At 37.9% G+C, this 144,179-nt stretch overlaps 1 protein-coding gene, 1 long non-coding RNA gene and 2 pseudogenes across 5 annotated transcripts; 3 read left to right on the top strand and 1 right to left on the bottom strand.

Annotated features, from left to right (window-relative positions):
* Positions 1-27,726: 27,726 nt before the first annotated feature.
* Positions 27,727-28,174, bottom strand: LOC114506914 (annotated as a pseudogene).
* A 2,166-nt stretch (positions 28,175-30,340) lies between these two features.
* LOC118496889 lies at positions 30,341-47,434 on the top strand. The gene is made up of 3 exons (XR_004899451.1): positions 30,341-30,354; positions 34,577-34,586; positions 47,136-47,434. It is a non-coding gene; the product is annotated as an uncharacterized LOC118496889 (long non-coding RNA).
* A 3,010-nt stretch (positions 47,435-50,444) lies between these two features.
* On the top strand, positions 50,445-53,477 carry LOC114506001 (annotated as a pseudogene).
* A 16,490-nt stretch (positions 53,478-69,967) lies between these two features.
* On the top strand, positions 69,968-143,177 carry YES1 (YES proto-oncogene 1, Src family tyrosine kinase). Of its 4 annotated transcripts, XM_028523734.2 has the most exons (13): positions 69,968-70,273; positions 104,478-104,575; positions 116,012-116,284; positions 119,628-119,727; positions 125,831-125,929; positions 127,189-127,292; positions 127,388-127,537; positions 128,960-129,115; positions 129,283-129,462; positions 135,424-135,500; positions 136,305-136,458; positions 139,222-139,353; positions 140,376-143,177. In XM_028523734.2, the coding sequence occupies exons 3-13, from the start codon at positions 116,020-116,022 to the stop codon at positions 140,582-140,584; spliced, it is 1,626 nt and encodes a 541-aa protein (XP_028379535.1). In that variant the 5' UTR covers positions 69,968-70,273; positions 104,478-104,575; positions 116,012-116,019; the 3' UTR covers positions 140,585-143,177. The 4 variants fall into 4 exon arrangements, with proteins under 4 accessions (XP_028379535.1, XP_028379536.1, XP_035865140.1 ...); XM_028523735.2 differs by lacking the exon at positions 104,478-104,575 and having other exon boundaries at positions 70,002-70,273; XM_036009247.1 differs by lacking the exons at positions 69,968-70,273; positions 104,478-104,575 and adding an exon at positions 107,981-108,152.
* The last annotated feature ends 1,002 nt before the right edge of the window (positions 143,178-144,179 follow it).

The raw sequence follows: 144,179 nt of genomic DNA, 5'->3' as shown, positions 1-144,179 counted from the left end.
GCCACCTAGTGGCCCTTTTGAAGGACTCTCTCTCCGTCAAAACCACAGCCCTTGGTCTTTTCGGGTTGGCGATCCTGAAACTACTTCTTATTACAGCAAATCCTTTGATCCACAGATTACGGTCCATCTAGCAAGTAGGAATCACTTCTCACAAGGCTAACTTACACCAGAAACAATTTATGATGGTGAGCACGAAGTTGAGTCTTCATATCTTTCATTTTAAATATGTACCTTCGTTATTTAAATTGCACCTTTTTTTCCCAGCTGCTACCTAAGTAAAAGGAGGCAAAAAAATAAATAAATAAACAAAATCTGAAATTTGCAGCAACGATCTCAAGTGCGCCACTTCACAAAATCCTTCATTGGGACAGAAAAGAGCACACAAAAATAAAATGAGAATATTTATGTATTCACAAAGTTAGCATCTTGCATCACAAAGAAGCACTCAATTACCTCTAAGAATTAGGAATGAGAGATAATCAAATTTTTTTCTAGGTTTACTTCACTGTGAAAGGCATACTGACATTAAATTTGAGAGCTCTTGCTGTTGGGTTCATGTTCTTCTGCTTCAAGGCAAAATAGTATTTTAAGAAAGTGAATCTGCTTACCCTTAAGGACTGATGGTTGAGGATCAAGCCTAAAGAAGCTTTCATTGGATGATGGATTCCAAATTGACAGCCAAACTTCTTTGCTTTACACAATTTTTCTGCGTTGTGCATGCATCCTATTCCAAAAAAAGTTTACCACTCTTTATGGGGTAATGTCCATGTGAGGAAAAAAAAACCATGAAGGCAACTCATAACAATCTTTTATTTGGTTAACTAAGAGTGACTTTGGTCATTTCAGACAGAAAAATAATGGAACAGATTGAGTTCACAACTTAAGGAGAACTCATTAATAAGAAAAAAATCAAGCCCTGGCTGGCGTAGCTCAGTGGGTTGAGTGCGGGCTGAGAACCAAAGTGTCACAGGTTCGATTCCCAGCCAGGGTACCTGCCTGGGTTGCAGGCCATAACCCCCAGCAACCTTACATTGATGTTTCTCTCTCTCTCTCTCCCTCTCTCTCTCTCTCTCTCTCTCTCCTCCCTTCCCTCTCTAAGAATAAATAAATAAAATCTTTTAAAGAAAGAAAGAAAGAAAGAAAGAAAGAAAGAAAGAAAGAAAGAAAGAAAGAAAGAGAAAGAAAGAAAAAAATCCAGCAAGTCTCACCTAGCTTTAAAAACCAAAAACCATGGGTGCAAACAAAGCTGCTGTAATCAGAGTGTCTCTCACTTTCTGTGTGTATTGTCCCCTTTTGACAATTGTCCGTGAGTACTTGAATATGCCCTGGTGACTCCTGTTATAAGTCACCAGGGGTTCTCAGAAACTGGAAGATTCTGAAACCATACTGAATGCTACAAGAGGAGAAGTTCTGAGAAGTTTCCTTGCAAATCCTGGGTTAATTATTTTTACATTTCATGAAGGGACACAGTGTTCCCTGAGAGCTGGGGGAACCTTGTTCAGAATGAGACTCCCCAAGTCGCCGGTCCTTAGTCCACCCAGAGTGTGGTAGGTCAGAAACGCAAGCCATTGCCTGAATTGTAAGTTTTATTTAATGGTCAGCCAGCCAAGAAAAATCATAAATAACCTGGTAGTGCCAAGGTTGCTAATATAAGTGTGAACAACCAGTTCTAGGAAAAATTTCTGTAGTTAATCAGGAGCTAAAGAGAACCAAAACAGGTGGGAAATGGCTCTCAAAACCCAAGGGCCAAAAAAGGAAGGGGTCTGATTTTTATCATTAATGTCCTTTTCCTGCTTTTCTTATTCACAAAATTAGTGGACAGGCCTGACCTGTTGGGAATTATCTGGTGTCAGAGCTGCCACAGTCACGAAGACCACGTTTTTTTTCCTTTTCTCAAACTGAGGCATCTGCTGCGGTTTCCATGGGAAGAAAAAGGGAAGGGCATTTATTATCTCAAAAGGACTGTCGAAAATAATAGCCTCTTTCTGGAAATTTCCCCAACTTAGTTTATGAAAAAAGAACCACCATTGAAGCAGGGAATTCTCTTTAATTGAAGAAATCACTAATTTCAGAATAAAAATTAGAAAATAGCCCCCATGTTATATCTTCTCAAGTATGCCCCAAATGTGATCATAGAGGCTCATCATTCTTTCTTCATTATCAGTCTTTTTTTCCATACTGACAGTTTGTAAGAATATACATTTTTCTTTCAGGTGGAACGCAATGTGACTATTTTCATTATGAGTTTTTCAGTGAAGTATGAGCATTTTTATTTTCCCTAGTGCCATAATGAAATGACAGATTTCCTTTTATGGAGCAGCCTTGCTAGAAGAGACTCTGTTGAAAGACAAGAGTGTGGAGAAGGGGAGGCCACCACGTGTGTGGCCCAAAGCACCTCCCACTTTGCATTCAAACACAGCAGCCCCTGTGCTCTTGCTGTTAGCTCTTGCCATCTGTGTGCTGATTATTATTGGGAGGGAAAAGCAAACCCAGCATCGAATCTTTAGATGTTAGAAGGCTGGTCTGGGCTCTCTTTTATATAATAAGCCAATGATCTTGGTTGCTAAGGAAACCTTTTCACAACAAACATGTAAAGTAGAGACCTTGACAAGAGGCTAAATAGAATTTTACAATGAGGCTGCCTGTTATTGTTTCTCTCCGCACCTGAGTGTTGTTTTTTAAAATGGTATAGGGCTTTTAGACAGCATAACAAGCCCAGATTGTTCAAAAATAATTCCAGGGATCTAGAAATATATTCCCTCTTCCCCCACCCCCTGCTTCTGGGAACCACAAATCTGTGGTTCTGAATTGAAGCTGGAGTTCAGAAGATAAAGAGGTTTCCCTAAGGAACCAGGTAGGTGAGGAATACAGCAGCCCCGAACCCACTCTCTATTTCACATCAGTATGAATGCCCACATAGATCTCTCTCCCCACTGGGCCACACACAGTTTTCCTTTGGGTTCAATGGTACTTTTTATAAAAACCAAACAAACGCTTAAAAAATGGGACGATCTCATACAAAATGGACTCTAGATTTCCTGCTTCTATTAAAAAATGAAATCTGAGAAGACATCCAAATGGCCAACAGACAACAGACATGAAAAGATGCTGAACATCACTAATCAGGGAAATGCACATCCAAACCACAATGAGCCATCACCTCACATCTGTCAGAATGACTATCATCAAAGACAAGAGGAAAAAAGTGCTGACAAGGTTGTTTGCTGCTGGTGGGAATGTGAATTTGTAGAGCTACTGTGGAAAACAGTATGGGAGTGCCTCATAAAATTAAAAAATAGGGCTACCACATGACCCAGCAATCCCTCTTTTGGCCAAATATGAAAGAAAAAAATCATTATCTCGAAAAGATACATGCACCCCTAAGTTTATTGCAGCATTATTTATAATAACAAGACATGGAAGCAACCTAAGTGTCCATCACAGATGAATGGATAAGCAGCTGTGGTGTGTATATACAATGAGAAATATTCAGCCATAAAAGGAAAGAAATCTTGTCATTTGCAACAACATGAGTGGACCTTGAGGGCATTATAGTAAATAAAATAAGTTAGAGAAAGACAAAATATATACTATGTGATCTCATTTATATGTGGAATTTTTAAACACACACACACACACACACAGAAAACAGATTGATGGTTACCAGAAGTGGCGGGAAAGGGGATAAAATGGGTGAAAGTGGTCAAAAGGTACAAACTTAAAGTCATAAGATTATAAGTCCTGGGGTACAACGTACAGCATGGCAACTATAGTTAACAATACTGTATTGCATATTTGAAAGTTGCTACAAAAGTAGATCTTAAAAATTCTCATCACAAAAAAATGTGTTACCATGATTGATGCTAACTAAACTTACTATGGTGCTAAGTTCACAATATGTATGTGTATCAAATCATTTTAAAACTGAGATCTGTCTCTCCTGGTTGGTGTGGCTCAGTGTATTGAGCACTGCCCTGCAAACTGAAGGATAGCTAGTTTGATTCCTGGTCAGGGTACATGCCTAGGTTGCAGACCAGGTCCCCGGTTGGGAGTGGGCAGGAGGCAGCCAATCAATGTTTCTCTCACACATCAGTATTTCTCTCCCTCTTTCTCCCTCCCTTCCCCTCTCTCTGAAAATAAATAAATAAAATCATTTTTAAAAAAATGAGATCTGGTAGCAATAAGCAGCAACCCAATAGCAGTGGCTACCAAGAACTAGAACAGACTAACTTAGTTTTTAAAAATTTTTCGCAAAATCATTCCACCTGGAAGTATCCACATACGATTGTTGTGTTGAGCTAAAATTTTTTTAATTATGTTTAATATCCCAGAAATCAATACTCTCTGATTTGTTTTTAAGATAGAATTTTATTAAACAACTTCATTTTTAACATGGGCATTGGATATTATTATTGTATCATAGATCTGATGTTGAACATGTTTTCTTCTTCTAAAGTTTAACAATGAATTTAATTTTTCATAAAGTCCAGAAATTCATGGGTTCATGCTGAGCTAAGTGTATTTTTTACAGTGAGTAGTATACTCATAAACTTAGAATAAAAATAGAATATCATTTATTATTTTATGTATACCACATATAGCACCAAAAATGGTTTCTTTTTTCCTTTTTAAGTGTATTTATTGATTATGCTATTACAGTTACCCCAATTTCTCCCCTGTTGCCCGCCTCCACCTGGTACACCCCATTCCCTCCAGCAATCCCCCCACCCTAGTTTGTGCCCATGCATGTAAGTTCGTTGGCTTCCCCATGTCCTATATTATTCTTAACCTCCACCTCTCTATTTTGTTCCTACCAATTATGCTTCCTAATCCCTGCACCATTTCCCCCATTCTTCCCCTTCTGCCTCCCAGCTGATAACTCTCCAAATGATCTCCATATCTATTATTCTGTTCCTGCTCTGCTTGTTGGCCGAATTTGTTTATTTGTTTGTTCATTTGTTTTAGATACCGTTGTTTTTTTAAGGACTTTATTTATTTATTCATTTTTAGAGAAACAGTGAGGGAGGGAGAAAGAAAAACACATCAATAGGTTGCCTCTCACACATCCCAAATTGAGGACCTGAGCCACAACCTAGGCATGAGCCCTGACCAGGAATCAAACCAGTGATCTTTTGGTGCACACACCAGTGTTCAATCCACAGAGCCACACCAGCCAGGGTAAGATTCAGTTGTTAATACTTGTGAATTTGTTGCCTTTTTAATGTTCATAGTTTTGATCTTCTTTTTCTTAATAAGTCCCTTTAATATTTCATATAGTAATGGTTTGGTAATGATAAACTCTTTCAGCTTTACCTTGTCTGGGAAGCACTTTATCTGCCCTTCCATTCTAAATGATAGCTTTGGTGGATAGAGTAATCTAGGTTGTAGGTCTTTGCTTTTCACAACTTTGAATTCTTCTTGCCAGCCCCTTCTTTCCTGAAAAGTTTCTCTTGAGAAATCAGCTTATAGTCTTATGGGAACTCTTTTATAGGTAACTCTCTGCTTTTCTCTTGCTGCTTTTAAGATTCTCTCTTTATCTTTAACCTTTGGCATTTTAATTATGACTTGTCTTGGTGTCGTCCTCTTTGGGTCCAACTTGTTTTGGACTCTGTGTGCTTCTTGGACTTGTATACCTATTTCCTTCACCAAATTAGGGAAGTTTTCTTTCATTATTTTTCAAATAAGTTTTCAATTTTTTGCTCTTCCTCCTCTCCTTCTGGCACCCCTATGATTTGGATGTTGGAACATTTAAAGTTGTCCCAGAGGTTCCTAAACTTATCCTTGTTTGTTTGTTTTTTAATTCTTGTTTCTTCTTTCTGTTCTGGTTGAATGCTTATTTCTTCCTTATGTTCCAAATCATTGATCTGAATCCTGGCTTCCTTCCCTTCACTGTTGATTCCCAGTGGATTTTTTCTTTATTTCACTGAGTGTAGCCTTCATTTCTTCCTTTATGTTGTTGTTATACTCAATGAGTTCTCTGAGCATCCTGATCACCATTGTTTTGAACTCTGCATCTGATAGGTTGGCTATCTCCATTTTGTTTAGTTCTTTTTCTTGGGTTTTGTTCTGTTCTTTCCTTTGGGCCATATTTCTTTGTCTCCTCAATTTGGCAGCCTCCCTGTGTGTGTTTCTGTGTATTAGGTAGAGTTGCTTTGACTCCCTGTAAAAGGCACCTGTATATTGTGCAAGGAGGAACCTAAGGCATTACCAGGTTGGGGCAACCCACTACACTGCTTTGTGGCTCTGTGTAGTGGGGAGGACTCAGATGGGATTATGCTGCTATCTGGGTCTTAGGTGGTTGCCCAGCACTTGCCCTGTTTCCAATCACTTCACACTGTATGTGACTGGCACCCCTCCAGCTGTTGCCCTAGTGTTGAATACCAGGGTTTCCATACATTGGAAGACTGTGCAGGCCCTGTAAGCAAAGTTTCTGAAAATCTGGCAGTTGCTTCCACTTCCCCAACCCCCACTTGTTTTTACAGCTAGCAGGCATGGGTATTTATCTTACTGGCTCTGGAATCTTAGGCTGTGTGGTTAGGCCTTGGGTTTGGATCACTTGTTCCCAAGGTATCCTTCTTGATTTTTATCTACCACATGTGAATGTGGGACTACCCATACCCATTCGACCACTACCACTGCCTCTCCAAGCCACACTGGGTCTCCTCGCCTCTCTGCTCTGTCTCTGTGTTTCCGCCCCTCCTACCCATCTGGATAAATGTGGTTTCTTTAAATCCTCGGTTGTATGACTTCCATACAGTTTGATTTTCTGAGAGTTCTGGGTGTTATTTATTTTGAGATTTAGTTGTAATTCCTTTTTGCACAAGGAGACAAAGCGTGTCTACCTCTACTTCCATCTTGACCAGATGTCATGAAATTTAGTTTTATAAACAGCCTGGCTAGGTGTATCTCCCACATTCTAAATTTAACTTTGTTTCTTTATGATACTGTTTAATTTGTTTCTGTATCCAGTCTATTTCCAGGAACTGGAATTAAGAGCTAAAGATTTAACCACTGGATATAAAAGTCAAATAACTTAGAGACTCTGGAAAAATAGATCAACATAATTCCCAAAAATCTTTTTTTCACATTCTTTCTCTGTCTCTTCCTTATCAGATTTTACAAGCAAACTTCTGGCAAGTGCTGAGTTACAATAAATTCATACTGACAAATGACTAAAATGCCAGTCTTCTGTGTTGTTGAGGGGGGAAATACATATGTTTTAGATCTCAGACATGCAGATGGTACAGTTTAAAGTGTTGGGAAATTTTAAAAATCTTTTTTTTTATTCTTGCCAGAGACAGACTATATCCTACTTTCTCATGGAAGCTACCAGAACCACATTATTTTTTCTCAAAAACAGCTTTGGATCTACTCATAAACTAAAAAATAAAAAGAAGTGCTTAGCTGATAAATCTTTATCATAAAACATGGAAGAAAATAGCTTGTCTTTTTAAATGTTAAAAGTGCCATCTTTGGAGTCTAGGGAATAATTTTAATTCCAACTCCAGTATCTACTAATTAAATAGCCCTGGACAAGTTACTGTCTCAGAGTTTCTGCTTCCATGTCAGGAATAATACCCATCTCTCAGATTTGCTCCAAGTAAATAAAATAATGTAAGTAAAGTGCTCAGCATAGTGTAAGCATTTCACAGATGGCAGCTACTGCTGCTACTGAACTGCTCAGAGTTCATCTCTTTGTCTCCAGCCACCCTCCTTCAGCACCTCCTCTTTGCAGCCCTCCTCTCTGCAGCCCCCTCTCTGCAGCAGCCTCCTTCGTCAGTCTCCACCCCTAGCTCCTTGGGGCCTGCTGTTGGACTGAACATGCACAATAGGAAGAAACACAGAAGGAAAGAAAGTGTTAATAGCTGAACAATCACTTAATATAAATTGTTAATAGCAGGGCTGCAGAAAAGCTTATGCCTGAGAGTAGAGCTTCTGTCCATTTCACCTACAAATTACAAGGGTAGATGGAAATATTGCCTCCCAAGAAAAGACCAATCCAAAACACATATTCTAGTATCAGAGCCAATGACGAAAGAGCGTGCAAGAGTCTATCACCTTCCGCTAGCGTAGGCTGGGCTCCTAGAGGGCTTGGCCTTAGCCTGCAGCTGGGACAGAAACTCCTATGATAGAAGTGAAATGGGAATGGGGAATTTGAACACCATAACTCTACCCACTAGTAAAACCTGCCTCAGTGAATATTAGAGGCTTACAATTAAATTAGTCTCAACTCTTCCCAGGAAGAGTGAGAGATTATACTTGTCTGTCATCCGTGAGTGCAATGAAGTTCTAGATAGCAGGGAGAAGGGCTTTATCCTAGTGGTACCTTTGACCATTAAAGGATTCCTGATGGCCTCAAAGCTCCTGGGTTTTCAGTTTATGTATCCTAGTGGGTTTATCAGAATGATTTAGTAGCCAAATGTGTTAAGTCTTTGGGGTGGGAATAGTTACCATTGTTCTCTTCAAGCTTGAAACTTGTTTATAAATACAAAAATCATGACAGGTTCCCTGTTCCTCAAGGAGAGTGCCAATGGCATTTGTAGAGGGACCATATTCTGTTGTGCTGGGATCCCATATTTGTCAGGACATTTAGCCTCCCTGGTCCCAAGACACTAAAGGCCAGTTGTACCTCCCATTCACTGTGACAGCCAAAAGGGCCCCTTCTATGGTTCCAAATGTCCCTTAGAGGGAACCCCATGGCTGACCGAGAATCACTGGCTGGTGGCCAGATGGTCTTGCTAACGTAATTAATCAACAGTTACGATTCTTCTTTTGACCTGTTAGGTCATGATAAATAAGCCAAATCCTTTCATATTTGTCTTTAGAGGAAAGAGAGAAGAAACAAAATGGAGTTACCACTGCCAAGCTACAATTACTTAAAAATCAGAATGGCCTGAAACATGAGGAATAGATTTGATTTTACTTTAGCTTAAGGATTTCAACTTTTGAGTTGTGCATCAATGCCTAGGTGTGTGTGTGTGTGTGTGTGTGTGTGTATCTCCTATAGACAACCCTCGAAGAATTCAGGAAAGAACAGTGTTCACAAATCCAGGCAGCATGACATCCATTATCCAGGCCACCTGACACTGATTCAGAAGTTAAGAATGTAGGACTGAGTCTTCTCAAGAATGTATTCTTTACTACAAAACTCTTTTCCCCTTTCTTTGGAACACTCTGAGTGTTACCTGGTATATTGACAGATTTGCAAATCTTATACCCCTTGAATAATACTTTTTCATTTCATTTGAGTGAAACCTCCAGATTTATTTATGCTCTTGAAACTGGAAAAGCTAGTGTTTGGGCTGCCTGTCACCACCAGAACAAATAAGCAGAGACAGGGGTTGAACCTCTATGAGCACCTTATTCAGATGGCCTGTGATCTGAGAGGAAGGTGGGTTATGTACCTTAACAGACCGTCCTACATTCATTTCAAGTTGACTCTTTTTATAAGGAGAAGAAAATATAGGTAAGGGGTTTGGGATTCAGCAAAAAGGTTAATCAGATAAAAAGCTGCAGCATTCTTTCATCTGTTGACCACTGATTACTTATATGTGTCCTGGGTGGTGGACATCACTCTTGAGTACAATGGCTCAAATACCACCATAATTGTTTACAGTCCTCCTGGGGTGCAAAGGTAGAACTGCTTATGGTCTCCAGGAGTCAAGGTATGGGTCATATCTTCAGTTTCCAAAACAATAGCTTTTTACATGACTTGATTACCAAGCTTATTAGCTCTTATTTAAAAACTAAAATTTTCCAACTTTTGAGTTCCCCCACCCCATCATTCTGTCAGTACTTTCTACTTGTTATGGTCAGTGAGAATAAATTCTACTCATATAATTGTTTTACATTTAGTAAGGTAAAGCATTTATATGGTGCTTAGCAAATTGTGAGCACTCAACAAATAGCTAGTTTTCTTTATTACTACCATTATCAGCTTTATTTGATTATTAAATATTAGTTAAAAGGAAAGTTAAAGACGGCAATATTTTATACCATTTTGAGCTTATATTTCACCTGAAAATAATTATTTTTACCTTTTCCAGTTCTTACATTAGCACTCTGATCTCCCCAAGATTCAACTTCTTTACCTATAAAGGTGGGGATGATAGTATTGACATTGTGGGGTTGTGATGAGGCTTGAATGAAATAAATGGGGATTTCAAAAAATACATCAAATACCTTCTGAAATCAAATCTCTATGTAATCAGCCCTGGATGGTATGGCTCAGTGAATTGAGTGCCAGTCTGCGAACCAAAGGGTCGCCAATTGGATTCCTAGTCAGGGCACATGCCTGGGTTGCAGGCCAGGTCCCCAGTAGGGGGTGTGCAAGAGACAACCACACACTGATGTTTCCCTCTCTTTCTCCCTCCCATCCCCTCTGCCTAAAAATAAATAAATATTTTTTTAAATCTCTATGTAATCTAATTCCAAATTTTAACATACATGCTAATCACCTGGGAATCTTGTTAAAATGCAGTTCTAAGTCAGCAAGTGAGGATGGGGGAAGGATCCCTCAGATTCTACATCTAACAAGCTCCCAGGAAGAGGCTTTAGAATCTGACAGATCTGGATTTGCATCTTATTCAACCAATAATTTGAGACAGTCTCCATATCTATAAAATGGTCATAATAATTAATACGTTATGTAATCAGTATGATAATTATATAGTAATACAGCATATGTAAAGCAAATGCCATAATGTAGGCACTCAGTAAAAGTTCTGATTTTCTACCCAGAAGCAAACTTGTAGAGAGTTTTGAAAAGATTTATCAAACTAATAAAATTTCATTTTGGTGATACAGGTTTATCTTTCTATAAAAGTAGTCATGGTATATTGTATTGTCTGTTCAAAACATTTGCTGCCCCTCCCTGTGGGAGGACTGTATCTCCCCAACTCAGTGATGTCAGGCTTGGCCACATGTCTCACCTGAGCCAAAAACCATGAATAAATCCGTCTGCCAGCCAAAGCTTCAAGAGTCAACACAAGCTTTCACCATTGTTATTTTTCTCCCTCATTGTCCCAGAAAGGGGCTGCTCCTTTAGCCTCAGTCTTACATGAATGTGGTAAAATGAAGAATTTGTCTGACACAGAGCTTCTAAACCCTTGAAATTTCCTGGATGACAGGAGTGACTTTGTTATGCTCATGATGCAGCTCTGGTGGGCCCCTCGTGGCTTCATGATTGGGCCTGATTATCTGGAAGATCAGCTATGTGATTAGAGAGTTGTACTTGGAGCGATCCAACTCCTGGGGAGTGAAGGGAGTCTGGAGATTGAGTTGAATCATGTGTCTGATGATTTTATCAATCATGGTTATATAATGAAACCCCAATAAAAACTCTGGACACCAAAGCTCAGTGGAGCTTTCCAGTTGGTGAACACAGTGAAGTTCTGGAAAGGTGAGAACTGACTCCATAAGAAAAGGGCAGGAAGCTCTACATTCCCTCTCAGACCTCACCCTATGTATACCCTTTGTAGTAGAGATGTAATGATAAATATAGCACTATCTTCTTCCAATCCATGATCCCGGTACATTCCTCCATTTATTTGTGTCTTCCTTCATTTCTTTCTTCAGTGTTGTGTAGTTTTCTGAGTATGGGTCTTTTATGCCCTTGGTAAGGTTTACTCCTAGGTACTTTATATTTCTTGTTGCTATAGCAAATGGGATTTTACCCCCTGATTTCTGATTCTGACATTTTGTTGTTGGTATATAAAAATGTTTTCAATTTCTGACTATAGATGCAAATTAAAACCACAATGAGATACCACTACACACTGATCAGAATGGCCATCATAAACAAATTAACAAACAACAAGTGCTGGAGAGGTTGTGGAGAAAAGGGAACCCAAGTACTGTATTTTTCAGACCATAAGATGCACCTAGATTTTAGAGGAGGAAAATAGGGGAAAAAAGTCTTAAAACAAAAAATGTGGTAAAAATTTAATAACATAAATAACGTAATATTTCACAAATGTAAATATAAATAGAACTCAGCAGCAGCATTAACAACCATTATTCCTCCCAAATTTGGGCGTGGGGGGAGTGCATCTTATAGTCCAAAACATATGGTACACTGTTAGTGGGAGTGCAGACTGGTACAGCCACTGTGGAAAACAGTGTATGGAATTTCCTCAGAAAACTAAAAATGGAACTGCCTTTTGACCCAGCAATTCCACTGCTGGAATTATACCTTAAGAACCCTAAAGCACCAATCCAAAAGAACCTATGCACCCCAGTGTTCATACCAACACAATTTACAATAGCCAAGTGCTAAAAGCAACCTAAGTGCCCATCAGTGAATGAATGGATCAAAAAATTATAATACATTTACATGACAGAATACTGTGCAGCAGAAAGAAAGAAGGAGCTCCTACCCTTTGCAACAGCTTGAATGGAACTGGAGAGCATTATGCTAAGTGAAATAAGCCAGGTGGTAAAAGACGAATACCATATGATCTCACCTTAACTGGAACATAATCAACAAAAGAAAAAAGCAAGCAACATATAACCAGAGACATTGAAATAAAGAACAAACTTACAGTAACCAGAGGGGAGTAGGGCAATGGATAATGGGGGAAAATAGAGGAAGGGCCATCAAGGAACATATATAAAGGACACACAGACAAAGCCAAAGGGGGTAGGTTTGAGGGTAGGAGGAAGAGATGGGTAGGGCAGGGGGCATGGTGGGATGAAAACAGAGACAACTGTACTTGAACAACATAAATAAATAAATAAATAAATAGCACTATCTTGAGTTCTGTGAGCCATTCTTGGAGACTATCAAACCTGAGAGAGTTGTGAAAACCTCTGAATTTATAGCCATTTTGTAAAAAGTGTGGGTGGCCTTGGGACCCGTTGTAAGAGGGTGCAGCCAAGAGTGTGGAACCCCAAATAGGGATTTGGAACAGGGTCCAGAACTCAAGGTGTCCAGGAAATATTAGGATGTCCTCAACCCCCCCCCACACACACACACACACACAGGTGTGGGTTGAGGGAAGGGACAAATGGAGCAGGTCCATTGAGAGCTGTTTTGCATAGCAACAGCTTTGCAGCTAACCTCTGGTGTGGTCATTTAACATATTTATAACCTTTAACTGGTTACATAGATATGTTAAATAGCTGTGGCCATGCTCTGAGCCAGGGGGATGGAAGTAACTTCCCCACTAAGACATAACTGAGAGCTACAGCACCTGCATGGGAGCTTGGAGAAGATTGGCTCCATGACATGGGGCCACACCTGCCCAGACTCAAGATGGCAGTCCAGTAAAGCAGGAGGATTATGAGTTCTGGCATGTGAGGCCAAGTGTGGGAGGAGTCAGAAATGGGGCTGCAGAGGAAGCCTGGCAGGGATTTAAATCCAGACACGGCAGACATTGGAGGGAGAACCACTCGGTCTTTAGCAGAGTGGAGACTCCCACAGCCCTGTGAGAGAGAATCACTGGGCAGCTTTAGCAGAGAGCCACCACTAGGCCTTGGCAGTGACAACCCCCCTGCCTGCAGCCCTGGGAAGGAGAACCACATGGTTTTGGCTGAGTGGAGACTCCCACAGCCATTGTGCAGGGAGAACCATGCAGTTTTGGCAGAGCAGGGACTCCCATGACCCTGTGAGAGAGAATCACCATGTGGCTTTAGCAGAGAATAGCCACTCGGCTTTAGCAGAGTGGCAACCCCCCCTCCTCGCAGCCATTGGAAAGAGAACCATACGGCTTTGCCAGGGTGGGGACCCCTGCAGCTTTAGAAGGGGGAACCACGACCCGGCTTTAGCAGAGATCTCAGCGACACAGCTGATGGTGCCAGGAACTAAGGGAGACCTACCAGCCAAGCACAGATTACTAGGAAGAACCAGGGGCTGTCTGAGCCATGGACTTCTATTTCTTTTCCTGAGATACAGTGCCCCAGACTGGGCAAAGGGGGAAGGAAGGACTGTGTGTGTTTGTGGGTGTTTTAAGGGACTTTTGGATTTTGATGAAGACATAAGGTCACTACTTTAAGTCTGTATAACATTAAATAAACAATTCCTTCCCTTTTCACAAATCTCTGGCATTGAGAGATGTCTTTCCTCTGGCAGCAGACATAACGAACCTGGGGGGTTCCTTTCATGTAATAATATATCGTCCCAGCCCCTCCCCACCTTGTTGTTCTGTAACACCCTGAGGCATATCCAATGTCTGAAGTGAAGACAGTAACATGGAGAACTGGGCTTTAACCTGCAGAGTGGTGAGCGTCAGAAATGTATGGTGGTACACTCAGTTGCAGGTGAAATACAATAGAAAGAGACATAGAGGTGAACCTCACCAACATATAACATGAGGGAGAAATAAATCTTCAGTGTTGTGCGCTACCAAGGTCTTGAAGTTGTTTATTTTGGGAACATCATGGAATATAACAGGACTGGTAGAAAAGTATTACCATATTTTGCTGTGCATAATGCACACTTTTTGCCCAAATTTCTGAGGAAAAAATAAGGGTGTGCATTATACATGGGTATAATGATTACATACCATGGGTACAACAATGCATATAATAATCCCATGTATAATGCGCACAAAACTGCAGGTGCACTTTATACACGGCAAACTACAGTAGATTCCATTCTAAAGGAATTACATCTGATACTAGACAGGGCATAAAATGGTCTGTGGTCAGTTTTGCTTTTAGCTGCTCAGCATATCTGGTCCCATCCCTCTTTGTCAAGTAACTGGACTGGACCCCATTCCTGGACCCAGATATGGGTATGTTCCACAAGCCTGGTCATTCTCAGTAACTACATGGTGATAGAAAGAGATTCACAAGAGGCAAATCAAGATCTTTCCCTGGGTTTTTCAAGCTGAGATGCAGCCTAAGCTTCCACTGACCCCCTTTACCATCCTGTGGAGAGTGCCAGTCTGCAGAAGGAAGCCAAGCAGAGACGACAGAGATGGAAGACAGATATCCATGAGGACAGACCTGATGGCATTGACCCCAGTTTTGGGCTCAATACCCTAGTTCTTACAGCTCAACTTTTCATTCCAGAAGCCAGTCCAGAATCTTTCTCAGCTGCATGAGCCTTGAAATTGTTTTTCTTTAATCTGATTTGAGTTGAGTGTCTGTCACAATAACTGAAGAGTCCATGTAACCAAAAGCAGGTCCAGATGCCTGCTGCTATGAAAGCCACTACTGGATAGGCAGATGCTGATGTAAAGGAAAGTGGTTTATTTTCAGGTGCCAGCAGGCTGGAAGATGGGGGACTTGTGTCTCAAAGGCCATCTCCTCCTCAGTGGAGGCAGAGGGTTTATAAGGAGGGAGAAGGGAACAGAACAAAGAGATCAAGGAAGGAGATAGAAAAATTCTCTACATGCAGACCAGCACAGTCCATTTCGATAAGGCAAGTGATGGTCCAGTGTGCGTCATCCTGGTTTAGTCATCCTGGCTTCACGTCATCCTCATTTCACGTCATCCTGACTCCACCGTTGAAGGTCAGCAAATTTCCAGGAGCCGGGAGGCTTGAAGGTCGGAGTCTATATCTTCTTAATTTAGTTTCTAGGATTCTTATACAAACATGCTGTTCATCTACAAGCTACATATTAGTCAGAGTCAGCACTTACAGAAACAATGTCAAAAGAATGATGAGGTGAGTTAAAATTTCCCACCATTACAATGTTCTACTATTATATCCAGACAAGTATAAACTATTAATTGAAACAATTTTTGCTATAAGAGAACTCTTTTGGTGAATTTTGTATTTTATTTTGTTTTAATTGTTTGGTATTTTTAAGTTGATGAATTTTCTGAATTCCAGCGAAAAAGAACCCTGGATATTACCAAATACAGAGATCACCAAACGAATAGTACTCTAAAGTGAACAAAAGACTTGTATTTATAAAATTCTCTTGGATGGGCCTGACCATGAGTAACCATTGTCTAAGTATGCAAATAGTATTTTTAATTATATTTTATTGATTACGCTATTACATAAAAATCAACTGTCCTACTTCTGGCCAAGATGGAAGCATAGGTAGACACACTGTGCCTCCCCCCAGAACCAAAAGAAGGGCAACAACAATTTAGAAACAAAATAATAACCATAACTGACAGAAAATTGAACTGTATGGAAGTCAGACAATCAAGGAGTTAAAATAGACACATTCATCCAGACCAGTAGGCGGGGCAGAGTTGAATGGCTGGGCAGAGAGAGGTCATGGACAAAAAGAGGTGGCACCAGGCCCACAAGGCACCCCGGTTGCTCAAGGCAGCAGTGGGCGGACCCTGGGTGCACAGGCGGCGGCTGGCAGACCCCGGGCATGGGGTGGCAACGGGTAGACCCAGTGAGATGGCAGTTGTGAAATGAGGCACTGCACACCAGGTGGCTGGCTGACCCAGCAGTCCCACATTTGCGCACAGATAAACCAGGTGAAACTGGGGAGTGAGACAGACAGCATAGCCCAAGGTCCCAACACCAAGAAATAAGGCCTCAAAACACCGACTGAAAACACCTGTGGGGGGAGACAAAAAAGATGGTGGCTTTACTCTAGGCAGCGTGTTTCTCGGCTTCTGTGAAGAGGAGGGAAACTCGCGGATCGGTGGATAAACAGAGCAAGTGGCCTAGATTACCGAATCATTTTTGAAAGCAGGACATCAAAAATTATCACGATCATTGAAAAACCAGACGGTAAGGAGACTGCTTCAGGACAAAAGGGGCCCAGGGATCAGCGCGGCGACCAGGGGTTTGCAGTCCCCAGGCCCGGTGCTCCCGGGTCTGCCTCAGGGCTCCCGGGAGAGGGGAGTCGCTGCTCCCTCCCCCAAATACGAGGGTTGAGCAACACCAGGGGAGAACTTATTGCTTGAAGGCACAGAGAGGCCAGTTGGACTGGGGGGAAAAACAAATCACCCAGGGTCTGTGAACACCCACCCAGAGCCCTGGGAGAAGTGAGGGCCTCCAGCCGGCATGACCAAGGGTGGCCTGGAAGAGCGCCCACACCCCTAGCCTGGTGGGAGTGTGGATCGGTGGAAAACCCAGAGATTGCATCCCCGATCCGGGAAAGGGCACAGGCGTTCTCAGGTTTCTGGAACATGCAGTGCTGTACTGTGGAAGCGCGTGTCCCATAGGGAATCCTGACTCTTGCGCTGTGATCCCAGAAGGGACGCGGCGCTTAGGGCATTCCTAGAGCCCGAAACTCAAAAATTCGGTGGATGGGCACACCCTTTTATGATTCCCAGAGAGGGCACAGTGAATCCCAAAACGTCGTGGGTGCCTCCTGAGATCATAGAGCTGGAACCCTGCAGGGACCCCAGAGCCCGGAAGAACACGGCAGTGAGCTCCGGAGAGCCAGTGTCCTCGGGAGCGCCCAGGGTACCTGAGAGACTTACTGAGATTTGGCTGGGAAGAGTGATAAGCATTTCAAAGGTCCCTCAGCCAGCTAAAGCCAGCAAGATCAGAAAAACTTGTCTGGCCAGTTAGAAACCAACAAGAGGTTTTTTCGTTTGGTCTGGTTTGGTTTGGTTTGGTTTGGTTTTTGTGGCTGTTGTTGATTGATTGATTTTATCTTGTGTTTTAAGTGACATTTTATTTTTCAATTCTTATTATTTTTATATCTCTCAATCCCTTATGTTTCTCTTCCATTCATCCTACTATTATTCTTTCCACTCCAAATGTATCTCTCCTGCACTCCATCTTCTGCTTTTTTTCCCTTTTTTTCTTTTTTATTTTTGATCTTGCAAGTTACTGTAAATTTGTATTACCTTTTTCTCACTTTTCTGACATTTTTTATTTTAATAGTATTTTGGTATTCTTTTTCTTTCTGTATAATCTTCTTTGCTTGGCTGGTTACACTGTCATTTGATAGGTTCCCCCTGGTATCTCAGTCACAGTGTGTTGATAATTTACTATCCTTCATCTGTGTTCCATTAATACACCTCTCAAGGTTCTATACTCTTTATTCTTGTTATCTAGATCTCATCATTCTGCCACAAGACTGTCACTTTACTATTACTGTTAATAAGACCTAGTTCATACAATTGTATATACTACTCAATACCCTTACCTGATCTCAGCCCACTTTGCAATTTCCTGAACTATACTATTGTGGGGGTTGTATCTATTCTTTTACACGCTACTCCTATTTACTAATATTTATTCCAACCCTACCTTGGAATCTGACCTCCCACAGCCTCACAACTTTCTAGATCCAACTAACAATCCTCTCGTCCCCAATAAGAGTCTTACCTTCTTTCCATCCTTTCTAAAACGTGGATAGTGGGGTGGAGGATCATGGTTAACACTATGAGGAGCCAAAGGATAACCCATCTCTTCTCTACTGTCTGCTAATGTAAATATCATAGAATACTGTCCTGCTGTCTTAAACCATTTTGCCTTACTCCTCCAACTGATCACAAAAAAGAGTAGGGGGAAGTTGTTAACACCAGGATACATGAAGGAGACTGCACCACTGAATCTCATAGGTGTTCTACCACAGAAGTTCACACCATAATCACAGGGAACCAGAACAGATCAATTTAAGAAGCTAACAAGAAGAATCCCATGAACAATGAGAAGACAAAAAAACAATCCCCAATTGAAGGGAAAGAAGGAAGCCTCAGAAAGAATGCTAAATGAAATAGAGGCAACTCAACTATCAGATATTGAGTTCAAAGCAATAGTTATCAGGAAGCTCAATGAACTCACAATGAGCTACCAGAAACTAGAGGGAAACTACAATGAAATTACTGCAAACTATATCAACATGAAAAAGGAAATAGAAACTCTCAACAAGGGCCAAGAGGAAATAAAGAATAAAATTGCTGAACTGAAGAACACAGTGGAAGGAATGGAGAGCAGGATTGATGAAGCAGAAGATCAGATTAGCGAGCTAGAGGACAAAGTAGAAAACAACACCCAGAAAGAGCAATAAAAGGAAAAGAGACTCAGAAAGAATGAAGAGGGATTAAGAGAAATGCAAGACAATATGAAACATAATAATATCCATATAATAGGGATACCAGAAGGAGAAGAAGAAGAGCAAAGGATAGAAAACCTAGTTGAAAAAGTAATAGTGGAAAACTTCCCTAATTTGATGAGAGAAAAAGTCACACAAATCCAGGAAACACAGAGACTCCCAATCAAGAGGAACTCAAAGAGGCCCACCTCAAGACACATCATAATTAAAATGGCAAAATTTCAAGACAAAGAGAGAATCTTAAAGGCAGCAAGGGAGAAACAGGAAGTAACATACAAGGGAGCCCCAATAAGGCTAACAGCTGACTTAATGGAAACACTTCAAGCCAGAAGAGAATGGCAAGAAATACTCCAAGTAATGAGAACCAGAGGTCTGCAGCCAAGGCAGAAAGGCTCTCAATCAAGATAGAAGGCCAAATAAGAAGCTTCCCAGACAAAAGAAGTCTAAAAGAATACACCTCCACCAAACCAGCTCTGCAAGAGATTCTAAAGGGACTGCTTTAAGGAAGGGAAGGAAAAAAGAGAGAGAGATAGGAACACACGTACATAAAAGACGATGAATAAGTACCTATCAATAATAACCTTAAACGTAAATGGATTAAATGCTCCAATCAAAAGACATAGAATAGCTGAATGGATAAGGAAAAATGACCCACATATCTGCTGTCTACAAGAGACCCACCTCAAGATAAAAGACCTACACAGGCTGAAAGTGAAGAACTGGAAACAAATCTTCCAAGCAAATGGACAGGGAAAAAAAGCTGGGGTAGCAATACTCATATCAGACAAAATAGACTTCCAAAAAAGGTCCATAAAGAGAGACCCAGAAGGTAACTTCATAATACTCAAGGGAAGAATCCACCAAGAAGACATAAATATTCTAATATTGTTGGGTGCTCCAACATAGGAGCACCCAAATACATAAAGAAAATCTTAGAGGACTTCAAGAAAGATATGGACAGCGACACAATTATAGTGGGGGATTTTAACACCCCACTATCAAAAATGGACAGATCTTCCAAACAAAATATCAACAAAGATATTGTGGCATTGAACAATGCCCTCGATGAAATGGACTTTACTGATATCTACAGAGCCCTCCATCCCAAAGAAGCTAAATATACATTCTTTTCAAATATACACAGAACATTTTCAAAGATTGACCACGTGATAGGACACAACACAAGCCTCAAGAATTTCAAGAAAATTGAAATCATACCAAGCATTTTCTTGGACCACAAGGGACTGAAGCTAGAAACCAACCCCAAGGAAAAAAACCCAAAACACTCAAAATCATGGAGATTAAATAGCATGCTATTAAACAATGAATGGGTCAAGAATGATATTAGGGAAGAAATCAAAAGGTTTCTGGAAACGAATGAAAACGAACTCACAACAACCCAAAACTTATGGGACACAACCAAGACAGTCCTGAGAGGGAAGTTCATAGCGATACAGGCCCACCTAAAAAAGTTAGAAACATTCCAAACAAACAACCTAACCCCACACCTACAAGAACTCAAGGAACAACAACAAAGACAGCCCAGAGCAAGCAGAAGGAAGGAAATAACCAAGATCAGAGCAGAATTAAATGACATAGGGACTAAAAGCACAATTCTAAGGATCAATGAATCCAGGAGCTGGTTCTTTGAAAAGATAAACAAAATCAACAAGCTTTTAAGCAGACTCATCAAGAAAAAAAGAGAGAAGAAAGATGGAGGCATAGGTGGACACACGTATCTCCACGCACAACCAAGATTAGAACAACAATAATTTAGAGCCAGAATAACACCCAGAACTGACAGAGAATTTATCTGATTGGAAGTCGGACAGCCAAGAAGTTGAAGTAGACCCATTCATCCAGACTGGTACGAGGGGCAGAGAGGAGGAACTGGGTGGGTGCAGGTCGGAGGCGCACGGAGGTCAGGGAGAACTTGGTGTGAACTCGGCGTGTAAGCCATCCGGGGTGCACAAGAATGAAGCAGTGGACCCTGAGTATGCAAGCAGTGGCTGGCGGACCCAGTGAGGTGGCGATTGTGGACCAGTGCAGAGCTCACAACCCAGGATCCCAGAGAAGAGACTGAGATCCCAGGAGAATGGAACTACCGCCATTGTTCCCTCCCGCCCCCACTCCCGCCCCCACATATAATGTCACAATCTAGTGACTAGGGTGCCCAGCCCTGGTGAACACCTAAGGCTCCACCCCTCACCGTAACAAGGGCAACCAGACCAGAAAAAAAAAAAAAAAAAAAAAGGAGAAATAGGGAAAGATATGTCGCCAAGAGAAGAACAGATCAGTCCCCCAGGACTCATCCTTTTGAGCGACCAAGAAATAGCCAATCTATCAGATGCACAGTTCAAAACACTGGTGATCAGAAAGCTCATGGAATTAGTTGATTTTAGGCACAAATTAAATGAAAAAAATGCAGGTTACCATAAAAGAGATGAAGGAAGATGCACAGAGATCCAATAGTAAAGGGAAGGAAACTGGGTCTCAAAACAATAGAGTGGACCAGAAGGAAGAAAGAGTCAACCAAGCAGGAAAGCATGAAGAAATAAGAATTCAAAAAAATGAGGAGAAGCTTAGGAGCCTCCAGGACATCTTTAAATGTTCCAACATCCGAATTATAGGGGTACCAGAAGGGGAAGAGGAAAAGCAACAGATTGAGCACATATTTGAACAAATAATAAAGGAGAACTTCCCCATTCTGGCAAAGGAAATAGGCTTCCAGGAAGTCCAGGAAGCTCAGAGAGTCCCAAAGAAGTTGGACTCAGGGAGAAACACACCAAGGCACATCATAGTTACATTAGTCAGGGTAAAAATGAAGGAGAGAATCCTAGAAGCAGCAAGAGATAAGGAGACAGTAACCTACAAAGGAGTTCCCATCAGACTGTCAGCTGATTTCTCAAAAGAGACCTTGCAGGCAAGAAGGGGCTGGAAAGAAATATTCCAAGTTGTGAAAGGCAAGGACCTCCATCCAAGATTGCTCTATCCAGCAAAGCTTTCATTTAGAATGGAAGGGCAGAGAAAGTGCTTCTCAGATAAGTTCAAGTTAAAGGAGTTCATCATCACGAAGCTCTTATTGTACGAAATGTTAAAGGGACTTCTCTAAGAAAAAGAAGATAAAAAGCATGTACAGTAAAAGGACAGCAAACTCACAATTATTAACAACCACACCTAAAACAAAAACAAAAACCAACTAAGCAAACACCTAGAATAGGAACAGAACCACAGAAATGTAGATCACATGGAGGGTTAGCAACAGGGCAGTAAGAGGAGAAGAAAGCAGGGAAAGGTACAGAGAATAAGTAGCATAGATGGTAGCTAGAAAATAGACAGGGGGTAGTATGGGAAATGTAGAAGCTAAAGAACTTATGACACATGGACATGAACTAAAGGGGGGAATGTGGGTGGGAGAGGGTGTGCAGGGTGGAGGGGAATGAAGGGGGGAATAGGACAACTATAATAGCACAATCAATAAAATATATGTTTTAAAAAATTAATCGTCCTGGTTTTTCCTCTTTGCTCCCCTCTACCTTGCACCCCCCACTTCCTCAAGCAATCCCCACATGCTTATTCATGTCCACAGATCATGCATGTAAGTTCTTTGTCTACTCCCTTCCCTGTACTGTACTTTATATCCCCATGGCTATTCTGTAACTACTTATTTGTACTTCTTAATTCCCTCACCTATCACCCATTCTCCCACATGTCCCTCCCACCTCATTATTTTTAACCTTTGGACATTTTAATTCAGATGTGTCTTGCAAGGGGCGGGGGGGGGGGGGCAGGCTCTTTGCATCCATCTTGTTTAGGACTCTGTGTTTCCTGGACTTGCATGTCTATTTCCTTCATCAAATTAGGGAAGTTTTCTTTCATTATTTTTTCAAATAGATTTCCAATGTTTTGCTCTTTCTCTTCTTCTTCTGGCACCCCTATGAAATGAATATTGGATTACTTAAAGTTGTCCCACAGGCTGCTTACACTATCCTCATTTTTTCTGATTCTCTTTTCTTCTCATTGTTCTGCATGGTTGTATTTTGCTTCCTTATGTTCCACATCATTGATTTGATTCTTGGCTTTATCCACTCTACTGCTATTTCCCTATAAATTATTCTTTATTTCAATTAGTGAATCCTTCATTTATGACTAGATCTTTTTTATGTTGTTAAGTTCCTCACTAAGTTCCTTGAGCATCCTTATAACCAGTGTTTTGAATTTTGCATCTGAAAGATTGCATATCTCCACTTTGTTTAGCTCTTTTTCTGGAGTTTTGACCTGTCTTTCATTTGAAACATGTTTATTTGCCTCCTCCTTTTGGCAGCCTTCCTGTGTTTGTTTCTATGTATTAGATAGAGCTGCTTTGACTATAGGTCTTGGTAGTGTGGCCTAATTTAGTAGGTGTCCTGTAGGGTCCAGTGGCACTGCCCCCTCTATTACCCAAGCTGGGTACTCAAAGTGCACCCTCTGTGTGGGCTGAGTACACCCTCCTCTTGTAGTTGAGCCTTGGTTGCTGTTGGCAAGTCAGTGGGAGGGATATACCCAGGCTAGCCAGCTGCAAGGCCTGGCTGTGACCACTTACCACCAACCTCTACTGTCCGTGGAGGATCAGCTGTATAGGAACAGGGTAGTTGTACTCCAATGTGGTCTGTAGCTATCTGCTGAGTATGTTGCCCCTGGGGTTTCCCAGGTGGTGCCAGCCAAGATCAGCCTCCACCTGTGTTTTGTCCAGGGCCACCCTGCCTGAGTTATAATGCAATCTGAGATGGCTTCTGGGCTTAGAGATTTCCAGACAAAGCCAAGCTGTGAATCTAGGCTGCTGTTGACAGTCTTGGGACTCGCTAAGGCCAGCTATTGCTTGTTTGAGAGGATTTAGGAAGTTGTGAAGCATGAGCAATCCAAGAGAAGCCATTCTTATGGGAAAGCGCTTGGGTGGGCCCTTTAGTTGGGTAAGGCAGAGTCTCTGGGGATCTCCAAGGTGGGTCAAACAGTGTTAAGCCAGTTTGATGGAATCTTAAATATGGTGCAAGTATGCAGGCTCTCTGGGGAGAAGGCCCAGAAAAGGGACAATCACCTCTACCTACCTTGATTCCAGGCCTCAGCCTCCCCCTGCACACCACTGGTGCTCCTCAAGCCACCTCCCCAGCACCAGAGCCCAGAGGGAGTGAGTCTGAGTAGGCGAGTCCATGTGTGGATTCTTTGAGAGGAACTGCTTGGGGCTCCAGAAATTTCTTCCACTGACTCAATCCCTACTGGTTTTTATAGCCATAAGTTGTGGGGAGTTATCTTCCTGGCACTGGACCTAGGCTGGGGTCCTGGTGTAAGGCTAGGATGCCTCATTCCCGAGATATCCCTCCAGAACTTTTATCCACCACACAAGGTGGGACCAGCCCGTTCCCCATCTGCAACCCTCCTACCTGTCTGGATAGATGTGGTTTCTTTCATTCTGTAGTTGTCAGACTTCCATTCAACTCAGTATCTGTCAGTTCTGAGCAATGGTTGTTCTATATTTTAGTTGTAATTTTGTTGCAGTTCTGCAAAGATGTGATTCATGTCTGCCTACGCTGCCACCTTGACTGGAAGTTGAAAATAATATTATCTCAGACAACTAAGCCCAAGTTATCTCATTATAAGCCAGATTTTTCAGAATAGTAAGTTGTTTTTTAAAGGATTAGAATTTAGTAAGTTTGTGTTTTACTTTATCTAAGCTCCTTTTGAATAATGATTTTATAAAAGTAGGGCTTATTTTTATCTCCCTGGCAGTTTTGAGCCAAGAAATAAAATAAGCACAGTTGCCTACACTGCACAATAGCATGCAGACTATGTGTTTAACACCAGAAAGACCTTAGTTAGGTCCCACTTTGTGGCTTAACATCCATTGTGCCTTGGACAAATTACTTCCTCTGGGCTTTAATTTCTTTATCTGTAAAATAAAGATAATAATTATGCTATTTACCATTTAGAGATTAAATGAGATATAGCACACAGAAAATGTTTAACATATATATTTTACAGGGTATATGTTCTATTTTTTAATAACTGATAGTTATTATTACATCAAGTAACCCAAGCTACTTCCAGAATAACTAAAGTGGGTTAATACATAAAATAAAACCCTCTGCCAAAAACCACTTTGAATGGAAATTTACTCATTGGAAAAATGCCTACTTTTTCTTAACATTTTTGTCATCATTATCTTACTACTTGAGTTAAAGATGGTCAGATGCACTTTTGAAAAGCAATAATATTGAGGGGCAGAGTGTATTTAAAAAGGAAAATTATAACTTTTAATTTGATCTAAAATATCAGCCACAAACTGAAATAAGCATAGATGATTATTACAATGTTCTTCACCCCGCCCCCAAAACCTAGCCCTTTAAATCTTTGTGTAACTAATGTAGTGTTATTAGCTTAAGACAATAAGTTCACTTGGCTAAATGGTTTCCATTTAGTTCAGTATTCCCAGAGAAATAGTCCCTAGGAAAGCATCACTCCACAACAACCTTCCTGTGGTTGAAGTTTGGAGTGCTCCAGTGCCAGTCCTGGTGCCCACGTTTCCTAAAATTATTAAACAAGCTAATGAGAGTTTAGAAGATTGTCATATTTGTTTCAGAGATCTGATGGTTCTAAATGTACATCAGTAAGAGCATGTATGTGGTAAAGCAGGCCAAACTGGGCTAACTAGAAATGAACTTGGAGAAATTGCATATTCTTGATGTTAACTATGGTCATTTTGGCCGGGCCCACCACCACTACCACCACTTACTTTTCCAGATGAGTGAATAAGAAAAAAATCTAACTTTAACCCATGGATTTTGTTTGGCTTGGTTTGACATTCTAAATTTTTTCTTTAGTAAACACATCTTGTTAAAGCCTAAGAGGGAGTTTAGAGGCCAGGGTTTTTGACTTTTCTTCCCCTCCTCTCACATTGCAAAGAGGAATTTGAGTCATTAGGAAATCAATTCCCAATCACCCTCATAACTAGAAAGAAAACATATCATTTGCCCAGGGAGCTTGAAAGTGATTCCAGAGTTTGCTGCAATACTGTTGCCACCAGGATCAGAAGTCTCCCTTGGACTGGTGGCCACCACTTGTAAAAATGGAGAGGAAAAAGGACACAATAAGAAGTCAGCCAGAAGTAGGTGGTTATATGATTGGTGAAATAGGATTAGGTGAGGGTGAGAATCTAGTAAAAGAGCAGGGTCATCTACAAAGAGAAATCTAAGGAGATATTACTTTAAGGGACTGAGTGATTGAGATAGCTATCAAAGGATATGTCAAAGAAACTCTAAAATTGGTACAAAATTCCCAGTTAAGTCGATATCCACAAAAAAAAAAAATGACAAGGAACCATTCATGGGGAAATTTGATCACATGACCTGAGGAAACTAATGTTGCTAGGCAGTATTTTGTAAAGTTTCATCAAAAGCCATCCTATGATATGTGGGAAAATGCACATGTTCAAGGAATCTTTGAGTCCTGAAATACAAACTATCTCTTCATGTAAGTTGAAACATAGCAAGAAACAGCATTCCTTGTGTTTTGTGATCTCTGGACATGTAATCAGAATTTAGTTATCAAAAGATACCTGGGATGGGCTGTCTTTTGTGAAGTGGGTGAGAACTATTGCAATTTATAATAGCCATCAAGGGGCAGGGTGGCCTGAAATGAGGCTGTTGATACAGGCTGGTGGTAGGGCTTGCCCAACCCAGTGGGCCATGTTAAGATTTTTTATTTTATTGTACCTGTAACAGAACCCATCTGAAGACTCATTTTTTTTTTCAATTACAGTATACATTCATTACTATTCTGTATTAGTTTCTGATGTACATCATAGTGGTTAGACAATCATGTACTTTACAGAGTGGTTCCCCCAATATTTCAAGTACCCACCTGGCCCAATACACAGTTATTATGATATTGTTGACTATATTCCTTACACTGTAATTTACATCTCTGTGACTATTCTGTAACTACAAACTTCTACTTCTTTGAGGGCTAGGGGTAAAAAAAAATTATTGTAAAACAAATATACAACTTGGAATGGATTTGAGGCAAACATAAGCTGATTTTCTTTAAGTGGCTAAAAATATTTAAAAATCAAGTAACAATAAAAGAAAACCTTTCTGCTATAGGACCAGCAGTACAAAAAAATAGTGTATGAGTACCTGGAAAGTACACCCATTTTGCAATAATGCAAATTTTGAACACTGTATTTTGCTGTTGTATAATGTGCACTTTACCCAAATTTTTGAGGGAAAAATAAGGATGTGCTTTATACTCTGGCACAAGGATTACATACCATGGGTATAATAAGGATATGATAATCCTGTGTGTGATGTGCACAAAATGTGGGTATGCATTATACACAGCCAAATATATTGTTGACTGTTTATAGGCCACACAGAGTTTCAACTCCACACTTCAACAACATGCTCACAGTTCCTTTAAAAAACTAGTTTTAAAAAGGCATAACCCAGATGTTCCCTCATTTAACCAACTCCACCTAAGTTTAAATGGGCAGAAGGGCTTAGATATAGTCAGAGTAAGCCACATGCAACATGTTACTTCATCAGTTTTCTAAAATAAGGTTTCAGGATAATGACAGTAAGATAAGGGGAAAAAAACATGGAGGAATGAAGTCCTAATTACTATACATGTATATTTTTATGATTTTTTATTGGTGTTCTATTTCAGTTTTCTCAACTTTTCTCCCTTTGCCCTCTTCTGATAAGCAAAGAAAAGCAATAAACATTTTTGGACAAGAAATTTAACATTCTGTACAATGTTTTTACTTTGCTATGATCATTTGTACAAACTCTTCATAGTTTACCTCACCACCACTGTCAATATCTGCTTGCCTAATCATCTTAATCAAACTCTTCACCTGTTAACTTCTCTCCAAGGTTTTTCATCACATGACAAAGCTCTGCAGCACTAATAGAGCCAATGCCGTCCTTATCAAACACATGGATACTTCTCTAATTGCTTCTTCACTGTCTGTGTCTTTCATTGTTCTTGCCATGATTGTCAGAAATTCCAAGAATCAACTGTACCGTTACCATCAGCATCCACTTCCTTAATCATGTACATTAACTCTGCTTCTGTGGGGTTCGGCCAAAGACCCTCATTCAAGTTCCCAATTCCTTTGTTGTTATATTTCCATTGCTGTCATTGTCAAATAGTGGAAAAGGTTCTCTTAATTGTACAATCTGCTCTTCAGTCAGTTGGCCAGCCATGCTGCAAGCACTATCAGTCTCCGACCACACCACCTCTCAGCTCACTCCTCCACTGGAAATCCAGTTTGCACTTCTTTTTTTATATATATATATTTTAGTCAATTTTCTCTGTCTTTATTTTATTTTTTTAAGATTTTATTTATTTATTTTTAGAGAGGGAAGGGAGGGAGAAAGAGAGAGAGAGAGAAAAATATCAATGTGCAGTTGCTAGGGGCCGTGGCCTGCAACCCAGGTATGTGGCCTGACTGGGAATCGAACCTGCGACACTTTGGTTCACAGTCTGCACTCAATCCACTGAGCTACACCAGCCAGGGCTCAGTTTGTACTTCTTAATCCTTTCACCTTTTTCATTCAGCCCTGAACCCCTGCCCTCTGTCAATTGTCAGTCTGTTCTTTGTATTTATGAGTCTATTTCTATTTTATTTGTTTGTTTTTTCTTTAGATTCCACATAAAAATGCAATCATATGGTCTTTATTTACTTCACTTAGCATAATACACCATAGGTCCACCATGCTGTTGCAAAAGGTAAGATTTCATTCATTTTTATGACCCAGTAGTATTCTGTTGTGTATATGTACCACAGCATTTTTATGGGCACTTGGGTTGCTTCCATATCTTGGTTACTATAAGTAATGCTACAATGAACACAGGGGTGCATATATTCTTTCAAGTTAGTGTCTCAGGTTTCTTAGGATATAGTCTGAGATGTGAAATCCCTGAGTCATAAGACAATTTCCTTTTTAATTTTTTAAGGAATGAAGAAGACTTTTCAATGTTAAGGACTCATTGGTTATCTTCTAATGCAAGGGGGGACCCCAAAAACTTGGAATTTATTGATAAAAAACTGTGTAGAAAGAATATTTATTCTTTCATGTTTAAATTTCAGTCACCTTCAAAGTACTCTACATTTGATGCAATATGCCTATCGAGATGCTTTTTTCCACTGCTCAAAACAGTTTTTGAACTTATCAGTTTTGATGCCTTTTAGTGCTCCTGCCATTTTTTGTTTCACCTCTTACACATCAGCAAAACATTTCACTTTCAGGACTTTATTTCATCTGGGGAAACAAAAAACAGTCACTAGGTGGTGAAACCGGGTGAACAGGGAGGGTGGGGCACAGGGGTCAGGCCATTTTTGGCCAAGAACTGCTGAACTCTCAGCACAGTGAGGGCAGGTGCACATGTTAACCACCCATTGTGAAATAGGCAAACAGGCTAAAAGAGTCTTCAAAAAAATTCACTGAAGCTGAATGTAGCCTCTTACAATAACACCAACTGGTACACTGATACACATGGGTTCCTAGAACACTCATCTAGTGAGGGAAGTCTGTACTACAGGGGGCCCGTCCTCCAGAAGATAATTCCTGGTTTGGGGGAGCCCCTGTTATATAAGGCCATACTGCAGTGACATAACTCCTTTTCATCTATTCAATAAATATTTTGTGAGAGTCCAATAAGTATCAGTCCCTGTTCTAGGCTCTGGAAATGAACTATTGATCAAGAGAGGCAAAATCATGTCTATTTCCAGCCTGGATGATATCTTGGTACAATTTTTTTTAAAGACAGTGCTTCTGGTGAGTAAATAGAGGTAAACTAGATTTTAGGGAATTCACCCACCTCAGCTAGGCACCCATGTATTGATCTTCCTGGTGGCTGTGGGCAAGTGAATTGACTTCAAGGGGCTTATGTTTTAGTGGGAGCATACAGACAATAACCAAGCAAAGACAAAATTATTACAAAAGATGATGCAATCAAAAAACCTGAATCAAGAAAGACTTCTACAGATAGGATGGTCAGGAAAGTTTCTCTGAGGAGATAGCAATTAAGCTGAGACATGAAGTATAGGAAGGAGCCAGCTGTGAAGTAAGCTGTGATGAGAGCATTGCAGTAAAAGAGAACAGCATGTGCAACAGCCTTGAAGCAGAAATGCAGTTGGTGTGTTTGAAGAACAAAAAGTAGGTTGGTGTGGCTGGAGTGCTGTGAATGAGTAGAAGAGCAGGATGCAGTGAGGTTGGGAGTGGTAATGTCTCTACCTATAGGATTCTGTGGGCTTTGATAAGACATTGATTATAGTCAACATTAGTATACACTTAAATTATTTTTTTACTCATTCATCCATTTATTCAGTCATCTATTCAATAAATATTTATTGAGCATCTACTATGGCCCAGGCACTGCAGTGGGCACCAAAAATATATTTTTATATATATTATATTATATACAATATTATCTATAATATATGTTATATATATTATATTATATATATATAATATTGGGTTGGCCAAAACAACTGTATGATGTTTTCCATAAAATAAAAGACAGATTTTTTCAATTTTCACCAATAACTTAACTGATTTGGATATTTTAAGTATGTCAGCTATCTCCCATGTGGTATAGTGTTGACTGTTCTCAATTAATGTCTCAATTTGATTGCTATCAACTTCAACTGCAGAGCATCATCCAGCAAGAAATACTCAGCATGAAACTTCACAAACCACTTTTGACACATTCTATCAGTCACACCACCTTTTCTACACACTGCACAAATCTTTTTTGCATTTTGATTATGTTTTTATATTTCTTGAAATAATAAAGCATAATACACTGGAAATGTTTGTACATTTTCTTCCATCTTCAATATTAAAATGGCTACCAAAAATTTAATAATTTTGATAAATATTTTTAAGTGCACACCAATATGACAGCTGTCACAGTGCAATCTAACAAAATTGTTTCAAATAAAGTTAAAAATAATTAAGCAGTAGTGTAGTCATCTTACAGAAAAAAAATGATCTTTTTGGCCAACCCAATATATATGGGGACATTTCTCTTTTCCCCCCAGTTTTACTGAGATATAATTGACATATGAAATTAAAATTTTTAAAAGCTCGTGTTAGGTTTTCTTTCCACAATTAAACAAAAAAGACTTTGAGCAAGTGGAGATTGAGAAGCCTGTGGCAAATGGATTTAGATGTGCCCAGGGGACAGTGATTTATGTGGAGTGACAGTGCACAAAGTGGCTTCACGTGTGTGAGCATAAAAATAGTCACTGAATCCCAGGTGGGAATGATACTCCCTGGGGAAAGTGAGAGACCTATGCACAGAGCCTTCAGGCACATTAGACTTCCAGAAGCAGGATAAAGAAGAAGCACTGCAACAGCAGAAGAGCTTGACCTCTGAAGACAGATGACCCTGGGTATGAATCTGTTACTCAGAAAGTTATTAACCTCTATGAGTTTTAAGTTCATCATATAAAATGAGGCTTAAAAACACCTACCTTATAAGGTTGTTCTAAAGATTAAATGAGATAATGTGTGCAAACTATTACTGTGTCTGGCACTTTGAAGGTACTCAATGAATTTCACACACACACACACACACATACACACACACACACACATCCCTAAAAGGAAACTGCAAAGGAATTTCTAAAGCAGACAGAGAAAAGTCTGGAAGAGGGGTGTCAACAAAGCCAATTGAGGAGACAATTAAAAGATGAAAGTAACCCTGACAGGTGTCACTCAGCTGGTTGAGCATCATCCACAAAGCTAAAGGCCACCAGTCTGATTCCCAGTCAGGGCACACACCTGGGCTGCAGGTTCAGTCCCAGGTCGGGGTGCATTTGAGAGCCAACCAATCAACATTTCTCTCTCACATCCATATTTCTGTCCCTCCCTTTCTCTTTCCACTCCCCTCTCTCTAAAAATAAATAAATAAAATCTTTTAAGAAAAAGATAAAGGTAGCCCTGACTGGTGTGCCTCAGTTGGTTGGGTGTCATCCTGCCTAGTCAGGGCACATGCCTGGGTTGCAGGTTTAGCTGCTGGTCTGGGCATGTCTGAAAGGCAACCAATCTATGTTTCTCTCTCACATGAGTGTTTCTCTCCTCTTTCTTCCTCCCTTCCCCTCTCTCTAAAATCAACAAGCATGTCCTTGGGTGAGGATAAAAATAAATAAATCAATTAATTAATAAAAGATGAACGTAGTCTGTGATGTTAAATGCCACAAAGAGATTTTTGTGGGGTTGTTTTTTTAAGCTAAATTTTACATTTTGACATCTAGCACAGTAATTAAGATTTGACTTTCTGACCTTCATTAATGTGATGTCACTAGAGATACCAGATTAGCCCTTTGAGACATGTAATGAGTAGAGAAACTGAGCTCAGTGTTGTTCGGGAAAGGAAATCACAACATGAGGGTCTGGTTGTTCAGGCATCATTACACTGAGTAAGTAAGAGGGACCTGAAAAGTGTCCATTGAATCTGGCAGTGGTAACTTTGGAGGAGTACTTTCAGTGGCACGGTTGATGTGGAAGCCTTATTACTATCATTTGAGAAATTATGAGATTTGGAAGTGGAGATACAGAACATTCCTCCTCTGTTAGAGGGTTGGCTCAGACCAAAAGAGGACACACTAAACAAGTAACTAAAGTGGAGCATGGGGTCAAGTTTGCTTCTTTGTTTAAAGATGCAAAACATGCATAACTACATGCTTAGGAGGAAAAGTTGAAAATATGGAAAAGAATGATAGTTGGTAGATAAGGTAAGAGATTGTGGGATCCAGAACACAAGTGGAGGGTGCACCCCTTTTTCTGTGAAATGAGAAGGAAATGTGAATCAGTACAAATGTCATAAACATTTAAGAATGGGGGTGGAGAGTTTAAGTTTCTCATGATGTGCTGTACAATATTTGCTCTGAGCAGTTACAGCTGAGATTGAGGGGCAAGATGTTCAAGGAAAGGAGTATAAGACTGACCTATAAAATTAGAAAAGTGGTTGATTGGTTTGATATCAGCCAAAATAAATTTTGGATGCTATAGCTTTAAATCCACAAATCTTGTCATAGAGTAAATAAAATGACTAAGTATTTAAAAAAGGAGCTCTTCTGAGCAATTTTTGAAACTAACTCCTTAGAGGGTAATATTTTAGTCTGAAGCTTTGCTGGAGGGGAAAAAAAGACAAGTGGGGTTTAAACTACAGGGTGGGTATACACAAGGGGAGGCAAAATAAACAAAATTATCTTTTGGAGGGCGGGACTCTTGTAATACAGGCTTCCCCTACTAGGTCAGTGTTCTAGGAACCCATCTGTATCAGTGTTCCAGCTGGCATTGTTTTGAAAGGCTGTGTTTGGCTTCGGTGAATTTTTTTTTTAAGACTTTCAGAGCTTTTGCCCACTTCACGATGGGTAATTTACGAGTGCACCTACCCACACCACACTGAGTGTTCAGCAGTTTTTGACCAAAAACAGCATGATCCCTGTACCCCGACCTCCCTATTCACCCAATCTCACCCTAGTGGTTTGTTTTGCCACTAGGTGAAAAAAGTCCCAGATGAAAAAAGTCCTCAAAGGGAAACATTTTTCCAACGTGGAAGAGCTGAAACAAAAAAACAGCAAAGCTCTAAAAGTCATCAAAACCAACGAGTTCAAAAACTGTTTTTGAGCAGTGGAAAAAATGTCTCAATGGGTGTATTGCATCAAATGGAGAGTATTGTACTTTGAAGATGACTGATATTTAAACATGTAAGAATAAAGACACTATTTTTATGTTTAAATACATTCCATTTTGGGGGGTCCCCCTTGTATAGTCCAAAACTAAAGTCATGGATCTCATTTTTCAAGGGTTCAGGGATTATCACAATGACAGAAAAACTCCCTCTGACTGCTGTTCTGTTATCATTTCACTGTATTTGTTTCCCAACAGCTTTGTTGCAGACACCCTCTCTGCTCACGGGTAGGAACTTCCTCGTCCAAGGCCACCCCCAGAAGCTTTTGTTCCAATAACCTTCAGAATTGTACCTGGATCTCCAGTATTACTAATCAGTCATTTAAAAAAATACTTTAGGGACAAAGAAGCTGTTGTGCCTCATTATGGAGTGACCCTGACTTTATTTTAGCTCAAAAGTGCTGCGATATAGCTGTATGCAGCACACACACAGAGCAGTTTTACTACTACACTGGGAAATTCGTGAGATAGGCCTGAATATGAGGATGGAGTCGTTTTCAAGGTCACTGTTTCAATAAAGAAAAATTGAGCTGAAGTAAGCAGATTTGCTAATGTTATCAGCGTTCTCTCTCCAACAGGCTGAGCATATCATAAATTATTCACGTGTTGATGAGTTATTCTGGTGCCATAATGAGATGCTGGCTACTGCTCCATGTCTAGCTCATCCTCAATTTATTTTAACAAAAGAGCACTCTTACCCTGAATAGGGCTGCCTGTCCCTGGAGAGAGATTTTTCCGTACAGAAATTAAAGCCCGCCTAGAAAGCTGCCTTGATTCCCTGGGTTTTCAGTTTCCTCCAGCCTGTTGACAGCATTATCCGTTTTACCACAGGGTGGCGCACACAAACCTCCAAAAACGCAGCGCGGCTGAGTCTCAGAGCTCAGCACCGGCATCGGAAAGAGCAGAAATCGTCTTGTAGTGCAACCCACTGCTTTCACAAAATGAGAAAGCTGAGACTGAAAGAAAGGGAGCAAACCACAAGGCTGCCTTGGATAGCACAGGGTCAAAGTCCGTATCTCCACCTCCTCAATCCCAAATTCCTTCCACCAAAAGGCAGTGGTTTACAAACCAAAACAAATAAGCAGGCAAACAACAGAAATGCCCTTTTTTTCCAATGAAATTTTACAAAGAAACACATACTTCTTCCACCCCTCCACACCCTTTTCCCCCAACCCTTCCAGCACGATAATGGAGTCAGTCTCTCCATTACCTGGAAATTCTGGTGGACAGAATTTTTCCCTGAGGCATCTTTGAGGAATCACCAGGCTCCTCGGAGTTTGAAACATATCGATGGGAAGGAATGAACTTTGAAGCCGGAGGTGTAAAAAGTGTCCTACTGAATTTCTCTCTCAACCCATAACTTTCTCTCCACTGCATTTCCACTTCTTTCACAGCCACTAAACCTCTTGGAACTTTACCTTGCTGATTCCCTGCTTTTGCTTCTTGCTGCTGCTGAATTCCTCCAAGGAACTCAGTGACTGATCAGAAACCCCTTTTCAGCTCCAGCTGGCATTTTTTTTTCCATCCCCCTCAGAGGTGCCCAGGCATCAAGCCCCATCTTCGCCTCCGTGGCTGTTAACAAACCTGAGTCCCTACTGTGTGCCAGGTGCTGACTGAAGAACATTGCCATACTGTGATTTTAACTGTCACAACAGCCCTACAGAACAGAAAATAGTATTTAAAGATCCCCATTGACAGATGAAAAACTGAAGCATAAAGATCGCAGAACCAGAATTTGAGCCTCGAGATCTGGCCCCAGAGTTTGCATTCTTAATTTCTGAAGCTGTGGCCTCCCATGAGTGTGCTGGCAACTTTACTTGGAAAACTGCAAGTGGCAGGCATCTAGTCTCTCCATTTGCATTCCCTCTCTTTCATAATTTATCTGCATCTCCACTCATCCTTGAATCCTTCCCCTTTCTACCCATAATTTTGACCCCGCTTTCTGCAGTGTCCCAGAGGATTGCTCCACCAATTGTTCTTCCTTATCCTTCTACTGAAACTGTTCCCCTTAAGCTTCTGATAAAAACTTGTTTGTCAAACCTAGTGACTGCTTGGAAGTCCTTAACCTCCTAACCCTCTCCTGAGGCACCTTTTCCTAGTTGGCCATTCCCCTGACCCTCAGCCTCGCCTCCATTACCTTGGGACACGATCCTCCTCTGGTCTTCTCCTTCCACAGCAGGTGTTTGCTCTTGGTTTTTTCAATGCAGGAATTTGAACCCTACCTCAGACCACGTGAGTCAGAATCTCTCATTCTGGAGCTCAGACATTTGTACTTTTTCAAAGCTCCTCCAGCGATGTGGCTGCCTAGCCCGGATAAGAACCACTGCTCCTAATAAGCCAGACATGGCAGGGAAATATGCACAGTCTGCTCACGTGAGGTATCCAAACACTCAAATTCAGGGAGACAAAAGTACAACAGAGGTTACCAGGGACCATGCAGGCTCCATGCTATCACTATTTCCTTCATCAGAAATGTCTTTTCCTGTCTTTCTGCCTGATGAATCCCTACTCCTACCTCGAGCTCAGCTCAGGGCTGGTGCTGGGCTAAGTGGGTATTGCATTCTCCCTCTCCCTTGGCAATCTCATTTGTTCCACAGCTGCAGCTCTTCCACACCCTTTATTCATTCCCAACCCACCTCCAGCCCTGGCAGTGCTCTTGACTTCTGGCTCAAGTTCGCATTTCCCACCACTATCTCCCATGAGACATCCTCTTTCCTCTGGTACCTGAAAGCCCACATGTCCAAAACCTGAGTTATCTTTTTCCTTCTTTCTACCCTTCTTTTTCTCCTGTGTTTCCTATTTCAAAAACTAGCCTAATCATGTATTTATGTGTATCAAATACTTAGAATGGCTCCTAGTACCTATCTTTATTATGTGAAGGTTAATAACATTATTAGCAATAAAATTATAATAGATATATGAAAAAACTTTTAGAAACATGGTAAAACTGGTGGTGAAGTGCCTACTACTCCACATCATCTCCATATTTGAAATAACTTATTTAAAAAAATCAGTCTTTTAGGATATCAAAGTAGAAAAAGGAAATCTTAGTAATGTAACTGGAAGCCAAATACTGTAATTGATTTACTTTCAAAAGTGGAGCTTCACCAGATGTAATAAAAAGTAAGAATAGTAAGCTATATCAGATATATAGACTAAGAGGACACAGACAATATGGGTTGAACACTTGATGTCCTTCTAATCAAGATGTGCTATAGATTATGGAGGGGTGGTAGTTAGTATTTAATGGATACAGAGTTTTAGTTCAGGATAAAAAAAGTTTCAGGGATGGACAATGGTGATAATTGCACAACAATGTGAATGTATTTAATGCCACTGAACTACACACTTAAAAATGGTTAAAGTGGGCCCTGGCTGGGTTGTTCAGTTGGCTGGAACACCATCCCATATACCAGAAGGTTGCAGGTTTAATCCCCTGTCAGGGCACACACCTAGGTTATGGGTTTGATCCCCAGTCAGGGTATATACAGGAGGCAACCAATTGATGTTTCTCTATTACATAATGTTTGTCTCTCTCCCTTCCTCTGTCTAAAACAAACATATCCTCAGGTGAGGATTTTTAAGAAATGGTTAAGGTGGTAAATTCCATGTTATGTATATTTTACCATAATGAAAAAAATCAAAACAAAATCCACTAAGCTCAATAATTAAAAAACAACTATAGTTTCCTTAAGTATATACAGGGTGGGGCAGAAATAGGTTTACAGTTGTAAAACACAGAGTCTGGTCTTATATTATTATTTATTAATTATTGTATTATTTTCCACATGAATAATTGTAAACCTACTTTTGACCCACCCTGTATTTCTCTAATATGTATAATTTATAAACTTTCATAAATATATGTAATATACTTCTCAAGGATGGAATATCAGTAAGGAGAACAGTTAGGGGAATAGCTTTCAAATATATCCAAATTAAAGTTAGAAAGAATATTTAAAAACAAAATTATAACACATCTAAGGAATAGATGCAGGGAAGATAGTTTTCTTAAACAACAGGGACATAAGAGACACTTTATTTTAATACAAAAGTCAATCAGAATAGAAATTCTGATATAAGTATCTATCCCTACACTTCTGCTGTTATACAAACAAGACATTTAATTTTGAGTGTCAGACAGAAAAATGAAGAATTATAAATATTAAAGTCGCTGCCTTATTCTCTTTTTGACTGACTACCTTCCTACTGGAAAACTTCTAATCAAAAACATTTCCCAAAATAATAAATTTAGAATATTCAGTAGGTTCTTTCCCAGTTGTTCTTATAGGAGCTTCAGCAGAGGCAGTTACTGTCCCCAGGACATCCCTGTGCTTCTCCACTTTCTCAGGCTCCCTTGCCTTTCGGCTGAAGTCACATGCTTAGTTCTGGCCGGTAGGTAGGAAGCAACAGGGTGACATGTGTCGCTTCCTGGCCAAAGCAGTTAGAAGCCAGTGTGCCTGATCTATCTCTCTATTTCCCATCCTCGTGACTTTGGCAGGTGAGAAGGTGAAAGAGATCACAAGATACAGGAAGTCTAGATCCCCAAGAGGTTGCTTGTACGGAGACCCAGCCAGCCTGCACTGGACCTTCTGAGAAATAGGTTTGTTTTTTAAGCCACTGAGATTAGGTGGTTTATTTGTGACCATAATAAAGCCACATTCTTAAACTTTCATACAGTAATTAGCCTTCAGATGATCAAGTGGGTGCATAAATAGTTTCCCTACTCATTGTAAGTCCGTTTTTAACTCCGAAGTAGCCGTCATTAAATGCTAAGAACACTAGAGGGCACAATTGTGCTGTGAAAAACCTTGGCCTATATTATAAATAAAGGAAAGTATGGAATCTGTAAATCTATTAGCGCAATTTCATCCTTTGAGACCATTAAATTCAAACAGAACTTATAACACTTTGTTTAACACAAAAACAGTAAATTCCAAAAACACATAAGCATGTGTGTACATTAACAAATTTGAATACTTACATCAGAAAACTAGCAGGAGTTTGCTCTGTGTGTTTTCCATCTGTATTTTTTCTTTCTGTCTTCAGAAAGGCCTGTCTACTGGCAATGACTATTAGGCCATGCAGTCCATGCATATTCTAATTCAATCACTTGAGAAAGCTTAAGTTTCTAAGGTCTCATTATACAAGGTGACCAGATGTTCCAAACATCAAGCTGTGACAGGAAGCTCCCCACCCACTGCAAATGTCATGCTGAGTTTTGAGCAGATTTCCTTTTCCCGTTTCCTTTTTCCCCTCTCTCTAATTTTTTTTCTTCAAAGTCTATTCAAAAGCTGCTGCCAAAACTGTCTTCCTCTACTGTTGTTCTGATGACATCATTCCCTTCCCCAGCTCTCCCTTGTCTCATGGTCAAAGTTTGCCTTCATTTCCTTGAACTGCCTCTGTGCCTGCCTCTCTGTCATTTTCCCTTTATGCCTGCTTATTTTCACCAATTGCTACACAGGATTGTCATTTTTGAAGTTTCAGTGTTGAGGTATCTATTCATCTGTACTTTGAACAAAGAGAGTATTCCTGTTCCTCTAACCCAGACTTTCCCACGTCTCTTCCAAACCAACTTCACGTGTGTATTCATTGCTCTAGATCACATTAAGCACCTTCTACAGGCATGGCATTGTTCTGAGTATTGTAAGAGGGATATAAAAGAAGTGAAAGACATGGTCGTTAAATTCAAAATTACCAGGAAGCCATTCAATTTGGGGCTTTGGGAAGCTTACTGGAATTTACTTTTCTTTACAGACTGAAGAAATAGAAAATTATTCAATGATATCAAATAACTTCACCATCAGAGTGGCAGGCTTGGGGGTAATTCTAATTATTTCATTATCTTATCAAGATTTACAACTTCAAAAAAAAATTTGAGTCAGATTGGTATTAAGGATATAAATCCTACACCAACTTACAAAAACTATTATTTCTATTGCAAACCACACTCCTTTAAAAGTATATTTTTGAATGAATTTAAGACAATACAATAAATAGTATGTCAATAAGGAAAATGTATTATACTACCATAGAAAAAGGTAGTTGTGTCAAACCCAAGACTCTAACTTTAATATGAGAAAAGCTTTCATCTAGAGTATATAATATTACTTAGTGAACCAAACTCGAGTATAAAATTAGTTACTGTGATTATAATCTCCCAGTATTGATGTGTTATAAAAAGGTCCATTTTGCATTCCTATTAATATAAAAATTTGAGATTTTTAACATAGGCTAAATACTGCCTAATAATCACATGTATTGCAACAAAATCACTTCTTAAAAAAACTGTCAGCATTTTTTACTTAAAAGTTTTGAATTTAGTCCAATTAGATTGGTGTATTAGAAAGTATGCTAAGTTAAAAGTTTCCAACTTACTCATTTGATGCTTGGTACTGGGCATACTATTTTGAATCTCTCATTCCTCAGTTTGCTCACATGTAAAATGGGGATAGTGATATCTACTTACCCACTCTTTAAGATTGTTGTAAGAATCATATGTGATAGAATGTTCAAATAATTTGAACATTATAAAGTGTTATTCGATGTAAGGCATTATTATCATTATATTTATGCCACTGAGATTTAAAGATGTTTTGCAAAAAAATTCATTATTGATTGGATTAACTAAAAGTTCACATCATCTTTAGTTTAGGGGAACTGTTTTAGGTTTATAAGACAACATAATTAACAAATATTAAATTAATGAAATTATCTGCCTCTGCTATTACAATTTCTCCAAATGTTTCATTTCAAATCAAGTTAATACTTGTGCAAAAGAAGAAACCAGTTATTCTCAAATTTTTTATTTTTAAGAATGCAAAATATTTTTAATATTGTTAATATATTTAGGGTTACAGAATTCAAATACCCTAAGTTATATTTTTTCCTGACTCAATAATATTAAGTATTCTTAAAATGTTTATCATGTGCTTACTATGTATCAGGCATTAAACTAGGAATTAAAAGGTAGAATATATATAAAATAAAAGGCCTTGGAAGAGTATTATTATTTTGAGTGTTTAAAATTAAAAATATAATTTGATATTTTAAATGAATGTTTATTTGACAGAATCAAAGAAATAGTAGTGGCATGCCACATTTATTAAATTTTTATCAATATTTCTTATTAGATATGATAACTTAAAAATAACCCGAAGTGAGAGGTGACGGGCATGTATTTGAGATCAAAAAATTATGAAGAAGAAGAAGAGGTAGAGGAAGAAGGAGAGAAATAAGAAAGAGGAGAAGAAGGAGAAACAGAGGAAGAAGAGAAAAGAGGAGAGGGAGGAGGAGAAGGAAGCAGAAAAGAAGAAAAGCTATTTAAGAAGCAGATTCAGGCAGAAAACCACAAGTGTTCTGCTTAGGAAACCAAGGTGAGGGATTTTCCTGAGAAAGGGAAGGGGAACAATTACATCAATAGTAGGAAGGCATTCCTGTTGGTGCAGATAAGCTAATATAGTGATATTAATCCTAAACAATGTTTTTTTAAAAAATATATTTTATTGATCATGCTATTGCAGTTGTCCCATTCCCCCCCTTCACTCCCCTCCACCCTGCACACTGTCTCCCACCCACATTCCCCACCTTTAGTTCATGTCCATGTGTCATAAATTCTTTAGCTTCTATATTTCCCATACAATTCTTACCCTCCCCCTGTCTATTTTCTACATAGTAGTACCATCTATGCTACTTACTCGCTGTACCTTATCCCCCTCTCTCCTCCTCCCACTTCCCTATTGCTAACCCTCCATGTGGTCTCCATTTCTGTGGTTCTGGTCCTGTTCTAGTTGTTTGCTTAGTTGGTTTTTGTTTTTGTTTTAGGTGTGATTGTTAATAATTGTGAGTTTGCTGTCATTTTACTGTACATGTTTTGATCTTTTTCTTAGATAAGTCTCTTTAACATTTCATAAAATAAGGGCTTGGTGATGATGAACTCTTTTAACTTGAACTTATCTGAGAAGCACTTTCTCTGCCCTTCCATTCTAAATGAAAGCTTTGCTGGATAGAGCAATCTTGGATGGAGGTCCTTGCCTTTCACAACTTGGAATACTTCTTTCCAGCCCCTTCTTGCCTGCAAGGTCTCTTTTGAGAAATCAGCTGACAGTCTGATGGGAACTCCTTTGTAGGTTACTGTCTCCTTATCTTTTGCTGCTTCTAGGATGCTCTCCTTCATTTTTACCCTGACTAATGTAACTATGATGTACCTTGGTGTGTTTCTCCTTGAGTCCAACTTCTTTGGGACTCTGAGCTTCCTGGACTTCCTGGAATTCTATTTCCCTTGCCAGATTGGGGAAGTTCTCCTTTAATATTTGTTCAAATAAGTTTGCAATTTGTTGCTCTTCCTCTTCCCCTTCTGCTACCCCTATAATTCAGATGTTGGAATGTTTAAAGATGTCCTGGAGGTTCCTAAGCCTCTCCTCATGTTTTTGAATTCTTGTTTCTTCATTCTTTTCTGTTTGGTTGTTTCTTTCTTCCTTCTGGTCCACACTGTTGATTTCAGTCCCAGTTTCCTTACCATCACTATTGGTTCCCTGTACATTTTCCTTTATTTCACTTAGCATAGTCTTCATTTTTTTCCTCTAATTTTCAACCAAATTCAACCAATTTTGTCAGCATCCTGATCACCAGTGCTTTGAACTGTGCATCTGATAGGTTGACTATATCTTCATCACTTAGTTGTATTTGTTCTGGAGCTTTGATCTGTTCTTTCATCTGGGCCGATTTTTTTGTCTTGATGTGCTAGTTATGTAGTGAGGGGCAGAGCCTTAGGTGTTCACCAGGGCAGGGCAACACAGTCACTGGGTTGTATTGCTGTATGTGGGGGTGGGGTCTGAGAGGGAACAATGGGGCTTGCTCCACTCTCTGCTGGATGTCAGTTACTTCCCCTGCTCCCCCCAAGCAAATTGGGCCCTTCTGGTGCTGATTCCTGGGTGTGTGGGTTTGTGTATGTTCTAGGACCCTGTGGGTCATCTGTCTAATGAACTCTCCTGTGAGGCTGGGAGTTTCTCCCAGCACCTCAACCCCCACAGGTGTTTTCAATTGGTATTTTGAGGCTTTATTTCCCTGGAGCTGGGACCCTGGGTTGCCCAGTCTGTTACGTTCTACAGTTTCACCTGGTTTATCTGTGCAGGAATATGAGACCACTGGGTCAGCCAGCCAACTGGCACACAGTGCCTTGCTTCACAATCGCCATCTCACTGCGTCTGCCCATTGCCACCCCATGCTCAGGGTCTGCCAGCTGCTGCCTGGGCACCCAGGGTCTGCCCGCTGCTGTCTTGCACGCCTGGGTTGCCTTGGGTGCCCAGTGCCACTGCTTTTTGTGCCATGACCCCTCTCCACCCAGCTGCCCGACTCTGCCCTTCCTACCGGTCTGGATTAATGTATCCATTTTAACTCCTTGGTTGTCTGACTTCCATACAGTTCAATTTTCTGTCAGTTCTGGTTGTTATTTTGTTTCTAAATTTTTGTTGTCCTTATTTTGGTTGTGTGAGGAGGCACAGTGTGTGTACTTATACCTCCATCTTGGCTGGAAGTTCATAAACAATGTTTTTTAAGTTTTAGTCCCATTGTCATCAGTCCAGTAGTCATAATATCTGCTTTCCTGTTATCCTTGCAAATAGTTCTTTGGGACACAGTGCTGCTTTAGGTTCAGTGTAATGGTTTAAGGCATAAGATGTGCACATCAATTCTTCTGGGAATGCAGCTCAGATCCTATTTTAAAGTGGCTTTATTTATTTATAGATAGTAGCCAATTTTTATTCCCAATTTATACATAAAGAAACTGACACTAAGAGAAGTAACTTGTCAGATTCATACATCTGGTAACTAGCATTTGAACCTGAGCAGAGGTGTTCTTTACCACCATGCTGTACTATCTCAACAAAAGGAACTTGTATAAATACATGTTTAGAATTATATAGACCATGATGCTTTCATAGAATAAATTTGATCACATTAGTTGTGAATGGTAAAGCTTTGTGGTGGTTAATTTTATGTATCAACTTACCTGGGCCATGGGATGCCAAGATATTTGGTCAAACATTATTATGGGTGAGTCTTTGAGTGTGTTTCTTGGTGAGATTAACATTTAAATGACTAGACTGAGTAAAGCAGATTACCCTCCCTAATGTAAGTGGCCCCAATCCACTCAGGTGAAGACCCGAATAGAACATAAAACTTGACCCTCCCCCAAGTAAAGAAGAATTCCTCCTGCCTGACTGCAAACAAGCTGGGACATTGGCTCTCTTCTTTGGACTACAACTGAAACATCAGCTCTCCCTGGCCTTCAAACTCATGCTGGAACTGTTACAGAAACAAAACAAGGGGGGCCTGGGATGATATACTATTATTGAAAGAAGTCCCCAGGTCCGTTATGTCCGCCGCCAGAGGAAAGACGTCTCTCAATGCCAGAGATTCATGAAAAGGAAAGGAAATGTTTATTTAATGCTATACTAACTTAAAGTAGTGACCTAATGTCCTTATCAAAAAAAATCCTAAAGTCCCTAAAAACACCCACAAACAGACACAGTCCTTCCTTCCTTCCCCCTTTGCCCAGTCCAGAGTACCATATCTCAGGAAAGGAAATAGAAGTCCATGGCTCAGGCAGTCCTCTGGTTCTTCCCAGTTAGTACTCCATCTTGACTGGGAGACCTCCCTGGGTTCCCGGCACCCTCAGCTGAGTCGCCAGGACCTCTGCTAAAACCAGGTGGTGGTTCCCCCTTCTAAAGCTGCGGGGGGTGGGGGGGGTCCCCACTCTGGCAAAGGCACGTGATCCTCTCTCCCAGGGCCATGGGAGTCCCCACTCTGCCAAGGCCGTGTAGTTCTCCCTCTCTCAGGGCTGCGGGAGTCTTCACTCTGCTAAAGCTGTGTGGCTCTCTCTCCAATGGCTGTGATCCTCTCTGCACCTCCACAGCCACATGGTTCTCTCTCTCTCAGGGCTGCATATGGTTCACCTTCTCAGGGCTGTGCATGGCTCTCCTCCTCTCAATGGCCATCAATTCTGGGTTTTAAATCCCCACGGCCAATCTTCCTCTGCAGTCTCATTTCCGACTCCTCCCACACTCGGCTTCACATGCCAGAACTCGTATCCTTCCAGCTTTACTGGGCTGCCATCATGAGTTTGGGCAGGCGCTGTAACTCAGGGGACCCGCCCCCCCCAGTTACATCTGGGTGGGGAAGTTACTTCCATTCCCCTGGCTTAGAGCTGATCACAGCTACTTAACATATCTATGCAACCAGTCAAAGGTTAGAGATATGCCAAACGACCACGACCATGCCAGAGCTTAGCTGCAAGGCTATTGCTATGCTAAACAGCTCTCAATGGCCCTGCTCCATTTGTCCCTTCCTCCAACCCACACCCTGGGGCGGGGGGGGGGGGGGATGAAGACATCCCAAACTCTCCTGGACACCTTAAGTTCTGGACCCCATTTCAAATGCCTATTTGGGGTCCCCCCTCTTGGCTGCACCCTGTAACAGAACTACACCATTGGCTGTTTTGTATCAGGTTCACTGACTCACCCTGTGGATCTTGGGACTTGTCAGCCTCCACATTTGCATGAGCCAATTCCTTATAATCTGCCCCACTACCACCACACACACACACATCCTATTGATTCCATTTCTCTGGAGAACCCTGACCACTACAAACTTCTTAAGGTCCATCAAAAAGATAAGGAGAATGGAAAAATAATGATTCTGTAATATTTTATAACTCATATCTGAATAGGATAAAAACAATGCTTTATTACAGTCATAACTAACACTAGTCGTTTGATCTTGAGTAATTCACTTAATGAACAAATGATACTCATTTATTCATTCAACGAATATTTAGAGTGCCTTTTCTTTGTGAGGCTAGAAAGTACTGATGCAAGTATTACAGAGGTCTGGGGACCCAAAGGTCCATGACCCACAGTGGGTTCTTAGCTTTGCCCAGGAAACAGTTTAAAATTGAGCCAGAATAGAGTTTAAAGTGAAAGGCAGTTTATTAGGGAAGCAGTGAAACAGAAAGTAGTTACTCCACAGAGCAGCCCCTCCCTAGTGGGATTTACTTCTTTATTGAGTTTCATTTAATTGAGGAGTAAGGTGTTCAGTAAGGGGGAGGAGTATTCAGGAGTTTTCCAAGAGGCAAGTGGAGACTCCTTGGAAGAGCCCTGTTTGCCATGTGTGTCCTTACACGGACTTTCTGTCTCCAATCACAGCAGCGTGGGGTACATCCTTTACTATGTTATTGTGTAGTAAGAGTGTATAATGAGGCTAGGGGTGACTACAAGGTGAAATTAGATCAAGCTGGTCTTCTGCAAATTCTAAGCTGTAATGTGTTTTGGGTTGGTCTTCCTTGCTAGTCCCTGTAGCCTTTATCAGTTACAGTTATTTGGCCACATACCCTATCTCAGTACTGTGAGAGGCACTGAAAATACAAGGGCAGATAAGATAAAGGCCCCCACCCATAAAAGTTTAGTAAAATGAGAGCTAGAAGCATTTGATAGAAAAACTTGTGTTTTCAAAAGTTATAAATGTTGAATTATCAAGCACCTTTATCTCCTGCTCTACCCCAGCACAAACCCTTTACTTTTGGCCATGTTTAGCACTCCACTATCAGGGACATTTTTGGCCCTGAAACTGCCTAAGCCATCACTTTCTCTTTGGGGAATGCTTTTATGAAATTGTCTTTCCCAATTACGTCCCACAAACTGTAACCAGGCACTGGTCAGCATGGGGTCCAGCCACTCATTGCTGTGTATACACATAACACAAAGATTTGTGTGGGAGGAAATCAGTTCTTGTTAACAAGGTTTCCAATTTTTGGTGAGGTGTTGCTGGGAGAATTCCTGCTCTGAACCCCTCTCTTCTGCAAGAAGTAGAACCTTCCTTGCTCCCAAACTAATTGCAAATCAAAGCCACACCCAAAAGTTCCCCATTATTGCTTATCTATCCTTTTGGAGCTTAAACTAGCCATGCAATCAAGTCTCCATCTTTTCTGGAGTGTGTAATTGTGGGTTTCAGAGTCACCATCATCTTGCTCTCCCTCTCTCGCTCTTGCTCAGGGTCAGGAGTACACCTCATCACTCCAGAAGGTCGTGCAGGGGAATATCCATCCGTGAGAACTTCCCACCTCCTACCTCCTTGTGATGCTTTCAGTCTCTGAGTGCTGCTGTCAGGGTGAGAGAAAGGAAGTAATCTTGGACCTGTGTGCCTTGCTGCACTGGGTCGTAGTGTCCCAAAGGCTAGAGCCTGGCGAAGCACGAATCCCAGTGTGGCAACCTACCTTGGGGAGCTGACTTCCAACCTTGTGGGGCCTAAACCCCAGGTGGGCCTGGCATGAGTGCTCCCATTCATGAGCAGTGAAGCAAGAGCCCAAGAAGCCAAGAGAGCCAGAGCCCCCAAGCCAAGACAGTGAGCTTCTGTCTGCCTTCTGTTTAAAAGTCCTCTTCCATTATTCCATACACTCCAGAAGCCGTGGGAATGTCCAGCTTTTCAACCAGTGAGGGCCACTGTCAGCCATGTTTGCCTTTGCCCCTCTTCTGGCCACCGCGGTGTAAAAGGGGACAAAGTTGCCACTCATGCATGCTCTGTTCAAGCTCCCTTATGACCAGCCACAAGCTGTCTGGCTGGCCCCAGGCAATTTCCATCCTTTGCAGGGAGGGAAAGCTGCTTCTAATCTTCAAGTTCACCTCAGGGTTTTCTCCCTGCCCCATGCCTTCTCCACTGATTTGGCCAGACCACTCTATTACATAACTTTTCAAAGCACTTTTCAACTGCTTCAACCTACTAAGATCTTCTCATCTAAATTTCCAAAGATATTATTTTCTATGCTCTTTATTAGCATGTATCAAAGATGAGTTCTTATTTATGTTTAAGTATAATACTCCAGCTATTAAGCTTCTAAAAATAGAATATATTCTTTTATTTCTTTGTCTCACTCAGTACAGTAAGCATTTCTTTAGTAACAATGTGATTTACTACTGTTGACTCAGTAAGAGAAACTGGGAAATCACTTCATTTTGCTGACTGAGAAAATGAATCAAGATATTTCCCTAGAATTAAATAACAAAGTAATTGATGGGTCATAAGATTTGCAAATCTGTTAACACCACCAGGTAATACCCAGAGTGTTCAAACAAAAAAGTACAGACTTCTTATAGTAAAAAGTACATTCTTGAGAAGAATCAGTCCTGCATTCTTAACTTCTGGAATGGTCTGAGATGGTGCTCTGCAGATATGAACATTCTTTCCTAAGTTCTTCAGAGGGCTATCTGTAGGATTTACAAATATCTCCAAGCATTAATGCACAACTGAAAAGTTCAAAATATTTAGTCCTCAGGCTACATAAGGTAAAATGAAATCTATTCTTCATGTTTCAGCCCATTCTAATTTAAGTAATTTTGTTAGCTCAGCTATTGCACCTTCATTTTGTTTCTTCATTCTTTCCTCAGTTTCATTGCTTTGATTTTTCATACACAATGAAGAAAATGCTTTATAATGGAAATTCTGTGTAAAATATTTTTGGTTTCTAACTGGTAAACTAAGACCAAATAAGTTGCAAATATAATGTTTATAATGTTATGATGAGAGAGACAGGCATTTTTTGTTTATAATGTCATTATAGGGAAATTCATCAACATCCATTATGAGATTATTTTCTTTTCATGAAACATATGCAAAAGTAAAGACTTCTGGCCAAATGGAGGCATATGTGGAGACACACTGTGCCTCCTTGCACAACCAAAATAAACACAACAAAAATTTAGAAACAAAAAGCAACCAGTACTGACAGAAAATTGAACTGTATGGAAGTCAGACAACCAAGGAGTTAAAATAGACACATTCATCCAGACTGGTAGAAGGGCAGAATCAGGTGACCAGGTGGAGGGGGGTCAAAGCAAAAAAAAAGTGGTGGCTGGTGGACCCCAGGTGGTGGTGACTGGTGGAACCCGGCTCTCAAGGCCGCAGCAGGAGGACCCATCAAGGTGGCAGATTGTGGAGGGTCACCGGCACGCAAGGTGGCTGGCAGACAGGGTGGTCCCATATTCCTGCACAGATAAACCAGGTGAAACTGCAGAATGAAATAGACCGAGCAACCCAGGGTCCCAGCCCTGGGAAAATAAAGCCTCAAAACACCAATTAAAAACAACTGTGGGGGTTGAGGTGCTGGGAGAAACTCCCAGCCTCACAGGAGAGTTCGTTAGACAGATGACCCACAGGGTCCTAGAACATACACAAACCCACACACCCAGGAATCAGCACCAGAAGGGCCCAATTTGCTTGGGGGGAGCAGGGGAAGTAACTGACATCCAGCAGAGAGTGGAGCAAGCACCATTGTTCCCTCTCAGACCCCACCCCCACATACAGCAATACAACCCAGTGACTGTGTTGCCCTGCCCTGGTGAACACCTAAGGCTCTGCCCCTCACTACATAACTAGCACATCAAGACAAAAAAATCGGCCCAGATGAAAGAACAGATCAAAGCTCCAGAACAAATACAACTAAGTGATGAAGATATAGTCAACCTATCAGATGCACAGTTCAAAGCACTGGTGATCAGGATGCTGACAAAATTGGTTGAATTTGGTTGAAAATTAGAGGAAAAAAATGAAGACTATGCTAAGTGAAATAAAGGAAAATGTACAGGGAACCAATAGTGATGGTAAGGAAACTGGGACTGAAATCAACAGTGTGGACCAGAAGGAAGAAAGAAACAACCAAACAGAAAAGAATGAAGAAACAAGAATTCAAAAACATGAGGAGAGGCTTAGGAACCTCCAGGACATCTTTAAACATTCCAACATCTGAATTATAGGGGTAGCAGAAGGGGAAGAGGAAGAGCAACAAATTGCAAACTTATTTGAACAAATATTAAAGGAGAACTTCCCCAATCTGGCAAGGGAAATAGAATTCCAGGAAGTCCAGGAAGCTCAGAGTCCCAAAGAAGTTGGACTCAAGGAGAAACACACCAAGGTACATCATAGTTACATTAGTCAGGGTAAAAATGAAGGAGAGCATCCTAGAAGCAGCAAAAGATAAGGAGACAGTAACCTACAAAGGAGTTCCCATCAGACTGTCAGCTGATTTCTCAAAAGAGACCTTGCAGGCAAGAAGGGGCTGGAAAGAAGTATTCCAAGTTGTGAAAGGCAAGGACCTCCATCCAAGATTGCTCTATCCAGCAAAGCTTTCATTTAGAATGAAAGGGCAGAGAAAGTGCTTCTCAGATAAGTTCAAGTTAAAAGAGTTCATCATCACCAAGCCCTTATTTTATGAAATGTTAAAGAGACTTATCTAAGAAAAAGAAGATCAAAACATGTACAGTAAAATGACAGCAAACTCACAATTATTAACAATCACACCTAAAACAAAAACAAAAACCAACTAAGCAAACAACTAGAACAGGACCAGAACCACAGAAATGGAGACCACATGGAGGGTTAGCAATAGGGAAGTGGGAGGAGGAGAGAGGGGGATAAGGTACAGCGAGTAAGTAGCATAGATGGTACTACTATGTAGAAAATAGACAGGGGGAGGGTAAGAATAGTATGGGAAATATAGAAGCTAAAGAACTTATAAGTATGACACATGGACATGAACTAAAGGTGGGGAATGTGGGTGGGAGAGGGCGGGCAGGGCAGAGGGGAGTGAAGGGGGAAAATTGGACAACTGTTATACCATAATCAATAAAATATATTTTTTAAAAATATGCAAAAGTATTGCACTATGTAATGTGGAAGGAGAGGCCACACACTAAATCTGACAAATTTAGGAAAGGCCTGCATGACAAGCCTTACAAACTCAAAGACTGAAAGTAACCACGTAAGATGGTCTAAACAAAATTCCTAACTAAAAGTGAGTTGGGGCAGGCAGATGGCTTCTTCCCAGGGCTGTAGCTGCCTTGACAAAGGTAATCATTTCCAGAAGTGAGACTTATCGTTTTGCATCTAAGATAACACACCTTTGAAATGTCAGAGTAATTGCTTTTCCCAGATCCCTCAGAGCACAACCAGAGCAAAAGACCACAGAACCTCTCATTGCTGTATTCTCCACCCCCAATACCATTCTCTGTGCTGTTACTGTTAATTTTTAACTATCCTGTACCCGCCAATGTAAAATAAGTATGTGTGACTCCATTTTACTTTTATCCAATCCCAGAAATTGATCTACTTTGCTTTCTCCTGCCCCCTTAATCTACCACCAATGGATTTTATGTAATCCTTTGTATGCCTCCTCCTTTGATTATGCAGTATAAAATAATCTGCAAAACTGTTATTCCCCAGAGCATTTTCCCAGTCCATTGAGATTTTGCTTCTCAGCAACTGTCAACAGTTTGGCTCAAATAAAATTATGAAAATTCCTCTACAGGTTTGGATGTTTCTTATGTCAACAGTGAGGATTCTAATATATAGTCAATAATTAAATTCTAACCTTGGAAAAATGCCTAAGCCATATACAATTTGCAGTTGAAATTTATTTCTATGTGGTTGAGGAACTGAGCTATCTAAAAAAAGGGCAGGGCTGGGAGCACCTTTTTAATTTGTGGAGGCTGAGGAGGACAGTAATTATGAATAAGACTCAGATTAAAATCATGATGCCACCTGCTATAACTGCACAAACTTCAACACATTAGTTTTGCTAAATCTCAATTTTCTCATCTTGAAAATTTATAAGTTAGAACTTTCTTCTTTATCTTTTTATTTGGTATAACTTGAAAAAGATACTCATAAGAGTATTTCTGATTTTCAGGAGATTCTCACTTCATTAACACCTAAATCTACAGGCTTGTTGTGAGAGATTAAATAAGTTATGATGATGTAAAGTACTGATAATTTGCCTGGCACGTAGTAATAGTGAAACAAATGGTACCTTAGAAATTAAATAGCCAGAAAGCTTCTATGTGGCTAGTCACACTAAGTTCATCACACTGTTTCTGAATTATTTTTACTTGGCTAAAATCTATGTTAAATGTGCTCTTCATGTGCCTTTAAAAAGTTTATAATCTGATTTTTCCAAAATAGGTTTTATAGTTTAGAAATTTCATGTTACTTTTTGCTTCATACAAATGCTTTTTCTTGCTATCACTTACATTTTTGTGGAGATCATTATCTCAAGCATTGCTCTAAGAATAGGATTATACTTGTTTAAAAAAAAAACATCAACCATGAGTCTCTATTCCTATTTAAATTCCACAATGAATTTGCAAAATTCTATCTAAATATCTACATTGTTCTTGGCCCATTAGGTTTCATCAGTGTTACAGAACACAACAAGGGGGGCCTGGGATGATATACTATTATTAAAAGAAGGCCCCGGGTCCGTTATGTCCGCCGCCAGAGGAAAGACGTCTCTCAATGCCAGAGATTCGTGAAAAGGAAAGGAAATGTTTATTTAATGCTATACAAACCTAAAGTAGTGACCTAATGTCTTCACCAAAATCCCAAAGTCCCTAAAAACACCCACAAACACACAGTCCTTCCTTCCTTCCCCCTTTGCCCAGTCCAGAGTACCGTATCTCAAGAAAGGAAATAGAAGTCCATGGCTCAGGCAGTCCTCTGGTTCTTCCCAGTTAGTACTCCATCTTGACTGGGAGACCTCCCTGGGTTCCCAGCACCCTCAGCTGAGTCGCCGGGATCTCTGCTAAAACCAGGTGGTGGTTCCACCTTCTAAAGCTGTGGGGGTCCCCACTCTGCCAGGCCGCGTGGTTCTCTCTCTCTGGGATGCGGGAGCCTCCACTCTGCTAAAGACACGTGGTTCTCTCCCTCAGGGCTGCCACGTGGTTCTCCTCCTTAAAGCAGCATGATTCTCCTCTCAGGGCTGCGCATGGCTCTCCCTTCTAAAGCAGCATGGTTCTCCCTCTCTCAGGGCTGCAGGAGCCTACACTCCATCAAGTCCGCGTGCTTCTCCTCCTCAATGGCCGCCAAATCTGGGTTTTAAATCCCTGAGGCCAATCTTCCTTTGCAGCCTCATTTCCGACTCCTCCCACACTCGGCTTCACATGCCAGAACTCGTATCCTTCCAGCTTTACTAGGCTGCCATCATGAATCTGGGCAGGTGTGGCCCCATGTCTTAGAGCCAATCATCTCTGAGCTCCCACGCAGGCGCTGAAATGCAGGGGACCCCCCCCCCCCCCCCCCCCCCCCCCCGCCATTTACATTTGGGTGGGGAAGTTACTTCCATTCCCCTGGCTTAGAGCTGATCACAGCTACTTAACATATCTATGCAACCAGTCAAAGGTTATAGATATGCCAAACGACCACGCCAGAGCTTAGCTGCAAGGCTGTTGCTATGCTAAACAGCTCTCAATGGCCTTGCTCCATTTGTCCCTTCCCCCAACCCACACCCTGGGCGGGGGCGGGGACGGGGCGTGGAGACATCCCAAAATCTCCTAGACACCTTAAGTTCTGGACCCCATTTCAAATGCCTATTTGGGGCCCCCCTCTTGGCTGCACCCTGTAACATCAGCAGGATTCAAATTTCACAGTTCAGACACAGGATTTGAAACAGGCTTTGGACCAAACAGGATTTGGACCAGGAACAAACTAGCAACTGTAGAAGAGTCCCTGGATCTCATCAGGGTCAGCCTGGATGAGCGAATTTATGTGAAAACGAAAAATGACAGCAAGCTTCCAGGTAGATTACATGCTTATGGTCAATATTTAAATATGATATTTGGAGATGTGAAAGAAACTGTGACTATTATAAAAACTGATAAAGAAATATATGAAGATATATTAATCAACAGAACAATATTCTGATACTCTTTGTTCGGTGAGATGGTATTTACTAGTTGCCCCTCCATTGAGAGTTGGTTGAAACAAATAATTTATTTTCTATTAGGTGACTATATGATTGTGTTTTTATATGCAGAAGATATTCAGAAGAGAACCCTCTGTAAATTCTGATATTAAGAAATGACCAAGGATTTTTCCACTCCTGAAATGAGCTGATTTGCAGATAGCTCACAAATCCTTAAACTAATTGGCATTTTTTTCTCCAACCTTTCCAATAAATGTAATCACCAAGGCAAAAAATAAAATTAATTTAATAATTCATAGTAAAGCATTAAAAAGCAAATGTGAAATATTTGTATGTGACTGTTAAATATAGAGAAAATAGTCAAGATTTGAACTGAATCAAAGGTAAAAAATTTAAAAAACAGTCCTTGTTGTTAAACTAAATCTTCTAAATGTTGTGTAATAGTAAAATATAGATACCAGAACAGATGGAGTTAAAAAATCAAAATGTCTGGGTATATATATTCTGTTTACTTCAAATAATTGCAACACTGGAAAACATATGTTGGTATGTTTAACCAACATACTAAATACATGTTGCCTATGTACAGGGGTGCATTTGAAGAAAAAGTAACACTTTACAGCCATACAGCGGGAAAAATTACAGTCTTGGCTCAAAGAAACTGGGGCTTAACTCAAGCTGAATCTCTTAATACCAAGTTATTTTAATTGAGTTTTAGTGTACTCACAGTAAAAAAAAATTTTTAAAGAGGGGGGATAACTTCACAGATTGTGGTGAAGACAAATTTAAATTAATGAGCATATAAGCCAGGGCAAGTACCCAGTAAAGAACACTCAAAATTTTATATATATATTTGGGGCCTGCCCTGCCTGATTGCGGGAAGCTGTAACCCCCTGTGACTTGGGCTGAGTGGGAGACCTCCGAACCAGGAGCCACTAAGGAGAAAAAACTTATTTCCCTGGCATGAACACTGTCTGTTTTGTGCCTGGCCTCTTATGCTTGATCAGTTAGCCAATGATGGGTAAGATTTCCCATGGGGGAAATCGCCTAAGACAGGCATGATCATGTGGAGGCCTAAGGGAAGGACTTGGGGGGCTGTGGAAATGAAGGGGTGATCGACATCAACCCCTGCCCCCTCGGCTTTGTCAAAGCCTAAGTCCTTGTTCTTAGCTGTGAGAAATCCAAGTCTCCTGATTGCCTTTGTCTCCTCTGCCTGACTCAGGCCTGCAGAAATAACAGGGGCGGTGCTTCCAGACCAGAGTCAGTGGACCCCCGAGGTAATCAGGCCTGGGACACAGAATATGCAAGATCCTGTGAGATCTGCTTGCTGGAGGATGCTATTGAATTAGAATATGAAGGCATGGGCAGGAAACGAGACTAGCCTTTTAGGTCCTGTAGTCTTTTTAAGTGATAAAACCCCAAATGCTGCCCAGAATCCCAGTGGGAATTCTGTCAGCACCTTTGAAAATTACCTACTTGTTTGATCTTTTCTACCAGACTAGAATCCACAAACTGTGTCTGTATTCTTAATAAAAGCCTACTCAGGTGAGAACTTGAAGTGCTCTCTACTAGAGAGAGTGGCTGTTCCATCCCTATTTCCCCACAGGACCCGGTTGTCCCTGTGTATGTTTTTCTCATGTTTCGATGAGCCATCTGCAGCATTCTGCAGTCACTGCAGGCCAGTTGCCACATATATATATATAAACTGGCAAGGAGATTGGAAGTTCCATGAGAAACAGGGACCATGTCAAAATAATTTTTGTGTTTGTTGAATTAGTAGAATAGTCAGTATGTGTATATGCCACAGAATACAGCTATCATCAAAAGACAAAAGATAGGAAGACAGAGATTTTGGCATTTTTTGTTGTACTTTTAATTACATTGACTTTAACCATTCCTCTAAATTTTTTTTCTCATCATCTCATGCATCTTAATATCATTTATCTTCATTGGAAGCTAACTAGAACAATTCTGATATGACGAAAAACAATAGACATTTCTGTAGCCAAATGCAGGTGAACTAAAGTTGAAGAAACCTTTACATTAACAGAATGGAACAAAGGAATTATAGGAGTTTCTTTTTTCTCTGTAGGTAAGATTCTTTTTGCAGACTTTTTTTTTTTTTTTAAATGAACATCTTTTGCTACTGGTCCCAAACCTTGAGATCTACAGAGGGCACTGGGAAGAAAGTCGATGGTCTGAACTGATATATTGACTATCTCTCCCCTACCCTATTTAATGCTTTTGCAAATGTGGTTTAATGACTATCAAGGAAATTCTTATTTTTTTAACCAATATTCACCATCAAAGTACACGATTTCATAATATTATAACTAGAGAAGGGCTATGAGATTGTAGGTTAACTTAAAACTTTTAAAAATGTATTGCCAGAATTCTAGAGAGAATGCAATAGTGGTTAAGAATGATGGCTCAACCTCTGACTGGGTGGCTCAGTTGATTGGAGTGTTGTCCCACACACCAGATAGATAGTTGCAGGTTTGATTCCTGGAGAGGGCACATGTGGGGAAAAAACCAATCCATGTTTTTCTCTCACATTACTGTTCCCCCTCTCTCTCCCTCTCTCTTCCCCTCTCTCTCAAAAATCAATGAATATATCCTTGGGTAAGGATTTTAAAGAAAAAGAGTGATGCTTCTAAAATTAAACTATTTGTGTTCAATTTCTAGCTGTATTTTTTGTCTTAGTTATTAACTTCCTTTTCCTTCATTTTCTTTGCCTATAAAATGGGAAGGATTATAATAGTTGTACTCTTTCAGAGTTTTTGGTGAGGAATAAGTTAATATGTAAAGAGTTCAGAACAGCCTCTGACAAAGAGTAAATGTTCAAGGAATGCTACCTGCAACTATTATAATATCAAATGGAGATTTTGCTACTACCAAACTGAATTATGTAAATTGAAAAAATTTTATACAAGGAGGAACATTACAAATCAGGTAATACAGTGAGTTTCAAACTTTTCTATTGTAACACACAGTGAAAGAAATATATTTCACATCGTGACTCAGATGTACACATATATGAGGGAAACAAAAGTTTGGCAAAATAATACTTATTATATGCAGTATGCTCTAATAGTTCTTTGTTCCATTTTTTAAAAAGATGTGGGTTGCCATCCACTAAATTGATTTTGTTACTCACTAAGGAATTGCAACCCACAGTGTAAAAACACTGATCTAATAAAATCCCCTCACTTCACAGTGGGGAAAACTGAAGTCTTGAGAACTGGGAAACTTACTTAAAATTACTTAGCTATAAAACATGGTACACCACATTAACAGAATGAAGGATAAAAATTATATAATCCTCTCAATAGATGTAGAAATGCATTTGTCAAAATTCAATACCCTTTCATGATAAAAGCTCTCGGCAATTGGGTATACAAGGAACATAACTCAAAATAATAAAGGCTATGTATGACAAACCACAGCTAACATCATAATCAATGGTGTAAAACTGAAAGCTTTTCCTCTAAAATCAGGAATAAGACAAGAGTGCCTACTTTCAAAATTCATATTCAACATAGTACTGAAAGTCCCAGTCAGAGCAATCAGGCAAGAAAAGGAAATAAAATGCATCCATGTCAGAAAAAAGTAAAATTGTCTCTGTTTGCAGATGACATGTCTTTTACATAGAAAACCATAAAGACTATGAAAAAACTGTTAGAACTAATAGATAAATTCAACTGAGTTGCAGGATACAAAAATCAACATAAAATTTACTTGCATTTCTACACACTAACAACAAAATATCTGAAAGAGATATAAAGAAAACAATCCCACTTACAATAGCATAAAAACAATAAAATACTTAGGAATAAATTTAACTGAGGGGGTAAAACTTCTATACATTGAAAATGATGAGGCATTGATGAAAGAAATTGAAAATGCAAATAAATGGAAAAATATTTTATGTTCATAGATCAGAAGGGTTAATATTGTTAAAATGTTTATACTATTCAATGCCCTCTATAGATTCAATGCAATCACTATCAACATTTCAATGGCATTTTTCATAGAAATAGAAAAAATAGTCATAGAATTTATATGGAACCACATAGCTAAAACAATCTTGAGAAAGGACAAAACTGGAGGCATCATACGTCCTGATTTCAAATTATATTACAAAGTTACAATAATCAAAAAGGTATGGTATTGGGATAAAACAGACATAAAGATGAGTGGATAAAATAGAGAGCTCAGAAATAAACTCATGCAAACATCCTCTACTAATATTTGGGTCAAGAATACTCAATGAGGAAAAGAGAGTCTTTTCAATAAATAGCGTTGGGAAAATTGAACATTTACATGTAAGAGAATGAAATCTGACTCCTATCTTACACCACTCAAAAGTTAACTTGAAATGGATTAAAGACTTAAATGTAAGACCTAAAACCATAAAACTCATAGAAGAAAGCATAGGGAAAACCTCCTTGACATGGGTCTTGGCAATGATTTCTGAATATGACACATAGTAAAGGCAACAGAAGCAAAAATAAACAAATGGGACTAAATCAAACTAAAAAGCTTTTGCATAACAAAAGAAACAAAATGAACCTATGGAACAGGAGAAAATATTTGCAAACCATATATCGTATAAGGGGTTGATATCCAAACTATAAAAAAAGAACTCATAGAACTCAATAGCAAAATAATGACTATAATTATAATAATTTGATTTTAAAATGGGCAGAGGAAACAAAAATGTATATTTCCAAAGAAGACATATAGATGGCCAACAGGTACCTAAAAAGAGGCACAACATCACTAATCATCAGAGATATGAAAATCAAAACCCCAGTGAGATACTACCTCACATCTGTTAGAATAACTAGCATCAAGAAGACAAGAGACAACAATGTTGGCAAGGATGTGAAGAAAGGGAAACTCTTCTGCACTGTTAGTAGGAACGTAAATTGGTATAGTTATTACTGGAAACAGTATGGAGGTTTTCCTCAAAAAAATTAAAAATAGAACCATCAGGTATGGCTGCTTAGCTCACTTGGTTGGAGCATCATCCCTATATGCCAAGGTCGACGATTCGATCCCCAGTCAAAACACATACAAGAATCAACCAATGAATGCCTAAATACGTAGAACAACAAATCTCTCTCTCCTTTCCCCCATCTCTCTAAAAATAAATCAATAAATGAAACACAGAGGTATCATACAATCCAGCAATCTCATTGGACATATATTTGAGGGAAATTAAATCACTCTCTTTAAGAGGTATCTTAAGAGGTATTAAGTACCTTCATATTCATTGTGTCATTATTCACAATAGCCAAAACATTGAAACAACCTAAGTGTCTATTGATGGATAGATGAAGAAAATGTGATGTGCATACATCTATATAAAATTATTCAGCCATAACAAGAAGGCAATCCTGTCATTTGAGACAATATGGATGGACCTTGAGGGCATTATGCTAAGTGAAATAAGTCAGGCAGGGAAAGAAAAATATTGTATGATTTCATTTATTATGTGGAACCTAAAAAAAAAAAAAAAAAAGCCAAACTGAGTGATGACTGCCAGGGGCTGGAGGATGAGAAAAAATAAGGAAATGTTGGCTAAAGGGTACAAAGTTCCAGTTATAGGGTGAATATGTTTTGAGGATCTAATGTTCAGCATAGTTAATGATACTGTACTAGATACTTAAAGGTAACCAAGAGAGATCTTAAATGTTCTCACTACACACACACAAAAAAATTACAATTATGTGAGGTGATGGGTATACTAACTAACTTTATTGTAGTAATCATTCACAATATATACATGTATCAAGCCATCACCTTAACTTCCACAATGTTGCATGTCAATTATATATCAAAGAAGATAAAAAGAAAAGGATTATATACTATGTAAGTGGATGAAATTGTGGAACCAGAATTTTCTTTCAATTGATATATAATTTACCTACCAAAAAATTCAACCTTTAACATGTATAATTCAGTGGTTTTTAGTATACTTGCAAAGTGATACAACCATACCACTAATTACAGAATCCTTTCATCACCCCCAAAACGAAAGCTAATACCCACTAGTAGAAGGATCAGAACTAATATTAACTATCAAGCCAAACATCTTTCCCCTGTCATAGTTTTACATGGATTTTCAATCTGATTACCCTAAGGTAAATTAAGTTTACTAAGTGTTTATATGTCTAAATGATCAAATTTATCAAGTACTTGCTAGAACTTTGCATAATTCTGTGCTGTTAACCATCTCAAGAATTTATACAAATTTCTGTATTCTTTGTTTTGGTTTTTTAATGTCTACTGGATTCTTGAGAGTCATAGCAAACACTTAGGAACAGATCTTGGGTTCTTTAGACAGACTCAGGAAATACTTTGTTCTTTGGATGTATAGCTCATCATCTCAAAGGAAGTGAGACTGGTAATTTTTACAAAGAATATGTGAGACTTTAGAGAAAAGTTTAAAGAAGTTATTTATTTTGGAGCCTTTACAAAGGAAATATTTTTATTCTATTTCAAGGTTTTCAAATAAAATCCACAACTAGACAATAGGTCCTTAAGACATCTAAGGAGAACCTACATATTTTCCTGAACAAGAGTTCAAGTAAATATTAAAAGTTCATTACCATAAGATAAACCAAATTTTCCACTCTGTGGTTTTTAACACATCTCTATTCCTTGGCTTCTAGCTATATTTTGATTTTAACTTGTTGGAATTAATTTTACATAAAATGAACATGAATGGCAATTTTCTATTTTATGCCAAAATTACCAGGTCTCCAAAAGAAAAATCTCTAATGTTATTCACATTTGGATTATTTAAATAACATCCTCTAAAACGTGAGTATGTATACACTAGATTCTTCAGTGAATAGTTGTTGAAACATGGTTTCAAGTATTCATAGGAATATAAGTCTATGCATATTAATGACCAGAACTCAGGGTTCAAGTCACTTGAAATGGTTGTAGACTAACCAATGAAATAAATGAAAATGATGGTAATGACAATAAAACTGAAAGATAAGTTTTTTTCAAAGTGGCTAGTTCTGAGCCCTGGTAAGGAGCTCAGTTGGTTGGAGCATTGTCCCATACACCAACAAAGTTCAGGTTCGATTGCCAGTCAAGGCACACACCTAGGCTGCAGGTTAGATCCCCAGTAAAGGTGTATACTGGAGGCAACTGATCAATGTTTCTCTCTCACATAGATATAGCTCTCTTCCTCTCTCTCTTGCTTCCTCTGTCTCTAAAATCAATGAACATATCTTTGGGTGAGATTTGGGGGAAAAAGTGGCTACTTCTGTTAAGCAAAACAAAATAACAACAAAAAATAAATAAATTAGGTATAAACTGTAAAAATTGATTACATTATTATCTAATTAAAATGTCCAAAAGAAAGCTATATACAGGATGGGGCAAAAGTAGGTTTGCCGTTCTTCATACGGAAAATAATACATAATTAATAAATAATTTAACATAAGAATAAACTCTGTTTTACATACTCACAAGTATAAACCTATGTGTCTAATCCTGCATTTTAACATTAATTTGGTAGGATATTAATTCCTTTACCTCTGAAAAAAATACCAATAAAATCTTTGAAAATCTATTAATGTTTACATTCTTTGGATTTCAATAAAAAAAGTGTACTGCCATTAATTTCCAGTTTTTTAGTTAATAAAGTCATAAGATCACTTCTAATACAATATAAACTAAAACATACAGAATTTATCAGGATATAGTCTACAAATGTTTTATGAATGAATAAATAAGCTGATTTTAAAAATATTAAACAACCATCAGATGACCCCCAGTGCAGACAGGCAGTCACAGCAGCTCAACCTTTGATCTAGGATTACCCAGTTTGAAATCTTCTGGAGGAGCTCATGGTCTTTTAAGCATCCACCACTATCAACACAGGAGTTAAAAAACTGAATCCTAGAAGTTGAGTCTCTGACAAATATTGCTAAGAATGGATTTAAACCTCAGAACCTCATTTCTATCTGAAACACACAGGAATGACTGGGGTTCCAAAAAATATGGACTTTAAACCTAGCCAAAGATCTGCTTTCTGAAAAGAATGGGGGTGTCTCTGGGTTCCAGCAACTCAGCTCAGCTCATTTCAAAACAGCAATAAGTTGTGGGCCAGCAGGAACTGCAAAGACTGTAAGTCATTTTACTTGTGGCTGCAGCCAGAAAAACACAGCAAGAATGAAATCATTTGTCAAGTGGTCTTGGAACAGTTTATGATCAGCAGGCACTGCAGTGACATTGAAGGAGCAATGGGAATCAAGCGGCAGAAACCTGGAGACATTCATGGAAGACCTGGGTGATAACTACATGAGCCCCCTGGCTTAGTCCACATCCACATGCAGGGACAGGAAGCCCTTTTTTGTTTTTCTTTCTTGGTATCTATTTAATTTTTAATTGTATTTCATTGATTATACTATTACAGATGTCCAAATTTTTCCCCCTTTGCTCCCCTCCACCCAGCACCCCCTATTCCTCAAGCAATCCCCACACCATTGTTCATGTCCATGCGTCATGTATATAAGTTCTTTGGCTACTCCATTTCCTATAGTATAATTTACATCCCCATGGCTATTCTGTAACTACCTATTCATACTTCTTAATCCCCTCACCTCTTCACCCATTCCCCTACACACCCCTCGCATGTGGTGACAACCAAAATGCTCTCTGTATCCATGATTCTGTCCCTGTTCTTTTTTGCTTAGTTTGGTTTTAAAATTGTTGATAGATTTGTATTTATTACCATCTTATTATTCTTAGTTTAGATAAATAAATAAAAATATTAAACCACCTTATCCAGTTTTGTGTTATTATCTGTTTACTGAATCTAATCACTGATTTGTGGTTACCATGGAAAGCTTAACTGTGATTACCTAGCTGACTTAACCTAGATATTTTTTATTTGGCAATTTATGTTGTACATATACATAGTCACTTCTCAGATATTTGGTTCTTTGTCTAAAGACCATGTTTTAGGGAAGGTGTCATTGAAAGACTGACTTGATAGATGTCAAATTCTAATCTTGAGTGTTATATTTAATACTGACTTTTTTCTGAATTAATTTTTAGTCTAGTCTCACACATCTTTTTAAATTTGTTGCAACTCTTTTTCAGGAATATGGATTATAAAATAAAGAATTTTCTATAAAGTTTTAGAATTTCACATTTCTTATTTAATATTTAAATAATTTTTTAAAAATTAATAAATTACCTGATTATAAAGGCAATTGATTAATTTTAATTATTCCAGAATTTGGACAAATAAATGCTATTCTACATGGCCACTGAAATTACATTTAAAAATAATTTCTTTTCTGTAATCACAATGACTTTCAGTACCTAACCTCTCCAAGCCCTGAGGAATCCAATCTGTCAATGAGGATAGCCTTACTAACCCCAGGATTATTATGAGGAATCACTGAACGATATAGGTAAAATATCTGATATATGGTTAGGGCTCAAGAAAAGATAGCCATCATTGTTATCAATCCTAGTTCTGTATTGCCAACCTTACTAGTTCATTCAGATGACCTAAAATTTTCATCACTCCAGCCAAGATGGAGGCATAGACAGACACACTGTGCCTCCTCAAACAAGATAGGCATAACAAAAATTTAGAAACAGAATAACAACCAGAACTGACAGAAAATTGAACTGTGTGGAAGTCAGACAACCAAGGAGTTAAAATAGACACGTTCATCCAGACCAGTAGGAGGGGCGGAGTCGGGCAGCTGGGCAGTGAGGCACAAAGAGCGTTGGGACCAGGCACGTAAGACCACAGCAGGCGGATCCTGGGCACACAAGCAGCCGCTGGCAAACCCCAGTCGAGGGATGGCAACCAGCAGACCCCGCGAAGCCATAATTGTGAAGCTATGCACTGTACGCAACCCAGGATCACAGCGCTGGGAAATAGAGCCTTGGGGCACTGATTGAAAACACCTATGCAGGGTTGAGGCACAGGGACAGACTCCCAGCCTCATAGGAGAAGTTGTTGGAAAGACCCCCGGGTGCACAGGCCTGCCCACGGGAATTGGCACCAGAGAGGTCCAGTTTGCTCAGGGGAAGTGGCGGAAGGGACTGTAATCCACGGTGAGCAGAGCAAGCGCCATTGTTCCCTCTCGGACCCTGCCCCCACATAAGCGTCACAACCCCGTGACTGAGGTTCCCCCGCCCTGGTAAACACCTAAAGCTCTGCCCCTCACACTGAAAACGTGGGACCAGACCAAAAAAAAAAAGGTGGCTCAAACAGAAGAAGAAATGAAAGCCCCAGAACCTATCCTTTTAGGTGACCAAGAGATAGCCAAGCTATCAGATGTACAGTTCAAAACACCAAAGATCAGGATGGTCGCAGAACTGGTTGATTTTGGCTGAAAATTAGATGAAAAAATGAAGGCTACAATAAGTGACATGAAGAAAAATGCACAGGGAACCAATAGAGATGGAAAGAAAGCTGGGTTTTACATCAATGGAGTGGACCAGAAGGAAGAAAGAAACAACCAATCAGAAGAGAATGAAGAAACAAGAATTCAAAAAATGAGGAGAGGCTTAGGAACCTCCAGGACATCTTTAAACTTTCCAACATCCGAATTATAGGGGTACCAGAAGGAGAAGAGGAAAAGCAACAAATTGCAAACTTATTTGAACAAATATTAAAGGAGAACTTTCCCAATCTGGCCAAGGAAATAGACTTCCAGGAAATCCAGGAAGCTCAGAGAGTCCCAAAGAAGTTGGACTCAAGGAGAAACACACAAGGCACATCATAATTACATTAGCCAAGGTAAAAACGAAGGAGAGAATCCTAGAAGCAGCAAGAGATAAGGGGACAGTCACCTACAAAGGAGTTCCCATCAGACTGTCAGCTGATTTCTCCAAAGAGACCTTATAGGCAAGAAGGGGCTGGAAAGAAGTATTCCAAGTTGTGAAAGGCAAGGACCTCCATCCAAGATTGCTCTATCCAGCAAAGCTTTCATTTAGAATGGAAGGGCAGAGAAAGTACTTCTCAGATAAGGTCAAGTTAAAAGAGTTCATCATCACCACGCCCTTATTTTATGAAACGTTAAAGAGACTTATCTAAGAAAAAGATCAAAACATGAACAGTAAAATGAGAGCAAACTCACAATTACTAACAACCACACCTAAAACAAAAACTAAAACCAACTAAGCAAACAACTAGAACAAGAACAGAACCACAGAAATGGAGATCACATGGAATGTTAGCAACAAGGGAATGGGAGGAGGAGAGAGGGGGAAAAGGTATAGAGAATAAGTAGCATAGATGGTAGGTAGAAAATAGACAGGGGGAGGGCAAGAATAGTATGGGAAATGTAGAAGCTAAAGAACTTAAGTATGACACATGAACATGAACTAAAGGGGGGAATGTGGGTGGGAGAGCGTGTGCAGCAGGGAGGGGAGTGAAGGGGGGAGTGGGACAACTGTAATAGCATAATCAATAAACTATATTTTAAAAAGATGAAGAAGAGCTACAAAAAATTTTAAAATAAAATGTTTCATCAAGGCATGGATCTTATGTTAAATATTTGTTGGTATGTTATTTCCTTAGAATCAAGAAAAATTAGACAGCTATTTCAAGTAATCAAAAGACTTGTTCATACATAGATCAAAGAAACACATACTGCTAAAGGATTAAATGTATTATAGTTTACACCATATAAAAAGATCTGGTCAGATTTTAATTTGCTTAGACACAAATGTGATCTATACCACTGAATAATAATAATAATGATCTGTATAAAAATAATTATTTAGCTTGAAAGGACAATATGGTGGGTTCTCAAATGCATAGATTTATTCTAAACATATTTCTTTAAACCCCGGACACAATGTTAGTTTATAAAATATCTAATAAACAGTTCTGTATACCAATTGTTTATATTTCATGATTTGACATCAGTTAACTTAAAAGATAAGTGCATGATTGACTTATAGTTTCTATTCTAAACCTATGATGTAGGCAAACATTCTAACTTTAATTTCTTGCCTTCAAGCAAAGTCATGTTCTACTTTTCATAACCCAGTTATAAAGATTTCCAGGAAGTGGCAAGCTGGTAACAATTGTAGTGGTGTAGAGACACTGATGTTTTATGGCCATATATCAGTTTAATATATAGAAAAGTAAAGGCAAAAAACTTGGTAATGGCTACAGGTATCGCAAATATGTGTCTTGGGTGGAAATTATTGTACAAAGCTATAGGGCAGAGATATCAAATGAGTTTCACCATATAAGACCAATTTTGGGTATTTCCTGCCCAAATTATTGTATTGAGAATTTTGACAATTAAGTTAGCACTGTGAGAAAGAGCATGTGCTATGCTGTGATCTAAAAGCAATTACCACCTGGGGAGGCAGAAGGTGTTAGATAGGACAAGGGTCTCCAGGTCTAGGTAGTTCTTACTAAATGCTACTTTTGCTAAAAGTTAAAATGTAGTACAGTGTTTTGCAGATGAAGCTGTAAACAGAATGAACTTGACAGGAACTCAACAGGTTAAGTGTAGCCAATTGCAAAGAAGAAATCAAAGTGTAATAACCAAGTAGCATATATAAGCAATGGCTAAACCTCCATTCAGAAAGACAGAGCTTTGGATGTGAATCCTGTCTCCTTCACGTGCTGCAAGTATATAAAACTACTTTGTGACAGCCATGTCTCATTCTTGAATAGAACACCCCAACTAGTGAACCCTTTGGGTTCAGTAAAAGAGGAACTGATTTGCCAGCTCTGTTCTAGGTTTGAGATCTTACAGCTAGCTCAAGGCAACTGGAGTCTCAGCATTGGAGTCCTACCATCTAATATCCTTGCTTCTTGCTGTGCATATGTGCTTCATCTTCTCTGTGAAAACTTGTTCCTCCCACCTCATATTTACCCCAACTCTGTGTACAAGGCAGGAGATGCTGCCCTCATATCACCTATAAGTTTAATGTCAGTACAAGAAAGAAGCAGAAACTAAATTGTATTCTCACTTGCAAAAAGACCATCTCTACTAAATTCAAACTGAAAAAGAATTTAATGGAAGGAATTCAGAGAATTGAGAGGCATCAGATTGGTGGAACAGGCTCAGGAAGGAACCAAGGAAGACAAGGCAGAGCCACAGGGATCCTCTACTTAGACAAAGGCACCATTAACACAGAACACCTGTTGCTTACTGCTATTGGACTCCCAGACCCTGGACACTCATCTTCTGCCACTGGCCTCTCAACTCCACTCTAGCCACCATGAATAATCAGAGCCACCTTTGTGTCACTCCCACAAAATTCAAAATTCCTGGGAGTAGCAGTACTCAGATCATAGGCCACAATCCAGCTATTGGTAGAGGGTCACTTCTCTAAGAGGGACTTGGGTAAAATAGACACCCTCAAAAGGTGTTCATTGCATGCTATGTTCTGCTAGGCAGAGGGCATGTGAGAAGATGCCAAATACCATCCAGCTTAGAAACTGCTGTCCCAGAACAGAGTGAGGAACCAAGTTGAGTGTATGAAAGTTTGAATTTATAGGTAAGGTTACCTAGGAGTAGGCAAATAGATACCAGGAGGATCTAGAACTGAAAGCAAGGACTTTGCTAGATAAAACAGGCCTGGGACTAAATTGCAGAACCAGAAAGAACTGAAGAGATGACCCTAGAGTAGGTTCCAACAGCAGAGACTAGATTTCTAAAAAATATAGTTAACAGGGCATAGCAGGCACCAGTGAAATTCTAAGGTTGTAAACCAGATAGCCATGAAGTTAGAAGCTAGAAAGTACAAAAGAGCAAAAAGATGGGCTGGAACTGCTAAAGCTCATGTAAGATTGCTATTTGTTACATGTATTCATTGCAGGATATATTCTTATACATCCAATGAATTGGTTCTGTTAGACAGCTCTTGCAGAGCTGAGAGGGAAGTAAAAACTGTAATACACAGGCACCAGCCCTTGAGGCAATGAAGGCATCAGGAACATTCAGAAACTGGTGGCTTACTGTGCTTCTCCACTAACCTTGGCACAATGAGTCTAACATACAAGGGTGAAGACCTTACTTTTGCCTGATCCTCCAAATCTTTGCTTAGAGTGTTCCTGGTATTCTTCCTGACAGGCCTACCAGAAGTTTTGGTCAGGTGGAAGGGGCAAGGCTACTGTGGTGCAGGTAACTTTAGGCACTGAATGAAGTGAGGAGATCCAAGCTTTGAGCAGTTAGCACAAGTCCAGTGGAGGGCATGTTGGGGATGGGGTGTGTTAGTGGAATAGTTATTAGAGACCAGAGACCAGTGCATGAACCCTATGTAGTACTGCAGGCTTTCTAGTTGAGGAAGAGAAAAATCATCGTCACAGCCTCAGTGATGAAGGCGGCAGCAGCAGGTTACTGATAGCAGGTAGCAGAGGTTTATCCTACACACAAACATTTCCTGGCAAAAGTCACACATCCAGGATTACAGCAAGTATGCCCCAGAAAAATTCCAATTGTTTTAAACTTTAAAAAAAAAAATTAGCATTAAAATGATGCATTTCACTTTTGTAGGCGTAACATATTTCATTCATTTTTGTTTCAAGCTTTCCCCTCGCTTTTTTCATCTAGCTGATTCTCCCAGGTGTCCCAAGATGTAGGTCCCTTATTACTCTTTAACACACACATCCCAGACTTCTATGTTGCATGGGACAGACATGGATGTGCTTCTTTTGTCTATTTCATGAATGAACAGATTTTCACTTAAAAGCAATTTCTATTCTACCAAACTCAGCAAGACTTTAAACATTTTGTTTTTTCGTTTGTTTGTTTACTTGCTTTTTGGTGTTTTAAGTATCCCTGGAAATAAGGGAGCCATTGAGTCTAAGATTGACAAGTAGCCAGGTTCTTTACATACTGAGGCTTGGAATTGCAGAGACTATTCTAAAAAGAAAAAAAGAATGAAAGAAAACAGGGAATGGGGGGTAATAAAAAGAATCAAAATGACAGTGGAAATTAAAAACTTGATGAATAATATAACCTATAACATGTAGGAGAGATTTTGGCACCTCCCACCTTTAAAACTAGGTACACAACTTTTTAAAAGTTACTTTACCCCTAATCTACTGGGGTAGACTAGGGTTAACTAGTATTTTAGAGTTGATTTTGAGGCTGAGCGTTTAGAACAAAAACACCTCTAGTTTATTTATTAGTTTAGAAAAGAAACAGCCCAAGGAATTTTTCTAGTTAAAAAAATATAACTCAGTATAAACCTACGTGAAAATTTTAATGCCCAAGACAGTCAATGGCAAATGAAGTTTTAGGAGCTAAATCAAATAAAGCATCTTTCCATGTTATGTGTACCTTTTTATTAATGTGAAAGCTTGCGCCTACCTTTGATTCATTTAGTGAGCTGAAGAAAAAAATTTTCAGACCTTTATATGCAATTCCTGAGTTGCTACAACCCCAGAATACTGACATATATGATTATACTATTTATCTGTGGAAGATGATTGGATTTCTCTAAAAACCACAAAGGAAACCAACAGTTCCACATAGTTCTGATAACCCCACCAAAGAGGAAATACAGAAAGGAAGTTAATCTAAGAGTGTGACAGAAGTGATTTCAACAACAAAAAAAGCCTCAATATTCAGCTTGTTCCCATCTTGAAAAATCCTCATCTTTATCCCATTTCTTTCTAGATCCTCTCCCTTTCTAGAGACTAGACAAAAAAAAAAAAGTCTTGGATTCAGATGAGCAGAATTCTAGTACTGTGCACCGCACTTTCAGAACCGCAGCCTGTTTCCATAGCTGTCAAACAGGGTAGTAATACCTGTCCCAGTTCCCTCCCTTGTATGTTGCCAGGATCGTTTATAAAATACGCTGTTCCAAATTAGCCAAAACTACCATCGTTGGGACAGTAGCCAACAAAACAGCTTCGATTCCCTCTCCGGACAAGGCTGGATCGACCTACAGTCAACAGGAAGCTCCTGGGGTTGGGATAGACTTGGAAGAAGGCCAGACGCGAGTGTTCCTGGACTGCCGGGAGGGTTGTGATGAGGGTGTCACTAACGTGGCCGCCAACCCCCTACCCCCTCCCGCCCTCCGACTCGCCCGGCCCAGCTGAGATTTTACTACAGCTACAATGGGTGCGGAAGCGTAGTACTGAGAAGCAAACTACCAGCCAAAAAAACCTCAACCCCATCCTCCCCTAAAACACAAACAAAACCCAAAGCCCTCGGCACTACACAGAGCGGGATCAAGGAAAAGGAGAAAGGGAGAGGGGGTGGGATCTGCCGTCCCAGCTCCATCTCCGGAGGCAGCCGAGTCGGTGGCCGCAGGGTCCGTGAGTGGGGAGGGGCATTGTGGATCGGCTCTCAGCGTGCCGAAGAGTCACCTCTTCACACCCCCTCAGCCTGCGCCGCCTCGGCAATCCGCCCCGGACCCCGCCGCCATGTTGGGTCGGGATAAGTGACTCGGACTCGCCACCTAGGATGACCTCGGCTGGAGAAGTCCGAAGCACGCGGCGCCCGCTAGCGCCGGAAGGCTGGGGGCGCAGAAAACCGAGGGGGCGCGGCGCGAGTTCCGGTGAGCGGGCCTGCGGCGGGAGCAGGTAGCTGCAGCCCCCGCGCCGCCCCCGCTCGGAGGGGCGGAGTCAGGAGTGAGGGCGGGCGCGGAGCCGGGAGGAGGTGGAGAGTGAGGACTTGGGGTGGAGGAGCCCGGGAATTCCCTCCTCCTGAAGTGAAGAGTTGGGCTGACTGTGCGGTCGTTGCTGCTGCCGGGCGCCCGGGACAAGGAGGTGGAAGGAGGGAGAGGGTTCTGCGGGCCTCGCCTCCTCCCGCCGCCTCCTCCCCACCACCGGAGCCCCAGCAGTGGTGACCCATGTGAGCGCGGCTGGAGGACAGGTAAGGACCCTCCGAGGCCCCGTGGGCGGAGGTAGTCGACACCGGCCGGCAGTAGGCCCCGGCGCCCGCCCGCGCCCGGAGGCGCTGCCGCTCCCTGCCCCCGCCGGCTCCGAGTCGGGAAGTTGAGGAGAAACTTCTCCCCTCCCCCGACCCGGCTCGCTTCACGGGCGTGTCTCCTTCCCTGCGCTACCTGCTGGCCCCTGGACTCGGTCTCCGCCCCGTCCAGTCCTACTCTGTCCCGCCCAAGTCCGACTTCAAGTCCCTGGAGCGTTAGGACACCCCACCACCCGCGTCCTTAAGGTTGTGTGGGCCACCGCGCGGGGCGGGGGCGAGGTTTATTTTGGCTCGCATCCCCAAGTAAGCGGCGGGGACAGCGGCCCCTTTCTGTCCCAGAGGTTGGGGGGTCTAAGTGTTGACTTATGCCGGGTGGCAGCTGTGTCGGGAGAGCGGGCGAGGGTGTGTGTAAGGGGCGAGTTGGTGAGCCTCTCGCTTCACTTGGTTTGATTGAAAACCACAACATGTTGAAGTTTTCCTTTGTTTTGTGTTGGGGGTTGGGAAATAAGCCACTCAGCATCCACTTTTACAGTATTATGCCACTTCGCCTCCCAGTTGGTTCGGTCCTCTGTCCACGTGTATTACAGAAAAATTTGTTTTAAAGCGTATTTTTCTTGAGAATTGCTTCCAGCTTTTGCTTTATTGGGCATGGGTGAGCGTTGTTTTAGGACGCTCTTCGAAAATCAAGTCTGATGTAGGGATTGCTTTAATTTTGCTTTGTAGTGAGTGGGACACAACATCGTTTGGATTTGGTTGAATTATTTTCTGCGCTATTAATTGAAGCAGGCTTGGAGTAATCCACCAACAGTTTATAAATTATTAAAGAAATGAAAAATCTCTAGTGGAATCCCAACTTTATGTTCATGCCGTTTTTTAGATATATAGGTTCCACCGGTGTGTTTTCATATAGATTTTCACATGTACATATATATGATTGTGGCATATTTGTGCCTTGTAACGGTAGGATTACAGTGCTAAAGGTATCTTGATACTTCTAAGTGTATTTAAACTGTCTTGTTAAATTACACACTAGGGAAAATATTATTAAATATGTACACTTGACTATATGCATTTAAGGCGAAATACATGGTAGATGTAGTTATCTTAACTAGCACAGTGTTTGGCACACAGTGGACAGGAAACATTTTGAATGGACAGGTAATAAAGGAGGGTCTTGTATTAGAAACCAAGGATCTTGTATACATCATATGTGATTTTTAATGAATCGTTCTGTAAGAAAGTTGTTCTTCACGAAATCAAACATTCATTTTACTAAAACGAGACCCCTGTCATAGCTGACATCTAAGAAAGTTTATATTTTAACTTCTATACGTTAGCTAAGCCTCAGTGGAGATTTTGAATGCTTGTTGACAATTCATAGGGTGCTAAATTTTTAAAAAAGTTACCTTTTATCTGAATCTGAATACAAGACAGTTTATGTCCATGTTTTCAGAATAAAAGATAAAAGGGCTCATAAAATATGTACTCTGTTATAACCACCATAAGGTTACATTAGCTTTAATTTTGCAGTATGTTTTTGCTGACTTCATAAACCACAAAATTGACTCCTTCCTGTTGAACTAAAATTGAAGTTACAGCTTTGACCTATCTTCCTGGGATAGGTGGAATTGGTCTTATGACTGAAGTATAATGTTAATACATGGTTTAAGTTGTTTGTTTTTTAACTCAGTAAGTTCTCAAGCCACAAAATCAGTATCCACGCAAATAAATTTCCTTTATGGTCTGTAATGTTAGAAGAATAAATATTCTAAAAGAATAGTAATGACCTAGTATAAGAGAACTATTACCAACCCGTGGTGTAAGACTTGTTTATATAAAGTTTAACTTTGCATCTTTTTAGGCAGTAAATAAATTATTTATGTGAGTAATTTTTCTTTATAAATATATGTAATTCTCAATCTTGTGTTCAATGTAGACATTTATTAGTTCCTATTAGCATTATACTAAAAAGAAGTCTAATATTTAAATAATTGAAAAGAGCAACACTAAACTCTGTCTAGGAATGCACACTTGGGTAATAAAACCATATATATTTTTAAAAACCTACAAGGAAGTGATTTCTACAAAAGTAATGATGTGGGAGGAGGGAGGAAGTTGTGATTTCGATGCAGCTTCTTAATTGGTGGTAAAGTTCTTTTAACCTGGTGGTGGTTGCAAGGGTGTTGGCCTTAGTATAAATCATTAAGCCATAATTTGTTCTGTGTGTTTCTCTGTAAGCACATAATTTGTTCTGTGTGTTCTGTATGTGTTGTAGTTTACATAAAACTTTTCTTTCTTTTTTGAAAGAAGCCTGTTTGTAATGTACTATATAAGGTAAATAAAGAACTTAATATTTGGTGACTGACTTTGGAGTACTGCTTGGATTGCCCTTTGCAAACAGGGTTAGACTTATTAAATAATAATTATCATAAACCAGCTAGTGCATGTAAGTAACAACTTTGACATGTAAATAACATGTTGATATTTTGAGGGAAGACACCAGGTTTTTACTAACTTTAAATCCTCTTCAGGATTTTATAAGTTACACTTAGTAGATAATCAAAATATGTTTATTAAACTAATGGGTATTGTTTGGTCATTAAGTATAAAATAGAACACATTTTACAGGAAATTATGTAACATAGTTAAAACGAACTATGGCATTAAGGTAAAATGTTTACTTTTATCCATATTTAGTTTTCTGGAACAGTAATTCTTTAGATCAGTAATTTCATCCTTAGTTTTGATATCCTTAAGAATGTCATGAAATTCTGAATGTTAAGATATGTTTCTGTTTACTTAAGTTTTTTGAAGATGTGTCATATAGCACCTAAAGGAAGAGTATGTTTTGTTTCAAAACTAAGCAGATGACCATATGGCGCTGGAGTCTAAAAAATGCTGAAAATCATTGCATTATGCTACTTTTCTTGCTTTAAGTAATAATGGCTTTCTGTTTCAGTTGTTGGTAGCTTTTTAGTTGTTGGTCTCTTTGCATTTTGTAATGCAGAGTTGAAGAAGAGATCGCATCTGTGCCAAATTCTTATATCACAGGAACTTTCAGTCGTGTTATAAAGGTGATGTTTGTGGTGCTGGTTTTGTTACATGAATATTTACAGGAAGTTTTAGTTAAGATCTTCCATTGTGCAAAACCCTACAGGGTTTAGGTCACTTTCAGTTCACATTTAAATAGGTCTATAATACAAATACAAGTTCCCCTATTGAGGTACAATTGCCTTTCTTTAAAGGAGATAATCTGTTCATATTAAAGGATCTTGGTATCTTATTGGTAGTGTGTAGGACAGTTTGTGTGTGGCTATGGCAGGGTATGTATTATCTTTTTTCTTCCTCTCAGCTGCTTCAGTGCCACAATTAGCCTGAGTATTGCTCAGCTGCAGCTGCTGGGTGATTATGAACCATCCAGCGCCTGTCTAAACTCAGAGGCAGATTTAGCAAAAGGAGCTATAGTAGCAGCACAGGGTGAGAGAGAAGAGCCGGTGCCACTGCCAATATAATTTTAACGTGTCTGTATGCTAAGGAATCTTTGGCTGCAGCAACACTATTGTTGTCTTGGAAGTAGCAGACTTGATAGCAACATATCCTGGTTTGGATTGGGTTTACTTGGTGTTACTCTTTAAGATCTTGAAGCTCACTCCAGGAAAGAGTAATTTCAGAGTGTAGGATGATATATCGATGAGGTAGTGCTTCACTGAGTAATGATCCTCTATGTCCAGGATAGCAGTGCCGGTTAGTTTCCCCTTGTTTGAATGTATATATGAAGCATATACCATATACTACAGGCTGCTTTAAACTGTGTTTCTTAGAAGTGCTGCTGCTGTTACTGTTGTTTGGGGGTAGTAGGAGAGCTTATAAAGCAGGTTCTTTGGACTTCCCACTTTTTCCTAGGAAATGGATAGAAGATTTTCAAGAGTTCTAGAACTAGCTGCACATAGCATATCCCCTGTGGCTGTCTGAATTTTGCCTGTAGCAACCCTAGATTCTTTTTCCTGTTGCTTTTCCTTTATTCCTGGAGTATGAGAAGATGGACATTATTAAACACAGATATAGTATCATCTAAATATGGCAAGCCCCAGTCTGAAAGATGCCATCGGCAATTTTTTCTGTTTCTGAAAAGTTGCTAAGTTTAAAAACATGTCAAGCTAAGAGCCTCAGCATCTTGTCCTCTCTTTTACCAGTACTGTTGGAAAATCTACAAAGACAATTTCTTCTTATACTAATCCTGGCTTTGAAACTTGGTGATTCAGGGTTTGGCTAATTTTGGATGGAGGATATTGGGAGAGGGTATTGGGAGAAGCAGCACTCAAACTTGTATAACCAGAAGGAATGTAACCAAAAGAGGTACAGAAAGAAGACTATATACTCTTGAACAGTAACAGGTACACGTTGTCATTATGGCACATACTTAGCAAGACATGGATGTATTGACCCTTCTTTCTGCTCCCTCAAAACTCCTGTGTAAAAAAAAAAGTACATTTCTCCTTGCATTATAATTTTTTCTTTATATGACTGGTATACTTGATCTAGTGCTCACTGTGGCAAGGAACTCTTAATGTGAATCTTTGAACAGTCCCTAGTAGAATAAATAATTAATAAAATTGTAATTGCATGTAGGGATATGGTTCTGTGGATGACTTTACATATACAGACTTCTTCCACACACAACACCTCTACTCAAATTTTCTAAAATAATCTTAATGCTTTTTTATAAGCTAATGTTAAATTCTTTAAAATTTTTACCCTCAATGTTTTGTTCTAGAAAATGATTTTATAGAACTGTTTAAATATTTGCACATGTGAAGTTAAAGGTCATCTTGATAAAATTTATTTTTTTAATGTTTTCACTATTTTAGTGAGTATAGAAGGCCTTCCTGTGCATACACACACACAAAATTATCCTAAATTTTTCTAAAATACGTTTGGCATCCTGCCATGTTACTGGTGACAACCAACGTTATAATTATAACTTTTATGTTCATATCTTCCAAGGACAAAAGAAAAAGAAGTTCTGATTTTCTTAATGTATTATAAAGAATGCATAGTTCATAGAATATATCTGCTGGGGACAGAGACAGGAAAGGCCTGACCACTGAAATTTAAAGATTACCTGGTTTCAGCCTCTGTTCCTAGTAGTATGTAAACTCCAGGTTCTCTTAACCTAATTATGGAGGCTAATCGCTTAATTATTTTAATGTAACTTTCAGTTTTTTAGCATTAGAAATTGGGGTGGTTTGAAGAAAGTGTGGTGGCTTTTGCTGCATAAGTTAATACATAAAATTGTTCCATAGCACATTTATTATTTTTAACTTTTATTCTGACGCAGTTAGTATTTTATGGATAAAGATACTTTAAACATAATAATCAGGCATTTGAAAAGCAGAGAACGCAACTGTAGTGTAATAAGGAAAAGACCAAAAGATCATCTGTATTTTAATTCCACTTTTTTTTTTTATCCTCACCCGAAGACATCATTTTTCATTGCTTTTAGAGAGAGAGCACTTGAGAGGGAGAGAGATGGTGTGAGAGAGAAACATCAATTGGTTGCCTTCTTTCTTTTTTTAAAGATTTTATTTATTTACTTTTAGATGGGGGAAGGGAGGAAGAGAGCAAGAAAAACATCAGTGTGTAGTTGCCTCTCACACACCGCCTACTGGGGACCTGGCCCACAACCCAGGCATGTGCCCCTACTGGGAATCAAACCATAGACCCTCTGGTTCGCAGGCCAGTACTCAGTCCACTGAGCCACAGCAGCCAGGGCTAATGGGTTGCCTTCTTGTACCATACCCGATCAAGGATCAAAACTGCAACCTGGTTATGTGCCCTGACCAGGAATTAAACCTGTGACCTTTTAGTCTGTGGGACAACGTTCCAACCAGCTGAGCCACCAGTAAGGCTTAATTCCACTTCTGACAATGTGGCCTTGGTCAATTCAGTAAACTCCCTAGGCCTTGGTTTCACTATTTGAAACAGGAGGCAGCTTAACTAAATGGTTTCTAATATCTTTTAAGCCTTATATAAATGTGTAGTTCTACTACAGTTTTAATTTTTATATTGATAAAAATTTAAGGAAGTGTTTTAGAATCTAGAATTTGAAATAAAATTAGGTGAGAGGTAAGCAAAGGTTATAGTAAGAAACTGACACATAGACTTGACATTGGACTTTCTCAGGTGAATGCACTGTAAACCGTGTGGTATGACAAATACTGTGCTAGTTTTGATGTTAATGAAAATGATCACACCACCGTGGACGGTGTGGCTTAGTTGGCTGGGCATCATTCTGCAAACCAAAAAGTCTCCAGTTTGGTCCCAGGTCTGGGCTCACACAAGAGGCAACTGATCAATGGTTTTCTCCCTCCATTCCCCCCTTCTCTAAAATCAATAACCATGTCCTAAGGTGAGGGTTAAAAACTGCTGTCTTTTAGGAATTCACATTGTGCAGAACTGGCTATGATTATGAGGCTATTACAATTTTTGTAAATTGGTAGCTTTTTCTAGGGTGAGTCCCTTACAGTACTTCTCTGGTTTTTATTGTTAGTTGGTGATACCTCTGAAACTTTAATAAATCCTTTTGTACTAGATAGGTTTAGCCTCAAGTAAACTTATTTAATTATTTAGGCAAGAAGACTTGATTTGATGTTTTTCTAGATATTAGTGTATTACAGGCATTTGTGGCTCACATACAGAGGTTTCCTAACACCTATATAGAAGTTTTACTATAAGAAGACACATTTGAAAGCAAGGTTTTTAAAAAATAATTTCAAATCAATTTTGCAGTAATATCGGAAAACTAAGGACTTTTTTATTCATTGAAGCAGATAGTTGTGATGTCATTTAACAGTAATTATAACTGTTTGGGTGGCAGCTTTGCCACATTGTATCAGGAAAATAGCCACATTAAAACATTTAATTGTTTTATTTGCAGATCAATAAACATAATAGTCACATAAACAAAAGACAGAAATCACATGATCATAACAATAGATGCAGAAAGAGCATTTGATATGTTACAATACCCATTTATAATAAAAACACTCAGCAAAATGGTAAGCATTCCTCAACATAATAACGGCCATATACAAGAAACCTGCAGCCAACATCATACTCAATGGGCAAAAAGTAAAATCTTCCCCACTAAGATCAGCAACAAGATAAGGATGTCCGCATTCCTCACTTCTATTCAACATAGTATTGGAAGTCCTAGCCACAGCAGTCAGACAAGAAAAAGAAATAAAAGACATCCAAATTGGAAAGGAGGAAGCAAAACTCATTGTTTGGAGATGACATGATAGTGTACATAGAAAATCTTGTAGACTCCACCAAAAAACTACTCAATCTAATATGTGAATTTGGCAAAACAGCAGGATACGAAGTCAATATTCAGAAATCAAAGGCATTTTTGTACACACCAACAGTGAAATCTCAGAAACAGAAATCAGGGGGGGAAACTGATTTGCTATGGCAACAAGAGAAATAAAGTAGCTAGCAATAAATCTAACCAAGGAAGTAAAAAACCTGTACTCCAAAAACTACACAGCACTGAAGAAAAATTAAGGAAGACACAAACAAATGGAAGCTTATACTGTGTTCATGGGTTGGAATAATTAACATAATCAAAATGTCCACACTACCCAAAGCAATTTATAGATTCAACGCAATCCCTGTTAAAATACCAGTGACATTTCACAGATACAGAACAAACATTTCAAAAATTTATTTGGAACCATAAATGACCCTGAATAGCCTCAGCAATTTTGAGAAAACAAAGTAGGAGAGATCACAATACCTGGTATCAAAGTATATCACAAGGCTACTGTAATCAAAACAGCCCGGTACTGGCATAAGAACAGACACATAGATCAGTGGAACAGAATAGAGAGCCCAGAAATAAACCCAAGTCTCTACGGTCCATTAATATTTCACAAAGAGGGCAGAAGCATAAAATGGAGTAAAACTAGCCTCTTCAACAAATGGTATTGGGAGAGCTGGACAGCTACATGCAAAAACATGAAACTAGACCACCAATTTATAGCATACACCAAAATAAATTCAAGATGGATAAAAGACTTAAATATAAGTTGCAACACCATAAATGTCCTAGACGAGAACATAAGGAGGAAAATCTCATATTCCACACAGTAGTATTTTCACCAGTATATTCCCTAGAGCAAGGGACAAAAAGAAAAGAATAAACAAATGCGACTTCATCAAAATAAAAAGCTACTGTATGACTAAAGAAAACATCAGCAAAATGAAAAGGGAGCCAACTATATGGGAACATATATTTGCAAATGATACCTCAGACAAGGGTTTGATCTCCAAATTATATAAAGAACTCAACACTACTACACTCCAGGAAGACAAACAATCTGATTAAAAAATGGGCAAAGGACCTGAACAAACATTTCTCCAAGGAGGACATACAGAAGGCCCAGAGGTACATGAAAGGATGCTCAGCATCACTAGTCATCAGAGAGATGCAAATTAAAACCACAATGATCTGGCTGGCGTAGCTCAGTGGATTGAGCGCGGGCTGCGAACCAAAGTGTCGCAAGTTCAATTCCCAGTCAGGGTACGTGCCTGGGTTGCAGGCCATGACCCCCAGCAACCGCACATTGATGCTTCTCTCTCTTTCTCTATCTCCCTCCCATCTCTAAAAAAATAAATAAATAAAATCTTAAAAAACAAAAACACCACAATGAAATACCACTTCACACCAGTCATAATGGCCATCATAACCAAATCAACAAACGATAAGCAGCAAGTGCTGGTGAGGTGGAGAAAGGAGAGCCCTAGTGCACTGTTTGTGGGAATGCAGACTGGAGCAGCCACTGTGGAACACAGTATGGAATTTCCTCAGAAAACTAAAAATGGAACAGTCTTTCGATTCAGCATTCCCACTGCTGGTACTCTACCCCAAGAATCCTGAATCACCAATTCAGAAGAACCTCTATACCCCAGTGTTCATTGCAGTGTTATTTACAATAGCTAAGTGCCATAAACAGCCTAAGTGCCCATAAGTAAATGAGTGAATCAAGAAACTGTGGTACATTTACACAATGGAATACTACGCAGCAGAAAGAAAGGAGCTCCTACCCTTTACAATAGCATGGATGGATCTGGAGAGCATTATGCTAAGTGAAATAAACCAGGTGGTGAAAAACAAATACTATATGATCTCAACTATAAGTGGAACCCAATTGACTAAACAAACAAGCAAGCAAAATATAAACAGACATTGAAATTAAGAACAAACTGACAGTAAACAGAAGGGAGGTGGGAAGGGATAATGGAGAAAGGGGTAAGGGTTGTCGAGAACATGACAGGACATGTGAACAAAGCCAAAGGAGGGTAGCACCAAGGGTGGGAAGTGGGGATGGCTGGGGTGAGGGGGCAAATGGAGACAACTATACTTGAACAATAAAAAATGTGGGAAAAAATAATTTCCACAAAATAAAAACATTTGTTTGAATTGACAAAAGTGTAGGGTAATTGTTCTGGATATTTTTCTTTAAGATGTATAGTTAATATTTAGAAGTGTGGACACTTGAAAATGGTTAGCTTCTTTAAATTTTGCAAGATAATTTTGTAAAAAGAAACAAACTAAAATTATAAGTAGATTGTATTCCCAAAGTTTGTCAGTCATTTAAAAATCAAAATCTTTTCTCAGAGAAAGTCTTTTCTTTAAGGTTAGCCTTTTGAGTTAGATTTCTAGTGGCCCATTACAGTTTATCTATAAAAACCTAACAGCTATAACAGTGTTGCATTGGTAAAGGTATTCTAATTGATTTTTCAGGTTTTGTGTTGTTTTGTTTCTTTTTTAAAGTTTGCTGACGTCTTGAACAGATGAAATATTTGGCCTACAAGATAGATGCTTTAATTACATAGTGGGTGAATCCATTGCCTTTCCAGTCACCATCCCTCCCCACCTTCCTAGCTCCTCACTCTAAAAATCATTCTGTTATGAGTTCCATATTGGGATGCTAGGACTTTCCCAATGAGGCCTTACTGTTAAGCTGAATTTAAGTACAGAAGCTTCCCTAGTTTCTCTCACCCACTTGCTGGGCATTTTGACGCCTTCTTTCTACTCTAACCCTATAGGACAGTATGAGGAATGGGAAAGTTGCAAAAGATTAGGAATGAGAAATAAAAATGAGGACAATAGAGAAGGACTTGGGAAAAAGGAGTGGACATAATATGGAGTTTGTAATTTTTTCTTTTGTGTCCTTTTTTCCATTTCTCACCCAATTCATTCCTTCTCTTAGACATTGATTATGGAAAAAAAAAGCCTGTTCTGTGACAGGTGCTGTGGTACATATTTATATACATTATCAAATTAACTTAAATCTTTGAAATACCTTTCCAGAATACCCAGAAAAATCATGGCTGAGGTAGGTGTTTATTATATATGAAGAGACTGAGAATCAGAAGGTATATATAATTTACCGAGGTTGTATAACTAAATGATTGGTTGGAACTGAATTTGAACCTAAGGCTAACTGACAGCAAACCTCTTCTCTAAGACAACTTTCTTAGGAATAAGGAGCAGTGATGGAAAGGGAATTTCTTACATTTTCCTTCTTCCTTGAACTGTTCATTTGTATTGGGGATAAGAATTCTTAGCCACTTAAACTTTTTTTTTTAAAGATTTTATTTATTTATTTTTAGAGAGGGAAGGGAGGGGAAGAGAGAGACACACACATCAATGTGCGATTGCTGGGGGTTCTGGCCTACAACCCAGGAATGTACCGTGGCTGGGAATCGAACCTGGGACACTTTGGTTCCCAGCCCTTGCTCAATCCACTGAGCTACGCCAGCCAGGGCTAAACTTTTCTTTTTAATGGAAGTAACTTTCTGGTTAGGTGTCAAGGTCAGATATTATATGAACTGAAAAAGATGGATTATTACACTAACTAAACAGTAGCAAACACTTTCTTTTTGCAGGTTTGGGTTTGTAATGGAAAATTGATACACAAATTCCAAAGTATTCTTTGTCTTTTTATAAAATAAGATGTCAATCCCAGATTAATAGACAGAGTGTTCAGATCTTTTTCCAGTCAGGTTTCTTTTTTTTTTCTATCCAAATTTAGTTCATCAAAAGAACAAAGGAGCACACCAAAGATGGATTATTATACTAACTGTAGCAAATTATAGTGAGTTTGGGTTACTGTAAGTAAGTTTAAAAACCCAAACTTACAAACCCAAATTTGTAAGTTTGGGTTTGTAAAGTGTACATACAGGCTGCACGTATATAGCCAACCCCTCCATGCTCAAATTTGAGTCTTCTGACTCAAAGGCTGGCTCAAACTTTTGTATAATATTTTTTTTCACTTCTAATTACATCATTCCTAGATGAGTTAGTAGAAATAGATGGAAGGTTAGCATTGGCTAAAAGGTCCTCTGTCACATTTCAGATACATGCTGCAGAAAGAGAGCATACGTTCTAATTTGCCCTTCCAGTAGGATGGAATTTCTTATACTTTGGTAGAGATGCAGCGACCGTTCGTAGCTTCTCTTCCTTCTGGAGGAAATAGTAGGATTCTTCCATATTGGCACGTTCCTATAAATCTTGTTACATGAAATTCTCACTCCATGAAGAGCCACATCTAAAGCTCCAAATGGAGATTTTGTTGGCTACTCTTATAACTGTGTAACTTCCATTAACAATGATTTGCTTCATCACCTTGGAAGCTTTTTCTTCTTGTCTTCTTTATTTTTTTTTCAGTTATATCTAAGAATGTACCCTTTATACTCTAATAAGCTGGATCATTGTTTTCTAGTGGGAATATTAGCTTGATTTTGTAGCATTATTATTCCACATAGAATATCTACAGTACAACTCCTTCACACATAACTCTAATAGTTCTGTCATTGCTTACACTTATTGGGTCTACAAAAGTGTTGGAAGATCCTCTAAAACTGTTGTGCCAAGTCTGAAGGATGGGAGTGGCTGCTGCTTGAATGTAAGGTCCATGAGGGCAGGAGTCTTTGTTTTGGTTACGGGAGTAATTCCAAGCATCTAGAATAGCTTGTAAAAGGGCCTACTATGGAGGAAAATGAAGCAGTTCGTTGGTAATGTTTGCCTACCATGGGCATGAAAGAAAGAAATGTCGAGAAATAAATAGCTAGCTTCTCACTAAAAACTCATGCAGTAACCACAGATGTTTTTTTTCTCAAGACTCAGTGGAGTGGCAGACCTAGTGCTAAACTAGTGGTATTAACATTCAGGATGAAATTACATAAAATTTCTACTTTAATGTGGTAGAGATACTGAGGTTTGATTTGGCACTGACTTGTAAATGTTAAGGAACACTAAGAAAAGTACATACTTACAACAGGGGGGTTCTTTTTCTTTATATGTTATTCTCTAAATCTATCTCTAGCAACCGTATTTCTTAAAAACTGGGGCACACGTCAGTTCTCCTTATATTACATGGATGTAAACAAGTCATGAATATAGCTGATTATAAGTAGAGCTGGGAAAATAGACCTTAGCAGGGCAGCTGCCTTCCATTGACAACCATAGAAGGGGAGGATGACTTTTGGTGAAAGGTAGCTGTCTCTGCCACAGAAGGGGAGAGGAAGTCACCTAATAAAGAAGTTAGACATTTATTGTATATGGAAATACACTATTTGATTGTTTAAACATGGTTAAACTCTTTGTGTGGACATTGATGGTATCTTAATTTAATTAAGGCAATAATATCTGTCCATAGGCAAACTAGTTATAATGGAAAATGTCTCATATTCCACCACCTTCTGGAAGTTTTTTTAATAAACGGAGTATCTGGAAAAATTTAATTTCATGTTTTAAACAGTAAATAGACATTTCTCCAAAGAACACATACAAATGTCCAAAGACACATGAAAAGATGGTCAGCATCATTAATCATCAGGGAAATGCAAATCAAAACCATGATGAGATAACACCTTACACTTGTCAGAATGGCTATTTTATCAAAAAGACAAGAAGTAAAACAGTGTGGGTGAGGATGTAGAGTAAAGGGAACCCTAATACATCATTGATAAGATTGTAAATTGGTACAGCCGCTATGAAAAATAATGTAGAGGTTCCTCAAAAATTCAAAATAGAATTTCCATGCAACCCAGCAATTCCATTTCTGGGTATTTATCCATGGAAATAAAAAACGCTAATTCAAAAAGATATGTGCACCCCAACAGCATTATTTATAATAGCCAAAATAGGGAAGCAACCTAGATGTCCATCAGCAGATGAATGGATTAAGAAGATGTGGCTTATGTGTGTATTCATATATACAATCAAATATTACTCAGCTATAAAAAGAATGAAACTGTCATTTGCCACAACATGGATGGATCTAGAGGGTATTAATGCTAAGTGAAATAACTTAGAGAAAGACAAATATTGTATGATTTCACTTACATGTGGAATCTGAAGGACAAAGCAAACAAGCAAAACAAAACAATCAGATTTATAGAAACAGAACAAACTGATGGTTGCCAGAGTGGATGGGGTGGAGGGGATTGGGCAAATAAGGTAGAGAGGATTAAAAAGGATCAAATTTCCAATTACAAAATAAAGAAGTCACAGGGATGTAATGTACACTATTGGGAATATAGTCAATAATATTGTAATAATTTTGTACGGTGACAGAAGATTGTTAGACTTACGATGATCACTTTGTAAGGTATATATGAGGTCAGTCCAGAAAAAGTCCAGCCATTGTGAATTGTGCGACATGGATGTAACCTAGTATCCAAGAAGAGAGGACTGGAATGTTCATGTATGAACAATGATGATTTCACTTTTCTAGTCAGTGGGGGTGGTAGATGCTGTTGAGTGAGCATGTGTACTGTGTGGTTGTCATTCAAAATGACAGTGAGTAGAGCAATAAATCTGCATAAAATTTTGCATTAAGCTTGGACATTACTCTGGCAGAAACTATTCAGAAGATTCAGGAGGCTGCAGCTATGGGCAACTGGTAATTGGCAGCTTCATCATGACAGTACATCGCTGATGGCCAAACATCAAATCACCCAGATGACTTAGCTCCCCTACAGCCCAGATTTGGTGCCCTGTAACTTCTGGCTTTTCCCAAAACTAAAATCATCTTTGAAAGGGAAGAGATTTCAGACCATTGATGAGATTCAAGAAAATACGACAGGGTAACTGATGGTGATTGGAACTGTTAGAGGTCCTCAAGGTGCCTACTTTGAAGGGGACTGAGGTATCATTGTCCTTTATACAGTGTTTCTTGTATCTCATATCTTCTTCAATAAATGTCTCTTTTTCATATTACATGGCTAGATACATTCTGGACAGACCTCATAGATGTTGAAGGACTCTGTTGTGCACTTGAAACTAATGTAATATTGTATGTCAACTATATTTTAATTAAAAAAGAGAAAACCACTAACGCCAGAAACAAAATATTTGCTATTTTGAACTTAATTAGGATGAATAGAAAGAAAATAATGATATGTAAATTCTAGAAAGAACCTTTGGAGGTAGCAACCATTTTTTACTCCATTTTATGTTCCTGTCCCCTTGGATTTGTATTAAAAGTTACAAGAAAGTAATTCTGAACTTTAAGGAGATGTATGTCCTAGACTTTAGGAAACATTGGAAAGAGTCTATGGTTTAAGGTTCTAATGGATAATATGCCACCTAAAGAAATAAAATTTCTAAAAATGCCTCAAACCTTTTGTTATAAAAAGCTTGGGAAGCGCTCTTTAGGGGAGGGGGTCAGGGTAAAATGGGGATCATAGTACCTGTATTTACATAGCACTTTTAGTGCTTGAGAATAGATGGTAGTTAGCTCTATGGAAGAATTTGGTGGGGCCCTAGCTGGTGTGGCTCAGTGGATTGAGCACTGGCCTGTGACTTGAAAGGTTGTCAGTTCTGTTCCCAGTAAGGGCACATGTCTGGGTTGCAGGCCAGGTCCCTGACTGGGGGCCTTGTGAGAGGCATCCAGTAACTCTCATACCCTTGATGTTTCTCTCCCTCTCTCTCTACCTCTTTTCCTCCCTCCCTTCCCCTCTCTCTAAAGGTAAACAAATAAAATATTTTTTTAAAGATTTTATTTACTGCCCTGGCTGGTGTAGCTCAGTGGATTGAGTGCAGGCTGGGAACCAAAGTGTCTAAGGTTCGATTCCCAGCCAGGGCACATGCCTGGGTTGCAGGCCATGACCCCCAGCAACCGCACATTGATGTTTCTCTCCCTATCTCCCTCCCCTCTCTAAAAATAAATAAATAAAATCTTAAAAAAAAGATTTTATTTACTTATTTTCAGAAAGGGAGAAGGTTGGGGAGAACAGGGGAAAGAGAGAGAGAGACAGAGAGAGATACATCAATGTGTGAGAGAGACATTGATTGGTTGCCTCTCACATGTCCCCTACTGGGGACCTGGCCTGCAACCCAGGCATGTGCTTTGATTGGGAATCTAACCAATGACCTTTATATTCAGAGGCCAGTGCTCAGTCCACTGAGCCACACCAGCCAGGAAAATCTTTTAAAGAAAAAAAAAAGAATTTAGTGGGAATAGTGGAGGTGGAAATTATGATGGCACTAAAGCCCCTCCCCCTTCTTTCTCATTTCACACCTCCCTTTCCCCATACCCCCTTAGCCACTCCTGCTAGGGCTTAGTTTTTGTTTTGCTGTTGTTGTTAATGAATAGAACTTAAATTAGAAGGAGGAATGTGTAGTAAAAGTCAAGTAAAAGAGAGCATCAAGAATCTCTTTGGATATTGTCAGAGAATGAATGGGATTTTTAGAATGATTGATGCTTAGAAGTAGGAAAAACTAATGATATCATAGATGATTTCTAGAGATAAGTTGACATCTAGAAGTGAGAAGGAAGTCACAGATCAATCCACAGCCTAGGAAAGTTGAAATAATAAATAACAGGGAACAGGTAGCATATAAGAGGATGCTTTTTAAGTTAGAAAACTTATAAAAAGAATAAAAAAGTAGATACCAGATAATAAGAGAGCATCTAGCTTTCACTAATTTTAAACGTCTTGGTCTAGAAGAATTCTATCTGAAGGTTCTGTAAGACTTTCTGGTACTCCTGGGCCCCACCAGTAATCATGGAGACAGACATCTCAAAATAAGAAAATTGATTAAATGATGCCTTAGAACAACAATTTTCAATGAGTGTGCCACAAGAATTTTATAAAACATGCAATTTCTGACTCTTTAGTCAGGGGCAATGACCTCTTCTTGTCCCTTAGATTGTCAAATTAAAAAAATGATAACAGTCAACACAATAGCTGTCTGGTGTGAATGAATCAATATTATACCTATTTTTTTGTTAGATCAGCAAAACATTTTTTTGGTGTGTCAGAATTTTAGTAATTTATGTGTGCCATGAGATGAAAAAGGTTGAAAATCTCTGCCTTAGAAGATGAATTTTAAGAAATGCCAACACTGAAAGTTGTCTTTGATTCCTGACAAAATCCTGTAACAGTTTATTAATCAGTTACCTTTATAAATAATTGTAAGGTTATAAAGAAGTAATTTTAATAGTAATTTTTAAATATACTTATTTTTAAGTATATTTTTAAATATAATTTTAAAAATTATATCAGTGTGCTTTATTGAATCATTGAACTCCCCCTTTCCCATCTGTGGTGTTTGAGTACCTGCTGGATTAAGATGATCTATCAGCGTTACTTTCCTGTTGGTGAATGGTCAGACCTGATAAGCTTAGTTTTCTTTCAACAGTAAGGGAGTGTGTGATTCCTTTTTCTATCTTATTTTTTGGTCTGTTTTATTTTCCCCTTTCTGTAATTGTCTTTTAATACCGTGATAGACATTGCTTTATCTTTTTGATGACAGTCAGAGCAAGGGATTTTAACAGGTTCAAAGTTCTCTTTATGTATTTTCAGATTTTTTAAAAGGAAGATTGAACCGGGAAATATGTAAACATATCTGTTTAGCCCATAATATCTGCGGACATTGTTTTATTTTTGTTAGTTATATAGGTGAAGAAAGACACCTTAAAATTATATCAGTTTGCTTTTCGATTGAAGGCTACTATGCATTTTTCCATGTGGTGAATTGCTTATCCTTAAACATTGCCAGTTTGCTATCTTATAGGGTATTTGTTAAATTTGTAGGGATCCTTTGTATAGTATAGATATTAATCCTTTGTCCTTATGTTACAAATATTTTCTCTATATGTTTGTCTCTGTTTTGTCTAGTATTTTCCTTTTATCTTAAAGTATTAAAATAATTTTCTTTTTATAACTGTTGTATAATGTTCCATTGTGTAAATGTACCACCATTTTTTAATCCACTCATTTACTGATGGGCACTTAGGCTGTTTCTAGCATTTGGCTATTGTAAATAATACTGCTATGAATATAGGGGTACATAGGACATAGGTTCTTTTGGATTGGTGATTCAAGCTTGGGATATAGTCCCAGCAGTGGGATCGCTGAATCAAAAGTCAGTTCCATATTTAATTTTGTGAGTAGATGCCATACTGTTTTCCACAATGACTCCACCAGTCTGCATTCCCACCAACAGTGCACTAGTGTTCCTCTTTCTCCACATCCTCGCCAGCACATGTTGTTTCTTGATTTATTAATGGTAGCCATTCTGACAGGTGTGAGGTCATCTCTCTTTTAGCTAGTGATGTTGAGCATCTTTTCATATATCTATGGGCCACCTGTATGTCCTCCTTGGATAAGTGTCTATTCAGGTCTTTCACCCATTTTTTAATTGGATTGCTTGTCTTCCTGGTTTATGTCATACAAGTTCTTTATATGTTTTAGATATTAAACCTTCGTCCGATATATCATTGGCAAGTATGTTCTCCCATACAGTCAGTTCCCTTTTCATTTTGATGATGTTTTCTTTATCCATGCAGAATTTTTTAAATTTGATGTAGTCCCATTTGTTTATTTTATCCTTTATTTCCCTTGCCCTAGGAGATGTATCAGTAAATATATTGCTACATGGGGTATCTGAAACTTTACTGCCTATGTTTTCCTCTAGGATTTTTATGATATCACAACTTATATTTGTCTTTTATCCCTTTTGAGTTTATTATGATGCATGGTGTAAGTTGGTGGTCTAGTTTCACTTTTTTGCATGTATCAGTCCAGTTCTGCCAACACCATTTATTATTGAAGAGGCTATTTTTTACTCCATTTTATGTTCCTGCCCCCTTTGTCAAATATTAACTGACCATATTGACATGGGTTGATTTCTGGGTTCTCTATTCTGTTCCATTGACCCATGTATCTGTTCTTATGCCAGTACCAGACTGTTGTGATTACAGTGGTCTTGTAATATAGTTTGATATCAGGTATTGTGATCATCCCTCGTACTTGTTCTTCTTTCTCAAAATTGCTGAGGCTATTCGAGGTCATTTATGGTTCCATAAAAGTTTTTGAAGTATTTGTTCTATATCTGTGATATATGTCATTGATGTTTTGGTAGGGATTGCATTTAATCTGTAGATTGTTTTCAGCAGTATGGACATTTTAATGATGTTAATTCTTCCAATCCATGAACATGGTACATGCTTCCATTTATTTATGTCTTCCTTAATTTCTTTCTTCAGTGTTGTATAGTTTTTGGAGTACAGGTCTTTTACCTCCTTGGTTAAAGTTTATTCCTAGGTATTTTTTATTGTTGTTGCTGTACTAAATTGTTGGATATTTTCTCTTCCATCTTTAATATTAAAATGGCTGAACAAAAATTCACTAATTTTGATTTTTTTTAATGCATGCTGATATGACAGCTGTCACAATACAGTCTAACACAAAATTGTTTCGGATGAAGTAAAAGACAAATGAGCACTACTCAAGCTGTTGTATGGAAAAAACTAAATGAACTTTTTGGCTAACCCAATAGATCATTTGTGGGAAGGACATTTGTTTACAATATGAGAGCCTTGTTTGACCTGAGCTTGGAGAAGTGTCGACCTAGCAACTCAAATTTTTCACAGCTTTGTGCAAATGACCATAAAAGTGCCATGAGCATTGATTTGGCAGTGGGAGGAGGGATTTACAAATAAATCTCAGTAAGCAGGCTAATTTTCAAATATGAAATCACTTAATGAAGATTTAGTAATGATATTCTTATGTAGTGGATGTTGCAGCATGGCGTCTGGGCTAACTATGAAAAGAACGTGGTGCATATGGGGAGGGGTCAGACCCCTGCTCGTCAGGGCCTGTTAGGAATTGGCCCTGAATAGCCCGAGGTGAGCTTGAATGTAATGCTCTTGAACCGTCCTGAAACCATCCCCTTGGTGCACTCCCCTCCTCCATCTGTGGAAAAATTGTCTTCCATGAAACTGGTCCCTGGTGCCAAAAAGGTTGCAGACCACTGCTGAGGATCTCGAAGTAATTCATTATACAGGGAGCATAGAATGCAAGAGGATGAATGGAGAGAGTCCAGCCAAGAAAGAGAAATAAAGCAAGTCATGCAGGGGCCTTCTATTTCATAATAAAGAGTTTGGACTTCATATTGGGAGCAGGAGAGGGTGGGATATTGAAGGTTCCTAATCAGGTTTTCTTTTTAGAAAACATTCTTCACACTACACCTAGAAAAGACTGGAGGAACTGTAACACTAGGGCCATAGAGATCAGTTAAGAAAGCCTTTTCAATAAATTAGACAAGAAATGATTAGTAGTCAAGGGAAGTAGTAATTAGTTGACAAAAGTGGAAGAATTTTGGAAATAACGGGGTAGTATGGTCAGGTCTTGGTGACTGACTAGATATATGGGGCATGGGAGGGTTTAAGTTAAGAATGATTCTCAGGTTTCTGACTAAGGCAGCAAGGTGGATGGGAGCATTGTACTTACCATTCACTGAGACATGGGTGCCAGAGAAGGGAGAGTGGATTTGATGGTGGTTCTGTGTTTTAGTTGTAATTTTGATACGGCTGCGAGGAGGAGAGCCTTGTTTTTCTATGCTGCCATCTTAAAGTGATTTTAAACATAACATAATATTTACAGGCTACAGTTAAATTCTTGGATACCAGTAATAACTTATTTAAATTTTGTTTCTTATTCCTCTTACTAGAGGGTACTGCTTCTAATAATTCCTGAGAAAAGGCTAGTAATATAATACAGTACCTGCACCAAAAGGTATCAAAAATCAGAAAGGTTCCTAGTCTCTGAGAGCTGTAACAGATTAAACTGATTTACTTCTTGCCTTGCTTCCCTAAACTCCTCTGCAACCATACTCCCCATCATGTGGCTTGCTTTAGTTTCTGAAACACACCTAATTCCTTGCTTGTTGCTCATATTGCCAAATTCTCCCTCTACCCAGATGTTCTGCATTAATTTCATGTTTATAGTTATGTATTGATTTACATAACAATTAAACTTTTAAATTTTAAATCTATTGACTAAAACATACACTTAAATTCAAGATATTGTTACAGAAAAGTACGGTGGAAATAAAGTATTTACCATAGGAATTTGGGAAAAATCAAAGAGCTTTGGGTAAATTTATAAACTGATATTTCTAAAAATGTATGGATCTTATCTCTTCTGCTCTTTAGTCTTGAAGAGATTAAAAACAGAAGGGATTTATACATTATTATAGAAATAGTTGCACAGTATATTTTTAAGATTTAAAACTAAGGAAGAATCCATACAGTGTCAAAGGAGCATTTAATAGACATAAGGACTTGAAAGTATCTAATTGTTTACTGTAACTTGCAGGTCAAAAATCTTGATAAAGGAAAGTAGGTAATTTGAAAATCTGAGAGGATAAAAATTCTTTAGATAGGTATAAAATCAGTTTATGTTGTCAAGTGTTGACTTAAATTTGTAGAGGAAATGATGCTTAATAAGTATTTTACAGGTGCCTTTCTACAAACAAAAAGTTTTTAATAATTGCCTATCATGTCCAAAGGTGATTAACTTTTTAAGTGGGAATCTTCATGATTCTGATCTGTAATATGTTGAATTTAGTAATTTTATTTTTAAAATTGTGGGCTTTTTTTGCCCTGGCTGGTGTGGCTCAGTTGGTTGCATGTCCTCCGGCAAACTGAAAGGTCTCAGCTTCAATTCCTGGTCTCAGGGCCACTGATTGATGTTTCTCTCCTTCTCTTTCTCCCTCCCTTCACCTCTCTCTTTAAGAAAAAGGGGGGGCTTGTTGATTTGTAAGTGACTTTTTTTTACTATAATTCCTAACACCATAAATTTTAAGTATTCTTTACTATTCTTTACATATTCACATGAGGTATTGTACTTAGTATGGCTAATTCTATGCCAGATTTCATTGAAGAAACTAGAATGAGTTGACCTACCTTTTCTTTAGGATCAATTGTTTGTATATGTAAAATGAAAAAAAGAAAGAAAGGAAGAAAGAGAATGATGGTAGAAAATCACTATCAGTGAGCCCTGCAAGCTCAGTTTTCCATTGCTCACATTTTCTGTACTCATTTGACTCTTGGAAAATTAAGTTCTTTGTTTGCTTATACAAGACAAAGAGCACACCGCCCTTTAGTACTCTGTTATTTCCTCCTCTTTGCTTTGTGTTTTCTACTCTTTAATGGTTCAGCATGTCCTTTGTGCTTTATGCTAAAGAGATTTAAAAATGAAAGTTTGAGAAAAATCATTGACTATGTTTATGGCCTGTAGAGCACTGTGACCTATGGAGAGTGATCTTTTTTTGTCTTATGAAATTGTCTGCAAATTTATTATTTCTCTAGAATTTCTTAAAGATTTAAAACTTTTAGTTGTAAATTGGAGCCATCTGGGCAAAATGCCTAACTATGGCCTTTTCTCTCCTGTTGGATATAGCATATAAAGTCTCAGTTAGTTTGATAGAGTGAATTCATAGAAATAATGTACATTTAAATGCTTTTTTAAGAGTTCAAAAGTATATTAAATCATTTGAGAATTTTTGATCACTGTTACTACTTAAAAGGCAGGCAACATGGTCAGCGTGGAGAGAGGCTGGATGATGTTTTCAGTTAGATTTGTGTTGTATCAGTAATGTTATCATGCTGTAACATTTTCTGAAGGGCTAATATTTAACAACTTGTCAAAAAACAGAAAATGTTATAGGCAAGGCTTCCCTAAAGGTGAATGGGAATAATGCATCACAGAACTGAGAAAACCCAGTTCCCCAGTTGTGCTCAATTTTAAGCCTCATCTCCTTGAGCAAGTGACTTAACCTCCCCCAGACTTTAGGTTCTTCATTAAATAAAATATGTAGAGATTACCTCTATTTAAAGTACTTTGGCAACAAAGCACTGTCAACGTGTAAAATATTTTTAAAACAAATTACAATACTTTTAACACACCATGCAGTATAGAATAATATCAGCTAATGATTGAACCAGATGCATTTAAAAAATTATTTCAGATTTGTCCCAGCTCTAGTAAATATACTGTCACAAAGTATCTTATACTGATACAGTATAAGAAATTCTAATATGACTACTGATATAAAGTTGAAAAACTTTCATTTGACTTACAGAATTGAAAATTTAGGAAATGGTTGGGAAACCTACAAGTATTTGTAGAAATATTGCTATGTTTTGCCTTTTGGGGGAGAAAGAAATGTTAAGCAGGTTGTTGGAAAGAAATAGAATCAAGTTATAATTCAGTGGTTTGTGATTTCAACAAAATTGAAACAAATACCCATATATCTTAAGGAGAAAGAAATACAAGATCTTCATGGCATAGGCTCTGTTCCCTGTTGCTATCTATATATTCTGGCCTCATCTTTTCCTTCTTACACTTTCATGTTGTACTTGAACACTGAACTACTTATGGTTTAAAAGCCCACTTTGTTCTCTCTTGTCTATGGCTTTTGAAGATCCTGTTATCTCTGCTTGAGAGATAATCTGTGCCCCCCCCCCCCATTTGCATAGTAACATCTAATTGGCTTGTTTTCCTTCCCCAACACAAATCTGTGTTTTGGAAGATTAGCAGGTGATAGGGAAAACAGGTTGGGAAAGTAAATTGGGGAAGTTAACTCGAAATATACCATGTTAAGGAGCTGGGATTTTATTCTGTAGGTAGTTGGAAGCTGTTGCAAGATGTATCTTAGTGTTGCAGACTAAAGATTATTGGGCAGTCAGCACATTAGAACCGCCTTGGTTTGGATTAGAGGTCGAGAATCACCATATAGTGTCAGATTATGAGGCACAGTTGTAGAAACAGGGATGATTAGGATCTGAAGAAAAATTGATCAAGCATTCATTTATTTTAAAAATATTTCTTGATACTTATTACATTCCAAGCTCTGTTCTAGGTTCTGGGGATAGAGGAGTGAAGGGGATGAAAATTCTACTCTGATATTTATAAAGTATAGACAGCCTTAAAAAATCGGTAAGAAAAAGACAACCTTATGAAAAGTTAGTATGTCTTCAACATATTAAATTGAGAGTGGCCAATAAACATATGTAAAGATGCTCACTTCATTAGTCATTATGAACATAAAATTAAAATCACAATGAGACACAACCATGTGTTCACCAGAAAAGATAAATTTTAAAAGATTGAAAATGCCAAGTATTAGTGAAGAGGTGAACCAATGGTAACTCACATACTCTGCTGATGGGAATATAAACAGGCACAGCCTCCCTGGAAAATGGTTTAGTGGTGCATACTGTATGAGCTAACAATCTGCTGCAAGGTATATTTCCAGTAGAATGGTTGCTGGAAGTACTGTATTTCTTGAACTGGATGGTAAGTGGTAAAATGGTGTTCATTTTGTGCTAATTCATCAAGCTGTATGTTTGTTTGGTTTACTTCTCTACCTATATGTTGTACTTCAATAGAATGAAAAAAATAAAAGTTACACCTTCTTATATTTTGCCAAGGAGAGCCATCATTATCATCAGAGTCATCACCATCATTGCAAACATTAGTGATTAATATATGCTAGGTACTGTTTTAGGTGCATTATATATATTAACTCATTTAATCTTCTCAGTTCTTGAATCTTATTGCCATTTTACAGATGAGAAACAGGCACAGAAAGGTTCAGAAAGTTGAGCAAGCTCACACAGCTATTGAGTGGTAGGCTCAGATTTTAAATCCAGACATTATCTCTTAACTATATGTTCTTAACCACTATGCTGTATATTCAATAAATGAGTAACAAAAACAGCCTGCACTCTCAAGCCTTATGTTGCGTATAGTGATAAATGTATGAAGAGCAATAAAGCAGATTAAAGGGGAGCAGGCAGCGCTCTAGGAACATTGTGTGCTGCTTTATATAGGATGGTCAGAGAAGGTCTCATTGAGGAGGATGAGGTGATAATAGCACAGAGACCTAAATCAGCTGGGGGGTTGGGCCATACTAGTATCTGGCAAAAGAGCCTTTCGGGAAGAGAGAAGAAATTGCAGTGGCCTGAGACAGGAGTGTGCTGGGCCAGTCTGCAGGATAGTAAGGCCATGTGGCAGAAGTGGGGCAAGTAAGGGCACAGTAGTAGGAGATGAGGTTAGAGAAGTCATGGGTGCAACACTAGCATCTTGAAGTCCATTGTAAGAAGCTTTTACTGTAAGCATAGTGGGAAGTCGTTGGACAGATTGTGACAGAGGAATGATATGAATGATCTGTTTTAAAAGGATAACTCTGACACTTTGAAGAGAGTGCCTAAGGGGTGCAAAAACAAGAACAGTGAGACCTTTGAGGCTAATTGCAGTAATTCAGTATTGAATTAGTGAGAGATGATGTGACTTAGACTAGGGTAGCAGTGGAGGTGTAGAGTTTTCAGGTTCTGGATGTATTAATATTTTGAAAAGAGAACCAAGGTATTTGTTGAGAAACTGGATGTAGGATGTAAAATAAAGAGATTATAAGGATGACTTCAGTGTTTTTGGCCTGACCAACTGGAAGAATGGTATTAATGCTTACTGAGATGGGAAAGGTTGCAGAAGCTGGTTTGGGGAGGAAGAGTAGTAGTCTTGGAAATGTGAAATTTGGTATGCAGTTAGACATCCAAGTGGGGATATTGAGTAGATATTTAAAAAACTAATCTGGAGTTTAAGTGAGAAGACCAGAAATCCATAAAATATAAATTTGGTAATCATCAATGTATAAATGATATTTAAAGATATGAGTGGATGATAAAGGAATGGCTGTAGATACAGAAGTCCTTCCAGTAGCATTCTGTGTTTAGATGTCAGGGAGGTGAGAAGGAACCAGCAGAAGAGACTAAGAGGGGAAAAATTAACAGTGTATATCTTAGAAATCAGGTGGAGAAAGTATTTTAAGGAAAAGGGAGTGGTGATCCCTGTATTGAATGTGGCTGACAGGTCAAGTTAAGATGCGGGCTGAAAATTGACTATTGTATTTAGCTATGTGGCATTAATTGAGGATCATAATGGGCACTTCTAATGTAGTAGAAGCAGGGAAGTAAGATGAAAAATCAAGAATTTCAGATTATATTGTGAGTTTGAGAAACACAAGAAAGTTGGAATAATTTTTTCTCATGTAAGTAGGTTATGTGGAAAGAAAAGAAGTGGGACTCTGACTGGTATGGCTCAGTGGATTGGACTATGTCCTGCAAACCGAAAGGTCTCCGGTTCAGTTCCTGGTCAGGGCACATACCTGGGTTGTAGGCCAGGTCCCCAGTTGAGGGTGTGCAAGAGGCAACCAATTGATGTTTCTGTCACACATAGGTGTTTCTTTTCCTCTCTTTCTTCCCTCCCTTCCCCCCTCTCTAAAAATAAATAAATAAAATCTTTAAAAAGAAGAAGAAGAAAAGAAAGAAAACAAGTGGGAAAGTTGAAATGGACTGGATTATGGAAAGGCCAGAAGTTTAAAAAGAGAATGCCTAACTCTCTTAAATACCTGGTAGCATTTCTTCCTGTTGTCTGTACGTTATTAATCCTTGATATCCTATATAATTTTGGAAGAAATGTAAACATAGTAGTCTAGGTTTTCTTTTCTTTTTCAGTTACAGTTTATTTTCAGTATTATCTTTGTATTAGTTTGGATATACAGCATAGTGGTTATGCACTCATATACTTTACAAGTATTCCCCCAGATATTTCCAGTACCCACCTGGCATCACACATAGTTATTAGCAATATTATTGACTGTAATGGTCTAATTTTTCAAGCATAATAATTTACGTTCTCTTCAGGGATGGTAACACAGCCATATAAGAAATAGGAAAGGGACCACTTTATTTCTTGTTCCTGAGAACTTATCCCATCAGCAAAGCTCTTTTGATATTTTTAGTTCCACTCTACCTTCTCTTGCCCATTTTCCATGGAAGATGAGAAAGTAGTTCAGATGTGTTGAGGGATCAAGGGTAAAATTTTGCTTGTGTTAACCTGACTTTACCTTCTGGTAATGGCAGGTGACTTAGTGGGGCTAGATCAGCATTAAACATTAATCTTCCAGATCTCTGACTTATCCATTGAAGAAGAAAAATCTAATGCAGAAATTTGTTTCAACTAGAAATATTTTTACTTTTAGTACATGTTGCTAAAATGTATATATATACTAGCTATTAAAACAAGAGCTTTTGCTAAACAGGCCAGTTATTATGATACCTTCTAGGCCCATGGTCTCTCAAGGAAATCATAGGGTAGTACCTGATGGCTAAACCATAACTGATGGCAATTGGTTAGGGTAGTTATAATTGATAGCATTTTATATTCTGTTGTTTTTACTCTTGTTAATGCCAGTGCAAACTCAGAAAAAGGCAAATCAGACAGTAGCTGTAGGAGATTGAGGGAACCTGGAATATATCACAAATTACAAATCACTTACTTATAAATCAAAATTATAAATAAGTAGGCATGACCAGGATGGGAAGTAGTAGGTTAAAGCATAGGGAACACAGAAGTAGAGATACTGAATCCATGTTATGGTAGGGAAGCAGTAAACTCCTAATAATAGAGCAATACCTGCATTCAAACTTAAACACCAGTCTTTCAGGATTAATCTGTATGATCAGGTTGTTCTGTAATTCTGATTTTTATATTTTTCCTCTTCCCTGTTACCATTTTTATCTCAAGAATAAAACTTCTTGAGGCCAAAAAAGCTTAACTGACATTAAACTGAGTGTAAATTTTAGACTTACCAAGCAGGTACATCGGAAATGATGCTTAATTTATGTTCTTATTTATTTTTATTCCTACCCTTGGCCCTTACCCTTTGGCAACCTCCAGCTTGTTCTTTATCTCTATGGATCTGTCTGTTGTTTTGTATTTTTATTTATCAATTACAGTTGGCATTCAATATTATTTTTATTAGTTTCAGATGTACTGCACCATGGGTAGACATTTATAAAATTTATGACATAAGTCTAGTGCCCACCTGGCAACATACATAGTTATTGCAATATTATTGACTATATTGCCTATTCTGTACTTTACATCCCCATGACTATTTTGTAACTACCAATTTGTATTTCTTAATGCCTTCACCTTTTTTACCTGGAACCCCCAAACCCCCTCCCATCTGGCAACCATCAGTCTGTTCTCTGTACCTATGACTGTTTCTGTTTGTTTATTTTGTTCTTTAGATTATACATATAAGTAAAATTATATGGTAAATTTCTTTCTCTGACTTACTTCATGTAGCATAATACCCTGTGTTGTCCATCCATGTTGTTGCATCCTTGTTGTAAATGGTAAGGGTTTTTTTTTTATGGCTGAGTAATATTCCATTGTGTATATATACCACATTATCTGGGAACTTAGGTTGCTTCCACATTTTGGCTATTATAAATAACACTGCAGTGAGCATAGGGATACATACATCTTTTTCAATTAGTATTTTGGATTTCTTTGAGATAACGTCTAGGAGTGGAATTGTTGGTGCATAAGGTAAGTTCTGTTTTAAACTTTTTGAGGAACATCCATACTGTTTTCCATAGTTTCTGGACCAATTTGCAATCCTGCCAACAGTGCTCAAGGATTCTCTTTTATCTGCATCCTTACCAACACATGTTTTTTTGTTGATTTATCGATGATAGCCATTTTGACAGGTGTGAGGTGATATGTGGTTTTGATTTACATTTGTCTGGTTAGTGGTGTTGAGCATCTTTTCTTATGTCTATTGGCCATCTGTGTGTCCTTTGGAAAAAATATTCAGATTCTCTGCTCATTTTATTGGCTTGTTTGTTTGTTTGTTTGTTTTTAGTTTTAAGTTGTATGTGCTCTATAAATTTTGGATATTAACCCCTCATCAGAGGTGTCATTGGCAAATATCTTCTCTCCCATTCAGTAGGTTGTCTTTTCATATTGTTGGTGGTTTCCTTTGTTATGATAAGCCTTAGTTTGATGTAGTCCTAGTTGTTTATTTTATTGTTTCCCTTGCCCAAAGAGATGTAACAGAAAAATTATTACTAAATAGCAGTGTCAGCAAATTTACTACCAGTGTTTTCTTCTAGGATTTTTATGGTTTCTGGTCTGACATTTAACTCTTTGCCATTTTGAGTTTATTCTTGAATATGGTGTAAGAAGTTGGCTTAGTTTTATATTTTTGCATGTATCTGTACAGTTTTTCCAAAACCATTTATTGAGTAGACTGTGTTATTCCATTGCATATTCTTTTTTTTTTTTTTTAAGATTTTATTTATTTATTTTTAGATAGAGGGGAAGGGAGGGAGAAAGAGAGGAAGAGAAACATCAATGTGTGGTTATTTCTCGCACGCCCCTTACTGGGAACCTGGCCCACAACCCAGGCATGTGCCCTGACTGGGAATTAAACCAGCAACTCTTTGGTTTGCAGGCTGGCACTCATTCCACTGAGCCACACCAGCCAGGGCCCATTGTATATTCTTGCCTCCTTTGTCATAGATTAATTGACCATATGGTCTTATGGGTTTATTTCTGGGTTCTCTGTTTTATTCCATGTGTCTGTTTTTTTGCCAGTATCATGCTGATTTGATTACTTTAGCATTATAAAATACTTTGATAACAAGTAGCATGATAGATACTTCCAACTTTTGTTTCCCCCCTCAAGATTGCTATGGTTATTCTGGGTCTTGTGGTTCCATATACATTTTTGTATTACTCATTCTACTTCTGTGAAATGTGTCATTGATATTTTGATAGGTACTGTATTGAATCTATAGATTGCTTTGGGTAGTATGGACATTTTAATGATGTTAATTTTTCCAATCCATGAACATGACATATGCTTCCATTTATTAATATCTTCTTCAGTTTCTTTCTTCATTGACTTACAATTTTCCAAGCACAGATCTTTTGCCTCCTTGATTAAATTTTACTCCTAGGTATTTTTTATTGATGAAATTGTAAATGGGATTGTTTTAATTTTTTTTCTGATAGTTTATTATTGGTATATAAAAATGCAACCAGTTTCTGAGTATTTATTTTGTATCCTGCTAGTTTACTGAATTCATTTATCAGTTCTAGTAATTTCTGGTAGAATCTTTGGTATTCTCTCTGTATAGTATTGTGTTATCTGTAAAGAATGACAGTTTTACATCTTTCTTTCCTATTTAAACACCTTTTATTTCTTGTTTGGTTGCTGTGCCTAGGACTTCAAACACTGTGTGGAATAAAAGTGGTGAAAGTGTACATCCATGTCTACTTTCTGACCTTAAGGAAAATGGTTTTAGCATTTCTTCATTCAGTATGATGTTAGCTGTGGGTTCATCTTGTACAGCCTTTGTTGTGTTGGGGTATATTCCCTCTAGTCTCAGTTTGCTGAGTTTTTATCGTAAACGGATGCTGGATTTTGTCAAATGTTTTTTCTCCATCTAATGATATGGTCACATGATTTTGTGTATGTGGTATATCACAGTAATTGATTTTCTGATGTTGAACCAACTTTGCATCCCAGGAATAAATATCAGGTGATCGTGGTGTATATTTTTAATATATTGCTAAATCCGGTTTGTTAATATTTTTGCATCTATGTTCTTCGGGGATATTGGCCTATAATTTTCTTTGTAATGTCTTTGTCTTATTTTGGAATCAGGGTGATGGTTGCCTCATGAAAAATGAATTTGGGAGCTTTCCCTTCTCTTGAGTTTTTTAAAATAGTTCAAATGTAGGTGTTAATTCTGTGTTCATTTTGTAAGACTCACCTGTGAAGCCATCTGGTCTAGGATGTTTGTTGGGAATTTCAGATTATTGTTTTGATTTCATTGGTAGTAATTGGTCTGGTCAGATTTTGTTTCCTTTTTCTTTTTTTTAAGATTTTATTTTCAGAGAAAGGGGAAGGGAGGGAGAGAGGGAGAAAAGCATCAATGTGTGGTTGTCTCTCACACGCCCCCCCCTCACCCTGCTCCCCAGGGACCCTGCCCAAAACCCCTAGGGATGTACCTTGACTGGGAATCAAACCAGCAACCTCGTGGTTCACAGGCCGTCACCCAGTCCAATGAGCCACACTAGCCAGGGCTTGTTTCTTCTTTATTTAGTCTTGAAAAAGTATATGTTTCTAGGAATTTATTCATTTCTTCCAGGTTGTCTAATTTTGTGGCACATTACTGCCTGTAGTATTTTCTTACAATCCTTAGTATTCCTGTGGTGTCAGTTGTCACTTCTTTTTCATTTCTGATTTTATTTATTTGGGTCCCCTTTCACTCTCACGGTCTCTCTCATGAGTCTAGTGAAAGGTATATCAATATTATATATTTTTGAAAGAACCAGGTCTTAGTTTCATTCATCTTTTGTATTGTTCTTTTAGACTCCTTTTTGTTTATTTGTGCTCAGATCTTTATTATTCCTTCCTTCTACTCACTTTGGGCTTTGTTTCTTGTTCTTTTCTAGTTCTTTTAGGTGTAAGGTTAGATTGTTTATTTGACATTTTTCTTTTTTCTTGAGGTAGGCATGTATTACAATGAATTTCCCTCTTAAGAGCCTTCGCTATGTTCCATAGATTTTGGGTTGCTGCATTTTCATTTGCATTTGTCTCAAGGTACATTTTGATTTCTTCCTTGATCTTCATTGTTAACCCAGTCATTGTTTAGTAGAATGTTATTTTGCCTCCACGTGTTTGTGTTTTTCACTTTGTTTTCTTACAGTTGATTTCCAGTTTCATACCATTATGGTTGGAGAAGATGCTTGTTATGATTTAAGTCTTCTTAAATTTATTAAGACTTCTCTTATGTCCTAACATGTAGTTTATAGTAGAAAATATCCCATGTGCACTTGAAAAGATTGTATTTTCTGCTGCTTTGTAAAGAAATGCTTTGAGATATCAATGAATACATTTCATATAGTGTATCATTTAAGGCTGTTTTCTTTTTGATTTTCTGTCTGGAAGATTCGTGCATTGATGACAATGGGGTGTTAAAGTCCCCATCTGTGACTATATTTACTGTCCATCTCTCCCTTTATGTTTGTTAATATTTTATCTTTCCAGGTGTTCCTGTGTTGGGTACATGTTTACAAGGCTTATATCTTTTCATTGGCTCAATCCCTTTATCATTATGTCATGTCCTTTTCTGTCTTTTAGTATAGCCTTTGTTTTAAAGTCTGTTTCATCTCATATAAGTATTGCCACCCTGGCCTTTTTTTTTTTTCATTTGCATTTGCATGAAATATCTTTTTATCCTTTTACTTAAGTTTCTGTGTGTCCTTCTATCTGAAGTCATCTCTTGTAGCCAGCATATGTATGGATCTTGTATTTTTATTCATTCAGCTACCCTATATCTTTTGATTGGAGTATTTATTCACATTTAAAGTGATTATTGATTGGGTACATTATTGCCATTTTATTATTCATATTTTTGTCGTCGTGTCTCTCTTGTCGTGTCTCCCCCCCCCCCCGCATTTATTCCTAAAGAAGTCCCTTTAACATTTCTTATAATATTGGTTTGGTGGTGATGAACTCCTTTAACTTTTTTTAGTCTGGGAAGCTCTTTCTCTCTCCTTCAGTTTTAAATGATAGCCTTGTGGGGTAAAGTAGTCTCAGTTGTACTTTCTTTAACTACTTTGAATGTTTCATGCCAATCTTTTCTCCGCCACACAGTTTCTGTTGAAAAATCAGCTGACAATCTTATAATAGCTCCCTAGTAGGTAACTAACTGCCTTTCTCTTGCTGCTCTTAAGAGTCTCTCTTGCCCTGGCTGGTATAGCTCAGTGGACTGAGCGTGGACCTATGAACTAAAGGGTCACTAGTTTGATTCCTAGTCAGGGCACGTGCTTGGGTTGCAGGCCAGGTCCCTGGTTGGGAGTGTGCAAGAGGCAACCACACATTGGTGTTTCTCTTCCTCTCTTTTCTTTCCCTCCCTCCCTCTATAAAAATAAATGAATACATTCTTTTAAAAAAAGAATTTGTCTTTAACCCTTGGAATTTTAATTATGAAGTATCTGGGTGTAAGCCTCTTTGGGTTCATCTTGTTTGGGACTCTCCCTGCTTCCTGGACTTGTGTGTCTATTTCCTTCATCAGGTTTTCATTATGATCTTTCAAATAGGTTCTCAATCCCTTGATGTTCCTCTTCTTCTGGTGTTCCTATGATGCAAATGTTGTTATGCTTTATGTAGTCCCAGAGGTCCCTTAAACTATCCTCAATTTTTAAAATGCTTATTTCATTTTGCTGTTCTGATTAGGGGTTTTCTGCTACATTGACTTCCAAATCTCAGGTTCTACCTGGTAGTAGCTACAAAGAGATCTGTGGTTGGTAGCTGCGTAATCTGGGCCTGCAGCCAGGTGGCAGATGCCACACTGAACTGAGGCTATCTGTTTCAAGTACCAGGCCTGGGGCCACTCAGCAATGACTTACAGTTTTCAGAGTATAGGTCTTTCACCACTTACAAGTATTTGTGGGAATTTTTTTTGGGGGGGGGGTTGTGTGTGTGAAATTGTGAATGGGATTATTTTTTTAAAATTTCCTCCTAATTGCTGGTGGTATATAGAAAAAGCAGATTTCTGTATATTGATTCTATATCTTACGACTTTAAGAAGTTATTTATTAGTTTTAATTGTTTTTTTGGTAGAATCTTTAGGGTTTTCTATATACAGCATCTTGTTCACTGCAAATAATGTTTTACTTTTTTTTTCTTTCTGACTTTGATGTCCTTTGTTTGTTTTTCTTGTCTGTTTGCTGTGGCTCGGACTTTCAGTAACTGCTGAATAGAAATGGTAATAGTGTGCATCCTTCACGTGTTCCTAATCTCAGAGGACAAGCTTTCAGTTTTTCACCATTGACTGGAGTATTAGCTGTGGGTTTGTCATATTTAATATATAGCATTTATTATGTTGAAGTATGTTTCTTGGTATATTCATTTTGTCATGAGGCTTTTAATTATAAAAGGATGTTGAATTTTATTGAATGCTTTTTCTACATCTGCTGAAATGATCATACGGTTTTTATTCCTTATTTATTTTTTAAAGATTTAATGTATGTATTTTTAGAGAGAAGGGTAGGGAGGGAGAAAGAGGGAGAGAAACATCAAGGTGTGGTTGCCCCTCCCACACCCCCAACTGGGACCTGGGCCCACAACACCTACATGTTCTGTGACTGGGAATTGAACTGGTGACCCTTTGGTTCACAGGCCAGCACTCAGTCCACTGAGCCACACTAGCCAGGGCTCATATTCCTTTTTTTTTTTATGTGATGTAATTCATTGATTGATTTAGAGTGTTGATCCATCCTTGCAACTCTGTGCTGAATCTCACTTGGTCATGGTACATAATGTTTTTAATGTATTGTTGAATCTGGTTTGATAATAGTTTTCTTGAGACTCTATGTGCATAGACTAAATATCCTTGACTCTATGAGCACAGATTCAATATCCTTGAATCTGTGCTCATAGCATTCAGTATCCTTGAATCTATGCTCATCAAGGATATTGGCCTGTAATTTTTTTTCCTTGTAATGTTTTTTCTGGTTTTAGTATCAAGATAATGATGGCTTTGTACAATGAGTTCTGGTAATGTTTCGTCCTCTTCCATTACTTGAAATAATTTTGTATTTCTTCCTCAGTCAGTCTTGGATGGTTGTATATTTCTAGAAATTTAAACATTTCTTCTAGATCATTGAATTTATTGGCATATAATTGTTGTATTAATGATTTTTTAAAAATTTATGTGGTGTTAATTGTAACTTCTTTCAATTATGATTTTAATTGGGCTTTTTTTTAATTGATGAGTTTGGCTAAAGGTTTGACAATTTATCTTTTTAAAAAAACCCAACTCTTAATTAATGTTATATTTTATTTTCCTTTTTCCTGTTTTTTTTTTTTATCCTCACCCGAGGACAATTTTTTTCTCATTGCTTTTAGAGAGAAAAAGGGAGAGAGAGAAACATCGATGCAGGAAAGAAGCATCGATTGATTGCATCCTGTATGCACCCAGACTGGGGATGGAACCCACAACCTAGGTATGTGCCCTGACTGGGAATTGACAACCTGCAATCATTTGGCCACAGGATGATGTTCCAACCAACTGAGCCACACCAACCAGGGCTCTAATGTTTTCTTAATTTCTGTATTATTTCTGCTCTTATGTTGACTATCTCCTGTTTACTTTTCATTTTATTTGTTCTTTTTCTGGTTCCTTTATGTATGAAGTTAGATTGCTTAATTGGGATTTTTCCTCTTTTTTAAGGTAGTTCTGTATAGCTGTGAACTTTCCTTTTTGAACTGTTTTTGCTACATCCCATATTTTGAAAAGTTGAGTTTACATTTTCATTTGTCTTTAGATAATTTTTTAATTTTGTTTAATTTCTTCTTTGATCCATTGGTTGTTTAGTACCATGTTTAGTCTCCACACATTTTTGTTTTTTCCTGTTGATTTATTTATTTATTTTTTAAGATTTTATTTATTTTTGTAGAGAGGGGAAAGGAGGTAGAAAAACATCAATGTGTAAGAGACACATTGATCAGTTGCCTCTCGCATGCACGCCAACCATAGACCAAATGGACCAGGCTTGTGACCCAAGCATGTGCCTTGATCACTGAGTGACCTTGCACTTTGCTGATGACACCCAACCAACTGTGACACCAGTCAGGGCTGTAGTTGATTTCTAATTTTATGCATTGTGGTCAGAAAAGATGCCTTGGTATGATTTCAATCTTCTTGAATTTATTGAGGCTTGTTTTGTGGCCTGATGTGTGATCTATCCTGGATGTTTCATTTGCACTTGAAAAAAAAAATATATCTGCAGTTCTGTCCTGCAAAGTTAATGCTGAGAAATCAGCTGATAGCCTTTTAGGGTTCTTTTGTATGTAATTTGTTGTCTGCTCCTTGGTTCCTCCAAGATTGTTTCTTGTACTTTTGCAATTTTAATTGCATGTCTTGGTGTGGGTCTCTGTAGGTTCATAGTGGGTGATGGAACTGTTCTTTATTTTCATTGAGGAGGTGGTTGCACAATTCAAAATTTGCAGATCTGTTTAATAAGAGCAAATTTTGCATATTTAGCTTTAATTTTATTAAGTGGAATTTTAAAAGAGTGAGAAACCAACTCACTGAAGCATGGCAGATGTGAAAGAATCATCATGGTGTCTTACTGTGTGATCTTACTTAGATTGCCGTTGAATCTAACCTAGTCTAAATGTAGAAATAATTTTGGACTGTAGAGGACAAACTTGGTGTTGAAATGCTCTTGATAACTTTTGCAAATTAAATGGTGATAAAGGTGTTTGGCAGTTAACTAAGTGCTGACCATTATTTCAGTCAGTAAACTATCAGTGATTAATTCGCAATTCTAATGATTTTGATAATATTCATGTTACATATTCGTGAAACATCAGTTTAGCCATATCATTTTATATTGTGAACTACCTTTTGATATCGATAGATTGTAATTGTCAAAGCTTTTTAGGTAGAATAAAATGTAAAAAGGGTTATATAGAATATTTGGGTCATATCCAAGTACAAGTAAACATACAATGGGCTTCTGTGAGGGGAAACAAATGACCTAGAAGTGTTGTGGAGAATGCAGGGCAACAGGAATTCACATTCATTGCTGGTGGAGATGCAAAATGGTATAACCACTATGAATAACAGTTTAATAGCTTCTTAGGTAAGATTTGCTTAACTTCATATGATCAAGCAGTTTTCATTCCTAGGTCTATGGCAGAGAGATGCATATCTACCTACCCAAAGACTTGTGCAGGAATGTTTATGGCTGCTTTATTTGTAATAGCTTGAAACTGGAGCAGTTCAAATACCCATCAACAAATGAATGGATAAACAAATTGTAGTAAATCATATGATTGAATTCTACTAAGCAATAAAAATTAATGAACTACCTATGTATGTAACAACATAGAAGTGTCTCACATACACAATGCTTAGCAAAAAAAGGTCAGACAATATATAGTATGAATCCTGTTTATATGAAACTAGAAAAGATAAATTTTTAGTTTGATAAAACAAATCAGTGGTTGCATAGGTCTGGGTTTGGGTATTGATTGGGAAAACGGTACAACAGAACCTTTTGAGGGTGATCAAAACATTCTGTATTAGAATTATAGAATTGGTTGCACAATAATGAATATTTGCCCAAACTCATTGACCTATATACTTTAAATGATTACATTTTGTTGTAAGTAAATTATACCTCAAAGTTCATTTTTTTAAAAAAGAACATTGTAGGAAAGTATTTCTGAAAGTGTCTTAGGAAATAAGTTTTTTCTTAATTTTAATTTTAAACAAGTTCATATTTCTCAAAAAATCTTGAAGTGGCAGTAATATTCAAATTAAGAGTTAAAACCCTCATTTTTCCCAGCAAATGTTCGTACACATGCTTCACCGAATATCAGTATGAAATAGTTCTTTATAGGCGACAAATTTTACAATCTTAGGGGTATCTGAGAGTTTTGTATATACTTTGAGAGAAGTTTGGTTCTCTAGTCATTGTCACTTAATGGCAGGTATATGTTCTGAGAAATTCATCATTAGGCAATTTTGTAGTTGTGTGAACATTATTGTAGACTTAAACCTGGATGGTATAGCTTACTGCACACCTAGGCTATATGGTATAGTCCTTTGCTCCTAGGCTATAGGCTTATACAGTATGTTACTATACAAAATAGCACAAGATTAAATCAGGCACGAGAGAAAATGATGCATTCAAGAGACACCGTAAGCATCAGGTATATGAGGCTGCTGTTTGTGTAACATGGTATGCTGTTTTACAGCAAACTTTTTCTAAGTAGAAAGAGTACACTCTAAAACAACTACTAAAAGTATAGCATAATATATGTATAAGCCAGTAACATAAGTCTCTTATCATCATTATCAAGTATTATGTACAGCATGTAATTATATGTGCTATATTTTTATATCTGACAATAGATTTGTTTATGCCAGCATTACCATAAACACATGTGTAAATGCATTGTGCTACAACATTAGGACATCACTAGGATTTTTTAGCTCTGTTAAAATCTTTTGGTACCATTGTGTTATATGCAGTCCCTTATTGATCAAAACATTACGTAGTGCATGACTGTATTTTTGTTAAAACTATTGAATCCTGATAGTAAATAGTTTACTACTTAAGATCCTTTCGGCTGCAAGTAACAGAACCAAAATTAAAACTGCCTTATGTACAATAGATATTTGTTATCCCACATAATAAGATTTCTGGAGCAAAATGTGTTCTAAAGTTGTATAACTTAATACCTGAGCAACATCATCAAGGATCCAAGTGCCTTTCATCTTTCTTCCCTACCACTCTCAGTATTTTGGTATTCACCTTTCAGATGGGTGTTTTGTAGTCTCTAGATGACTGTCTCAGATTTGGGTGTCTTAGGTGAATAACATCTAGGGAGAGAAAAGGGAACATTCCTGTCTTGGATTCCTTTTTACATGTGAGGAAAACTTCCTAGAAGCCCATGCTCACAGCTTACACAGTTGGCAAAAGGAGGAAGACCACATGAGTAGCTTAAATCAATCATTACTTACTACCTAGAGCTGAACAGATGAAGAACTTGGCAAATGGAAGGAAGGTAAACAAAATTGGGGTTCTTCTATCAAAGCAGGGGGAGAATGGTTATTGAGTAAACCAAGTATGTGCTGTATTAGATTACACTAAGACTGTGAAGGAGAAGATCAGTGAACTAGATAAATCGTACAAAAGGTCTTGGTAAAAGGTATATATTTCCAGCTCGGAAGATGTTGCATTCTAAAAATTATCTGTTTTCATGAACTCGTCATTAATTTATTATTCAACTTAATATGATCTAGCTTTTATCTTCAGGATGCTAAAGAAATGCTCTTGGCAAAGTTGCTAGTGAGCTCCTGATTACTGGTTTTGGCTTTTTTTTTTTAAGATTTTATTTATTTCTTTTTGGAGAGGGAAGGGAGGGAGATAGAGAGAGAGAGAGAAACATCAATGTGCGGTTGCTGGGGCTTATGGCCTGCAACCCTGGCACGTACCCTGGCTGGGAATCGAACCTGCGACACTTTGGTTCACAGCCCGTGCTCAATCCACTGAGCTACGCCAGCCAGGGCTTTGGTATTTGGCTTTTTAAAATCAGTTTTAAATGCCACTTGCCTCTGTTTTGGTATCAGCATTATTAGGCATTTTTCTCCTGAAACTCTGTCTCTTTATCCCTACTCTACTATTCTAAAAAATGTATTAAATTATAAAATACTTCAAGCAAACCAAAAAATTGTATCATTACCCACATTTAACACACTAATATTTTTTCTGTTTGCTTTATGTTCCTTTTAAGAAAAAACAATGCATCCTGGCTGGTGTGGCTCAGTGGATTGAGTGCCAGCCTGTGAACCAAAGGGTTGCTGGTTCGATTCCCAGTCAGGGCACCTGCCTGGGTTGTAGGCCAGGTCCCCAGGTGGGAGGACACATGAGAGGCAACCACACATTGATATTTCTCTACCTCTCTTTCTCCCTACCTTCCCCTCTCTCTAGAAATAAAAATAAAAAAAAAAAGAAAAAGAAAAAACAATGCCACACATATAGTTGGAACTCTCCCCCAACCCATTTTGCTGTCTTTAAATTGATTATCTTTTCCAACCATGTTTTTGTATTTATGAAAGTACTCCCGACTGGAATTGCTACTTCCTAATTCTTTGTCTGCCTATTCCTTATATGTAGATGTTCTGCAGATTCACACCCTTCTGAATCTGTACATTGGGTGAGTTTATTTCCAAAAGGAGTGGTTAAACTGTGAGAATATTTTTGTTTAATCTTTATCTGGTTTGTGCCTTTCTCTGAGCTTTAGACTTATTATCAACCCCTTACTAGACTTCTCAACAAGATGTCCCACAGGCACCAATAACTAACATCTGAAACGGAACTATTGGTCCAGAAAAACATGTTTGTCTCTTCACTTTCTCAGTTATGATAGAAATTAAACTAGAAACTTTCTGGTTATCCAGCCCTTAACACATATAGTAACTACTTTTAAAGTGTTCAGTAATATATACTAGAGAGTGAATAAATGACTCCTTTTTCTTCGTATCTCCTCTACTCTTATTTAACTGATCATCTAAACATGATTATTCTACTTATTACGTATCCGCTTAAACCCCTTATGTTTGTCCCTACAGTGTTCCTAACTTTTATCCTTTCTCACATGAGTCATTGAGTGGTGTTATAAATTTTCTGCTGCTGTTATATTTTCCAATCTATAATTTATACTTCTGCCATATTTTAAAACTCCCATATTTTGCTATTCAGCTTTTAAAAAATCTTAAATAACTTTCCATTGCTATCTGGATGAGGTCTAAAAGTTTGCACAGCACATAATCCTCTTTATGTGGAAATTGTCCACTTATTCTAGCCATCTGTCCCACCATCTCAAAACACCCCCTATCACAGAGAAGTTTTCTGTTCCCCCAGTGCATCATCCTTTTTGAAGCATCTGAGCCATTCTGCATACTTTTCATTCTTCCTGAAATATCCTATTTCTTCTTTCCTTAATCTCCCATGTTTTTAAGACCTAGCTAATATGCCACTGTCCTCACAAAATTTTGTTTCCCAAGCACTCAAGGCAGAGCTGGTGACTTCTGTAGTATTCCCACATGGTGTATACCTCCACTCTGGCTTTTTTTTTCCTTTTACTTTTACTCTGCTAGCATTTTCCACATTTTACAAGACTATATTTGTTTCCTACACTTATTTGAAACTTTATTTAAAGAAAAAGGACCATTTCTTGCAATCCCCAGCTCCCTTTATAGTGTCTGATAAATATGTTTTTTGTATCTATATAATATCTGTATATAGATATAGATACATCTGTCAGTAGTTTGGAACTTTCCCATTGTTTTAAATGATAATTATGTTTCTAAGACAATTAATAAAGATTTGTTTAACTCATTACACCTGAAGTTAACTTTAAAAGGTAAATCATATCCTACATTTATAATAATGTTTATCTTTTTATTTTTAGACAGAGGGAAAGGGAGGGAGAGAAACTTTATTGTATAGTTGCCTCTTGCATACTCCCTACTGGGGACCTGACCCAGGCAAGTACCCTGACCTGCAATTGAACCCAGGACTGTATGGTTTGCAGGCTGGCACTCAGTCCACTGAGCCATACCAGCCCAGCCTATAATGATGTTTCTAAAGGAGATGGGCAACAGTGATGGCTTGATACTGGGGCTAGTGGAACTGGACTGAAAATTATGGTCTATCCTGGAGCTATTAGAAAGGGTAAGTGGGTGGTGTGAAAAGATGGACTAAGATTAAGAAACTGGGGTGGGGGCATTAAGCATAGTAATGGAAAACTGGTAAGGTGAGCTGGGGGAAGGTGTGACTTTTGAAATTAGGAGTGAAGTTAGGAGAGATTTCTTGCAGAGAAAAAGGCCTAAGCAAAGATCCTGAGTGGACAAAAAGGTGAAAAGGAGTGATTATGGAAGCTAGGAATGGATATCGGGGTCAGGTAAATAATTATAGTAACCTTTGTTATGAATTGATGTATTTTAATCAACTGGTTATCAAATTTAAAATAATTAGCAGTCACTGTTTTCATAATTTTTTCTCCATGTAACTGCTGTTTTTTCAAAGGCTAGTTCCTGTAATTGTTAATAGCGTTCTGTTAATATTTAGATTTTGGATATAGGTAACTTTGAAAATTCTTTGTGTAGATTTTTAATTTTTTTTCAATTAACGTATTTTGTAGATGTATATTGATTGTTGGTTAAAATACACCCTTCAATCTTAAGTATTGAGTCAAGAGTTGTCAATCTGGTATCTTTTAAATTTTGCATTTATTAGAAACTGGAAGGGTTGGCCATATCTTCATATGCTAATTGGCCTTTTGATTTTCATTTGTGAATTGCCTATTGATAGTCTTCACTATTTTTCTGAGGGATTATCTTTTTTTTCCATGTTTAGGAAGAGTTGCCTTTGTTAAGAATGTCAATCAGTTTCATATACGTACGTTTGTGTGTGTGTTGAGAGAGCAAGTAAAAGCATAAGCAAGTACAAAGATACTTTTCCTATTTCTCAGATCTTTAGCTTCACTTCAGAGTGTTTGTCCCTCATGGACAACATGTGGTGATTGCTGGGGGAAGGGGGTATAATGGGACTAAATGGTAATGGGAAAAAAATACAATAGAGTACAATTTTTTTTTAAAGATTTTATTTATTTATTTTTAGAGAGGAAAGGGAGGGAGATAGAGAGAGAGAGAGAAACATCAATGTGCGGTTGCTGGGGCTTATGGCCTACAACCCAGGCATGTACCCTGGCTGGGAATCGAACCTGGGACACTTTGGTTCGTATCCCGGGCTCAATCCACTGAGCTACACCAGTCAGGGCAGAGTACAATTTTTTTAAAAAGTGTTTGTCCCTACCCCTGCTTCCCACATTGAAGTTCAATAATCATTCGTCTATTAGCCTTTTTGTTTAAGTTTTCTACTTTTACATTATACTTTAATAGACTTTTCCAACACTAGGTTATTAAACAACTTAGCTTTCTCCTAACACTTTTAGAAGGGCAGTTGCCTATTATATGTTTAGCTTATAATTATCTCATAGTGTTCCCAGTAGATATTTAGATTTCCAGTCCAAGACATGTTTCAGTGCTGTGCTTAACTGTCACATCCTCAGAATATACCTATTTAAGATGGTGAGCTGAAAACCTTCCAGCTCTGAGATTCTGAGGCTGTTTCTATTTTAATATTTATAGCTACATTTTAAGTTAATGTTATATAGCTAAGGTTGTCAGAATTTAGGAGGCAGTCATCTTATCACTCACCTGTTTTCTTCTGAATGCCATATAAGAAGGGAAAAATTGTAAAATAAGAATGACTTTTAAAAGTAAGTGAATTAATGAAATCTCCATTAGTGCCTCTTTAGGAAGTGAAAAAATTAATGCAGATTTTGTAATATTAGTGAACCTACTACATACATGTCATATTGGTTGGCTGTATAGTGTGTAAGAGATGAGTAACTTTTAAAATATGTATTGCCAGTAATTTGGGGGTAGGGTGAGAATTAGGCCAGTAAACACAAAAAAGGATTAATGTGAGAATTCAGAGATTTCATACAAAAATCTTCCCAAAGGTACATTGGAAGTATTAACAAAAAATCCATTTTACCAATTATGGGGAGAGCCTAAATGGAAAAGTAACATTTGTGATACTTATCAGAGAATGGATAAATTTTAGCAGGTAAGATGTAAGGAGAGTATTATGGAGGAAAAAACCCACAAAACTGGGAAAACATAGGGTGTAGGTATTGGGGAAATAGGTTTTTTTCTTCGTTTGCAGGCATGAGATAAGTACTAGGAAAAAACAGAAGATGAAATTGGAAGGCTAGATTGGGGTCAAATTCGGTAAACATTGTGGGGGGGGGCAGGGGAAGATGTGGAGCTACTTACATTGTCCTCTGTGGTAGCTACTAGCTACATACAGCTATTGAGCACTTGAAATGTGCTTGGTACAAATTGAGATGTTCTCTAAGTTTAAAATACTTTCCAGTTTTCTAAAATTTAGTACAAAAAAGAACATAAAACATCTCATTAAAAACTATATTGAGCCCTGGCTGGTGTGGCTAAGTGGGTTGAGGGCTGGCCTATGAACCAAAGGTTTGATTCCCAGTCAGGGCACATGATTGGGTAGTGGGCCAGGTCCTCAGTAGGGGGACACGTAAGAAGCAACCACACATTCATGTTTTTGTCCTTTCTCCTTCCCCTCCCCTCTCTCTAAAAATAAGATCTTTAAAAAAAAAAATAAAAACTATAGGACCTCTGGCCAAGATGGAGGCATAGGTGAACGCACCGTACCTCCACGCTCAACCAAGATTGGAACAACAACAATTTGGAGGCAGAATAACATCTAGAACTGACAGAAAATTGATCTGAATGGAAGTCGGACAGCCAAGAAGTTGAAATAGACCCATTCATCCAGACCGGTAGGAGGGGCTGAGATGAGCAGCCAGGCACCAGGCGCGGCGCAGAGAGCAGAAAGAGTTGGGTGTGTAAGGCATCCGGGGGTGCGTAAGGTATTCCGGGCGTGCAAGATTGCAGCAGGTGGACCCTGAGTGCACAGGTGGCAGCTAGCAGACCCTGGCCGAGAGGTGGCAACTGTCAGACCCAGTGAGGCGGCAATTATAAAGCAAGGCAGTGCGTGCAACCCAGGATCCCAGCGCTGGGAAATAGAGCCTTGGGACACTGATTGAGGACACCTGTGGGAGTTGCGCACAGAGAGACACCCAGCCTCACAGAAGAGGTCCTTGGAAGGTCCCACGGTGTGCACAGGCCCACCCACACGGGAATTGGCACCAGAGGGTCCCAGTTTGCTTGGGGGAAGCAGCAGAAACAGAAGGGACTGAGGTCCCACGGAGAACAGAGCAACCACCATTGTTCCCTATCGACCCCGCCCCCACATACAATGTCCCAATCCAGCGACTGGGGTGCCCAGCGCTAGTGAACACCTAAGGCTCCGCCCCTCACTATGTAACAGGTGTGACCAGACCAAAAAAAAAAAGGAGACAGAGATGGCTCAAACAGAAGAACAAATCAAAGCTGCAGAACTTATCCTTTTAAGTGACCAAGAGATAGCCAACCTATCATATGCACAGTTCAAAACACTGGTGATCAGGAAGCTCACAGAATTGATTGATTTTGGTTGCAAAGTAGATGAACAAATATAGGCTACCATAAGAAAAATGAAGGAAAATGCACAGGGAACCAATAGTGATGAGAAGAAACTGGGACTCAAAACAATAGAGTGGACCAGAAGGAAGAAAGAAACAACCAAACAGGAAAGAATGGAGAAATAAGAATTCAAAAAAATGAGGAGAAGCTTAGGAACCTCCAGGACATCTTTAAACATTCCAACATCCGAATTATAGGGGCACCAGAAGGAGAAGAGGAAGAGCAACAGATTGAAAACTTATTTGAACAAATAATAAAGGAGAACTTCCCCGTTCTGGCAAAGGAAATAGACTTCCAGGAAGTCCAGGAAGCTCAGGGAGTCCCAAAGAAGTTGGACCCAAGGAGGAACACACCAAGGCACATCATAATTACATTTCCTAAGGTAAAAATGAAGGAGAGAATCCTAGAAGCAGCAAAAGATAAGGGGACAGTAACCTACAAAGGAGTTCCCATCAGACTGTCAGCCGATTTCTCAAAAGAGACTTTGCAGGCAAGAAGGGGCTGGAAAGAAGTATTCCAAGTCGTGAAAGGCAAGGACCTCCACCCAAGATTGTTCTATCCAGCAAAGTTTTCATTTAGAATGGAAAAGCAGATAAAGTGCTTCTCAGATAAGTTCAAGTTAAAGGAATTCATCATCACCAAGCTCTTATTTTATGAAATGTTAAAAGGGACTTCTCTAAGAAAAAGATCAAAAACAAGTGTAGTAAAATGACAGGAAACTCACAATTACTAACAACCACACCTAAAACAAAAACAAAAACCAACTAAGCAAACAACTAGAACAGGAACAGAACCACAGAAATGGAGATCACATGGAGGGTTAGCAACAGGGGAGTGGGAAGAGGAGAGAGGGGGAAAAGGTACAGAGAATAAGTAGCATAGATTGTAAGTAGAAAATAGATAGGGGGAGGGTAAGCATAGTATGAGAAATGTAGAAGCTAAAGAACTTATAAGTATGACACATGGATATGAACTAAAGGAGGGCAATGTGGGTGGGAGAGGGTGTACAGGGTGGAGGGGAGTGAAGGGGGAAAATGGCACAACTGTAATAGCATAATCAATAAAATATATTTTTAAAAAACTATATATTGATATGTTGAAATAATTATATTTTAGATGTATTGAGTTGAGTAAATTACATTACTGATATTATTTTTACCTGTTTCTTTTTTTATCTGTTTATGTGGCTCCTAGAAATTTAAAATTATATTGTGGCTCAGGTTATATTTCTATTGCACAATGCTGAGATAGATAGAAGGAGTATTTGCTAATACCTACTATGTGCCAGATATTATGTAGAACTTGTAATAAGCTTTAGTCCTCATAGAAAACCGTATGAAGTAGGTGATATTATTATCCTTCCTTTTCAAGCAACTGAGGTTCAGAGTAGTTATACAATGTACCTAAATCACTCTGCTAGTAAGTAGAGAGCCAGGATTCAAACTTAGGTCTCTCTGGCTTCACAGCCCATGATTTTCCCTACACACTCTGGCATGTTGTTATTGGACCATTAACAGTAGCTGAGTTGGCGAAGACATCATTGGAATGATGCTTTAGCACATCATAAGGGAAGAGACTTCACTTTCAATTGTCTGGTTTTTATTTTTGTTTGTTTTGTTAATGTTAACTTTTTACAGGAGAAAAATGCCTTGTTTAAGTTTAACTTTTGAATTGCATCTTTTTGAAGTACCCTTTATGATAACTGCTCCTCAAAGTATTTACCTTACTACTTTTGTAGATTTGATAATGGGCTGCATTAAAAGTAAAGAGAACAAAAGTCCAGCAATTAAATATAGAACAGAAAACTCTCCAGAACCTGTCAGTACAAGTGTCAGTCATTATGGAGCAGAACACACTGCAGCGACACCATCCTCTTCAGCAAAGGGAACATCTGTTAATTTTAGCAGTCTTTCCATGACACCATTTGGAGGATCCTCAGGGGTGACACCTTTTGGAGGCGCATCTTCCTCATTCTCGGTGGTGCCAAGTTCATATCCTGCTGGTTTAACAGGTGAGAGTTAAATGGACAATTCTATTGTAAGTTTGAGAACATGACCTTGGGCAATACATACATAAGGTTTGCCTGAAGAAAAATAACTTACTGGGGGACTTTAAAAATAAGTTGATGTGAAAATTAAAGTCTCTAATATAAAATTCAAAGTCTTGTTGTATACATGGATATTTTTCTGGGATAGCTGGTGATAATTTGATGGTGATTAAATACTGGGTTAGTATTTCACTAATTCATTTTTCAAATAATTATTGAGTGCCTACTGTGTGGCTGGCACTGGGGAATATAAAAATTTAAAACAATGTAAGGTATAGCATAGAAAATATAGTCTTAATAATGTATGGTGTCAGATGGACACTAGACTTATCAAGGTGATCACTTTGTGAGTTATATAAATGTCTAATCACTATGTTGTATACCTAAAACTAGTGTAATATTGTATGTCACCTATGATTTAAAAATAAATTTAAAAAACATACTTCTCTCTCAAGGATGTTACAATTTCTCAGGATTGTAAAATGCTATCCACTATTAAAGTATTATAGTAATTAATAAATGTTAACTACATGCAAAGTAGTGATCATAATAAAATTTTTCTCTAGGTACTAATGATTTAAGAATAATTCTGAGGCTCAGAATTTGAGTGTTTTTTTTTTTTTCAGAGTCACAGATAATAAGCAGGAGAGCACAGATTTAATATCCTGTTCCAGAGCTTCATTTATTATTTATAGCATAATATTCTTTTAGAAAATAGCAAGAAGTGAGAGCTGACAACCTTTAATGGAGCCAGAAATGCTCTGAAAAAAGTAGTCAGAAATTTTTAAAAGATAGGGAGTTCTGTTATGAAGGGTCCCATAGCAAAATGCTTTTCCCTTGAGCAACAAAACACAGCTGGCTTAAAAGGTAGGATGAGCTCCAGGATTCCTTGATTTAGCAGTTCCTTGATGCCATCAACAGCTCAAGTTTCTTTTATCTCTCTCCTGCAGCCCTTGGAGTATATCCACTTTATCTTTAGACATGACAAAACAGTTGCCAGCATCAAATTGAGCAACATGAATCCTTACTATCAGCCAATGGGGACAAAAGAGGAGTTTCTTCTACAAGCATGAACTGTAAATTTGTCCCTTCAGTCTATTTGCTTCTGTAATAATAATAGTGGCCAGAGGAATGCCACACACTAATTCTGATACAGTGTTCATGTGGGGACCTCAAGAATCAATTACATCTAATTCCAACCCCTTTACTCTAAATTCTTCAGTAATAGATGGTCTTGATGGTGGTTCTCAGCCATCAGCAAAAGTTTCAATTATCTTTAGGATTTTATGTTTGGGAAAGATAGTAATCCCAAATGATTAAATATTGATACTTAAAAACACACTTTAGTTACCTAATTCAGTTATTTATGTGAAATAGTCTGTTCGTGGATATTTATTATTTATTTATTAATAAATATGGGGTGTCTATGTGCCAGGCATAGAGAGTTGTAAGCAAAAGAAAAAGGTTTTCTGCTCTAATGGAGTTGACATTATAGTGAAGGTTGGACAATAATTATAAACAACTGAACAGTATGATTAGTAGTTCTTAAATGCTAAGAAAGAACTAACCAGAACATTGGTGAAGGCCTTGTAGGTGATCACCAATCTAAAGATCAAAGAAAGGCATCTTGAAAAGAAATTGTTTGAGCTGAAGTTTGATTAATGAGAGTAACTTGAACATACACAAAACTGGGAAAAGAGCCTTCTGGGAAGAGAGAATAACAAATGTAATGTTTAAGGTGTACCCATGAACCTAGCAGTTTTTTGAGGACTGATGAGGAAGCCCATATGGGCAGAGGGTAGAATTGTATGAGTTGGGATTAAAGAGTCAGGATTACTCAGGACCTCATAGACTCTGGTAAGAAGTTTGGGTTTTATTTAAAACCAGAAGCAAGCTGTTGAAGACATTTAAGAATTTTCATGACTGAATTAACTTTTTTAAAGGAACTCATTCTGGCATCTGTGTGGAGAATGGATGTAGGGAGCAGATTCAGAAGTGGGTTAGGAGGCTACTACTGAGAAGAGTAGCCTTGGACTTGTATTAGGGTGGCAGCAGTAGAAATGGAAAAGAAAGATGTTTTAGAGATAGAACTGACAGGCTGGTGATGGGTTTGGCCTACAGTACCTGATTGGTTAGTAATGCCATTTGCTTAGGTAGGGAAGACTTGGGTAACAGGTTAGAGGAGAAAAATCAGCACCTTTGTTTTGTACCTAACAAGTTTTAAATGCTTGTTAGACATTCAAGTAGAGACGTCAGACAGGTAGTAATATATGACTGGAAGCCAGATAAATGAGATAATCTGTTTTATTCTTTCTTTCATTTGCAGATAATAGTTTGGCTGTTTAAGTGTGCTAATCTTAAGCATCTGTACACAATGCTATATATGATACAGTTACTTTGTTTGTTTGTTTGTTTGTTTGTTTGTTTTTAGTGGGGGAGAGAGGGAGTAAAATATCAATGTGGAAGAGAAGCATCATTGAGTTGCCTCTTGCCACATCCCCAAATGGGGACCTGGCCCGCAACCCAGACATGTACCCTGAGTGGGAATCAAAGTAGCAACCTTTCTGTTTGTAGGAAGATGCCTAACCCACTGAACCACACCAGTCAGGCCTATTTATGGAATTTATAATTCTTATTAGCCATACCATTTAATTGCTAAGAAAAATATACTATTTTTATATTTGAATGTTAAATATAATAAATTATCTTACTATAATTCTAGTTATTGTCATTAATGATTAGTCTTCAGGCTCAAAATGTTCACTCACTGTTTATAAGAAATTTAGACAATGCCAGTAGTTTATAGTATTCATTAATGCTTTTTTGCTAAAGAAGTGATTTGAAATTTGACACCATGTCAGGCCAGAGATGTTACTATTAGGAATCAAAATTAAATTTGTTTCTCTCGGTCTGTAGAATTTTAGAATTTGTAGAGTATATTACTTTCTTTTTTTTTATTTAAAATATTTTATTTATTTATTTTTAGAGAGGGAAGGGAGGGAGATAGAGAGAGAGAAAAACATCAATGTGCGGTTGCTGGGGGTTATGGCCTGCAACCCAGGAATGTACCCTGGCTGGGAATCGAACCTGGGACACTTTGGAGTATATAACTTTCATAGAAGTTCTTAAGAGAGTATCTTACTAACTTGAAAATGCCAACTGCCCAAATCACAAACTTTTAAAGTAGATTCTGGAGACCAGGGGAAAAAACTGCCTAAGCTTTTTTGCTGGTGGTATTTTTTTTTTAATTTCTCTTTTGTTAACTTATCAATGTAATTTATCTCAATCTTTTTTTTCCCTCTAATAGGTGGTGTTACTATATTTGTGGCCTTATATGATTATGAAGCCAGAACTACAGAAGACCTTTCATTTAAGAAGGGCGAAAGATTTCAAATAATTAACAATACGTAAGTGTTATGAATGAGAAATACCGTGTGGGTCTCTGCCCATTGGGTTGGACAATGCATTTGTTTTCTTTAGACATGTGGCAGAATACTACTGAGGTAGCCAGAAGTTACTTTTACAAATTGTCTGCTGTGGTTCTGCCATAAACAATAGAGACTTAAGAATGAAGAGTGAGGGAGTATATATAAGTACTTTACTTTAAAAAATTATATAAAGAGAATTCTATATCCCTATTTATCTAAGTAGTAGATGATTTAAAGATCTTACCTGTTTCTCAGACTTCCAGCCAAGATGGAGAAACAGGTAGATATACTTCACCTCCTTGTACAACCAATCTAAAAACAAAAACATCAGGATTGCCAGAAATCGACCTATAGGGAAGTCTGACAACCAAGGAATTAAAGAAAAAACATCCACAATAGTAGGAGGGGCAGAGACGACTCAGAGCTGGCAGACTGGGTGGTCCCACATTTGTGTGCAGATAAAAACTGGGAGGGACAACTGGGGGGCAAGCCATCACAGCCTAGGAAAGACCACACATCTCATGACTCTGGTACCAGAAAAATAAAGCCTCATAACCTCTGGCTGTAAAAACCTGTGGGAATTGTAGCAGCAGAAGAAATTACCAGTCTTTGATGAAAGTCCATTTGAGGGGCCCATGGGGTACTAGAATGTGAGATAAGCCCACCCAATCGGGAATCAGCACCAGGGCAGGACCTAGAAAGGCACCATTTGCTTTCAAGAAGAGGAGGAAGTGACTGAAAATGGATCAAAAGCCAAGCAAGCATCATTGTTTCCTCTCTGAGCCCTCCACATAATTTCTGGCTGTAAAAAGCTCTGGTGGTTGCAGCAACACAAGAAACTGCTGGTCTTTGAGGAGAGAGACATGGAGTCAGCACCAGGGAAGTGACTGAAAGATGGGCAAGAGCCAAGCAAGCAGCATTGTTCCCTCTCTGACCCCTCTTGCACATGCAGTACCACAATGCAGTGATGGGTCTCCCCACCCTGGCGAATACCTAAGGTTCCACCCCCTTACAATGTAACAGGTACACTGATAAAATGAGGAGACAAAGACATATGGCCCAAATGAAAGAACAGATCAAAATTCTAGAAAAAGAACTAAGCAATAAGAGGATAACTAAGCTATCAGATGCAGAGTTCAAAACACTGGTAATCAGGGTGGTCACAGAAATGATTGAGTATGGCTGCAAAATAAAGGAAGAAGTGAAGGCTATGCAAAGTGAAATGAAAAATCTACAGGGAACCAACAGTGAAGGGAAGGAAGCCGGGACTCAACAATTTGGAATAAAAGGAAGAAATAAACAGTCAACCGAAATAGAAAGAAGAAATAAGAATTCAGAAAAATGAAGAGAGGCTTAGGAATCTCTGGGGCAACTTTACACATACCAACATCTGAATCATAGGGGTGCCAGAAGGAGATGAGGAAGAGCAAGAAATTGAAAAGTTATTTGAAAAATAATGAAGGAGAACTTCCCTAATCTGGCAAAGGAAATAGACTTCCAGGAAGTCCAGGATGCTCATAGAGTCCCAAACAAGTTGGATCCAAAGATGGCCATTGCACCAAGACACATCATAATTAAAATGCCAAAGGTTAAAGATAAAGAGAGAATCTTAAAAATAGCAAGAGAAGAGAGTTACCTACAAAGGAGTTCCCATAATAGTATCAGCTGATTTCTCAAAAGAAACCTTGCAGGCAGGAAGGGGCTGGAAAGAAATATTCTAAGTCATGAAAGGCAAGGACCTACATCCAAGATTGCTCTATCCAGCAAAGCTATCCTTTATAATGGAAGGGCAGATGAAGTGCTTCACAGACAAGGTAAAGTCAACGGAGTTCATCATCACCAAGCCACTTTAAAATGTTAAAGGGACTTCTCTAAGAAGAAGAAAATCAAAACTATGAACAGTAAAATGACAACAAATTCACAACTATCAACAACTGAACCTAAACAACAAGAAACAAAAAATACAAACTGAGCAAACAACAAGAAAAGGAGCAAAACCACAGAAATGTAGATCCCATGGAGAGTTATTAGGAGGGAGTAGGAAGGGGAAGAATGGGGGAAAAGGTACAGAGAATAAGAAACATAAATGGAAGGTACAAAACAGACAGGAGGAGGTTCAGAATAGTAGAGGAAATGGAGAAGCCAAAGAATTTATATATATGACCCATGGACATGAACTAAGGGGTGGGGGTATTGCTAGAGGGAATGGGGGTACCCAGCACAGGGGGGCAAAGGGGAGGGGGAAAATGGGACAATTGTACTAGCATAATGAATAAAATATACTTTTAAAAAAGATCTAATCTGTTTCTGTTTTAAGAAAAAGAAAGAAAAAAGGCTAGGTAAGAAACCCTTGCAATCCCAAACTGACCAAATTAAGTTACTTTTACCTTATGTGACTCTTAGACTTTGTTATTTATTGGCCCACCATAGAAAATCCAATGATAATTATGGAAAAGACACTATAGAATTGCTCATTTATGGTCTTTCGCTTCCAGTCATGTTTCCTTCCATTCTTATTCTTGTTTGAAACCAGTTACTATTCCAGAACATAAATTATATTTATGTCTCTCTGCTTTAAAATCTTTCAATAATTCCAGTTGCCATCAAGATAAAAGAAAAATAACAGTAATAGTAGGCATTATTCATTGAGTTTCTTCCCCTTTTCACTCTACTGCCTAACCATGTTAAATTACTTGCAATTTTCTGAATGTACTGTGGTTTCTCACCTTCGCTCTGCCTTTGCATATGATTTCTTTTTTCTGGAATATAACTTCTTGTCTCTCCATTTTTTCTCTTTGTCTGGCCAACCCAACTCATCTTTCAAAATGTGTCTTCCTGTGTCCTTTCTCAAGGAAGCCTTTTTTCACTCCTGCCTGGCCAGGTTCCTACCTTTTGCTGGATTAAGTATCTTTCTTACATGTTCACATAGCTCATAAGCAAACCTTAATCATAGCTGCCATTGCAATTTTTAATTTAATTTGTCACATTCTTATTCTTTCAGACTAGTGGTTCTCAACCTGGGTCAGAATCACCCAGGGGACATTTGACAATGTCTGGAGATATTTTTGGTAGTTAACAGTCAGGTTGCTGCTACTGTCAGCTAGTGAATAGAGGACAGGGATGCTGCTTAGCATCCTGCAATGCACAGGCCATGCCCCCATAACAAAGAGTTATCTAGCCCAGAGTATCAATGCTGAGGTTGAGAAATTTTACTCTTGACTCTGAGTTTCTTGAGGGTAAGGACTATCTTTCTTTTTTTAACTTTCTTATTCAATTTATTGGAGTGACACTGGTTAATAATATTAGTGAGTACAGTTCTATAGTGCATCATCTGTATATTGTACTTTGTTTACCACCCCAGGTCAGGTCTCTTCTTCTATCACCATTTATCCCCTCTTTATCCTCTTCTACTCCCCCACCCCCCTCAGGACTGTCTTTTATTCCTGTTTTTAGCATACCCTATCATAAAATATGTCACTTAAAAGGTTTTCAGCAAATGCTTGAATGAATCAATGAATGGTTCACAGGATCAGATGCAGACTTTTCTGTTTGTATATCTGAAAGTACAAGACTTAATATATATGTGCTAGGAGATGATAAATCAAGCATATGAATTTGTAAATACAAATTACCAAAGGATTTTTCATTTCATTTTCTAGAAAGCAAATGCACCTCAAGCATTTATAATATTCCAATTTAGATTAAATATTTTCAGTACTTTATGGTAAAGCAAAACATGCATTTAATCTTTAGTAGTGAAACCATATATGGGGTCTGTCTGAAGAATTCAGCCATTGTTAAATTATGATAATGGTTTGCATGACATCAATGTAACTTGGCAGCCAAGGAGAGTGGACTGGAATGCGCATGCATAAACAATGATGACTTCACTGTGCTAGTCAGTGAGGGCAATAGACGCCTCTGAGTGAGCATATGTACTGTGTGGCAGTTCCATTCAAAATAACTGACCAAGTAGAGTAATGAATCTGCATCAAATTTTGCATTAAGCTTGCACATTCCTCTGAGGAAACTATTCAGATGATTCAGGAGGCTTTCAAGGATGATGGAATGAGTGCAGTGGAAATAAAGGTGTGGCACAAACAGTTCAAGATAGTTGAGAATCTGTTGAAAGTGATCCATGTTCTGGAAGGCCTGCAACAAGCAGAACACCTGAGAAAGTTGAGCATGTATGGGCTGCAGTCAACAAAGATTGGTGACTGACAATGCAAGAACTAGAAACTGGTCTGTGGATTTCAAAAACTAGTCCTAGATTTTTGATACAAGATCTTGACATAAAACGTGTCATGGCAAAATTCATTCACGGGCTTCTGCTACCCGAGCAGAAGGAATAGTATGCTGCAATTGCTATAATGACTTGATTCAGACCACAACCAGTGAACCAAATTTCCTTGAGTAGGTCATCACCGGAGATGAATCATGGATCTGTGGGTATGTGTATGATCCAGAAATGAAGTCCCAGTTGTCCCAATGAAAGTTACCATTCTCCATGCCTGAAAAGGGTGCGGCAAAGTCATAGAAAGATCAAGACCATGTTAACTGTGTTTTTTGATTAAGAAGGTGTTGTCCCTAATGAGAACACCCCTCCAGGCCAAACAATTAGTAGAAAATACTACGTAAATGTTCTCCTTGGTTGAGGGCTGCAATAGTATGAAAACAGTCACAGCTATGGGCAACTGGTGATTGGCAACTTTATCACAACAGTGTGCTTGCTCATGCATGACATTTCATGCAGAGTTTTTTCGTGAAACATCAAATCACCCAGTTGACTCAGCCCCTCTACAGCCCATATTTGGTGACTTGGCTTCTGGCTTTTCCCAAAACTAAGATCATCGTTGAAAGGGAAGAGATTTCAGACTGTCAGTGAGATTCAGGAAAATATAACTGGGCAACTAATGGAGATTCCAACCAAGGATTTTGCAGTGTTTTGAACAGTGGAAGATACACTGGGAGAACTGTGTGAGGGCCCAGGGTGCCTACTTTGAAGGGGACTGAGGCATCATTGTGCTATGTGCAATGTTGCTTGTATCTTCAATAAATATCTATTTTTCATATCTCATGGGTGAATACTTTCTGGACAGACCTCATATGTATATTCCTTATTACAGACTGATAGTATTTACTCCTTTCACATTAATTTTGGAAAAGTCAAGACTTATGCATCAGGAATTATGTATAATTCTCATGTTCTCAATTGCTTTTGGTCCTATTTGGATATTTGTGGATAACATTTTTGTAAATATTTTATTCTAAGAATTAAAATTTTTATTATCACTCATTGATAATATTTTAGCTACAGGAGTTCTAAAGCATCCCAATTTTCTTCCTAAAGTGACTAAAAAGAAAGTATAATTTTATTCGCTGTTAAAAAAATAAAAAAGAATAATATATGCTGCAACATATATGAACTTTGGAAAAAGTATGCTATGTGAAAGAAGCTACTCTACAAGACCTACATATTGAATTACTACATTTATATGATATGCCCATAATAACTATATCCATAGAAACAGAAAGCAGACTATTGGTTTGGAATGGGAGAGAAGGGTGTTAGGGACTGATTCTTAATGGGTGTAGGGTTTCTTTTGGAGGTAATGAAAATGTTCTCAAATGCATTGTGGTGTAGTTGCACAACTCTGAACAAATTAAAATCCACTAAATTGTACGTCTTAAGTGGGGGAATTTTATAGTATGCAAATTATATCTCAGTAAAGCTTTTAAAACCAAGTAATATGAAAAATTTACCTCCTAAATTGTTTTATTTAGTATAACTTATTGTCTTAGGTTGAAAGAATCATGTAAAAAGATGATCTTTTAATTAAAATTGTATTTTGGGGGGGGGGGGTTGGAGCAGAAATGCAGTTGTCCTTTTGCTTAGCTTTATTCCCTTAATTCATATAACCTGTTTTTTAATATACTTTGAGTTGATTCTAAGTCAAACTAATGCATAATTAAAAAATGAAAGGAATATCTCTTGCCTGCTTCAGATACAAGACAGCACTGCAGTGGATTCTGTCTTGAGCAGTAGTCTACTTTGTGGTAACTGTTGTTTTATGTGTTGCAGGGAAGGAGACTGGTGGGAAGCGAGATCAATTGCTACAGGAAAGAATGGCTATATCCCTAGCAATTATGTAGCCCCTGCAGATTCCATTCAGGCAGAAGAGTATGGTGTTACTTCATATTTTATTGATTGTTTTGATTTTAAAATGTTTTAATGCACATTCTACTTAGCCACAACTTTACACACACAATTACACATCAGTCTTAATACAGCTAATGTATCATATTAATAGAGGATATTACTTGAAAATTAATAATTAATGTTACTATACTTGCTTACAGTGGGATCATAAATGAATCTGCATTAATAACTGTATTGTTATGCCTTTATTTTTTCACTTAAAATTACGTTAACCCTTTTTTTACTCTAAGAATTCCAAAAACTTACCCTCAGTTGGTTTATTTATATCAGTGTTAATTTGTTGACTTAAGTGTCAACATTGCTCCTATGTAGGAGAGCATCCTTGTCTTCTAGGAAGTACACACTGAGAGATTTAGGAATAATGATTCAGCATGCTTTCAACTTAATCTCAGTCAGTTCAGAAAAACACAGACACACATGGAAGGAAAGAGAATATAACAAAACAAAATGTTGGGTTGGGAAACTTAGTGGAGGGTATATGGGAGTAACTACTATTCTTGTAACTTTTAAAAAGTTCACCGTCACTGACATTACTTTTAGGCCTAACCAAGTTTACCTGGGATCCATAAATGCTACTTCATTTTTATATCACAACACTTAACACAGTGCCTTGTATGTAGTAGATATTTTATTAGTGTTTGATTTTATTAACAATATGTTATTTGTCTCCATAAACTCTCTGATCTGCTTTGGCATTTGTTACTTTCTTTTGTTTTTGTTTTTGTTTTGTCTTTTTTTCTACTATCCTGAGATCTTCCATGGCGGAGACTGTCATTTTTTATTCACAAAACTACATTAAATCAAGCCTACACAAAGTTTGTGATTTGGATATGGTTTACTTGCATCTTACTGAATACAGATGATCACATTGTTGCCAGAAACCACTTTTATTCTTCATAGTATTTCCATCTATCACTCATTGAAAGGCTGTGTCTGTTATTGTATTTCTTTCTCCATTCACTGTTCCTGTGACTGCCAGGTGGTGGTTAAGAGATGTTGAATAGTCAATACATGGAAATACTATGACAGATTATATTCTGAGAGTAATATTTGTAACAGCTCTATTTAATAAAGGTCTTTTATTGTGTTTTACCATCTACTTTAAGCTGTGTTCTGTAGCTGTTTTTTGTTATCCACCCTATCCACTTCATTCTTATTAATACTTACGTATATTTTTTTTAACCTACACCTTTCTAACTCTGAACAATATTTTTTTCCAGATGGTATTTTGGCAAAATGGGAAGAAAAGATGCTGAAAGATTACTTCTAAATCCTGGTAATCAACGAGGTATTTTCTTAGTAAGAGAGAGCGAAACCACTAAAGGTATGAATATTATGATGTTAATACAAGTATAATTTTCTTAGGCAGTATTTTGAGAAAGATATAATAAAAGGTTTCATTTCTTCCTGCCCCTCCAGGTGCTTATTCCCTCTCTATTCGTGATTGGGATGAAGTAAGGGGTGACAATGTGAAACACTACAAAATTAGGAAACTTGACAATGGTGGATACTATATCACAACTAGAGCACAATTTGATACTCTGCAGAAATTGGTAAAACACTACACAGGTATGTGAATATTTTAAAGGTAAAAATTATTTCCTTGTGTTGTATTTTATGAGAACAGAATCCATGTCTTCATGTCCCTTTAAGGTTTAGCATGCTGCTTTACACACAGCACCTGCTCACTGGGTGTTTGTTATATTGTCGTTTTAAAATGAGAAACAGGTAATACTTATTACCTAACTTGAGTTCTTGGATGATGTGCTAAAGTCCAATTATCATCATTTGAGTCTTTATATTTTACTGGTATAGTGTTTACATTGGAGTTCCGTCATTAGCTCATGACAGCTAAATACAAAGATAGATTGTGACAGTAAATAAAAAGGCAAAACAAATATTTGACTTATAGACATTTATTAAGAAGGTAAAGCTAAACACTTAAAAAGCTGTATCACATGTCCTTTTGGTTTATTTTCCTCTTCGTGGGCTGGACTACATAAGACTTCCAGAAAATATAAATGCAGTGAGATTTATTTATTAAAATAAATCCAGTGAAGATGCATTTTTCTTTTCCTAGAAAATTAACCTATAGCAACTATAGATATTCTTCAGATTTTCCAAGGCTTTGAAAGGTATTTCATGATAGATTTTTCTGTCTTAAAAAGTTTTATTGATAATTTGATACTTAAATGCTTCTGAAAGTCTTGAGATGATTAATGCTAGGGGAGGAGAAGTTTCCATGGCAGTTTATTCAATGACAGTTAAGAGTCCATCAAGTCAGCCTCCAGTGTTAACATTGATCAAACATGTTGCCAAGCAGTGGCATCAGTTGTAATTCCACTTGTTAAGAAGTGGGTTTGCATGGTTAGTTACTTGGTGAGAATGGGAGGGAACATGTCTGACTTACAATGAAAAAGATTGTATAAGCAGGATCACAAATCAAGCTATTTAAAAATTTGGGGTTTCCTGTTTTTCTGTCTCCTTTATTTAAAAATATGCTCCCTAAAAGAAGTTTTTCCTTGATTTTTGGTGTGCCTCTTATATTAGTGGTTATTAAACATAACAGTTAATGTTAGCATTCTTGTTGGAAAAAAATAAAGCACAGTAGCCACAAGTACAACTTTTGAGGCAGCCAGACCTAGGGTTTGAATCCCATCTTTATCACTTACTAACTGGGTGACCTTGAGAAAGTTGCTTAATTTTCTAAGACTCATTTATATGAGATACCTGTAAAGTACCGAATTAGCGCAATAGCTGGGACATAAGTATTCAATAAATAACTTCTAAATGTAATTAACTAAATGTTTCATTTCTTGTGTTTCGCTTCTTATGTACAATTCCCTTTTCATGTGTTGTGCTTTTATTTTAAAAAATTGATAGATCATATGTTTTTGTTTTCTATAATTTAAACTTTTTAAAACATTGATACACTACATGTACCTTAATTTTTGTGATTCATTTTACAGTATAGTTTATTCATTTATCTAGAGCATGCTGATGGTTTATGCCATAAGTTAACAACTGTATGTCCAACTGTGAAACCCCAGACTCAAGGTCTAGCAAAAGATGCATGGGAAATCCCTCGAGAATCTTTGCGACTGGAAGTTAAGCTAGGACAAGGATGTTTTGGTGAAGTTTGGATGGGTAAGAACCCCAAATGTTTTGTTTTGTTTTGACATTTTTTTAGCCATAGATCAAAATGCCACAGTTTATAAAATATATTGAAATATTTGAGGTAACTGCTGCTCATTGAAATTTGATGTGAACTTTTTAAAATATAGATCAAAATAGTAAAAGTGTTGTTTCTCTAGGAACATGGAATGGAACCACAAAAGTAGCAATCAAAACACTAAAACCAGGTACAATGATGCCAGAAGCTTTTCTTCAAGAGGCTCAGATAATGAAAAAATTAAGACATGATAAACTTGTTCCACTATATGCTGTTGTTTCTGAAGAGCCTATTTACATTGTCACTGAATTTATGTCAAAAGGTATGTGTATATTATGTATCTCTTATGGTGTCCATCTTAATGAATTTTTTGAAAACAAGTCTTTTATGCATACAGATTTCTGTTGTATAGTGTTTTCTAAGATTTTTATATAGATATTTGAAAAGAAAAACCTGACATTTTGTTTAATGGAACAGTTGGTGATCAGCTCCAGTTATTCCAAAGGATATTACAAAGTTTAAAAGGAAAATAAGCAAGCTGAATTTATTTTGAAATTAAATAGTCCTTTATTCCACTTGACTAAAGGAAATGGAATAGCTAGGAAGTAAAAGAGAAAGTCTTTGTAAAGTTGAATTAAAATAATGCAATTAGATTTATATTTTTGGTACTAAAGCAAAGAAATCAGGTAAAGTTAATTTTTATGACATTTTAATATAAACATAATCTTCATGCTCAGGGCTCCTAGAAACTTTGTTTTTTACTATTGTCAACTGAAATGGCTTCATTACCCTGGACCCCAAGGGTGGGATCTTTAGTTACAGGATTAGTTAGGACCAGGGTAAAGGTATGCAGAATTGTTGCTCTTCTCTCTTTTTCCCCTTTGCTGAGGTGCTGTAGAAGAGGAACCAGTCACAAAATACAACAATAGGTTCTCTTGTTACCCTCTTAAATTTCAGCTACATTTTTTCCTCTTAATAAGTCACTCATCCATAGCTTGACACTGATCGTGTTATCTTTTTCCAGTAGTCCATCTTGGCCAGCTGCATAGTTCCATCTAGTGGTGATAGGTTCAACTACCAGCTTCCCATTTGCCATAGGAAATGTTCCCCCTAAAAGGGACAGAGGAACCAAAAGGTTAAAAGAACTGACATAGCCTACTAATTGATAGCCAAAACATACCTAAGTCCCCAAAGTACAAGGCACTTTTTTGGAAGGAAAATCCTACAAACCACTGCCAAATATCCCATTTAAGAGTGCATTAGATGAACTGGAAAAGGAAGAAAAGAGACAACAAAGAAGTTTAAATGAATATATTGATAGCATAACCATATAATGGAGGTAAAGCTAATGGTCCATTAGCTTTGTATATTGATTTCAAGAGTTATCTTATTGGGGATAGCATGGTAGAAGTCTGTATTGTCAGGTTGCTGGGTTAGGATTATTTCTAGATGGGAGATTCAGGATGTAAGATTGCAAATGTCCCTTCTAGGTTTTAAAACTCTCATCCCCATTATGCTATTCAGGTGCTTAGCAGTTGGCCATCCAACTCATTGCTTTAAGTGTGTCCCCATAAATCCACTTTTTTGGCCAGATGGGTCTTCTTGTTGCTTCTTGTTTTCACCAATTTATTTATGTTATTTCCTTTACCTGGAATTTGATTCTCTATTTCTTGACCAGTCCGTCAACTATACTTCCTTCAGGCTGTACTTAAGTCAGGTGTTAGAAGCCTTCTACTAATCTGTCAATGTGTCATGATCATTATATCCTCTGAAATCTTTGTAGCCAACTATTCTACAAATTACTAACAGCCAAAATGTGAATGCTTCATATATATGACACTTCGTTATTTATTATATCAAAGAAATACAGATACCCAAATAACTAGATTAAATTTAAAAACACCTCAACTTGTGAAGAGTTGATTTTTAGTATAAAAGTAAGTTTATTATAAACAAACAAAGCTACAGGCTGAAGTATAATAAATTTCAGTAAGTATAATAGAAATTGAGGAAGAGATCACATGCTGGAATAAATTGAGAAAAAATAGTACAAAAGACAAGTCTTAAACTGCCCTTTAAGGTTATGAAGGATATGGATGTGTAAAGGGAAGAGCTAAGAGGACTAAGGAAATGGGAAACAACCATAGCTAGTAGAAAGACTAGTAGTAGAAGTAGTAGAAGAAACTAGTTGGAAATAAGGCTTAGAGGGCTTTTAATGAGACAAGCTTAAGGATTACTTTGAATCAATTTCACTATTATTTATTGATTCACTGCCAGGCTCCTGAATGAGCTTCACAGGGTACATGAACTTCCTCTGAAGTTGTGTGTCAATTTTTGCATATTTATGTGTGCTTTCTGGAAGGAGTTCATAGTTTTCATCAGATTTTCAAATAACTTATGAACCAAAAAAAGTTAAGGACCACTGATAAGATCCAAAATGTTGTATGATAAGTGGATATAAGAAACATTTGAAGAGGGGTGGGTGGTTTTTGTGATTGGGTAAAGATTGGAAAAGAACTATCAAAATGATACAATTTCTAATCCTGGATTTCTTTTTAAAATATATGTCAAATGTAGAAAACTTCCTTTCTAAGATTTTATTTATTATTTTTTAAGGAGAGGGAAGGAGGGCCAAAGGAAAGGGAGAGAAACATCGTTATAGGTGGGGGAGATAAATCACTTGGTTGCCTCTCACATGCCCCCAGCCAGGGACCTGGCCCACAACCCAGGCATGTACCCTGACTAGGATTTGAACCAGTGATTTTTTGGTTCGCAGGCCAGCACTCAGTCCACTGAGCCACACCAACCAGGGTGATTCCTGGATTTCTATGCTCTGTATCTTTTGCATTATTTTAGCACTTATCTATTGTTACACCAAATGATGTTCCACTTAGCATATTGATCAAAGAATTGTATTTTCTGCTTTTTTCTATATACTGTTCATTACCATGTATTTATATGACATCAGTCTGTCCTGCAGGCTAAGAAAAAGAAGCATCACTTCTTTTGTTTAAGGATAGTTCCTTTACTGCATCCTTGATGTTTCTTGATCCTTAACTTATTTTAAAAAACAAAGCTCTCCCTTTATCTCCAACATCTGCTTTTCACCTACTGTCTACTCTTTTGCTTCCCTTCACAGCCAAGATTTTTTATAGAACAGACAGTACTCCCAGTCTCCTCCTCTTAACCAGCCATTTACTCTTTTTAAAGCTATTCTAGATTATTTAATGTCAACAGTTTTCATAGTATTTTTTAAAAATTATATAAAGAATAGTATTTTTTTCAAACATATAAAGAATACTATAAAACACCCAGGTTCCTACCATCCATATTTAATGAATGTCTACAATTTTTTATATTTTCTTCAGATCTTCTAAGGAAACATCACATTAATGATCTAATTGAATCCTTGTTTTTAACCCTCCTTGAGACCTATTCTCCTTTTAGCCCTTCTTTTTAGCCCCTTTGGACACATTTCCCTTCAAAGGTAGCCCCATTTTTAAAGTTGGTGCTTACCTTTCCCATCTCTGTTATCCATGTTGATATACGGGGTTGGCCAAAATGTCTGTAGGGTTTTCCCCATAAAATAAAATACATTTTTCATTTTCACCAATAACTTTATTAATTTTGAATATGTTGGCTATTTCCAGTGTGGTATAACCTTGATTGTTTTCGATTAATGTCTCAATTTGATCCCTATCAACTTCCCCTGGCCTACCTGACCGTGGAGCATCGTCCAGTGAGAAATCTCCAACATGAAACTTTGCAAACCACTTAACACGTTTGATCAATCACAGCACTGTACAAATCTTTTTTGTGTGTTTCAGTTGCACGTCTACCTTTCTTGAAATAATAAAACATAACAGGCCGAAAATGTTGCATATTTTCTTCCATCTTTAATATTAAAATGGCTACACAAAAAATTCACTAATTATGATGTTATTTTTTAAATGTACACTGATATGACAGCTGTCACAATACAATCTAACAAAATTGTTTCAAACGAAGTTAAAGACAACTAAGCACTACTAGAACCATATTATGGAAAAGAACAAATGAGCTTTTTGGCCAACTCAATACTTTCACTAATATATTTACCTACTGGACAATTTTATAATGTTTTAACTTACATCACTGCAGCTTTATTTTTATTCAGCATATGTTCTTGAGATTGATTCATGTGGATAAGGGAAAATCCAGTTCATATATTTGTAACTGTTGTGTAGGATTCTATATGAATATACCATTGTTTATTCATTCCTTTCCCGGTGAACATTAATTAGGCTGCTTTTAGTTTGTCACTAGTATATACAGTGCTACAGGAAATATCCTTGTACTTGCCTCCTTTTGCACATATGCCAAAGCCTGTAGTGCATTGGATGACAACAATAGCATTAATGTCACCTGGAAACTTGTTAGAAACGCCATCTTCACTTTCCTACCCCCTATGTCATAGTCCATTGATTGCTGTCCATCCCACTTACTAAATCTCTCTAATAACTTTTTCCTTCTTGCCATTTCCACTTTCATTAGATTTTAACATAATAATCTATGCTAGACTGTTGTAGGAAATACAAACTTAATCCTTTTATACACTTTGGCCTAATTTCATTCTTCATATTACTGTTGGAGTTACTGCTTTTTCAACATAAATCTGATCTTATTTCTTCTCAGCATAAAATTTCATACAAAAAGGATAAAGTCTATTTATGCTTTGCCTTCTCTGTTTGACTCGTTCCTTTTGCGGCCTCATTTCCATCTTTGGGCCCTCTATTCTTGCATACGTAGGATTGTTTCAGTTTCCTGAACTTACTCTGCTATTTAATGCATTACAGACTTTGTACTTGTTATTCCTAGTTGTAGTTCCCTGTTTATCCCCATTTTTCCATTAAGATGCCTTTTCTCTGTGAAGCCTTTTCTGATTTGTCCATAGAATTAACTATATCCATTGTGTCTCCACTATAGTATTTACAGTAACTTTTATAATATCTACTGAGCACTATTATTTGCATATGTTATAGATATATATACTATATGTTCATACTAGATCAAATCTTTTCAAGGGCAGGGACCATGACTTACCTCTGTACCCTTTTACAGTGCTTCACATGTAGTAGATCCTCAGTAAATATTTGAATGGGCAGATAAATGGACAAACACAGTAACATGTTCTCTTTGTTTTATTTTACTTTCATTTTGAAATACTTCTAAAATGAAAGTATTAATATAATATAATAATATATTATAAATATATTATTTATAAAGAAATAATATAAAGAATTCGTGTATATATTTCAGCCAGATTTGTCCATTGTTAACTGGATATGTTGTCCATATATAAAATATAAGGGTTTTCTTCTGAAACATTTAAGAGTACATTGCAGACATTAAGCTCCTTTTACCTCTAAATATATCAGTATTTGTTTCCTACAGACAAGAACAGCATTTCACATAACTACAGTATAATGATCAAATTCAGGAACTGGAACATGGATACAATTTTTTTATCTAATACTAGTCCATTTTCTGATTTTACCAGTCATCCCAGTGATGTCCCTAATTATTAGCAATATTTTCCTCATCCAGTATCCTATCCATGGTCAGGGATTTCTTTCTGTTGTAATATGGTCTACGTTAATCTGGAGAAGTCCCTCAGCCTTTCTTGTCTTTCATAATAGTTATTTTTTAAGACAATAGTACCGTTGTTTTATAAAATGTGTCTTCATTGGGCTTATCTGATATTTTCTCCTGATTCAAGTGAGGTACATGGTAAATTTGTAACCGGTAATAGAGGAATAGCAACTGGACATTTCCTTTCTAGTCTTTTTCTCTGTTATTATTCATAGTACTTTGCTGTGCCATGAAATCTTCTGCTAAAACTGAGTGGAGTTAGCTGGATTAACACTTCCATGTCAACTCAATCACCTAGATTTAGTTTTAAGTAACCCAAGATATTCATAGTTGTCTGAACTCTTGATTCAGATTATCTTAAAAATATGTAAGAATCTAATACTACCTTTTGAATCAAAATTAGAACTGTTGATCAAAGTGAGGAATGAATGAATACCTCTAATCTGGTAAGATTATCACATTTCCCCTTTTTTTTTAATATTATCCAGAAAAGTTCATAAAATTTTCAGTTTAGGGACCTCTTCTGGAATCTTGAAGATAGTTATTCAGAAATTCCAAAGCTGTAAAAAAATATTAAATGAAAAGCTGAAGTTTTATATCATGATGTGATTTATTTGCTTATTTTCCATGAATGTTTTGCTGTCTCTTACAGGGAGCTTACTAGATTTCCTGAAGGAGGGAGATGGAAAGTATTTGAAGCTCCCACAATTGGTTGATATGGCTGCTCAGGTACTTGTATATCTATATACATGTGTCATCAGTTTGAATTGAAATGTTCATTCAAAATGAAAAGTAATTTTAGTAGAATACTACTGTTTATATAATGAAATCATGGAATTTTCAAGTTGGAAGAGACAGATAATCCAGTCTGATCTCCTTGTTATAGATAATGTAGTATCTGAAGAGTAGAGGTATCTGACATTCAGGTAACATTAGTATTAGAACCAGGTATGTGACTACCATTACACTGCTGTCCTGAGTCATATGGCCTTTCAGAAACATACTGCATCCACAAACATAAAGTCTATTTGTATTTATATTTTAACAGATAAATTTTAAGATAGTGAATGATTGCTGTTCCAAAGGAAATAGTAGTTTTGGAAATCTAAAGTATATGATGAAATATAGAGAAATTTTATACTAAGAAACTGTATGTGTAAGACTTAGCATATGGCAAGCCTAGTCCATACTCCTGAGTTCGAGGCTCATAGACACTTTATAGTAGAGGCTGGCAAACTGTTTTTGTAAAACTCCAGAATTTAGGCTTTATGGACTACATACATCTCTGCTGTTTCTCCTCCCCTTCTTCCTTGTCTCCTGTCCTCTTCCTCTTTTTCCCCTTCCCTCTCATTCACCTTCCCTATCTTCCTCAATTATAGTGTTTTCTATTTTCTTCTTATTATCTGCTAGATTATGCCCTGTAACCATTATCTCCTTTAGAGATATATGATTTTTCAGTGATCTTCTCAACATAAACCAAAATTGTTTTATCTTTCCTTCCCTTTATATATGTATGTCTTGTTTTTCCCCAAGATTGCTGACGGTATGGCATATATTGAAAGAATGAACTATATTCACCGAGATCTTCGAGCTGCTAATATTCTTGTAGGAGAAAATCTTGTGTGCAAAATAGCAGATTTTGGTTTAGCAAGGTTAATTGAAGACAATGAATATACAGCAAGACAAGGTAAAATTATTATATTTTTAACAGGATTTATTGGGATGACATTGGTTAATAAAATTATATAGGTTTCAAGGATACAGTTCTGTAATACCTCATCTGTGTATTGTATTGTGTGTTCACCACCCCAGGTCACGTTTCCTAAAATTACTATTATTGAAAAAAGTTTTTTCCCTCTGACCGCTTGGTAGGAGCTGCCCTGGTCCCCCTCCATTGTGGGAACAATGAAGCCTGATGTGTCCAGTAATAATTTTTAGACTCCCCAGAAAACATGTGGAATTCTTCAACCTCATGCTTCATTTTTTAATATTTAGGGAAACATTTTGGGGATGGCAGACTACTGCCAACCACCATCTATAGTTCCCAAGTTTAACCCAAATAATGTCTTGGTAATGCATCTTCTTCCCAGCTCTGTACTCATTGTAGAACCAATTGCCATCAAGCATCTCAGTGTTCGGGCAGTTATGGTAGATGGCTGCCAGCCAGACTAAAATTATTTTTTAATAAATGCTTGTAACCTAACGTTCAATAGATTTTCTTAGTTACTATTCTTTTGAACATACAGGGTTTTACAGAATAAGAATAGCTCTAGATTCCTCAGGCACGTCAAACATTGGTTTTAATTATGAGATTATATACAGTAAATGATACCACGGCTTTCTGGTGGTTATTTCCCTGAGGAAGAACTTGACTGGGTATTCTTGCATTGTAAGTATAGCTCCCTTTACACTGTCTTTACACTTGTTTTTATACTCTTTTGGCATGCCAACAAATAAACATTTTAAAATTCCTTTTGTAACAACCTCGAACTCATCCAGATTTTACTATACCAAGGACCAGAAAAGGTCTATTTGAAGCTAATATATTAAATAACATATAATTTTAAAAAGGCTTTGGAAACCACTTCTATGACAGATTTACAGTAAGTATATAACATTGTGATGAAAAGCATTAGAAAATGAACACTGTAAAAGGATGAAGGAAGGAAACTTGTGGAAGTTAACATAAGTCGATTGTGTCTGCTTCTCTAAACTCTCATTCAGTACAACACTTAATGAACACACATATAATAATATGCATATGGAAAGAATATGGATTTTTTAATTCCAATTCCATCTCTCGCTAGCCCAGAGATTTCAAACAAGTTATTAAACTTTTTTGACTAAGCCTCAGTCTCCTCACTTACAAAGATTGGATGGTAATGTTTACATTTCAAAATTGTCGTGAAGCTTTAATGAAGTAATAGATGTATAGTGCCTGGCATTATCTAACATAGCAGATGCTCAGTAAATACTAGAGCTTACATTTTAGTGGGGAAGGTAGACCTATATATAAATAAATATGAAGCAAGTATTCAATAATTTAATGTGAAAAGACTATATGGAAAACACTTTAGGAAAGCAGAGAGAACCATAAAGACATCACAGAGGGGATGGCTTGAGAGCAGAGCCTCGCAGAGATTAAGTAAAGTAAGGTCCAGTGCCCATCACCACAGAGGTTATCCATCCTGCATGAAACCTTCAGTGATATTTCATACCTACAACAAAAGATGCCTTGTCATTCATGATAATTTCAGAATAAAGGACATACCTATAAATTAACAATTTTAGCTTTTTTGAATTGATATATAATCTTCTCTTTCATCAAACTGTGACTTTCTGTCATTGACTATATTGGTACACAAACTATAGGGAACTATTGTCTTAAACCATAGATTCTCAACCAGTGATTTTTGCCCCATAGGGAACATTTGGCAGTGTCACTATCTTGAGACATTTTGGGGTTGTAACAGCTAGGAAGCTGCTACTGGCATCTAGTGGGTAGAAGCCAGGCATACTGCTAAACACCCTACAATGTAGAAGCTAGGCCCCACCAAAGAATTATCCAGCCCAAAATGCCAGTAGTCCCAGTTTGAGAAACTCTGCCTTCAGCACAGTGCTTGCTTTTCAGCCTCCATACCTCTGTGCCAGTCCTTCCAGCTAGAGTATCTTCCTGTTCCTCTGTAATTTTTACCTATAAAATTCTAACCATTCTTTAAAGTTTAACTTAGTTGCCCCCTTTCTAATTAAAACTTTTGTGATTGTGCTAGTGAAAATTGATCTTCTGTTTGACATCTAAAGAACTGTGTTACAGCACTATATACATACATACAGAAATAACCTGAAGTATGTAAGACTCCTAATGTCACCACTGTAAGTATAAAAGCTGCACAAAGTCTGTTTTTCTTTCCCATAACAATTATCATAATGCCTTGTACATAAAAAGCATACAATAAAAGTTTGAGTAAATTAATATAGGCTTCTAAAAATGACAGTACAATAAAATTTTCTAGAGAAATACCATAAAATTAAAAAGAGGCTGTGGTTAAAAACCAATAGATAGTAGAACCCAACAGAATATGCCCTCTTCAACCAATGGTTAGCTATAAATACTAGGTGATGGACTTACTTAAAAGTTAGAGGTCCTATAATATGTTTTTGACTGCTTCTTATTGGAGTTTCTACATCCGTTTTCTAGAATAGTATTTGTACCTACCAACAGTACTCCTTTTATGTCATTGAATATCTTATCAGGAAGAAATGTAACATTTTAATATCAATTTTAAATGTTAAAAATGTTTCCTATTTATCTTGTGCTTTTGAAGAATTTAACACTGATGACACATACAATGAGAATATTGCCAGGAAATTAGCCCTCCTTATGCCATATTTATACAAATAGATTTTTAAAAACAATTTACTTAAGCAGAATTGTCAATACTTTTTTTAGGTGCAAAATTTCCAATCAAATGGACAGCTCCTGAGGCCGCACTGTATGGTCGATTCACAATAAAGTCTGATGTATGGTCATTTGGAATTCTACAGACAGAACTGGTAACAAAGGGCAGGGTGCCATATCCAGGTAAGCCTGCATTTTATTAGCACTTGGTTATCCCATTAGTGACTTTAACTGGAATTTATTAGGATCAGAAATATAAGGCAGAAGGCCATTTTTCCTCTCTGTCTTTTTTCTTCCCTCCCTTCCTCTCTTTGTTTTGGCATTGGATGGACAGCAAACTGATATGGCAAGCATGAGGTATGCCCTGCATTCAGCTAAGCTTTCTCCCTTAGGGCATTTTCCAAAAGGACTGTACCTCTACTCTTCTCTCAGATAATAAATATATCTTCAGTATTCTGGGTCATCTTTCCCACACCCACAACCCCCTCTTCCAGGCCCTATCTTATAAGTTGTGATAACACAGGGTGAGCTGTAAATGAGGAAGGGGGGATTACAAAGGAATACAATAAAGGAACTTTGTAATAACTGGAAGAAGGTCAAATAGATGATACTAGATAAAGTGTTTCAGGAAAGTAACTTGATATAAAGTCACAGTAAGTATATTTGACAAAACCAGGACTATACCTCTTTCTTCTGAATTCCCATCTGGAAGTCCTTTCAGACACTATCTTGCCACTGTTCCTCATTAGCCCAAGTTTGGTAATGAATAACTGTTAATATCAGAACTTTGAAGGAGCACCCTAAATTTTCATTAATCAAACGGGATTGGCTTTTGAAGGCCTTTGGTGTTGAAAGTAAGGTTTTAGGTGGAATGAAAAAAAAATTAGACATTCTGAAACAGTCCAGCATTTTCTAAGCTTTTCTTGGTATACTTTGACATTGAAAATTTATTTCTTTGTTAAAATAATCATTTCACTAAGTAAACTTAATATACTTTGAATCAGTTTGTGCTTAGGGGATTTGTTCTGTTCTTTTTTTTCCTAGTTTTATTGAGAAATGACATACATCACTGTATAAATTTAAGGCATATGGAATGATGGTTTGAACTACATATATTATGGAATGATTACCATAGTAGGTTCATCGTATGCTAGTGGTGTTTGCCATCATTGTTTTTTAATGCTTAATTTTTTTTTATGTGTTAGGTATGGTAAACCGTGAAGTACTGGAACAAGTGGAACGAGGATATAGGATGCCTTGTCCTCAGGGCTGCCCAGAATCCCTACATGAATTAATGAATCTTTGTTGGAAGAAGGACCCTGATGAAAGACCAACATTTGAATATATCCAGTCCTTCTTGGAAGACTACTTCACTGCTACAGAGCCACAGTACCAACCAGGAGAAAATTTATAATCCAAGTAGCCTAATATTTTATATGCACAAATCTGCCAAAATGTAAAGGACTTGTGTGGACTTCCTCACTTACGTACAGGAATCAAAAGAAGAATCTCCTCTTCACTCTGCATGTTTTTAATGGTAAACTGGAATTCCAGATATGGTTGCACAAAACCACTTTTTTGTTCTTGTTCCAAGTGTTAAACTCTAAAGTACCAATGATGAATTTTCCAACTTATTTCAGGGTCCAGAGAAAGTATAGCTAAGATATCGATGATAGCATGACAATGAAGAGCAACAAGGCTACTGTTCATGAGTCACCTCCTTTATTTTATTACCCATACTCAGAATTGTTAATAGAAAATTGTTTATAGACAAAACTTGGGAAGAATGAAGTTATACCATAAGGAAATCTAAAATCAAGGAATTTCATGGGACCAAATGATTCCATTCCATTTTAAAATTTTTCTTGCATTCATTCTTCTCAAAAGTTTTTTCTAAGTTGAAGTTAATATGCAGTTTTAATATATGCCTCCCTTTCATGGAAATGAGCGAGATTTTTAGAAGAAAAAAGGAATATAAACAACACCTAAAAGCTTGATTAAAGGTTAGCTAACAGCAGTGGGATTTGAAAGTAAAATGCACTATGTTAATACTCAAACTCATGTAACTGGAAGGTAGAACTTTTACACTTTATTTTCTGAAAAGCTCAGTTTAGAATAATGAAGGTAATTAGAAAGCAAGTTAATCTTGTATAAGTGTGCATTGATTTTTTTAAAAAAGGCAATATATAATTGAAATTATACTATCCAGTCCAAGGAGAAATCTTTTAATCTTTAGAATAGCATGGAAAAAAATAAGTCCCAACATTTAAATAGGTATTGTGAGATACTGCTAAATATGTATTTATGGTGATGGGTGCCACAAATGTAAAATATCACTAGATCAGGGACTTGAATGCACTTTGCTCTTATTGCATATAGACTAACAGAGAGGAAAATGTATTTAAAAGAAACATGAGAAAAGAAAAATGTGAAAGTTTTACAGATAGAGGAGATGGAATATTATGTTTAATGTTGATTTATGGAGTGACAAAATGGCTTTGCTGGCACTCAAAGCTTCTCACTTATCTATTTTTTGAAATTTTAAGAAATATAAGGTATAATTATAAGACTAATCTAACCATAAACACTAAGTGACTGGTACAGCCTCAAAATAACTAAGTTAAGGCTTCCCACTAATTTCAGTGATACAGCTTTTATGCAAAATATTTTTTAAAATCCAGTTTTCAAATTTGTGTTTGAATTTGCATTCACTTTTTAAATATACTTAATGGTATTGCATTTTTTTCTCTTTTAGAATTAGTTGATTTGTAGAGGAAAGCTTATTCAGAATAATAAGAGTGGTGAAAAGGGGGGACATTTTTGCCCATTTAAAATTACACAAGTAAAACATATAGAATAAGACTGATTTTTATGACTAACAGAAATTCCAAAATATGAATTTGCATAGCAGGATTACTAGCTTAAGGATCTAGCGAAGGAACTGAATCTGACGAAAGTCTGGTATTTATGTTTTAAAGTACTCTTTTATAGTCACACTCTACATAAAACAATACGTTCGGTCTCCATATTTTAGGAATATAATTTTTAACTACCATCACTTACCTGATCATTAAATTTAACATCCTGTGCTATGGTATCTGTGTTGAAATTCAGACCATTTTAAAATATGACAGTTGAACTTTATGAAAATTGGCAACAGTTCTGGTACTAAAAATTGTGGTGGTTTCTTATGTTTACGTAACCTGCTTGGTATTGAATCCCTCTCCAAGAGGAGCATCCTATGAAAACTGCCCTTAATGTCTGCATCCCGTGACATCAGATTTTTAAAGGGCTTCATGTGAACTATGGTTTAATTTTTCTAGCATTAAAAAAGTATAACAAAATTATATGTTTGTGTACTAATTAATTCTGTTCAGAAAAAATAAGCAGGGAAAAGTTGTATTCATTAGGTTTTTATTAGGTTTTAACTGAAAGGAGCTGTTCCTCATAATATCAGTTGTATAGTAAGGAAATAACACTAACTCAATGTGTATTCGGTTTAAATGGTTATGTATTTTTAAATTGCCAAGAAAAATAAACAGCTTTGTACATTTGAAGATTTTTTCCAACACCTTTTCATCTTCAATATCTTAATGTGGAACCTGACCCTTAACAAAAGAAAAAAAAAAGTTGGTAAAACAATCTTTTAGCACACTTTTTTAAATGAATAATGGTAGCCTAAAACTTAATATTTTTATAAAGTATTATAATACTGTTTTGTGGATAATTGAAATAAAAATTCTCATTGAATGTACCCATTTATCTGTTTTGCCACTATTCATACTTTCTCATCAGATTTTTTTGATAGGTATTTAAAACAAAGTATATACTAAGTTTTTTTTTCCATTAGAAAAAGAAGTGTTCTGTTATAACTATTGAGCAGAATTTATTCAATTCTTTATTAAGTTCAGAACATTACTGAGCTCATTCTATGTGGTTAGTTTTCCATGTCAGGTGAGTGACTTTTTTTTTTTTTTAAGTTAAACCAGCAACTACAGGTAATGTACAGAGAAACTTAAGCGATTTAAGCTATTCATAGAGAATCTGTGTCGAAGGATATAAATTAGAAAAACAACTTTTGATCATAAGGAATTAAATTTTTTAAAAATGAAAACACATGAGCCTTATTTCTGTGTGTGTTTTAATTTCTATATGTATAATGAAAATAAAGTTATACTAAATTATGAATGGGCAATAAAAAGCATTTGTTATTTTCAATAAGGTGTTAATTAGTATTAGCCTTTATTATATGTTATCTAAAATCATTAGCTTTGCTTTCCCTAATGATTTCAGAAGAGTAACATTTAATTAAACACATAATTTAGTAGACATTTATTAAATTTTTTATAGTATAGTGGTAGCCCCTTAATATTTTCCTAGTTTGCTAGTTACCTTTTAACTTTGCAAGTAATTTTTGACGTTTCACTTGTATATCTGTATGTTCTCTTTTTTTATGCTTAGAAAGTCTTTTGCATCCCAAGATTAAATATTTCTCTCATGTTAAATTTTATACTTTTCTTTTTTATTAATATAAAAATTAAAATATTAATATAAAATTTTTATTCATTATGCTACTACAGTTGTCCCATTTTCCTTCTTCACTCCCCTCCACCCTGCACACCCCCTCCCACCCACATTCCCCCCTTTAGTTCATGTCCATGTGTCATACTTAGAAGTTCTTTAGCTTCTACATTTCCCACACTATTCTTGCCCTCCCCCTGTCTACTTTCTACCTATCTATGCTACTTATTCTCTGTACCTTCCCCCCTCCTCCTCCCACTCCCTTGTTGCTAACCCTCCATGTGATCTCCATTTCTGTGGTTCTGTTCCTATTCTAGTTGTTTGCTTAGTTAGGTTTTGTTTTTCTTTTAGGTGTGGTTGTTAATAATTGTGAGTTTGCTGTCATTTTACTGTACATGTTTTTTATCTTCTTTTTCTTAGATAAGACCCTTTAACATTTCATAAAATAAGGGCTTGGTGATGATGAACTCCTTTAACTTGACCTTATC

This window comes from Phyllostomus discolor, chromosome 9, assembly GCF_004126475.2.
Source record: "Phyllostomus discolor isolate MPI-MPIP mPhyDis1 chromosome 9, mPhyDis1.pri.v3, whole genome shotgun sequence".
NCBI classification, from domain to species: domain Eukaryota; kingdom Metazoa; phylum Chordata; class Mammalia; order Chiroptera; family Phyllostomidae; genus Phyllostomus; species Phyllostomus discolor.
Note: the sequence above shows the minus strand (reverse complement) of the source record. Positions and strands in the feature narration are given on the sequence as shown.

Excerpts from the sequence above, each read along its gene's own strand:
- YES1 (XM_036009246.1), top strand. The coding sequence starts at position 110,797 with ATGGTCTATCCTGGAGCTATTAGAAAGG. Across the intron at positions 110,825-116,011 it reads TCCTGGAGCTATTAGAAAGG|ATTTGATAATGGGCTGCATT; the intron begins GTAAGTGGGTGG and ends CTACTTTTGTAG. Across the intron at positions 119,728-125,830 it reads TTTCAAATAATTAACAATAC|GGAAGGAGACTGGTGGGAAG; the intron begins GTAAGTGTTATG and ends TATGTGTTGCAG.